Source organism: Pecten maximus, chromosome 2 (assembly GCF_902652985.1).
Source record: "Pecten maximus chromosome 2, xPecMax1.1, whole genome shotgun sequence".
Classification (NCBI taxonomy): Eukaryota; Metazoa; Mollusca; class Bivalvia; order Pectinida; family Pectinidae; genus Pecten; species Pecten maximus.
The window spans coordinates 30,101,285-30,245,463 of NC_047016.1; the positions used below are offsets into that span (position 1 = coordinate 30,101,285).

At 33.7% G+C, this 144,179-nt stretch overlaps 1 protein-coding gene across 2 annotated transcripts; it reads right to left on the reverse strand.

Annotated features, from left to right (window-relative positions):
* Positions 1-24,177: 24,177 nt before the first annotated feature.
* On the reverse strand, positions 24,178-84,442 carry LOC117321763 (homeobox protein mab-5-like). Of its 2 annotated transcripts, none has more exons than XM_033876281.1 (3): positions 83,601-84,442; positions 44,769-45,285; positions 24,178-26,890 (listed from the first exon to the last, which is right to left on the reverse strand). In XM_033876281.1, exons 2-3 carry the CDS (start codon positions 45,268-45,270, stop codon positions 26,610-26,612), a joined length of 783 nt encoding a protein of 260 aa, XP_033732172.1. In that variant the 5' UTR covers positions 45,271-45,285; positions 83,601-84,442; the 3' UTR covers positions 24,178-26,609. The 2 variants fall into 2 exon arrangements, with proteins under 2 accessions (XP_033732172.1, XP_033732171.1); XM_033876280.1 differs by lacking the exon at positions 83,601-84,442 and adding an exon at positions 48,528-48,726.
* Positions 84,443-144,179: the final 59,737 nt, after the last annotated feature.

A 144,179-nucleotide genomic window follows, 5' to 3' on the forward strand; every position in this document is an offset into this window, starting at 1 on the left:
TGTATGCCACGCCTAAATCACGATAGTGTCATCAGTATCAGAATAACACGTGATCAGTGTTCTTTATCAAATACACCAAACTTACAAATTAAAATATCATTAAATAATATCAATTCACCATAGCTAAATATAATCATTAAGAGACAGGTCAACACCAATATTGAAATTGAAGCAAAGTATTATTGTGATCCTATTGTGATCAACATTCTGATGACATCAGACTCGTATGAAAGCAAAAATAAGTCGACAAAGAAATGTACACAATTTGTTTCCTATTCAATCCTACATATACAAAATCCTTAGGCCAAAATACATGTTCTTGTATATTCATTGTCGACTCTATATTAAATGTACATTGTCTTCTAGGAATATGTTGATTAATTTCGATTTACCATAACATAATTAACTAATATTTTTATAAAGCGTATGTATCAACAGTTTCTTCAAACATTGAATCACACCGTTAGGTTTATACATATATTTATTCTTGCTTTTGAAATATGTTAAATGGCATATATGTTAGCATAAGAGCAAAGATACCGTTGTTTTAACATTATAAGCAGGCAATGCGTTCGAAATCACGGAACGAAAGTTCTATATGTATGAGTTTTACAAATATTATGGTATTACATTAAAAAGCATAACTTGTATTCCCTACCAATTGGTAGGGTTACTTTTCCTGGCATCTGACAGAGGGGGAAATCATTATTATGTAAACAGGGGGTAGGTAAACAATATATAATCTTATATTGATATGTAAATATAATGTTATTTGTCTAATAATATAATCATAAGTCATACCGAAAAGTTAAATCTGCTATACTGTAATTGAATATTATTTTACCGAATAAGGCATTCAACTGTGATATATGAAATTAAATTATTGTATGTTTTATGTCTTGGCCAGAGATAACCAGAAAGTCATTTACTCAAGTCTTATATTACAGGAAACCAGGAAACGTCACGAAACTCCCTGCCCTACAGACCTCTGACTATGTGGATACGAACGAATTACCTAGTCGAGAGAGATTAACATAAATTATATAAAGCTGATTTGCTGTTTAATTTAATTGTATATCCTTAAAACTCATAGAAAATAACTTTAACTTCATAATAATTAATTCACACGACGTTATTGTCATGGTATAATGAACTAATTGATTTTACAATCTGATGTAAATATGGATGTTGTTTATGATGTAATCAAGCTATATGTAAGTTTGTTCATTTTATCACACTGACAAATTATTATTCCTGATATTAGGAACGTGGAAAATGGTCCATGGTGTAATTCGTATTTGACTATTTGAGTTTATAATTAATACAAGTACAGGAATACCATGGCACCTTGTACACATGGAAACGATATCCCTGGTGTTATGATTCCTGTTTAAAGGCCTATTAGATAAATTCGTAAGTACATCATCCTCACAAATGTTTAACCCCGTAAATGTTACATGCTACAAATACAAATGTACAGACCTGGTGATTTTGTTATGCATAATCGATATCCGGTTGATTTTTGACCACTACTTTAAGGCGCATTTCAAAACATACCTCTTCAAGAGAGTATAAACAAGACCAGACATTGATAGATCAGATATTAGCCTACATCATGCAACATGTATCCACACAACTCTCTCGTTCACATTATAACACACCTTACACTCAGTATTACTTATAAATCATCGACCTTACGGCATATAAACACATCTAGCTTTCATCGCCATCCAAAAAGGCAAATATTAACCCGTAATGTGCATATTTCTATATCAAAGAAAAACACCCAGGTACTTTTGGGGACGGTACTGTCCCCAGTGATGTTGGTATCCATTAAAACAGGTGTTGTGTTCCTTTCCTAATTGACATTGTCGGGAGAAGGTGTGGTACTCACTGTCCGGCACCGAACTAGAATCCTCTTGAGGTGCTTGGCACGCAATCCCAACATATACGCCCTACCGCAGTGGCGACTATACACACTCATCGTGAACTCGCTAAGTGGGATCGCTTTTGACCGACCTTTAATGTTAATTCTAAATAAACGTACAATTTGTTATGATGCATTTTCTTTCTGTCTTTTTACATTGTTCATATTCAAAACAACAGGGTTCCAATAAATTTCCTTACACTTTCAGGAAGTGTTGTTTCATTTCCGGTATCGTTCTTCGCCGTTTGACAGTTGGCGGTTTCAAATATCCATTTATCTGTTGATGAGGGGCGTTTATATTTCTGTTCTATTATAAAACTGTGAAAATACAAATATGATGTCGTTCAGTTAGTCAAATTGATTTCCTCAATACAAATGAAACGTAAGATAACTGATGATTAGTTTGTTGTTAAATTGCTATAAATAGCGAATGATTATTCAAATATACTTTCTTTTTCTTCCTTTTTCTCCGAAACAAAGATCTTGGCAGCGATTGTAACCCAAAGATCTGTAACATACAGAAGCGGTGTGCAGATATCAACACAGAAATGTTTATAAGCATATAATAGCACTTTAATATGAATAAAAGCATACGAATATAGTCAATTACATAGAAATATTCAAATAATAGCACATAGAATTAGTACAGTATATGCATAGAGGTTATATAACAGTGCCGTCAGTAATACCAAAACTATTTCACGAGTGTGGCTAATATTTTGATATTGTTTTAAACATATTACAAATTTTGCGACAAGAGTGAAATTTATTTGGTATTACTGAAGATACTGTTAGATACTCTGCTTATTACATTTTACAGCAAAATACATCGACACTGCTCAATATCTCCCAGAATCCATTGCGGTTCCTTTCAACGTCTCAAAAATGTACGCCAAATCGTGATGTTATGTTTTTTTTCTATTTTGCATTATGACGTCATATAACATGACGGAGAGCTATATGCAAATCTTTATTTTCCCTAATGTCGGTGGTAAGCAGTATTCTGATTGGTCACATCAGAAACGGTGATATTTTTTGCACTAGTGAAAAATATCAGAAAATTATAGAATGAATAATTTTCGATATTTCACTGGTAAAAATGTCATGAATAGTTAAATTTAACTTGTTAATATTGATGTTGTTTATAACCATAATTTCTTAAGGGGCGTAGTTTTGTCATTTTTTTCAGGTGTTTTTATTAATAGGATAACAAGATTTCAATTGTTCGCGAAAAAAAACAAGCTTTATTGTACATCTATACCATGAGTATGTAACGTTGAAGACATTATAATATCTAGAAATGCTAGTGAATGTAAATATTTTTAAAGAACTTTCATAGATTATTGAAACCTTCATTGCTTTCTATTTAATGTTAAAATGGAATTATAAACAGAGTATATAATAATTTCCATAAGATAAACCTATAGAAGTAAAATTCTTCATTATGTTCTTTCGTGGTGGCACCCTATTTAGAATGTACTTCAGCACTTTCAATACTCCTGAAATATAAATGATTTTCAATGATAAATCATCTGATACATTATATTTATTTATCAATATGCACACCAAAGGCATACACGTGCTCCATTAGAGGACACTAGTACCTCTGACATTTAGACATGATCTATATCGGAGGAAATTCAAAATACAAAACACATTAGATATAATTAAATATAATTCCTTTAGGATACCGACCTGGCCTCAAGCGGTTGGATACAAAACCAAGTATATCCAAATAAGACAATGCATAAATAGTTTATGTTATATATACTTTATCGCTCTGATTGAATCAAATAGATGTAGTGAGGAAAAATGAAGCTGTGAATGGTCGTACGTATTGATGAAATATTGCCGATGCAAATACTTCTCTTTCATAGTTGATATTGATCCGATTCCCGGTGTTTGACCATCAAGTACCCATTCCGGGACATTAGCCTCCATATTTTTCATCGTTTTATTTACGATCAATCGAATATGCATCATAAAAGAATCATAGTTTGCCGCTGACTCCTATTATATTTCTGTATGATGATAAGGGAAGTGAACTAAAGCGACTCAAAACAAAAGAATATGTAATGAATACCTCAGGTTTAAACAGACGAGTTTCTGTAAAATCCATAAATATATTCTATCATGACGCTTGATTGCAAACAGTTGCTTGATAGTGGTCCCTCCAGTTTATATTGAAGCATGCAAATGATAATATTTAATACATATTCCTATCAATCTCTTATTCAACCTGTACAAAGTGTTATATAATTAAGTTAAAATTTTGATTTCCGTAATTGAGAACAATGCATAGACTTTTCTTGTTTTGTCCTTATGTAGACAGATACATCAATTTATTATGAATAAATGCGTAGTTATCTCTGATATATATTCCATTATGTTTCGCCCTTAAAAGTACGCGTGTATTTGAGTCGGTATCACCAGTCTATATCATTATCATTAAGACTGTAATAAATATGTGATTGCTCAGTATCAAATAGCTATAAATAGGTATTCAATAAATAATAAAGAAAACACAACCGAACAAGTCTTACAGTGAGCTAGGGGTCAGCTACGGACTTTAGTGGACATCAGTGTTTGACATATATGGTGCGTTAACCAAAACTTGATGACCAGTAACCGCCAATAAAGTCATCCATCCAACATAGGTAGAAACCTGTCTTTCAGCCTATCATCTACGCACTAGTCCTGTCACTCAAATCTAGACACTATGACGACCTGCCAAAGTCAGAGTTAGGGAACAAAGGCGAGCAAGACACGGACTAATTAATCACATGTAGATACCGTTCAGGTATTTCTTTAGTTTGAGTTCATGAGAAAGTGCCGGGATCAAGGTTCCACTGCACAATGACCGTGCATATATTGGTTGGTTGTGTTTTGTGAATAGTACGAGACACTTACCTGACAGGTGTGCTGATTACGGACAGGGCCGGACATTGGTCATCCCCTCCGGCCACGTGTGAACAAATTTGTACAATTTGTCAGTCGTTGATATATCTGTGATAGATGTTTCAGACCGGACAATCGATCAATCGAGATACAAGAGTTAACAATGAATTCGAATTAGTACTGTACAGGTGCACGAGTCAGAAGTACAATAAGTGGCAGCGAAAGGAAAACATGCCGGTAACGATTTCTCGCATAACACATGGCTTCGGGCTAATTTGTTTGGACAATAAGAACATATGTGGATTATCTATTGACTTTCCCTAAAACCCCAAATATCCATATAGACACTGCTTACTTTCTGGGACTTTTCGGTAATATTTAGAAGTTAAGATACAAATGATATCGCTAGCGTTTGCAAGTCATGTAGCGTTTTGCATTTTACGTGGTTACACGAACATGATGCTGCAATACCATAAGCTAGCAATATACCTTCATAGTTTCCATTTGATATTTTATTTTTTCACAAGTTGCGTATTCCTTTGTGTTTAAAGTAAATATGTAAATATTGTGTTCAAGCAATGTATATGTGTTTATCTACAATAACAATTGGCGTTACCTTTTGGTACCTCAGACTGTAACACATTTTAACAATAGTATTCTCTATTGGCCATACATTTATTACCATGCATTTTATTGAGATTCAAAATGAATTATCAAAGACATACGATTTTCAGGGCTACTTCATACTGCCACCAGTGTCGTAATAATAAAAAGCCCATGTAATCAGGGGCGGCAATTCAGTAATGGTTCCCTAACAGGATCTTTGGTCGTTCTCACGTAAACCTGCGATGTCCATCCGACGCTGATGACTGCGTCTGCAACTTTATGAACAATAAAATAGAGCCACACGGTTTTGGCCATTTGACGATGATTCACAAAAAGGCTTTGGCGCTTTCCAAATAATTGAAAGAGAAATACGATATTTCTTGGAACACAAAGGAGATATAAATGGTATCACACGGGAGTTGACATGTATTCATAATGTGGCAGCCATCACAGCCACAAATGGACATTACACTGGGATCTCACCTGCCACTAGTATGTACATATTTATGTACGGCAGATCTCCTGCATGTAGAGATTTACTAAACATTTGGTATGCCTGTTTGCACGTCATTTTTTATCAACTAGATAAAAAAACAACAATGGTACACACTTATAAGGATGTGTCTATATTGGTCTATCTGATTTGTAAACATACCTTCAAACAACGAGTTTTGCCATATTTTGTAATTGTTACGTGTATGACACGGGATGTCACACAACACGCCGGGGTTTATTTTCACGATTTATCAGCCTGGGATAAATGCAGACCATTGTAAACGAAACACAAACATATTTTGTATGTGATTGTGTGATTAGATGACAAATTGAAGTTAAAAAGTATATTTATTCAGATTAAGTAATTTTATTAGAGAACTTATCTTCATTTTTCATAACATATTACATTGATTCTTACGGAGAAAAAGACAATGGGGTGTCAAACATCCAGTTGAAAAAAAACACGTAAAATGCATTAGGATTGATAACAAATAAGCATGCTTATCTTTTCCGGCCACGAGACAAATGTACTTTGAATGTTATAACCATATAGATAAATGTGGGTGCTCAAATGTTGCCTCGTCATGAAACATACAAATGTATAAACACATTATCAAGCAATCCAGAAACATGTCATACCTAATACAAGAGAAAGGTTCATGGATGTACCAATTAAATGTGGAATTATGTTTATATAAGGATAGCTAGCAATCAATTATCCGACCAGGTCATATGTGTAAACAGACCAGACAATAAATATAACAAACTTCAACACATAATATCCATACTCAAGTGACTCGTGGGTGTCGACTTCATAACTACTGTAATACATATTATCCATTGTCTCTGTGAATGTTTTGGATTCAAGGCTACAGTATAAGTATGTCTCCTCTCACACCAGACTGTGTCGCCAGGACCTGTGACAAGCTACCCGGAATCGTACGGTACTATCAAGTTACACTGAATAAACAATCTGCCCTGTAGACAGTTCATGTGTAAATACCGCTGCATTACAGTAAAATGGCCGCCAATTCTACAATACCAGTAACGTAACACTCCATTCTGATGCAAATCTGTCAATATGGATCGTGTTTGAAGTATGATAAGGCCGACCACCAGCGCCCACCCGTCACCCGCGCTGCAATTGTCGCCATTCAAAACCCCTTCTGCATTGTTTATACTTGACATCCGCGTCACTCAAGCGTGGTTTAGAAACGTTATACTGGCGTTTGACGTCTGTAAATATTAATGAAAATAATACCAAAATTTATTTCCCGAATCCCATTCAACGCGTGTTTTATAAAAAAAAAATGGTTTATGGCATCAGAATGCGTCCGTAAATAGAATTCAGAGGTCGGGGTTTAATCGGTCCCAAGTGGACAATGTCGTCTGTATCAGCGAGGATAGCTTGTCGATGAAATGTAGATTTAAGTTATTAGGCAAATATGAAAGTACTTGGTAGTCTATGAACGTAACTGGCCATACCATGCATAAGACAATAACTCTGACTATAAAAGAGAGTCCCACGAGATCGGTACTGTCTTGTCGTTATTCCTCTGTAAATAGCGGTATCGCCAGCTTCAGTGTCTCATAGGGATGATAAAGGACGAACACAAAATCATACAATGACCTCTCTACTCGACTCGGGGTTTCCCTGGAATCCATATCGCCTGCGCATGCGTCTGGGAATATGATCGTAGTATCATGAGAAACAAAACACACATGAGACCAGGAGATAAAAGCTGCGACATTTTTTTCCCTAGAAAATGCCTCATGATGAAATACATTGCGATACATTTTTCAAAGAAGTCAAGCTAAAATGAAATAGTCATTTTTCACATCTCATGATTTTTCCCATTATGAGCATTGCATGGGGCAGACGATGTCAATTTTGGGTCTGATAGCATCGACTACCGATCGGTGCTTGCGCAACTGCAGCGTATGGTATTGATCTCATGAAAGTTGGGCAGACCCGTCCGAGTCCGCAAGTAACCGGCCTGATTTGCTTCCTGCCACGCACGAAACATATCAAAATTGACAAATTGTCGAATTTCATTAAACGTTTTGATCGGTTCTTTGATCAAGGTTACCCACAAGTCATACCGTTTCCCGGTACTTGACAAATTTTATTATAGAACCCGTATTTACTCCCATCCAAGGCCTATATAACAGACTGATATGTGTGTAGCAATAGACTAACCGGGCTTGACCACTGGTTCCCTGGTCTTACTGACTTAGACCATTGTCGGCTATGTGTTACCGTGATGATTCTGGACAGGGCATTCTTAAGGCGTCTGACGTACACAGTACTATACGGCGTGCTGATATTTCGTGATCTACCATCCTATCGAAACACCACTTTGCTATTTCCTGTGTCAAATCGGTTTAGTTCAAGGTAGGGTGGTTCTATCGACAAACTATAAACATCAGACTTACTTTAACATTCGCATCATTCTAAGCTGTTATACACTAAATAGTAACCAACATCTCCTTGTTTCCGATAATCAATCTAATATTTTAGTTTAACATTACCATAAGCAATAATCATTATTATTTTGAAGGTAGAAATACCACGTTCACCACAGACGAGGTGGTTATGTCAATTTGAATACTAACAGCTATAGTTTGATAGTTTGAGAGAGAGAGAGAGAGAGTGATGGGGAAATACGACCTGCAATATATAAATAGTACATTTACAGATACACTACCAATAAGAATACACTTTTGACTATCCTATCATCCTGCTTAAAATGTGATAAAGACCAAATTTTGTTAGAAAATTGTGACTAACAAAGAAATGGTAGAAATTGTCATTGTATTCCAAAGTATAGCATTGTTGGTCAGTGACCATTTGATTTCCAATGTAAAGTTTATCTTCAAGCGGTTACGATCAAACCCTTGCATGTCTTTTACACACTATTAATGCCTTGGATTAGTTATTACTGCTCCCATGTAGACTGTATTTTGTCCATCTCTTAGTTACGTATTGATGATGTTGTTTTAAGTGGGACGTTAACATAGAATCTAGATTTGTCTCAGATGAATTCTGACCCTTAAAACAGCCCTATATCATCCATTACTATGACTCCCTTATAGACTGTTTTTTCTGTTCTCAGCAAAAGTGTATACTGTGTCATTTTAGTATGCCGTTAACAGACCATCTTGAAAAATCTCCGATGCATTGGCTTGATCTATGCAACCCTTAAATCATTTTGGTTAACTCCCTAATAGAGTGTATTTCGCTGCATAATGTTTGTGTTTGAATGCGTCTTTTCTTATTTATTTTTATTATACAACAATCATTTCAAATTAAGTATCACCATCGGTGCAATACATACGAAAAGTATTGTACCGTCACTGCAGGGAACAAAAAAATAAATTCCAATTAATCGTTATTATATAGGATTTAACAACGTAAATCACGCATTATACATATACACAAAATGTATTGTGTATGTTTGACCTTCAATATGGTTAGACAATGTGCTTTTATAATTTAATTTCCTGACTCATTATTTTTGTAGATACCAAAGGGAGGTAACTTAATACGGCAAATAATGAACATAGCAAAACTAAGGTTAAAGTTTATGGAGGAATATATGAAGGAAACCCGTTAAACAACTATAACAAGCTGTTTAAATCAAAGGAGAATCGGCAATTCTGCCTGAATAATTGCTAAGTTATTTATCATTTTAGTGGGGTGGACGTTACTTGAACTTGTTTATGATGATATTAGTTTGTTCTGGATGTTTCTCTTGTCTCTTCAGCCATACCATTGATTTGATAATGGAACCAAAACAACCAATGGCCATGTTATACATCTTAACTTATTAGTGACTTTTTTCGATCATAAATATTTCTTAGTATTTTTTAACTCATACATTTCAGAATTGGAACTATTGAACTTTAAATTTGGAAGAACTTTTAAAACGTATTGGTAAATCTTGTACATCTGCCTCTGAGCAATGTCTTATCCCATACAAACTTCAAAGAACGTCTTCATCTTCCGGATACAGCTTTCTTTTCCAGGAATTCTCAAACAGAGAGATAATTTCATTTTAATGCAGACTATGCGCTCACTATCGTGTTAGGTAATATCATCGGAAAACTGTTCTGCTATCTCCTTCACGAAAACTTTTGATGAATTATGTATTAGAGAACTTTAATGCATACTTTGAAGCATTAAGAAAAATTGCAATATCCAAATATTGAGAATAGCTTAAAAACTTCGTTATAACTCTCAGGCCAATGATATGTGTAAGCATAAAGATAGCTGGTAATGTTTCCATTTGTTTTATTTATAGTTTTATCTCATTTAATTAAGATTGTGTAAAAATGAATTTAACTATTATTTTCCATCTATATGCGTTTGTTTCAAGTTTTGGAAGACCTGGCATGGCATTAAAATCAATAACATGTTTTCGTTTGCTGTGGGGAATACTGAAAATGTTGACACCGATTTAAAACCTATTGTAAATGTCTATAAGCAAGATACGTTTCATAAAATCTTATAGTTATATAATAACAGTGCGTAAGTATGGACACAATGATTTATTACGGATAACTATGTTAGATAGTTTCCCTATATTCATATAAAATACAAAACGTATGAAATAACCAGTATGCAGATACATCACAGAAGCCTTTAGATATACATGCAATATTTCCATAACCGATTTTCAATTACGGCAAATCTTATAACAAAAGAGATTTATATACATCACTATGTTTTCATCGTGAAAAGCAAAGACGTCAGGATGCCATTGTCCTGCAAAAAATCATAAGCAAACAAATCTGTTTTAAAAAACTGCATTATTATCTTCCTATCTAACCAGCCGTGTAAATGGATATTCGGGTAGAGCGAGATTGTTCTATATAGGGTATAACATTTCACGTCACACGGTAATATCACAGAAATCCAGCGTTAATGACAAAAACGACGACATTTTGTAAGAGATGAACTCTCATAAAATACAAATACCATGAAATATCATCCTACAGGATTGTCCATAAATTGTTCTAATAGTATTTCATTTGTCATGGAGGTAAATACAAAATCGATGGTACTTTCTCTCTGTATTTCATAGATATCTGACAATTTTCTTATCTGAACATTCCTTTGTTGTGTTTTATTTTTGCAATGCTATCTGAAACATACGTTTGATTATTCCTATTGGCATCCTTATCAAAGTATCTATTATAACATTTCAGAAAACTTGCTCAATTGTGTAATAAATATGTGAAGTCAACAGCCGATATGATCGTAGAGTTCCCATGTTCACGAGATGCCCTAAGCCGTACATAGAGAATTGGAAGGTCAGCAGACTGGTTAAAATCCCCTGTATAAACAAAAGACTATCGCCTAATTGTGTGTTTACGACAATGATCGAAACATTAATATCTGTTTAAAACAAAGCGTTTACACTAAAATTGAAAGAATTTATTTTGCACAGCATTGAATAAACCATCATCTGGCCAACACGCTATGCCCTAGGCATCAAGAGCAAATGGGAAACGAATCGCGTGACGTCATCTGGATCCTTTTTCTTGGGAGACATATGAAACCATATCATTCTCATTATTGACAGAACAAAGATCTTAACTGAGTATTGAATCACACTATACGTAAAACAAATATTAAGAAGCCATTGAATTCCATCATACGTAACTCAGATACATGTCATAAACGACATCGAAATAGTTTAATACACTGCCAATGGCATGTTTTAACGGGAGTCGCATCCACGTGCGCGTTTAGTGAACAATGCGATAGGCCTTTGTTATTTATACCGATACATGGTCAACGAATCTTTATACGTTGAAGTAGAATACAGTAATCCACATTATGATATATCGAAATTTAATACTATCAATATGATGCTTGAGTCTAACAGCAATGTATTGTTCGAAATCCCGTCATACTTATACGCCATTTTTGAAATGCTGGTTTTATATAAAAATCACTGGAGATGTTATCACTGTGACGACCGCATTTTACTACTGAGTATAGGGCTGAATTCGTTCCCGTGGGCAACCCGGGTACTCCATGCTATCGCTCGTGCTGCCTCGCCTTTTTATCGGTTTGCGGTTGCTAAACTAGGAACCGGCCTTGTGTCTTTACAAATGAATGATATGATACTTTATCTGACATACAAAGTTTTATATTTCTGTAATGCCCTTGACTTGACATACTTTCTGAAATATATGTGTATGCGTGTTTATATGTACTTAACTATCGCCTACATCCTTATTCAAAGACACGGAAAATGAAATACAAAACACAAATTAAATGTGTTCATAATGCATCCGTCACGGTACAGCACCACACAGACGTGATTTATATAATTGGGTAAAACAGAGTTACTTTATGGTAAAATAGAAATTATTGCTACTGTGTATTGTGTGTCCACAAAAACAAATGGTGTCAATGGGCTAGAAACCCATTTACTTAATTTACAAATTGTAATAACCTACGTTTATATATTATTTTGATAGATTTTATATGCATTTTTGAATTAGCTAACGCTCATAACTTAGGAATCGTGTATTTTATGACGATATTCACATGGTGGTGACATCAGACATTGTGAATGCTAGGAAATTGTATTTCTTCCGGAATTATTTGTTGCGTCAGCGCCATACAGACTATAACATCAAACTAAAAATTTACCGTACTGTGAAACTTGACATTATCGACAAACTGTGGGACCGAGTCAATGTATAGGGTACTGTGAAACTTGACTTTATCGACAAACTGTGGGACTGAGTCAATGTATAGGGTACAGTGAAACCTGACTTTATCGACAAACTGTGGGACTGAGTCAATGTATAGGGTACAGTGAAACCTGACTTTATCGACAAACTGTGGGACCGAGTCAATGTATAGGGTACTGTGAAACTTGACTTTATCGACAAACTGGTGGACTGAGTCAATGTATAGGGTACAGTGAAACCTTACTTTATCGACAAACTGTGGGACCGAGTCAATGTATAGGGTACAGTGAAACCTTCATTTATCGACAAACTGTGGGACTGAGTCAATGTATGTCGTACATTGGAACCTGACTTTATCGACAAACTGTGGGACCGTGTCAATGTATAGGGTACATTGGAACCTGACTTTGTCGACAAACCGTGGGACCGAGTCAATGTATAGGGTACAGTGAAACCTGACTTTATCGACAAACTGTGGGACCGAGTCAATGTATCGGGTACATTGAAACCTGACTTTATCGACACACCGTGGGACTGAGTCAATGTATCGGGTACAGTGAAACTTGACTTTATCGACAAACTGTGAGACTGAGTCAATGTATAAGGTACTGTGAAACTTGACTTTATCAACAAACTGTGGGACTGAGTCAATGTATAGGGTACAGTGAACTCTGACTTAATCGACAAACTGTGGGACCGAGTCAATGTATAGGGTACTGTGAAACTTGACTTTATCAACAAACTGTGGGACTGAGTCAATGTATAGGGTACAGTGAAACCTGACTTTATCGACAAACTGTGGGACTGAGTCAATGTATAGGGTACAGTGAAACCTGACTTTATCGACAAACTGTGGGACTGAGTCAATGTATAGGGTACAGTGAAACCTGACTTTATCGACAAACTGTGGGACCGAGTCAATGTATAGGGTACTGTGAAACTTGACTTTATCGACAAACTGTGGGACTGAGTCAATGTATAGGGTACAGTGAAACCTGACTTTATCGACAAACTGTGGGACTGAGTCAATGTATAGGGTACAGTGAAACCTGACTTTATCGACAAACTGTGGGACCAGTTTGCTGGCAAAGTTAGTGTCGGCAATGACTTGTGACTGATTGGAAATACAGCAACCCAAAACGTATGTAGTCAAAACTTATTTCATAAACAAAACGTTAATATGCTAGTAATCAGAACTGTAGTTACATTTTCATACGGGTTAGTTGTTATTTGTCCTCGAAAACGAAGACGAATGTTGATAATAAAATCATCAGTTATCTTATCATTACCATGCTGCGGAAATATCCGCGATAAATTAATTAATAAGTTGAGAATGAACATTCACTGCAGATGATTTTTTTTCTTCATCGTATTGTTTATGAATATTGATATGAGGTAACAATACCTTTGTCGTAAGTCTGTCTAATTATAAACGCCGGATGTGACATCTGTGACACAACTCTAGTGTAACTTATGTTTATTATCACGTTTCGTTACACATCAATACGAAGTAAAATTTGTTAAACACTATTTAAGATAATTTAAGTGTGTATTTGTTGTGTATTGACCCACATTGTCATCAGGTGTAGATAAGGTGTGTGGTCACGTGTATATATGTTATGTATCAGGACAGTATATTTGGTGAATGGAGTCATAAAAATCCCATATATATGTATATGTATGGACTACACACACGTGTTATATGAACTACAACTTATCAGAACCATATATAAATGATGTATCAAATATCATCAAATACTCTTCGACCGTACTGTAATATTTATAAGACATTTGTACTTATCTTACAGTGAAAGGTCATCACATACCGCGCACCAAGGTCATGTAACGAGCATACCGGTAAGATCAAAGGAAATCGATTTGTTTACTGTCATCACAGTTCCAATGACGAATTGATCAGTACATTTGCTCTATTGACAATAACCAATAAATCCCTAACAAGGAACAAAGAGAGCATCGATCACTTCCGTCTTGAACCTGATTGAAATATCTGCAAATGATGACAAGATGACCGATGTCCGAAAATTCCCGAAAAACCAGATGTCCAGTTTGACCACATTGTTAATATTCTTTGTTTCTACGTGCTGGTCAACCTTTTGGTTTTTTTATTCCTTTTTATGACCCTCACACATGCGTATATTTTGTACTATTTAGTTCAGAAGCCGAATTTATCGGTTATATCACCGTGGTATAGACCTGCCTACATACCTTGAGGCTATGTATGTGTTTTACCTATGCTTAATCCGGGAAAATATTTACGTATAACACATTCCAAAACACTACTCCCGTATAAAACATTGTGTGAATATTGCGCAATACCTACTTAACATAGGTAAGCCATTGTATACGTAGTAATTGTACATATATATAGTATTTACGCCCGTGAAAATAATTCACAAATCTTTGTATTCACGTTTAGTGAATACAATACAGCAACCAATTACCTAACAGATACCAGTGGTAGTTCTCATTATACTCTAAAGAAGAAAAATATTTCTTATATATAAAATACTGCGATATGTAAAATAAACTTATTTGTTAAACTTGTTATAATAATAATGGACGCCATTTCCTGTTTCTGTGTATTCGTACATTAAGTGAAACAAATTATTTAAAAAAAAAAAAAATGTGTGTGTGTGCTATCATAGGTTGTAGTGGTCTAATTTTGGCGGCGTGTGGTTTACCCATCCGAAATATCACGCACGCGCGTTGATGAACAGATGTTGCACTGATCATAGATCTCCAGACTGTGTTCCTCCGATGATTACGTTTACGTTTCAAAATGAAGACGTATGTATTTCCACAAGTCCGTGAGGATAATTGAGATTCAGTCCAAGTCTCGTATCTTCGTGTCCGAGTAATGTTTGACAGTATCGCCCGCCATCATGAGGAAGACACATACCAAATGGCCGGGTACAGGATAACACACAGTCACGGCCAATTCTCGCTCAAACGTCGGTGCCTCATACTAATTTGATAACTAAGTTGAATTTCCATGTTGTGTCCTCTTATCTCTCAAGGGCAAAACACATTTCTCAATATGTCCTGTTGAAAATGTTTTGAACTTCCATTCCTGAATTTGCTGCTTGACAATGCTTCGTTGTTATTGAAGTAACATGTTATAGAACATGTGATTACCATATGAATGAGTATAAGAGCATCTTATTTTATTTCATTGTGTTTGTTGTTTAATACGACTTTCGGCTATCAGAATATGTCATCATGTATAAGCATTTTTTTGAAAAGCATTTGGGTAAAGAAGAAAACATTTGTTGCCTTTGTCAAAATCAGAGTACAAAAGAATACATACGTGAACACGAAATCGTAATTCTGGCTCAAAAACGAGGGTAAATACGAACAAATATAAGTTATCGAATTTGAGACAATTGGGACTATAAAGAAGGTATCAGACCATGCGTTTGGGAGGGGTAACCGCCTTCTTCTTCATCGACACAAATTAAGTGTTCGGTACCGGTAAGGTGTAATGCTGTATTCCTTTGTGAGGTACAACACAAAAGCATTTCATTATTTGTTTATAGATTCATTATAAATTAGCTGTAGATAATGCATACTTTTTATTCCATTGAGAACTGCATTTAGGTCCACGATTTTAGTTACCATGTACAAAATACAATTTAGCTTCCCTTGATGAAACAAATCAAATGATTTATCCATTTTTCTATACTATTATATTGAAAATGCTTTACCTATCTTTGTTTAAAAAGCGTGTATTCATTAACCTCAAGATGACATGATAGAAGTGACATCAAAATGTAAACAGTCTCCCTTTTCCCTTTTAACCTTCGTCGAGCCAGTTTCAACAAATATATTTTTTAACCTTGTATCTTACCTCCAATTTTTAGTAAAGGTTTACCTAACAAAAAACATAGCAAAAGAAGCGCTGACGCTAAAATCAATATTATCTCGCAAATCATTAGTTACACTAAGCAATCATATTGAAATGCGTCTCTCCTATGCTAGGTTTTCACATTTTACCTATGATAATTTATTGCGTGTGTTCTATTTTGGCTAATGCACATGTTTAAAAGCCACGTGGCAATCATTTGCAACACTCATACAAGGAATTCACAAGAGGCATACAATTAAAAAAAAGAATATGATAAAGAAGAGTATATGAGGAATCATGATATTAAAACAAGCATATTGGGCTTTGCTAAAGCAACACATGTTCCCTACCGGTCCAGCTAAAAAAAATAACAGTGACGACCTTGACCTTGACCTTGACCCAAAATCCCTGAAACTCGACCTTGGTCCTTTATCTTTGATCAAATAACTCAAAGAATGGAGCCGCTAGAGCGCTGACAAACTTTGACGTTATGTACATACGTACAAGACGGACAGAGAGGAAATCTATAGTGCCCCAGGTTTCACCGGTAGGGGACATAAAATGCATCTTGCAGCTGATCCGTCATTTTATAACTCCCGTCTCCTATACAAATACTGATATACATGTTCTTACTTTTTTATTGAATTAAGCAATATTCCGTGGTCTTTTTTGGACAGGGAGAAGGTTTTAAAAATTCAAATATCACAATATTTTGATGTTCTAAGATGCTAGACATTTGAAAGCACAACAATTGATGTTTAAACTCCAAGTTTATAATTTTGATTTAAGGAGTAAATATGTCTTGTTAACTTGATGGTGTGGTGCAAATGAGCTGGTTTTTTCCAGATGAATTCATGAAATATTAAACGCTTCAATAGTCCATAGTTTATGCATATGAAATAATAATTATTATTGCCTAACAATGGTATTCTGGCCAGTTTCATGGAAATTTTGATTGTTAAAAAGTTTGACAGCTTACAGTGTAAATGGTCTCAAACCTTAACAGATATAATAAAACAAAAACAAACGTATATAAATGGTCTTGAAATCAGATAAACCTTATATGGCAAATACTTGATGACACTGCATCTCCCTATATCTAAATGTAGTGGCCTCGTGTTAAGTTAAGTTCAACTCATTGTTATAAATGTTTACCTTGGTAACAAATGCTTTTCTGTCTCTAGACAGTTAATTGTAAAAAAAAATAAGAAAGACAATAGGTAAATCAGTAAAAATGTTTTTACATGTTTTAACCGGGATAACCAATTCCATCTGGAAACATTCTCCATTGCATACCGTTTAGAAACAGTTTCGGTTTACGTATAGATACAGAACGATGAACCAAAGGAGAAGTTGATGTGACACTTTATTGTGACTTTAAGTGGTTGCATAATAAAACAATGATAATCTGACTGCATGAGTGATGCCTGGACGCGTCTTACGATCACGCGAGACCTGAACAGTTACACTCCATGTTGATACTTTGTACGTATACCACACTCTTTTTGACAATGTATTAAAGAAACATCAGCCCCATTAGCTTTCTCTGTATTGATGATAAACGTGAATATCAGAAGAGGATCTGTCTTTATGCTAATTTATTTAATTTCATCCTGTTTTAATAATGTCTTTGTGATTTTCATCAAACGGGGTCGATCCAGTTTTATAGAATTTAAAAACATAGAGATATGTTTCCGAATTTACAAGTGTGTAATGTCATACATGCGAATGTAACCCTCGACATGTGTGGAACAGGAATGTTACAAAGGTGCCTCCAGTCAGAGGGGAGTGACTCGGTACACCGACTGTCTGCACGTCCCTACGACATGGCTGTCCGTTTGATGTGATGTTGTGAGCAGTTTGTATACTACGTAACAGATGACACAGCATGGCGAACATGGAAATCCCGTGTCCAACATCCTGCTCCTGTAGCACGTTTGTCAGAAACATGGCACCCAGAACAACAACAAGACGGGGAGTGACGTTATTTTCAAATTTGAAGCATTGTTTTTTTTATATTTGTTTTCTTTTAAACCTGCAGCGAAAGCGAAAAAGTGAGTCTTACTGAAATTCGAAATTGCACAAATGATGTAAATTTGTTATATTAGAAATGTCAAACAATATTAAATCATGTGTCAGTACCTTTGGCGATGTAGTAGGGTAACTATGATGTTCAATATGCTCAAAAATTGATATAATGTATTCAAAACTATACAATCAAGCTATAAATCTATTTGTGGTTTATCTGAGTCTATGCATTACAATGAGTGTTGATTTAGATGAAATCAAAAGCTGTGACGTCAAGTTTGATTTGTCAAAATGACACAATGATGTCCCATTTACATATTGCTATTTTTTCTAAACCAACCAGGCTATGATAAATGACGACACAGAAACAGTACACACTCCTATTTCAATACTTTGTATGCATAAATTAATCATATAATACCGACAAGTTCAACTTAAAATCGATAAAACGAGCAAACCATGCGTTCCGGAAGGTAAACGTCTTCTGTTTGACGACATCCGCCACTAAAACCATCTGTTTAACGGCATGAGAACAATCGTGGTTGCTAACGGAACCACTAGGTATGTCAACATCGAACAAGTCCGACTTCATATCGCACAAGGATATTGCATAAATTTGGACTTATAAACACTTTAGGTGGGTGATGCAGGGATGTTCCTATGAAAAAAGAGAAATACACAATGGAGAAAATTAAAGTTTCACGCTTATCATACAAATGTATACAGCCTAGCTGTAACTTGTCCCTGATAGCAATGTTGTAAGTAATGATTGAGGTAAGCGGTAAGCTATACACGGTATAATACATATTCAATCGACTTGGTAAGTAAAGTTTCTGTTATTCAAAGTTAACAAATTGCTATTGTTTCACAAGTTAACATAAAGTAATGTAGAACGCTTTTTACAAACATTAAGCTCAGACACAATATATAAGCTTCGCAATTCCTACTCCAATAAAATTAATTCAGAATTCTGGTTAATTTCAGTTTGTTTTTCGTACATTTGTACAATTCAAAGCTCCATTCAGTATGCGGCTCGCTACCTGTGATGGCAAAAAAGCTTTGATTTGATCTTCCCCCCTTTTTTGTGTTTTAGTCTGAAAGGATGACTTTGACGTACAACAGCAACTGCCAAATGTTACTTTTTGTTTTAGCGTTTTTGACAGGGTCGCTTACATCGCAAAAATAAGGTCCGTGCAAAAATACCGGATATACGGTAAATGCGTTTTTTCAGAGATATTCTGACCAAACTGACAATGCTATCCCATTCATCAAAATGAATCAATTTAACCAATTACTAATTCGAATGGTAAACAGTAATTAATTATAGACTGGTATGAATTTTTCTATACCCAGATTCTTACACAATTACGTTTGGTCAAAAACACTGCATCACGACAATTAACCAATCAAATTGCAAGACGGCCTTCTTTCAATGACACCAAAAGAGGACATTTGTCAATATATTGTTGTCTCTCTGACAAAATTATAAGATGGTTTTGTCAAATGAACTGTCAAATACATTGCAAGTTACTTATCTTCACTACTCTTTTGATATAAAATATTATCTTGGATTCTGTCAATACAACGGAATGTAGCTTTTTCTTCAAATACTTTCTGTACATCATCTTTTTAAATGCATAAAATTTATAAGAAGAAATACTGTTATCCTCTAACAGGACCATTTGACAGAGTCCTGTTTCGAATCGGAAGAAAGAAAACATCGTGTTGGAATTGCGACTGGAGAGTATGTAAGGGGTTCTCACCTTCACTAACCAGTGTTATGAAATGCGCCTCTGATAGTCAATACCGCCGCTTCGAATAAGGAAGCATTTCATTATGATTCATAATCTGGATATTTGGCCTTCTTGCAAATACTAGTCAAATAGGTTGATCTTAAACAAAGCTATTCTTGTGATGAAGGAAGTTGTGTGAAATTTTATAACAGAGATATATGTAATGGAAATGCCCAAAAATAAAAAGCAGATTCTAAATTACGTGTTCTGTATATATTTCCGTTGAATACATTCGACATGCTCTAAATGTTAATTGCCGACCTAATGAATATATTTGCGTTCAGTTGTGACACCAATATATTTCATTCAGCACTTCAAATACTTCATTTTCGTTTTAATATACCTTAATTGCTATTTCTAAATTTGCTTACTATTTAACGCTTAAAATTCTTCTCAGTCTCATTCGATAGATGAAGACATCTGCAGAAAGACAAAAAGGCTTGTCATAAAAGACTCTCTCGCTTGATCTGATGACAAAGGGAATTTTCAAAAATATAGTGCCGCGAACATCAGTACGTGAGAGAATATGTAAGGACCTGTTGGCAAATCAATGACTAAAATCTCGATTGTTTTCTGAAAGAATATCTAACACATGGACATCTGATGAAAACCGACCAACAGACACATCACTAAAATGTCACATTAATGAATTAAAGGACGAAATCCATGCTATCATCCCTGCAAACGCAAATTATTAGGATATAGATAGTCAAAATGTAGGACTTATCTTTTATGTGTTCTGCTTTAATTTTATCATACGCATGCTCAGGTTGGTATCTGTTATGTGTATTGCACCTGTTTTGCATATATCATTCACGGAAAATATGTTTGTTTTGTCTTTTCGTTTATTAAACAAGGACATTTGGCAGAGGTTAACTGTTATTTCCTGTATCTTATATTAAGTGTGCATAAAATTGCAATTATGTACAATGAGGATACATAAATATGCATGCAATATAAACGGAACATATTACTATATTTCTTGAAGTACTTCAAATTAAAAAAAAACCATTATCTAAAGTTTCATAAAACACGTATAAAATATATGTTTGTATACCTAACACTACAGTTCAGTCATTGACATTCAGTGCATTGTACAAAACACACCAGTTTGAATTATAAATAGCACCATTAAATCTATATTCAGTAATACAGCCGTATCTTGAATAATGAATAAAATTGCATCACGTTGTTATTTCGTCCTAATAGGAATATTCAATGAAGATATAGAGGCCATAGGTGTGGCAATCCAGAAAAGAGTTTAAGACAATCAAATCGGCGTTAACAAAGTATTTTATCATCGGATTTCACAGAGGGTGTTTCACATTTTACAATACTGAAGATGCATTATATCTAGGGACGAGTCAGTGTGGTGACTGTTAATGACTCTGCCAAAAACATGAATAGATTGGATTAGTTGCAAATGAAATAATGCCTGGTTTTGTAAAATAGGATATATAGGCATCGGCTTATAACATGGGACGGGAAGCTGAGAAACGGGTCTGTGTTGTGTGGTTGTGTCCTTGGGCAAGACACCTTTCCCTTATTGTCCTGGATTTCATATGACGAGCCTCCTTTATGTTCAGAGAGGTAGTCGCCAACTACTACAAGGTGACCCTGCCTCAAAATGAACTTGCTGTTCACGAGGCGATAAACAAAGCAGACAAACAAAATCGACTAATGTACATCTCGATAAGAAATAATTTCACTATGGTCAGCCTTCGCTTATGTCGTGATGTCAGCGTGTAAATTGTAAGTTGTATACAGTGAAACCTGACTTTATCGACCATTGACTTAGAAGACATCCTCTCATCCGACCATATCCAGCAGAATGGCGACATGCTCCAATGTTATTGCCAACACAGACTTAACCGACACACTACCATAACCAACATATATACTCAGTATCATACAGTATATGTAAAGTCAGGTATCACTGTATATTACGTGAGGTAGATATTGAATAAAGGCTACCTGCGTGCTTTACACTCATATATAAACTATATCAGTTGATTAATAAAATTCCTTTATTCGCCGACGTGTTCAACCAGTCTCGCTATGTTGTTATTGTCCTCATGAATTTGTTGGAAAGCTACATATCAGCGTCCACGATAGGTGTGTGGCTATATTTTCTGCATGATTGCACATATAAATGGAGTATTTACTGTTTATCCCACTGGATTCACACACATTTTGCTCCTAGCATTATTAACTAGTCCTAGACTGTCGAAGAAGCCATATGATGCATGATATATTCATGAATCAACATCTACTGTACCTGTTACTAAATTCATATTTAAATGAAGGTGTGTCATTCATACAATTCTATGAATTTTTATAGTTATGAATTCGTGATGATGGTGTTTGTATAGCATTCCTTAACAACTGCAGCCAGGATAAGCATACAAAATCATAAGTTAAAGAATGTCCTTTGATTTAACAGTTTCGTTATTTTCAAAAGCTTGGAAATCAGTTTTAAATTAATTTACTCATAAGCCATTATATAGACACAATCTGTTATGAATCATTATCTTATAAAATCTGTCGTATTGCATCAGATACTGACACAGACAAAAAGTGGTTTAGCATATCACAATGCGCTGTTGTGCACACAACATGTACTTGAGAGTTAGTATTTTCTTATCGGTATGCAAATACAACGTACATCCAACCGCAATATCCGTGAAGGTCCATAAACAATCAAACCATGTCACATATACAGCACTACTCCGCGGTCAACAACCTGTCACGTGACGGTACAACACCACTCCGGCAACCATACCTGTCCATGAACAATGAGTAGATTTTTGATTTTGTTCGTGTAGAACTGTTAAAATGGGATAACACAATCAATACTAATCAAATATTACAAAAGCAGATGTATTGCATGTGATTACCATTATTAACACTCGTATACTTTGTGGTGTTTGTGTAAGTTACTATTTATCTGTTTTTCGTCGTGAAGAGTATCGCTTTCACATAACCACAAGGCAATCCTCATAACAGTAGTTGAGATGAGATATTTTCTGTGTGTTAAAAGCTGTTTTAAACCCATTGTTTAAATTTCGCCTTGTCTCAGTTTGCACAAGGTGAGGTTATGATAGTAACTATGCGTATACCTCCATGTTCCTTTACCACAATTTTAATGATACTTTCAATAGTTATATTTCTATTTAGCAGGTAAATATACCAAATTGTCTATTTCGAAGAATATAATGCTTTCTTACATTTTTATTTATTGGTAGAGCTTTCTAAATACTTAAATAATCCAAACGACTGTAAGACGGCATGTGTGTCATCTAAGTAAATGTTGACTAAACAAACATAAACATAATGTCAACATTGCGTCAGGATATTGTCCCGTGGCTGTATATACAGCTATATGAATGCTTAATAAACAATGAACTGCAACATTAAATGCCATCATATTGTAATGAGTTGTGTCATCTTTTTCACCAGTTTTAAACAAATTATCCGCATGATTTTCATTATACTTTTTTTTTCTCTGATGATTTGCCAAAGTCTTAACGAGAATCTCGTTGGACATCATAGTTTTTTTCAGTTTTTTGTTTTAACTTACACATGAAGGGGACACTCAAGATTTTACTTTATTTTCCGTTGAGTATCTTAGCAATACATCAATCATCAATTTAAATCTTCGTTAGACCGTTACAGTCGCTTGACGTGCGATTACAAATAGTCATTTTGAGTGCACATCATAATGCTAAATGCATACATACATTTTCTTAGATTAACACCCAGAGTCATTTGTCCGGACAGAGGTCTGGACAGTGCTCTCTGGATTACACAATGACCTTTTTTTTTGGATATAAACATAACAAGACATTTTGTTTATTTTAACATATTTTATTCCATGAAACTTTGTATAGGGAGCACCCTTCTACACCAGAACGGATAAAGAAAAGGCCCGTTTTGTTATAAAAGGATGTACCCCTTCGGGACATATTTCAATGGCTGGAAATTTTTTGACATCTATAGAAATTAGAGAGATCAATTAGCATACACGTGCAGATAGATAAAGAGGTCAAAGGTAACAGGAAAGATTAAAGATAAATTTAGTCGAGATAAAATTTATTATGTGTTATTCATATGTTGATATTGGCGTTTCGTCTAAATTCGTTCATTTTCCATTTTTGTGAAGAATTTCGAAAATGATGTTATTTCTTTTCAAATTCCATATACATCGTTATTTCAATAACTTTTATATCTTACACCAGAAATCATCTACTCTTCAGCACTTGATCTATGTAAAATATTACATTGATGAAGCTTATTTTATTCAACTGATTCTGACTTCATTTAGAGATTGAATATCGAAATAGTGATATCAGTTTGAGCAATATAATACCAATATGTAATTTCCTATTTTCATTGGTCTGGGTAGTATTTTGGCATATAAAAATTAAGCTAAAATAAATACACTTAAGTTTGACCATATCAACAGATTTCAATAAATAATGTAATACTCGTTAATGTTATCATACCGTTTCATTTCAACTAAGTATGACCACTTGATCTAGTCTATAGAGGTAAAATTAATCTAATTCAATTGATATGTGTTTAACATATAATCATTAAACATTGATCTGTATCAAATCAGAGAAACGTGTTACAACACCTATTGTTTAATATTTCAATACTAGAAAATGAAATTCAAATGTTCAGACTGATATTATCAAAACAATCCTAGTTCCTATTAATACTGTTTTCAAAAAACGGCAACCCATTTGGAAAATAGAAAATACAGCTGTCAACATTTTCTCTTTATAAACACATTATGTTCTTATCAAACTTTGATAAATAAAATGCGAATTGATACAAAATGCATCATATTTAAATGCAAAATAATTTAAAAATTGTTTCAGAGATGAATATGGTATGTAACGAAGAAAATATAAATTATACAATGAAACGAGTTTATTTGAACATAGTACGTAGTAGGAGTTCCAAAGGTAAAGCATGTTATTAGTATGTGTGATGGGATCAGCTATTTTAAACACGGAATCAACAAAATACTATCTTTTTTCTTTTAAAATGAGAATACATCCAATTCATTCACTACCATCCACATACATTTACACTGTCCTCTCGCACACTTTGATATATATCTATATAATGTACCATTACTTTGCAAACGCTCAGACAGTTACAGAGAGAAAGAAAAACCTATGTTTAGCACGAGTTTGTATTTGAAATAAGCAATCTCAAAGACAACGAAAAGACAGAACGTTAATACACAGATGGCGCTGCAGATTCAGATGATATCTGAATTGATCAAACGCTTGAAACTATTAGAATGTGAACATGTTACTGAAAAATATTAAAATGTATAATCATGATATGAATGTGAACGTGTAAATCTACACGCATGAATGAGCTGGGACATAATGTTTCTTTGATCGTCACGTGATATCGATAAAACCAGCAGCGCCACCATCTTTCGACATAGTATGAACAATATAACACGATGATCCTACGAACAACACTGTTTTCACAAATTAAATATCACGTATTTCGTATATTTACATATGAAGTATTCTGTACCGATATCTAATATATATATGGCAAGAACGTATATCAACATATTTCTAAAACTAAAATCCCTGGCATAAAATTCGATGAGTCATTTCTAGAATTACACTGACTGACAAAACAGACTCAATAGTTGGACTCGGTGATGCATCTACAGGCATGCTAGGCCGATGTCTTGCTAATCTGCAAGACTTGACGTTAGCATGGCTTGTCCTTGCTGCACATACAAGTTGGAAATGGCGCTCATCGCTAGCTCTTTAAACACGCACACAGTAATGGCGTCACTCATATCTATTTCCGGTTTCTATACCGGCTACAAAACTAGCGATCCTGCAAATAGCCACTTTTCAAAATGTTCCACAAACCTACTAAATCAGTTACAAGTTCGCACCAAATATGTTTACCGGTATGGTAATGTTCGTTTTCAGCGTCTCTCGTACTGTTCTTTGTATGCATGGCATACACGTTTTCTAGCTTATACGACTGTGTCCAAGATATAAATCAATCGAACTCCAACCGGTAATCTATCATTAGCACATCTCACCACCAAATTAGCACAAAATCCTGTGACGTCACACGAGTAGTTTCATTCACTCTCAAGTCACGTGGTGCTCCATCGGGTTCGGGTTGGAATACCCGACTCAATTCCATGAGTTCCATTTATGAGCACGATGAGAGACAACAAGATGAAGAAATATTTTAAATGAAATCTAGATGATCATAGTCACTGTCACGCTTGTACTGAATGATGACCTTGACCGGGTGCTGCATGATGATGATCTTTAGGTTCTTGGTCGTCTCTCAGTCTCGCTTTGGCGCGTTCATTCAACTTTTTCCTCTTCATTCGTCTATTTTGAAACCAAACTTTCACTTGTCTCTCTGTTAGTTGTAACTTACACGATATTTCCCATCGTTTTTGTCGTGTTATATAAGAACTGTTCAAAAATTCATTTTCCAGCACCATAGACTGGTAACGGGTATATGGCTTCCTCTTCTTTCTACCTTTAGCTTCTGAAACATCAAACATACCACTTATTAGAACTAATCATCATTTTAAATTCAATAAACAATTCCCAACGAATGTACGAGAATTGGCATGCATATAACGACATTTTATCTTTAATATTTCTTAAAACTGCCTAACTCTGAAATAATCTTAATGTAAACTGGACCAAGGCACTCCGATATCAATTTTAACTGGACAAAAATTATTGATATTTCAGTGAAATCGGTGAGGTTGCGAGAAGCTATGTGTACAGACACAAACCCCTTCTTTCACGGTTTGGTGATCAAAGTGTTCTCAGTCACTAAAATCCTGACACACACCACACAGGTGTTGGTAGTGTGTGAGTAGGCATGTGTGGGCTTTACAATAGTGTATCACAGAATGTTCGAAGCCCCAAAACAAATGAATACATATTATCGATTTGTAAAATAAACAACGCACATTGGTATATGTCCTCATTCAACATACACTAAAACAGTATTATACAAAGTATTATTCCCCTATACAATACAGCCATTTCATTGTGCGAGACTTACATGTATAATGCACTAGTTGAATAATATAAATTTCAAAACTTTACAAGATCGATGCCACAAACATCATTCATCAAACAAGATTCAGTTATCAACACATTATATTTGTTGCTGTTGTCGCTGTTATACATAGTTAATATGATCTGCTACACGCTACTACAATGACTATGTGTTTGCATGTTCCTTGGTAATGATGGACAGGCCCTGTGTCTAACGGTGCTGGGATGCACATCACCCAAAGTAATTATCGGGGATGCGGAGAACGGCTGGTGTATCGGTGATGTGTATATGGTATTGTTTTTATTGTAATTCCTCGCTTCAGAACACAAACCAATCAGGCGTGATACATCAACAGCATCATCATCGTAATTGCACCTTTCAGACCTCAAAACGATAGAGAGTCGAGCCCTGTGATCACTCGTACCTCGTAGAAGACACTTCCGGCTAATTTAGCGCAGACAATGGTTGGGAGGTAAGGGAACCGGAGAGGAGGAGGGACTATCTTAAGGTTGAATTATTTTGAGTAATTTGTTTTCTTAGATAATCAATCTGTACCGGTGTGTCTTACGTGACGTGGTGTCATTCGTTCTACCTTACTGCAGACGCTTCTGTGTTTCAAGGGAACTAATTAAATAAAAACCGGCAGTAAATCTAGAAATCGGAGATGAATTTGAGATATTAATTTCAAATAATTTCAAGCAGAAAACAGCTACATCCGAAATGAATTTTGATATATTAATTTCAAATTATATCTCACTGAGAATTGATGGGGTTTCTAGAGAGCAAGAGAGTTGAAATGATAAATCAACATTTTTATCATAAATTTTGCATTTGATTTTCGTATAAAACTAGATAAATCAAACTAATTCGCAAGATGTATATAATAAGGCTTGTCTGCCAACGAAGACGTCTTGGTAGAAGGCCTAGCGCTGTACGTCTAGTGAATTGTCGCTTTGTTATCGCAAAGAGGTATTGTCTTTTATCTACAGAATATATATATACATATTGAATTAATAAAATCAGTAACGCTTATGTTATTTCTAGTATACATAAAAAGTGCAATAAACATAGGACCGAGTCGCAAGAAAGCGATTCTGCATTTCATTAATACCCTGCTAACCTAAATAAAACAGATTTACGAGGTAAGTAATAGTTTTATAAGTATCGATATGGGACTCCCCTTGGTGGTCTATGGTCAGTTCCATCAACCTTTGTTTTCAAGTGTATAGTGCACAGATCTAGATTTATTCCGCTGACGTGTTTAATTCAGAGACGCCTTCTTAAATCATCCCGCCAGATTTTCTATTTACGACTAAAGCAAGTCTCAGATGTTATCAATAGAATTTGTTTCCACAATGTGTAACGTACGCCCCATTACTCTTAACATTTGCTAAACGTTCTTGTATCCCTACGCCCGCCATAACTCATGCTCACGAGATCTACCACAAAGCCGAGTTTCACAGACGCTTCACAATATTTACAAAACCAAAGCCCGTTCCAAACACGACGGGACTCCGATGCCTACCTCGACGGTTGTGCGATAAACAAACGTTCTCGACCATATCTCATAGCATTGAGGATGTCTTCCCTATGGGTGACTGTATCTGTACGAAGTCTAGAGGATGTTACAACGCATAAATAACTCCAGAGGTATAACGAACGACCCAAATGGCGGTAATGTCTCTCTAGGCCTTTCATCCGTAACCAGGTGGGTGGTTTCAACAGTCTGGGTGGGTTAGATGTGAAAAAATAGTCCCCCAAGAGTTCCCATCCGGTGAAACTAGTTATCAAAGCAGTCGTTGCAATGACATTGGAATGTAATGAAAAATACTTAAGGAACATGGCATAGCCAGATTTCAGATAATTAGTAAAGATCAATATAAAATGGGGTCATTTAATAATTTAAATCTTTGTCAATCAATAAGTCGAGATCTGATAATAGTACCTATTCAAAACGGGGGGGGGGGGGGGGGGGGGGCATATATAGGACAAACATGGTACAAGCCTTTGATATCTATACGTTTAATCAGACATTAATCATTTCAAAATTCCGTATTAAATCTTCATAAAAATCTTTCTGTTATTTCGACATCAATATGATTGTGTGTAATGGACTATGTCAGATATACCTTCTGACGTGCGATATCACGAATCGATGACACGATGGAACGTTATTGCAGCTATATTGTTTCTCCCGCTTGATTTGATTTCATCAAGAATCCGTATATATAAAGTCAGGTCCCTAGTATACACATGTTCTGTATATCTACATCAAACCTATGTGCCGGGACTGGAGGCCATTATATAATGGATTTCCTGTATCCATGGGCTTCCCGAATTACTCCCTGGGAACTTTATTTCGTCATATTTTTCAAATGTTTGATTAAAATGTTTCATATTACGATTGTTTTGATTATGGTTTTAATTGAAAATAAGTCGCCACGTTAAGCGAGAAGGGAAGGAAATGATCGTTACAGTTGGGTGTAAACACTATCTAACATATCGTAGTGCAACCGAGTTCTGTTTCATACTGACGATAGAGGTTTCACAATGGTTGTAATTTTGGTATACCAGGAAGGATCAGACAGTGGTGTTGGAAAGTGTCTAAGACAATTTTTTTCTATTTCCGAAGACGCCGAGATAAGGGAGAGTGCACTGATGTGTTAGTGTATTGATTACGGTAGATCGCGATCGTTTCTTTTGGTATTACTCAATATCACAGAGGAGTAACGCATCTTCATACCTCCAAACTATTTGATTAAATGAGTATATATTTTTCAATGTTTGTATAAAAGTCTACGGTAGAAATTGCATGAAGCCATTCCCTGTACACGTGTGTGTACGTGTGACTGTCATTCTGATGACAATCTGTGTGGTTTATAGGTTTGGTAATACCGTTATTCAGCATTTACCGATCTCTATCGCTATAACACCGTCTGTATCATTGAGCGCTTGACCCAAACAGGAAGTACAATAGAAACCTTACAATGGAAAACACACAAGACATGAGAGGATTCCCACTACCATACTCACGAACTTTGTACGAATTATGTTATTGTTTATTGGGAATTATATAGCTATTGCATGTACTTTAATCATTAGTGGAATTATTTAACAAACATTACATAGGGAGAAGCTAATTGTTTATTAAATTATACAATTACATACAAACAAACAGTTGACTTCAGCATCATCATCGTTTATTGTAAACACTACATGCATATTTACCGGGAGGAGTACGTAATAAATTATCTCATACAGTAGGTGTGTGCATGTTTGATAACTTAATCTTTATTGTCAATTTGACAAAATCTTAAGCGACAGTTTTCAGTATAGTAAGGGGCCTTATGTTAGATTTATACGTCCAATATATTTGCCAGTGTAATATATATAGCGCCGGATCTCGTCCTTCCTGTCTCATACGTCCACGGAGTTTACAGGCATCGTATGTTGGTAAAATTTACAGGTTTTTTTTAACTCCCAGTTTAGATTACCATCGCCGTCTTACAAACCGCTCGCCACGCCAAAACATGCTTGAGTTAAAGATACGTTTTGAATGAAACACATTGGATCCAATGTATTATGTGTTGCACCTCGGTAAGGAGTACAGATTTTATACCAGACCAGTACTTATAATCACATAAAGCGACAAGTTTATAGCAGAATCATATTACAATATAAAATATGTGTTTTTTACGGTGGAATACATCATAGTCATGATTGCAATTGTTTCTAATCGTCAGTTTTATGCCCAAGACTACATATATATTTGTCATTAATTCAGTGAATCACATTTAGCTCAATAATTGTCAGTGAAGATTGTTTTTTGTCGTAATGTTTTGATTTACAGACACTATGTCACAGTATAGACCCAATTACTATGATATTGAACCTATGCATAGTACACGGACGACCGGGAGCTCTTCTTAATGGTACTAAAACGCACCAGTGCATTTACCCTCGGAACATAAAACCTACGACAGTAGCTACTGCCACCACTGATCCTCTGATTGCCTTTACTTGACTGTATTTGTCATTTTTATATAAAGATTTTATAAAATATTGGGGAAAAAACTATAGTTTAGTAAAGAACAATGAAGAGAACTGAGATAAAGATTACAGTGTCTTTGGCGATTACTCCAAGATTCTAACATGTGTCATTTTTGCATTTTGACAGTTTTATACTAACGTTTGATTTAAAAAAAAAATTAAGCTGACCGATATCGCATTCAAAGGGTCGATGAATGTGGTGTTGAGAGCGAGTGCTACAAGTGATATTAAATTGTCTGTTCATGTTTATATATATAACAATATTGATTTATTATCTGTATCAAGTTAGGATCAAACGAAATACAAAATAAAAATTAACTTGCAAATAGTTCACATTTCCCGTTTAATTGCTTTAATTACATGCATATGAAGGCGGATAAGTGTCAAGTAAGTAAATTATTGTCATCAAATATATAACCCTGTAACGGGGGTCACAAATTCAGCCATAGACACATGCATCATACTATCTACGGCAGACATTTACATCGGTAACCTGTTAGATATGCATAAACTAAACACATATGATGGATTTGCGTTCGGATAAATGAATAAAATTATACTTTTATTGTTTAGCGTTATTTCGCAATTAATGTCCTGAGCGTTTCGCTTATGGGCACAGCAACTAAACGGGAATGGCGTTTTACCATGTAACTACGTAGCACTATTTTTCGATCGCTGTCGTGCATTTGAATAGCTGAGCTATGTTATTGATGGGTTTGACTACAAAAGATTTCATTAACGTGTTTCCTTCCCCGTTACGCTGTGTGTCTGTTTACGTAGATAAACTTTATGTATAGCTTCTGTCAAGTTAGGGAGAGTTTTCAATTCTCCATAGGTCCCGCGGATGCTTGTATCGCATACAAAAATCGATTGTCTATAAAGCTGCCGAGCGACCAAGATGTAACTGATGGGTCCCAAACTTGGCACGTGATAGTGGTGCCAACATCTCATCGTTACCAAATAAAAGGCTCAGAAATCCGACATTTCTATCAACTGTGAAGTCCTAAATGGATAAAACTGTACACTAAAAGAACAGTAAATTACCAAACACCTTATTTTCTGAGGGGCGTTTTTTGATAAACCATTATAACGAAATAATTAACAGTTAGTTTTCTGCATTGTATATATCACACACAGCGTATTGTTCGTAAATTGAAAATTATTTAGGAGTTACTCAACACGAATATCATTCAATATTCGACCTATTTTAACTTGGTAAGAGAACAGTTACACTATATTTTTCCCGATATTGCAATTACGGTTGTTTTCAGTTCTCGATTTGGACTTTATCGTAACTTTCAAATATCTGGGTCAAAAATTGAATAACAAAAGCATATCACAATATTTTTCATAGAAATTCAAATGCTGGTCTTGTCTTGTAGAAGAATGCTAAGTTAGTCAAAAATGAGTAATGGCATGTAAACGTCTAAAACCAGATTGAAAACTAAATTTCAGTGATAACAATACGTCATTTGTTTAAGATGGTGTTAGTAAGTAGCATGTTTGTTGGTTTAACTTTCGCCATATTTATCACGTGCAATTATTCCATTTATTTTATCATCATCACGCACCGTCTTATAGCTATCATTACGTTGATTGCGTTTGAACACATTATATGATATCGAGAAAACGAAAGGAAAAGTATTAAGATTGGCGTTTTAATGTTCAGAAACGTTCAATAAGCACTTTCAGCATTGTGAAAATCAGTGGAAATCGCATTTGAAGAGATCTGGAAGTGTGCGTATCAATTTGTAATCGCCAATTGAGCTAACAGGTAGTAATTGTGGGCTAGGATGTCTCAGAGGCCAAGCGTCGTGAAGCGGTGATGGACGGCTGTTCCGCGCCCTGTTTAATGGGTGGGGACGTCCTCAGACTCTTGGTAATACGGGAGTTAATCACAAATAAATGAACCATCGATATTGAATCGTATTGGTCTGCTTTTCTTTATTTCCGTTCTGTTATCGTAAATCGTGGGTAAAACGACTGCCAACTCGCGTTCAGGCTACCGTATTCTAGGATCAGCTATTCTATTAAATGCCGCTCGTTTTCAAACATTTGTTAAAGAGTAATGTTCCCGCAATGAACAACACTAGAACACCATAGGGACGACATGAGTCGGCCCTAACGAGGTAACTATGAGCTATGATGTCAGTGCAACGATATGATATTCTGTTAAACTCGACACATTTGGGAGCCTTTCGTTTTCACCTATTGTAAGTAGATCAGGCTATACATTGTAAGAGCCTGGTAATGTGGTAACGATGACCCTTCATGACTATTTCCTAACGCCATACTGACTCCGGGTAAGACACTGTCTCTATTTTACTCGTCATCCCCCGCGTTATCTGTTTGTCCTCGGCTGAACCTGCCCTACCTAAAAGGCGACTGAAACTCCCTACACATGCAGTCCGCTTTGCGATGGATCTCAGCCGTTACTGTCGACATATTATATGCAACAGACCGTGTGTTTTGTATTTCCTGTTGACCAAACACAACTTGAAATTAATTTGAATTTTCTTTTTCTTAATTTCTCGCTGGAGATATCGGTTAATGTCTTATCAACAGGTACACATTTACATTTACTGACCTTGTAATCAAGCTGGTTAATATTGGGTTGTTTCGAAAGGTATATAAAGAAGCATTCGTATAGCAATGCATTATCAGAGTATGGAATAGATATGATGACTTTGGAGAATATATGAAACCTCATCAAGCGGTTTACTGACGCTGAGTCCGGGTGATTTCTATTTAATGGAAGGAGAGATAGATTACGTCCGACACATGCTATTCTCGTTACTTCCGCCTCCGCTTCTCACCACTGACATCTTTAAAATATATAATGTCAGTATTATTAATTGGCTTATCTTAATTAATAAGTCTTCGTGTTAAGGCCATTGAGCTATGGCCACATAAACCATCTCCGAATCACATCATTACAGATATATCTACAGGTGAAATATCTATTTAAAATGTAAGTAATACATATATAATGCGCGCATGTGTCTAATATGTAATTAATAGTTGTATAATATCATTTAATAAAAACACTTAATTAATAGATTTATTATACGATTGTGTATAAATTGTAATTAAGAGTTTCATTGTGTGCTAATTAGTGCGTCGTTAACGGTCCACATGTCTTATTAACATGATGTACAGTGTGACCACACGAACTTTTAAAATGCTTAAATAACGCGTTGACATCAGTGATAGACGTGTTCCTGTCACTATATATAGGCAGGTCAGTGGATAATAGACATGACCTCAGAAAAGGTCTATAATAGTTAAATCGAACTGGCAAAATTAACTTTTCGTTACACAAATGACATTGAGCTAGCTATCCAGGTGTGGGAAAACCATTTCTCAATCCCCTCAAAATGTCAGTTATATTCTCTCTTTTTTTATTTACATATCCAAATTATCGGTTATATTTTGTTTTCTATAGGTTAGTACAATTGGAAATAACATCCAGTGTAAATCTTAAAAGAGCTGGTATGTTCACCTTCATTTAAGTTACGTATCTGTCAACATTTGTGGCATCCCATGATAGCCCTCACTTATGACACAACAGAAACCTGGACGGACTATTTGTCCACTCACATCGAATGTCTGTCGTACGTGATGTCACTGCAGTGGACACTTATATGGGCCTACTGGTCTGTCATGTCCATGTCCGCCATGACAGTCCAGTCTTTGGATGATCGACAGAGATTGTAGTATGACTGACAGTCAGTACACAGATAGTACGACGGTTTTGAAGGAAAACATTGTGAGAAAAAAGTTTTCTATGTCCGTGGGAAAAGTGGTCAAAGAATGTCCACCAAATTCGGAAGCGTTCATCCTAACCTCGGTCATGCGATCCAAGGTGAAGGACAGTATAATGATGTGCTGTTTTGTGACACGATCTCGCCAGAGAGACACGAAATAAAATAAATACACACTAATATCAGAAGTGTATAAAGTGTGCATAACGAGGCGCAATACAAAATTAAAAGGCAATATTATTTATATTCAACAAATTTATATCGATAATCAGCGAATTATATTATGTCCCTAGCATTATCTTGTGTTTTTTCCCCGTTTCTTCTGGCTAGATTCCCTGTGATCCTGTATCGTAACTGAAATCCTCCAGTAAAAAGGAAGTTGTCTTTTACCGTCTCTTACTGGGAAGATTTGAGAGAAACTAGAATTAATTGCTCCCCAAATTATAACAAATGGTATATTATTATTCTATTCTCTCCTTCTATAATATTTTTCTAGACACCTGTCTTCATTTAACATTACCTATTTGTGAGAATGACGATTGCCATGGTGAACAAGTGAAAATTGTCCAACCATTCAGGGATATTGATTTCCTTTGGTAGCATTGCAAGACACCAAATCTTCCTTAATCCAATTAATAATCTATAGAAATAATTTCTGTGCTTGTTTATTGAAAATCTAATACTCCTGTACCTGTCTGGCGTTGCTCTTATATCATACCTAATTAACTTCCGGTAAAGAAACGTCTCTCCTGATGAGCAAGTTTTGCTAATTGGTATTGATTTAAACCGGTAATCATGCGATTATTCCAGGAAGGAGAATCTAACCTGTAGCCATTGTGTAAGCGAGCTGCCATGTGGATGGTGGCGGTCATCTATTGTATATTGCTATATCAGTAGAGGTACAATGACAATGTAGAATCACGAGGATACTGAAACAGTGTCACTCTTCATTTTGTCTCATAACAGCCATCTGATTATTTCCTCACCCTCGTTGCTGTCAATAGAATTATATTTCCGCGAGGTTCCTGAAGGGACTACTTTATAAACAAACACCCTGCTCTATAATAAGACACAGGCAATAGTGTTTGTGCTATTCCCTTCATGAAGAAAGTGTCCATATATAATCGTTTTACGATGTACGAACTCGTATTTTAATCAATATCGTTTAGAGAGTATCCTCTTTGTTCTTTGAACCCCCTCAGTAACCTAACCTCGTAATGAGGACAGCCAAACCTCGGTCTGGACACAAGGATCACTCACATTTGTCTGGTACGCATCACATATCAAAGTTTTCTGTGAACCAAACTAATATTATTTTCTAACGATTCTGATTTTTCTAATGTTTACCAAAATGGCGGTTGGCGAAGTCAGCGAGACACCCAGTACGGCTATGCTGTCTAATGGTTATTATTCGCGTTGCATAATTGCGTGGCTCACTGACATATCAGCGCAACCTATCTTTTGAATAATAAACATATTTATCATTTTTATTAATAAACGCTTGAGAAAAAACGCCAACCACTGAATTTCAACAATACTAATAACCTGTCTCAAAGGGACACCAACTTCAAACGCTAAAACTACGTCGATGTTATGAATCAATACCGTTTGCATGTTTGTAATTAATGAGTTATGTACATGGTGGGGGCAAGCTGTCAGTCGGGGTGCGATGTTAAGGCGGTCTCTGGCCTGGACGATCATTCGGACAGATTAATGTGACAAAACTTCGAATGGACACAAGGAATGTTGACCAGAATAGGAACTGTGAGAATACGACGATGTGTCGCCAGTCGTGTCGATATGGCCATTCTCCGGCCACAGGCGACCGTGAACTGACCAGCATAACACTGTAATGCTAAAATCCCGTATAACAGAAAATATGGCTAGGTACTGTCTAAAGTTAATTTTAACAAACGAACTCTTATATAGACCATATAACGAAACCACTGTGATCTGTTGGAGATTTGTCATCAAGGTCACTTTAGTCTCGTAAACACTAGTGACAGATACAAGCAGGTGACAAATTGAAATTTGTTTTTACGTTTTTAACACGGTAACCAGGTACAGAACAACAAATATATACTAAATTGCATTCATTTAAAATTACATAAATTAATTGACCTTTTATGGTTACACAGCCTGGTGGAAACATGTTAGCTTATACAATTTAAATGGGGTGCTCGATTAATTTGTATAGATGTATTTATCTGTCGGAGATAAAACGCCCGGTATATGTATGTCTAGTCTATGTATTGTTCTGTGGTTCTGTATCATAAACCAAGTCATTTCAACATTGTGTTGTGCAATTAGTATTACGTACAATGTGTGCTTATTAAAAATTACATATCGACAATCGCGATATTGTCTGGAATAATAGAATTCTACCCCTCGCGTTCCCGGTGCGTTGTACACGTATACCTCCTGACACCGAAGGTATCACCCATATATTGATTGTTTATTTAAAGGTATAACCGTGTCAGGTAGAAGTTAGGAACCATGTCATGCCTGATCTAATGAAAAGTTAATTCCAAACACTTTTTTTAAAACATGAGCCTTCCATTAGACGCCAGTGTCTGGTCTTCACGCAAGGTTAAATTGAGCACGACAATTACACCGAGTGGCGTAGGATAAATGATTTATTAAAATTATTGACTCGACCATGGCTTACAATCACAAACAATATTATCAAACCAGTTATTCATAAAACTAGGAAAATGAAGAAATTATGAAAAGAAAAAACCAAAAATTGAAATGATGCTATATATATAGATAAAACTTTTTGCGTTACATCCTTAACTGTCAAAAGCAATGTGCAAAATGTATGTCTATTTTAAATGCTTTCATATCCCCAGTATATCTTACCGCTGCAATTCAAAACAAATGTATTAGGATTTCCTGTGAAATATTTATACCAGTAATGGATCGCTTGGGTGGTGTTTGTGAGACGGCCTTTACCCTCGGCTGCCCATCAGTGGTTGTGATATTATCTGAATGCCTTTCTATGGTGGAAATGTGGATCAGGGTATCAAAAAATACATTTACGACCGAGCTGATCAGTATGGATTCGATAGGTCATTCATAGCATTGATAGTGTTTGTTTATATATAATAAAGCAAACTGTTTAGAGAAAAAATATCAAAAATCGCTTAAAATGTCTTTACACAACTTAATATTCCTACCCAAAACATTTTCACCAAGACATGAGGAAACATGAAAAATAAACCTGTTGTCCAATCCCCATATACATACTCTTCAAACAAAATGCTGTTACTGCAAATGTTTCTGTAATAAATAGTATTTAAATTAATAGGACATTTCAGCGCTGAATCAGCATCCAAAAATCACTCAAAACATGTTTTATTCCTACCTAAAATTTCTCAACAGGGCATTTTCGTGCACCTACCCAAATATTCCCAATAATGCATCCCCGTCCTTCCGTTCTTGTATTTCATTATTCCCAAATATTGATTTAAACCTAAATGTTCATATTATCACTAGAGTCAAAAAATCGCTTTGATGAATCTGTTCAAACAGCTCTGGCTTATTTTATAGCTTATCAATTGAATAACGTAATGTAGCGTATCATTTGTCTGAGGCGAACACATGTACAGTCGTATAACGTGTTATATTACCTAAGACAAATACTACACACAGGTATTATCCGATACATGATGGCATGCATAGCCATCTACAACTATAACGGACATGAAGGAGACCCTATATACCTGTGTCTCATAACTACACAATCACATGTATGTAGGCAATAGTCTCTGATGAGAGATCTTCTAATCGCTTTCTCCTTCACTTTGTCGCTTCATTAACTCCTGAATGGTTTTATTTAATCCACTACACGTTCAATGCTATCTTATTAACAAGAGTTTACTCGCATGATTTCCTTCTGTACAACTTGCTGATAGATAGTTTATTGGTGAATCTAGGCAGACATGAGTCCAAAGTGACAGATGAAAAATTGCCTCTTAACAATGATCTAATTGTTGACACTAGTATTGACGGTACAAGGTTAGCATAACGGGTGATCATTTCACTTCTGGCAACTGTTTCTTTCCGAAGGAAAGTAATGCATCAATTCTTTTGACAGTTCCTACAAATTACCACTGTTGTGGTCATATTGACTTTGCCCAATAGCTGTGATCGATCCATCACAAAACTGGACAACGTCGAGCTACAAGAATATAACACATTGTCATTATATATAGTGTTTATTAAGAGATACGTAGAATGGCCACCTGATGTTAAATGAAGGCATTTACATTTGTAAATATTTATTTGTTCTTAAGTATGGGCAGAGTAAAAGTGATCCTGGATTTGTCTGTGTGGTCTTGCTTATCCAGCTCACAGGGAGGAAGGGTATGCTACTAGAATAACATGTATATTTATCCGTACAAACTACATCCTCATTAGCACAGAAATTGATTCCTTGTGAATGACTACACGAAATGGACAACTGCCTATCCAGTGTAGATGTTTATTCTTTTGTTTTGTGTGTGTGTTTTAAATTCATATCATCTATCATTAAAGCTATACTGTTATTTTCCCTTCTAAAGTTTCTTGTAATTCATAGATACATATTTTATACCTGGTAACCTAACACTGAACACAACTATTACATATATTTACCATTTATGTTTTCACAAATTGGAGTTAGCACATTGTTTTTATATTAACCTAATGTCTTCATCCTACTTATTACATAAATTAAGCAAGCGGAATTGCTTCAAAATTATTCAACTTTAAAAATATCTTCTTTATATCAAATTGTATCATTTTAAGTGTTTTGGTGTTTTTTCGTAAAATATGTTTCCATGTTTACATAATTTTCTGAATCGCCTGAAAATGTCTTTGAAATAAAGAATTTTGTGAGCATTTTGAATATTCTACATTTTATTTTTAACACTAACATATTGCAACCTGTTACAATGTGACATTATAGAATAAAAATACCCAAATAATTTTCATTATTTTTTAATTGTTATGTACATTTTAAATCAACAAAGAAGTTACAGAGAACAATGCCTCTTTTATTCCACTAATTATATTTTTAGGATTTTTTCTCTTATTGATGTAAACTAAATACTATCTATGTATATATGTATACAAACATTAGCATAAAAAGCTGTCATCACAAAAGTACTTTGCTTCAGGCGATTATTTGACAAAAAAAATATCCAGAGGTAAAAACAAGCTCAGAAAAAATTAAATTCGACTCATCTGCGTGAAAGATTTCAAGTAATGATGCATAATGCTAGAAAGAAATCATTCTGAATATTCTTAAAATAGACTATATGCCAAACATTGTGTTTGTTTGTAGAGCTTAATATATAGATTGGGGGAGGGGGGTATATTACCTACACAGTTCGAAGAACATAGTAAGTAGGAAATGACAATGTAGCGGTAAGGTAACGTGGAGTTTGCTTACAGGTGAGAAAAACACAATTATGTATTGTCATATTTACAGCTGGCTATTGTTTAAAGCTAACTAGGATGTGTAATTGACAGGGTGAAGAGTTTGAAACCCATAAACCAAGGTCTTAAGTTTGACATTGTGTCAGGTTTATAGTACCCCTCTCATTACTGGACCTAGAACAGTACACTCTGTCTAAAGATTATATTACATATCGTAGATAAAGAAACAGAGCAAAAGTATGTTGGTCAAATAGACAACTGTTATATCAACCTGACATCTCTTAAAATGTACTTAATACTAAATATAGTTAAATGTTGTCAATTTCATCTGTATAAATATACTGGCAAAGCATGAATAAACAATTGCTAACAATAAACTATCCCTTATTCGGGCCACGTGTACTTGTGAACGGGAATGTGATTTGTATTTAGATATGACATGTAAGAGGAGAATAAATCGTTTCATAACAATCAGATGCTTAATTTAAAAAGTTAAAAAAAGAAACAATCAACGTAGTGGCTTTAAAAATACTGGAGCGTTATTTGTAAAAAAAAATAGAATTAATTATCTGATTGTTATAAAACGATTTATTCTCTTCTTACATGCCATTTGTATGCAAAATCACATTCCCGTTCACAGGTATATGTGATTCAAATCGCTTTGAACTCCACATTTATATTTAATTCAAATCACATTACAATCTACAGGTATATGTGATTCAAATCACATTACAATCCACAGGTATATGTAATTCAAATCACATTACAATCCACAGGTATATGTAATTCAAATCACATTACAATCCATAGGTATATGAAATCCAAATCACATTACTGTGCATATGATTCAGGCTCTCCCCTTTAGGATTTCCACACATTTGTGTCCTAGTATTACTGACAGTCCTTGAACGACAGCTGTATGGTGCAATTTTATATTTATTACTTTATTTCATTAAAGATGGTATTCAGTTAAGTGTCCTGTGACCAATCCCTTGAAATAAAATGGGATTCTTATTATTTGAACGAATGTTGCGTTTTTATCTTTATTTTACAAATGATATGTGTTATCATTATTATATTTCATTATTATCTAAGTTAACACAGGTGGATATTATATATGGGACAATCCTGATATTGTTTTTTATATATATACAATACATTTTATTATGATAGATCATATCATTTATTGATATTATTCAAATAATGATATCCCTAATTGCATGCACGATTTGTTCATTAGTATGAAAAAATAATATTAATTTGTTACGTCAATAAACACGACCTATTTGTATGATGATTTTGTTTTCTTTCACTTTTTTTAACTTTATATATTTTTTCTGAAAATACAGAACAGGCTTTTGGAAAATGGGAAATAATAAATAAAAAAACTGATTGATCTACATTTTTTTATTTTATTTTATTTTAATTTAGACTTGATATTTTTACTGAAAATACCTAACGGGTCTTAGGAAAATGGGCAATGATAGACATAAAAGAGATACAGATAAATCGTGCTGAACTGTTGAATAATTAACTTGTTTTTTGTAAACATTGCATGTAACGTGGCTTTCTCTATAAATATGCAGAATAATTCTATATGAATTAGCTGTTCTGTGGGGGCTGTCAACTTATACAGATATAACTGGGCATGTTGCAGTATTCATATTAATCTTATGTTGGTCGTCATTTATCAACTTAAAATAGCTGTAGGCAATGTGTGGGAAAATAGTGTTTACTTTGACCATAGAAAATTATACAGGGCACAAACAAAAGTCGTATGTTTATATTCCATTAGTCTTGATCAGGAGCAAAAAAAATGTTACTACTTTATAAATGTTTAATTATGTAAATGGCTTAGTTAGGATTACCAAGATTAATGATAAGCTTTAATCAGTTTTCCGTATGTAATGACAAGGTTTGCTTTGGATACTACTCATTAGAACTTGACAATTGTAGTCTTCTGATATGTAACACAGAATCTAGTTGAGCAATTAAATAAACTGATTCAGCTTTATTTATGCTCATATCATTTTAAATATACGCTATATTTTATTTTGACGCCTTTCCTGGCTCTCTGAAAGGCATTTACGTATTTTATTTCATTAAAACTGGAAATTTCGCATTTCAATCTAGATATAAAGAATAATTTTGAGGCTAGAGGTCATAACTACATGTAAAAAGGTCCGCCATACGCGCGACAATTTTTTAAAGGATGCGAAAATGATGTATTATGAAACCAGATGGTAATATTAGAGTTGTACAGATCTTGTTCCCCAGGACTTTCCTGGCTGTACATAGCTTCTCAAAAGTCCAAGTTTGTCATTTTTGTTCACACCATTACATTACCCGGCATCGAGTTACAGACAATATCCTCAATACTGTATAATTATAGTGAAATAAAGCGTATATTTACAGCACAGTCAAAGCTACAGGCCAAGTCAGCTCCATCGTTTCTATATTGTGGTAAAGTATACGGTTTCGGGCCTATGTTTGAGGGCCGTTTGATATTGAAGGTACGGGGTTATGGGGGAGGAAAGGGGATGGAATCGCTCCTTTAAGTTAATGATAGAGAAGTACGCCATAAAATACTAGGTTTAGGGAGACCATCTGTGGACAACCAAGCTCTTCCCTCAACAGAAAAACGATTTAAATCATCGGAACGTCACTACTGTTATCCCGGGAAACAACCTTGGAACTCCAATATTTTCATCAAAGAAATCTTCACTTTACTGTCACCCATGGAAACATCCAAGAAATATCCACTACTACCATCCAGGAAAACTCAACTATTCCATTGCAAGAAAACCCCACTTATATTATTCAAGGAAATTAAAGTTTAATTTTCCTTATTTCGTACTCATTTTAATTTCATTTTAACATGTTTTTGGTTATAATGATATCTTAAAATTTTTTTTCATTATGGTAAAGTTTTAAGTGTTTTCGATTAGAATTCCATACATAGCATTATTATCAGAACCTTATCACAACATTCGGGAAAACTTATAATTACTCTGACTTGACCACTATGCTACGTAAAATTATGCTGACTTTTTTAAGGGTGATGGATTGATATAAAAAAAAAAAAAATAAAAGCTTTAAGCTTGTTTCCAGATCCTTTTGCTAATTATGAACTGATATTTTGTATTTTTGTATGCAATGTCTATGAATTAAATAAAATACTGTTTAAACTAAACTTTGTTTTTGTGATATTGTTTTTCAATGTTAAATCACAACCTCGTACATTTAGCATTATATCTTATTTGTAATGGTATCATTATATATTAAGGAAATAATAATGAAGCAATATTAAATAAGTATGCTAAATTACTACCAGGTTTTAAAATCAATTTATGTCAGTGCAATCATGATTTGTTTTTATCACATTCAACACACCGAGACAAGAAATCATATTTAAATAGCTGACCTATTAATTATGTATCGGAATGTAAATTGGAAGCCGTCAGTTTTCTAGCGTTTAACACACTTTAGACCTCTGATAACAGCAATCAATGAATCACCTATCGAAATCAGCGAGTTTGAGCCAGAGTTATTTCCCTTTGAATCTGAATTTGATGGAAAAAATTCAACCTGAATTTCTACAATAGTTTAAGTGATCTTTCATGTTATTGGAATGTCTCTTACGTCAATTGTGCAATCCTTAAACAGAAGTACTATAGCCAAATACGGTATATGTTAAATACGACTATTATGAATCAATAGAGATTATATGCTATCGTCTGTCATATGCATGGTATCTGTGTGTGATGGATTAGCTAAGAGGAATGTAATACATTCATTAAGCTTCATTAAATATAGACCATGGTTCTATAATAAACGTTTATTTCATTTGAAAGACCGTTTAAGATACCTGCGAGATACATTAAAAATGCAAAATATTTGTCACGTTTTCATCAATCCTCGTTTAGGGCATGCTCACTGCAGGTTTTATTGTGTTAAATTTCTGACCAAATGACTCCGTGTCTACCGTGTAATCATGTGTGTTTCCTTCACTACTGTGTTTTTAGACTGACCACTAGGGTTATCACTGTCCGTGGATCTTGTTCCTCTATTTATGGCCAATAATAATCACATATTAAAAGATAAGTACAAACCTTGATTTGGAGAATCCGAGTTAGCGCTCCTACAATCGATGTCCCTCCCCGGGAGAGGGGGAATACCGGGGGGCATATCGGGATAAAAACTTCCATTCGTGTAGCCCGGGGGATGGGCAGCCTGATACATATCCCCATAAAGGGGGTAATTCCTCATAGCTGGCATGTTAAGGGGATTCATGTGGTTAAGCTGCATCTGCCTACAGTTGATATAGTCAGCCCCAGCACTCGTGAACGAGTTGTAGGGAGATTTAGAGTTCATGGCGGAAAAGGAAGCTCCAAGTTGGAGATTGCTGTACGAAGACATACTAGAACACGAGTTATGGCCTGTTATACTCCCTGCGTCGCTTGTATAGTTTGACCAGCCGTTCTGTCCGGATCGCCCGATGGCCGAGTCTTGACCCCCGGGACTTGAGCTGAGGATACTGGACACTGTGGTTGTCAGTCCGTTGGGATAGAACGGCAGACTAGAGTGAGCTAATAGGTTATTGGCAGTCTCCATCGCTCAACATTACACCTGCAAAAACAGTAAACAACAATATAAGAACTCATTGTGTACATAAACATTTATATATCACCATTAAAGTAATCATCGCTATTTAAATGATTCCATATCGGTCCCGGGATTCTATTCGGTCCTGTATGGAAAGTCTCTCCGTCAAAAATCAACGAGATTTCAACATTATTTATGAATATATTTGAATTTGTGTCTTTGTTTAATGTTTATTAACTAATGTGGTTATTTCAGCGTGTAATATTCTTGTTAACAGTCCGTAATTAAGAATAACAGATGCAACCCAAAGAAATATTGTGACCAACGTTGGAATATTAAGATTCTGGGTTAGAAAAAAAGAATTTATATGATCATGGCGAGACGACTTCTGGAAATGTCTCCAGATAATCTTAACTGGTTCATATTTGTCCTATTATCGACTTGTATAACACAGTATGGATATAAAAGAACACCGGTAATAAACTAAAAGAAGTAATTGTCTTAAGGACTCTTCCTTCTTTAAAAATATCTCATAAAGTCTCGTAAGAAAAATATCAAGCAAATACTATGTATAGCATTCTCTAACTATAGAAAGGTAATTTTCATATCATATTATATACAACTATATACTTTCCTACATATCGTATATAATATATATAGAGAATATCAAATGACATTTTTGGTATTTATATTTTACATTTAAAACCTAGATATCGAATCAATCTGGAGAGATTGACGCGGTGGGTTGGTGAACATCTACTTTATTAGAGGACTTCTATAAATATTTAATATCCTCTGTGTTAACCGTTGTGGAAAAAATCGTTATGCACTTTCCACTTTTTTACACTACCAGGTATTTCTGTTGGTTTTTCTTTTTTTCATGGTGGTTTTAAAGGAGCACCTGTTTTACAGAATAATGAATCAGGAATATAAATCAACGTTTGAAATATTATTAAATAAATAACTTTCGTCAAACTCATCATTTCTTTCTTTAAAGTTGAAATGAATATAGATTGATTTTGATCGACATTTTATGCGACAAAACATATTTTATATACCCAACATCTCATTCATAATATATATTTACTGCAGTTTGATACGCGATACCAAATTATCTTTGTAGTCAAGAAACGGTGATAGGCGTTATAATTTTTGTTTAATATTTCGAGAAATATTCATCGAGCAGGTCAAAATGTATAGGCGAATGTTTACGCAAGAATGGTTGTATATGAAATATTGCATTAATTTTACATGAATCTTTTGTGGAACTACATTACGACAAACTACACAAAACTGTTATATGATACCTTCAATTTTTTATATATATTTACATAACAACAATATTATGGAAATTTAAAATTCATGCAACTCATCTGACACGTAAAGAACACGAGTAAACTGATAATGTATGTATATTTAAAAAACGAAATATAAAAATACTGCAAAGCATTTCAAAGATAAAGAATACATTTTTCTTTCAGCTCTGGTACAATGAACTAATTTTAAAAATTCATAGTATATACCGGAACTTGTTCAACTGAAATACATTGTCGTCATAGTTTGCTTTACTGGGTATAGAAAAGTATGCATATAAGGTTCTTCTGTAAGGTTCTGGGGTTTTCATATTCATAAAGCAAAATTCTATCATAATGGGTAAAGTGGGATTTTAAAATTCATGTGTGCAAAATTGTATATAGTTTTAATGTACAGCTTTAGAAAGAATAAATTAGACACGAAATTAAGCTGGAGTCTTCACATTCCAAAGGAAGTCATCAAGCATGTTTAATCCCGTGAAGTCAACCACCTATACCGTTTTATACGTCCGGTTTTAGATAAGATATTTAGTTTCCAAATAATGTCTGATACTATGGTATTTCTATTTTTCATATTATTTAGACAAAAAATACTATGCCCCATTTTGTACCAGTTTATGAACATATATGCTGAAGAGATACCTAACAATTTTATGCAATGTGTGAAAATTTAAAAGCTAGGTAATAAATAATGATATTGACAGAAAAGATTGGAAAGAAGTTAACACGGTTTAACACCTGCCTGTACACTATCTGTAGAGTCAATGATTTTTTCATTCATGATCTCCCAAACATTAGGTTTTCTCACAGGCACCTTAACGAGGTTACAGCCAGATTGAAGATATGGTAGACGAAAGCATTGTGAAACATCGAATATTTTTTTGAATCTTTTGGACATCTACTATTAATCCCGTATTGTGAAGGTGTAAGAAGCCGGTATGTACTCAGAATAATAAACCCATTAGGCGAGAGTGCCGGGTGCCACATATAATTAGGTAGCTAACGTTTCAGGGAGGATGAGAATCCCGAGATTTTATCTGCTCCGAACGCAATCTCAATTTGCAAATTTCAATACAAATGTAATTCGTCAAAACTGAAAATGTAGCCGTCTTGACATGCATCATAAGCATTAGGCGTGACATACAAATTTTTCATACACAGACACATTATATTTCATACGAAAATATATGAGGCAAAGGACAAATGATTTTTAAATGTGATTTAAAAAAAGTACCTACACACTTACATATTGTACACACAACACACGTGTATACACTGTCTGTGAGGCGAGATACAGTGGCTATGACGCGAGTCATTAGGACCCTCGTAAATCTAACATCGTGCTTTATGATACATACACACAGTTCGGCTTTAATAGTTCTTATAAAATCACCATAAATTCTAATAAATGTTCACTTAATATGATAAAATGTTTGGGTTAATGTATTTGGTTGACGTTTAAGCAAAAATTGATACGAAGTTAAAACGACTAATTAATACCTGGATAATTAATCATTAATGAACGTAGTAGCATCACTAATAAATAAAAACGTATTTACCGACTTGACACCGATATTTTACCAATATTATCTTGCGGTACGTAACTCAGTGTTCACTGTAACGATAATGTCGTTCACGTTTAGAGAGGAATTCATTCAATGTATGGTATACAAAAAATGTATTGAAATGTTTAAAACAATGCCCTCGTGCACCTGTGTTATCGGCCTATCGCCCCCTCCCCGGGGTTTAACCGTCTCCTCCCCCGGGTAAGCGCTCTATCTCTACCTTCCGGGTCACCGAGCCCTGTTGATTACGCTCCATATAAACGGAAATAAAACTAAACATCAAACGCATATAAAAGCACACATAAAATTATCAATTAAATTTAAATATATTTGGCCTTGAGATGGTACAAACATCCTAGTGGTTTCAGAGTGTTGTCGGTATACATACCTTGCTACATTCGTATTCTCATATTCCATTCGATCTTTGAGATTTACTGTAAAATAACTACTATGTACGTATGGTCCTTAATGCCACTGGCCAGGCTATCAAAACCATGCTCTCTCCAAAACAATATAAACAGTAGTAATGTGTCGTATACGGGCTGAGCGAGCCTGCCTCACTGTACGATACACAACAACCTATGACCTCGCATATCACACACAGAGAGCTAATAAAAATACGGGATATAGCCTGAAACCACGTGATACGCTATAGCCAATCGTCGCGGACCAATTCAGAAAACCCAGTCAGTCGGAAAGATACGACTACCTTGTGAATCAAGTCGAATTTAACGAAATCTTTGCAGTGAGATAAAAATGTATTAAATATTTACCACAAAAGATTTTCTCTTTCTTGAATTAATGGAAATCCTCTGTTTATTGTACAGTTGGGAGTTACATCTCTGCTTTATAGCTGCTAAATCTGAGGGAGAACTATTGCTATGAATATTCATAAAAAGATGGTTTGGCCAATCAGTAATCAGCATACATCAGCCATTTGATAGCAAAGTTTATGTGTGTTTAATAGAAACAGAGGTAATTATCACTGCGCTGGCAAATTGCTGTGTCTTTATAGTGTAGGGTTTGTCTGTTTGGCGAGAGGTTTTAAGATGTACGTATACAGAACGGGATATGTTATAATACTATGTTTGGGACTGACTAAATCGTACAGGTAAGCTTGTGTGAACTGTGGCTACGAATCTCGTGTAAACTTTCGTAGCGGAGGTCTAGATTTATTAGGGGGGCCCACGGCACAGGACATTCAGCTAACCATTGAAAGTGAAAGCAGCCATTTGATGTCATTGTTTGGAACATGTTTCCATCGTCCTACTCTTTAATTTCTGTAGCAGTGATCGCTTTATTTCCTCCGTAGGATTAAAATTCAAGCCTGTGCGGAAGACTTCTAAATTACAGAAGAAAGCGTTAGCAGCATTCCCTAATTATAAGTATCGCGTTGCGGATGAGGGACTGATTCCCATTCTGTATTGGGATGTATTCCAACCGACTCGGCACGAGACTTATAAAATGTGCTCGTAAGAACTCGCTTTACGTTGACGGGAGATTACTCAAAATATATCCATGTATCTAGGTATTTACTACAATATATAAACATGATTTATAAATCATTTTATCTCATTTATTTTTTATTATATTGATTTCATATAACAATGTCGTCTGCTTTTGATTTTTCCTTTTAATTAAAACTGTAAAATGTGACTGAATATTCTGTTAGCTATTATAATACACAGTGACACAGTTTTGCCTTTGTTAAGAACAGATACCTATATATTTAATTTATCTATAAGCAAATTTCAAGTCTGACCAACAATATTTACCAGGATGGAACACAGACAAAATAATACAGACATTCTATAATTAGCATTTAGTATTTTGATGGACATGTCCTTTCTCTGTAGTAGGCTGTATAAGATAATTCTGTGTCGTTACCTGTGTACAGGTAAGCTCTCGTCAGTCATCACACCACTAGACACTTCCATCCATCATATGACTCTTACCTTTGTGCTCCTGTACATCATCGTTACGCGTACTTTATGTAATAATTATTACATCGTAGTACTAAACATCATTTAATTAACCACATAGCGAGCGCTTGTTACCGGGATTAGGGTCCGGCTCCTACTCCTAACTTACAATAAATGTCACTGGAAAAACAAGCTATGAAATGGTGTCCTAAACACTACTTTGATTCTAGAGATAGATACATTTTTCTGCTATAAGGCTAAGGATACTTAATGTCAAGTTATCCTAGAACTACTTCACATTTTAGAACGATTTCCTTAACACACTTCAAAGAAAATTATTTTAAAATTATAATGTACTTGCCACAGTATGGTTTTCCGGCTTTAACCAATATCGACGGACTTCCGTCAGTAACTCGCTCAAAGTTTATGTTTATAAAAATTGTTTATATCAAATCTTCAACGTTTCAAACTTTCTTGTTTTTATTTACTGCCATATTTTTCATATCACAATTAAACTAATGGAGGGAATCAGCGCAATCAATTAATTCATCTTTAAAATCGCTTGAATCATTTATTTTATTTTTTTATCAGTATGAACGAATAATTCGATATGAATGACAGTATGATTCTGTATAATTTGTGGTGTGTAGGTGAATACCGGATATACCACGTAACAATATGATATTAGGACAACGTCACCATATTGATACAGGAACGAATATATGCACGAAAGTGCACGCGTGTGCTCAAGTATGACGTTATAATTACGTGCACGCGTGTGCTCAAGTATGACGTTATAATTACGTGCACGCGTGCACTCCATAGATGTTTCCGTCCCTGTAGATTTACGACCAGCATTATACCTGTTTCTCGTGATTTACTTAATTCTTTATACAATTTGCATTGTGCACAACAACCTTATCAAGATAGGATAGCTTGTTTAACAAGATTTAAAGTTATATCGGTCGGTATTTCACACTTCAGTTCAAAGACATGTATCAGCGAGTGCTTTCCACACAAAAAACAAACCCTCGTAAATAATCCGCAAAATTGATTAACTGTTATTTGTTACAATAATGAAGTGCGCCCGAGAGTTCTGATGGTGGAAACATAGTCCTGTAGCTAATGGGGAAGACTTGTAGTAATTGTCAATTTCAGGGATGAAAGAATCTTCAAATGTTCCAACTTTTGTCAATTGAAACTGATAGTTATATTTAAATTTGATTACGGATACACCTTTTTTTTTTAAATAATGACATTTATAATTGTAATCTGGCGACGTATACATTATATTGACAATGCAGTCAGGGTTTCCCCCTCTAAGTTAATTTAATGAATTGATTAAATAGCGCAATAACGATTCCAGCTAGCAATATTCTTTGATTTACACTGAAATATGTTCATTCCTTATTTGAGTTCCCCCATCAGACTGAGAGTTTTTATACCATTTACAGACGATTCTCATTTCCTCTAAATGTTTGAGGCGAGCTTTGTCTATTGACCGCGGTACTTGGTAGTATTTCTTCATTACTCAAAGAGGTACAATATATGAATGATCATTGTTGGGATTCGAGTACCCGTCGATACAGCTAATGAAATACCAGCTCCTCAAGAGGACGCCATTTTACAAATTCTCAATAATAGATACCGGTGTCTTATGACGTATGCCTGCCCCTGGATCGTATATGACGAACCGATTCTGAATACTACAATACACTTGAGACCACGGGGAAATCTTCTCTCGGCTCACACGATCTCATTGTGACTGTCAATTTCTTTAATTTCACGTTTCCGCAGCAATAAAACAAATTGTCACTAGCCTTACTAATGCCCGCCAGTTGATCTCGCTGTACGACTACCACGATGCAATCATTGAGCCTACTATAAGATCACCAGTGTCTTTCCATAATTAGTTCTGTGGAATCGTTGCGTTCATAGCTATGTAACTGCAAGTATTACTGAAAATATCACGCAGTTTGTAACCGCAAACGTTACACGTACCAATATATTTGTCCATTAGGAAACTTGATAACTATCAGTTGAGATGAAAATGTATATGTTGGAATTATCTGCCGTGTAAGCTATTTTATGTTTTTACTTGATCATATCAACATTACATATACAAATAAAATTCTATGTATATAGATACACATTTTACCTACAAGGACATTCTTTATAGTCTTCTGTTTCCAACCACATAGGTATTCTGAATATACCACTGAACATATCGAATAATAACAAAGTTTTCTGTGTTAAAATACAGTTAATCTAATGTATATAAGTATATGGATGATTCGTAATTAACTTTAGTAGTTGTATACGTGAACACCATGGCTTAGATTACCAAGTATCCTACGTCTGGTTGATTACACTGTGTTTGCCGATAACTTGTGTTTTACGACCCATTACAAAAACAAATCTTGGCTTTAATCTCAACCTGTACACAAGATTTTTTAAAAGTCGGTCATTTTTTTTTTTACTTTTTATTAATAATAAATCGAGCGGCGACCTAATTCCTTTCATTTTCTTAACGGATTGCCCGGAGTAAAAAATGACTGCAGGTGAACCCTTCATGTTTGTATTGGTCTGCCTTTTACGACGTACTACTAAACGCCGAGAGGGACGTGTACAGTATTGAGCAGTAAGATATCGTGATTGGGGGTCTAATAAAACTTTACCCGCTGCACGAGACAACAGTTATAACAATTATATTGTTGACAACTCGATAATCCTAGGATCTTATCATTTCTTTCATGTGTAACAAGCGAGATGTATTTATAGATAGGTATAGATATATCTATTATATATCTACCTTTCGATTACCATCTTTTTCATGTACACAGTATTGTAAAACATGTGTATTATTTATGATATGCATACAGGTAAACAATAATTGTTGACGTCCGAGAAAGATAAAGGAAAAAACAAACAAAACAAAAACAAACAAAAACTCATCATTATATTATGCTGTATGTTTGTTGCAATGCATGTTAAGATATCAGATTCGACAACGTTTGATTTGATATTAGAGATATTAATTATCGATAGAGACACATATTTGTATTAAGATTCCCAAATAACTGTTATAAGTCATGCTATACAATAGCGTATTAATTAGCTGGACATCGCATGTGTATTATTCCATTTGTAACCTTTTAACCAAACTTTACATTTTAAATAAATTTTGGTCAAAAAAATAAATATCATCAAAATATAATTGAAGTACGTGTTTTTTTTTTCTTGGAGTTTCAATAAATTAATATTCCTAGCCGGATACCGTACGATCGTGCCTGTTGGGAATACAGTGAAAGGAGAATGGTATTATTATCAATAAATTAGGTTTATCGAACAGAGCGGGATCGCGGTACAGTTCATTATAATTCCGTGGCTAATGGATATATTTGCGTTGGCGCCAATTAATGCTGGACGGTGGTCGCTGTGATCTTCGACCGTGACGTCACGTTAAGTGTATCTCGTTGTGTACGCGAGGCCAGAGTATCGATGTGGATAAAAGCTTTACTTATAGGCTAGCAAGCACAAACAAGCATAATGCTTCTGTTTAGTTTTCACTCGATGCTTATGACAGAAAAAATATCATGATAAACATTTGCATAAAAGATGTTCTACTAACCCATATACGGTATAACCTTTTGACCAAATCAGAATATTTTTTAGATTATAATATCATTTTTTAGCAAACATTTATCTCTGAGGTACTGTAAAGTGCATTAATCATTTAATAGTGATATAAGTGCAGAGTGCCTATAAAACATAATTACTTAACCAATAGTTATTTAAATACGTGTATTTTTTCAGTTTGTCTTCCCTATTTCACTGGCATCTTACAATTAAATATTAACTGTTAGATAACAATCGCGCAGAACGTTATTGGCATATCCATCACATTCTCAATTTAGATCAAGTTAAAATGATAAAACTCTGAAATTGAATATCATGTAATTTGTTAATGTTCCTAACAGTTATAATACACAAACATAAATTTAATAAATGTTTATTTTATTTTGAATAATGAATTGCATTCTAGAATCCATTACTTAAAAATCTCCTCTGATTAAAACGTATTTGTTTTTTTCATGTAAAATTACATTGGTTAAAATAACTTAATAAAACTTACCTTTTATGACTGAAAAATTAGGTATGAGTACTCCCAGGCGTATAAAATAAAACAGTTACAGACCCTGGAGGTTTGTGTATGGACCATATTGGTTTGAGGAGTTTTTATACTCTCGTGGAATTAACAGTCGGCCGAACCGCGTGGTCAAATCTTTTAGGAGTATTTCACACAAGCATAAGAATTCATCAAAGGTACTTTACAAATTTCTTGGTTAAACTTCTTCATCAGAATATGAAGATCTTTGTACATGAACAACGGGCGTTCTATTTTCTCTGTTTTATTTCCGGACTTAAAAAGAAAGCAGTTCCCCTTGGAACAAGTTAGCTCTTGAATTTTAAGTTTTATTTCTGTATTTATAAGAATCTGCCAGATCGTTGACTATTTTCACAGGTATTTCGGACATCCGCGGGTCTCGCACGGTCATCCTTGGATCTAAGACCCTCCAACTGGTCATCACAGACACATTGCGACCATTATGAACTGACCAACAGGGACGAAATGTGACCATTAAGACACTAAAACCGTTATTATCCTTCAATTAAAAAGACAACCGGCCAATTCCATACTAAATCAGAAAGGTATCAATTTCTTTGATCGCCCGCGTGTCCAGTGCCTGTTGACCACTCGCGGTGGCCGAACAAGTCATCATTATGCCTCCACGGCCGTTAACGTACCGGTCATTGGCAAGAAAATGTTTCTTTACCCAAATTACTAAGTACTAATCGTTTGACTTTGTTGGTTAACAGAGAGAGTGAAGGAGAGGCTTAGTTTGGACAATGGGGCTGATGGAGATATTTACTGGTCACTCAAGGCGAAACCGATTACCATTGACCACTCCACCATGTTTGAATTCTCCATAGCTGGGAAAATTCGACACGGTCTCTACAGCACGTTTACCTTTTCCAATGTCTGAAGAATATCCGGAATGAACTTTTAAGGATCAGACTGAATGTTTATTGAAATTTAAGATAGAATATTTAAGAAAGGATCAAGAAACATGTTACATGATTTATTAGATTCTTCATATACTTTGATACAGAAAATTATTCGAATCTGATTTAAAAAACAAACAAACCTTTAAATTTCGAATTAAAATTAATAAAATTCTGACCACTGAAAACAATTTCATTAGAATATCTTTAGATATCTGAAACTTGTATTAAATCTAGCAACATATTTTGGTATGTAATATGTATTGTTTTATTGGATTAGGCATAGGCTATCGCAACTTAGTAAAGCCTTCTCCACAATACAACATTATACAAAATAGATGACAGCTATGATATCTATAAGATATGTTTAGATAGAAAAACTAAACGAAGAAAGACAAAAAGAAAATATAGAAATGAGAGAATGCGGAAAATATTGTTTACTACAGGCTTGACTTTAATAAAGGCTTGTATAAAATGGAAAAAAAAAGTTTGGTTTTCCACATCAGGAAGATTTGAAGAACCAAACAGGATGTCGATTGAAATATCACAACATTGTAAAAAAAAATAATACTAAAACATAAATGAATAAATAATAAAAGCTATCAAACAAACCTAAGCGCAGTCTAGTATACAGACTACATTAAAGACGCAGGGTATATTGGGGAGAAGGCGTAGTTAAGTTGTTATAACATAGCTTAATCCTCTGTTATGAGTTTGACTATCAATATGTTTAAATCAAAACAATTGCATCATCACATAACAGAATAAAAAAAATATTAAATCTCGCAAGTACAAATGTTTGAAAATTAAAAAAAAATGTATACATAAACTTGTTTTATTAAAAGAAAGCTTCAATTGAGCTGATCGTATATACTGTCAGCACTAATCCCACGCCATAATTATTTATAACAATGGTTATCTGAATTCCATGGAAACATTTTTTTTTTCTTTCTTAAAATCGATATATCTTAAAATAGATTAGTACAACGGGAACACATCTAGTAATAAGTCGATCCCTTTATTTCTGTTAAAATGTCAGGGGCTTTCATAGTAATACTATTACCTGTATATATATATATATATATACACTTTATATGTGTGTTCCATGAACTATTACATACATATATATATACTTTAAAGGTAAGTTCTATAAACTATTACCTACATATATAAACTATTACCTACATATATACACTTTATACGCAAGTTCTATAAGCTATTACCTACATATATTTAAGGATTGAATCTTGATTTGGTCGATTTCATGGGGTCATGAATTGAGTTGCTCTTTTGACAAGTTTAATGAACTGCGAAGCAGTTCATGTTGAATTTGTCTCAAGAGCAACTCAATTCATGATCCCACGAAATCGACCAAATCTAGATTTAATCCTTATATTTCATTTTTTTTTTTTTCGAATTAAAAAGTCGGTCTAGATATTAATATCTTGTAGCTTGTGCAAGTCTAAATGCGGAAAAGACCGAGGAGTTCCGGATTGTGCATGTCTAGTCGGTCGAGTAAAATAGTCCGCTATTTTAGGATTGAAAAACAGTATTACTTTGTCAAAATAAAAGTATTTAGCATATCTGGTCTTTCATAAAATACAAGAATACATTATAAAGATAATTTTAATAATTATTTGATGCTTATAACAGCAATGTAGAAAAAGTGAAATCGTTCCGCGGAAGGATTTTAACCATGTATTCATACGCACTGATCAGTGTTAATCTGGTCAAATTCATGAGCAAATGAAACAGATTAAGTTTGGTTGTTTCATTGAGTCAAACTTGAGTAGAAATTGAAATATAAACTATTACCTACATATATATACTTTATATGTGTGTTCTATAAATTATTACCTACATATATATACTTTATACATGTATGTGTGTTTCATAAACCATTACCTACATATATAAACTATTACCTACATATATACACTTTATACGTAAGTTCTATAAACTGTTACCAACATATATATACTTTATATGTGTGTTTCATAAACTATTACCTACATATATACACTTTATAGGTAAGTTCTATAAACTATTACCTACATAAATACACTTTATATGCATGTTCTATAAACTATTACCTACATAAAAAATGTTTATATACTTTATAGGTAAGTTCTATAAACTATTACCTACATATATACACTTTATAGGTATTTGATATGTATTTTGCGAGGATTGAAATTACATTAAAAGTGGATAAAACAGTCACACAACACGTGGATATAAGTCACACTACACGTGGATATAAGTCACACCACACGTGGATATAAGTCACACTTTACGTGGATATAAGTCACACTACACGTGGATATAAGTCACACTACACGTGGATATAAGTCACACCACACGTGGATATAAGTCACACTACACGTGGATATAAGTCACACTGCACGTGGATATAAGTCGCACTAAACGTGGATATAAGTCACACTAAACGTGAATAAAGGAGTCACACTACACGTGGATATAAGTCACACTACACGTGGATATACGTCACACTACACGTGGATATAAGTCAAACTACACGTGGATATAAGTCACGCTGCACGTGGATATAAGTCGCACTACACGTGGAGATAAGTCACACTAAACGTATATAAAAGAGTCACACTACACGTAGATAAAAAAGTCACACTACACGTGGATATAAGTCACACTACACGTGGATATAAGTCACACTACACGTGGATATAAGTCACACTACACGTGGATAAAAGTCACACTACACGCGGATAAAAAGTCACACTACACGTGGATATAAGTCACACTACACGTGGATATAAGTCACACTACACGTGGATATAAGTCACACTACACGTGGATATAAGTCACACTACACGTGGATATAAGTCACACTACACGTGGATATAAGTCACACTACACGCGGATAAAAGAGTCACACTACACGTGGATATAAGTCACACTACACGTGGATATAAGTCACACTACACGTGGATATAAGTCACACAACACGTGGATATAAGTCACACAACACGTGGATATAAGTCACACTACACGTAGATATAAGTCACACTACACGTGGTTTTAATAACATGTTTTTCTCGTAGAAATCGACTTCAGTAAGGTCAAATGGTTTTACACGCGCAATTTCGTAAATATTTTCGACGTATTGAGCTGGGACTTAACTCTGATAGACCTCTTGGGGGTGGGGGTTGGGGGGGGGGGGGGGGGGTGTGTGTGCTGTAGCAGGTATATTGACTATTGAGAGTCTTAACCACCACTACTTATATACTTATATCTGTATACGTGACATTGATTTGTATTTGTGAATGCATTTTCAAACTTTATTTCCATGTGGATGAGTTAGAAATAAAACACGTGTATTGGTTAAAAATGTGTCCGTTTCTTTGTTATATAACCAGATCACAAATGTCTCAATATATTCCAATAAACATTGAACCAAGTCGAATACCGAACGTCTTACTGGGATATTTGATTGAATGGTAGGCAGACTTGCGTGATCAGTGTGTATATTTTACGATGGAAAACATAGTCTTAACTACAAATTTCTATCGTGACGTCACGTGACTGAAATGAGCACAAGTGTCTGCATAATGAAGCGAATCCGTACAAATTGTCTTCCCCGAGAATTTCGATCGACCTTGAAAAGAGGGTATCATTTGAAGCCTGTCATTTTGTCATTAGGGGAATATTCACCACAAACACAATCTGTATCTCTAACACGTTATAACGCATTCTAAAGTCCAACTAACATCCATTAGCATAAAGAAAAGTGCAATTTCTTTTTTTTCAGAGACGGTATTAATTCCATTGAACAATACAACAATCATTCACGCTTAAACTCACATTGATGAGTGTAATTCAAGAAAAAGTCTAAGTATGAAATAAAGGTACTGAAGTATTACTCTAATGAAGGTACATTTGTATCTTTGTGATATGATACTGGAATTATTGATATTGCTATAACTTCAAATAGTTTCCCGAGAGAGAAACAGAGACATACATTAACTACGACATTGAACAAATACAGTTAAGACTAATGTTCAGGTTCCTGTCCTTAATCGTCCTTCGAAAATAATAATAATAAAAAAAAAACTAGGTTGTTTCAAATCTGTTTTTAAAACATTTCAAGTTTAAAAGATTTGATACACCACAGAAAATATTTCACAAATAAATATTATATTGCACAACTTTCTGAGCAGGCAATTAATAAAAAATAGCCACAAAATAGTTTTGTTAACTTTTCCTCTGGAATACCGAAGAAGCACCGAGATCGGAAGTTTTCCATGTAACATGTTTGTTTTGTTTTTGCTTTTTTCAATATATATGATTATGCATGAGATGTTCCATGCTCTAAAACAATGGAATATATGAAAAGAAAATTCAAAGTCAAGAATTTAATCTGATGACTAATGGACCAGATGTCCGTAACAATCCTGTCCGTCGTGTTGATGAAATAATGAGGCATTGGTTTATTATTATTCACAAACTCGGTAAGTATTACTTTATAAATATTTATATAAAGTCTGCAGTAACACAATTTAGCACGGTAGTAATTTCACAACTGTGTGCTAAAATTTGAACGAAAACGAAACACGGCCATTTTCATCTTCATTTGATCACCTTGTAAGTTTGAATAATAAATTAATTGTAAAAGAAAAACCACTATATCACACGAAGACACTGTATGTAGGTTAAATTTTGAGTCGCATTCAAAAACCAATGGGTCATCAAATGTGATTGAAAGATTGAAGTATAGCGCACTGTTTAAGAGCAGCATTGAAGCAAGAAATCTGGTGTCGTTAGTGACATCAGGATGGTCAATGGTTTCCGTACGACGATAGACACACATTACATATACAGTATCTATACAGACTAGAAAATGTATTATCATTGTAAATAATATTCCAAATCATACGACAGAACACTACACACATTACACCAATGTATAAAAAAATATATATCACGCACATATTCCAAAGTCCACAACATTAAAATGTTCAAATCCGGGACACTTTGATAATAGCTTAATGATACTGATGCTGCATACATATCTCAAAAACAAATGTTACAACAAAACAAATCTCGGGCACCTCTATTGCCGAATGATGTAATGGTATCGGCACGGAGTTCCTCGTAAAGAAGAGTATAGCGAGCTCTACCGTCGATACCACAATGAAGCACGCTGTTACTCTATAGTAAGTCCGTGGTTACAACGTAAGCCTTCTATCAGGTGGATTCACACACCGTTTGACACGAGTTCTATATGACAGCGTTACCATCTCGCGGTGCCCGGTAAGTATGTAATACCGCTAAGTGCCCGTTTCAGAGTTTTGATCAGACTCACTTTTTTACGACGGAGGACGGACGTAGGGGGAAGAACTACATGCCAAGTTTAACAAGACAACTTGCTGAAATTGTGAATAAATGGCTAATAAATGGCCACTATTGAACATTTTCTTGTAAAACTAGACATAAAAACGCGGTTTATTGTTCTTATATGACCCAATCGCTTCATAAAACGTCATAAATGATACTGGTCACGTGACAGGCTGATACGGCTGCAGGCGAAGCGCGCCATCTCGTGCCGTGAGAGTTTCTCTGAGTTTAGAAGGAACATGGTTACTCCCCGTCTACAGAGGGCGCTATGATCGACCCTGCTCACATATCCAAGAGACATTCCATTGTGTTTTCCCCAAGAAACATTTCTCGTGGACTATTATAAAGCAATAAGAAAGCGCGATCTTACGAAATTGTCACTAGAAATGGACCAGGGATCTTTAACTTGTTACACTTATTCCCTTACGGTGTCCAAGTGTGGTATTGCCGTGTTTTTCTGTATGACTTCGTGATTTTCCTAAAAAGAATCGTAAAGATTGCAGTGAATCACTGCAGTAATTCTTTAGGTCCGGTTTACATAGAATTGTCATATCAACTTTCCTATTAATTCGATATTATTATGTAACACCAAATGTTGAAGTTGTTCTGTGCCTATTTCTATCACTAGCCATGGTAGTCGTATCTATTGGTAAACATTGCTTTATCCTTCTCCTGTTGCAACAGTAGAAAATGACTCCACAAACCAAACAGCGAATTAGAATTATATTGAATTATCTATTTTCAGTCAGATGATTTGATAAACACATCTGATTTTCCAATCCCAGTGCTGCCAACACCAGTTTAACCAGTTAAGTATGTACTTTTGCGAACTCGTCTAGAAAATAAAAAGAAGAAAAAAAATCCTGATAATCTTGGCGGCGCTTTCGTCAGAAAAAGTCTGCAGTTTATTTGTTTTTCCATTTGGATATGAAAATGTAATGTATTTAGTCCGTTTTAAATTATTTTTTTATTAACATGCCTTAAAGTTTTTCTTCGGGCCTTAGGAACCATTAGATAGGTAGTGTCACAAAAGTGATAAGGTATTGAAATGCTTGGGTCTGGTTTTACAGTAAGATGTGTATGTATGCTCCCTTTTATAGAGATTTATAAGATGAAGTCAGAATTTATAAAATCAAATATCTTCATGCCGCATTAGTTCATATCGGGAAAGTTTAAAACAACAGAGAGAGACAACTTTAGTCAGAGAATCATAATTTAGATATGTCTCCTACTCAGATTTATTAGAATTATCAGTAAGCAGTGGACTTTCCTCGGGGTATATTACATTTGATACTGAACACTTTCTCTGATAAATCTAAAGGCATCATTTTCTCTATGTCAGATGGCATTTGATGTAAATCTGATTTTAAAAAATGCGAAAAACATATGTTTATGACAATGCTATTTTTAATCTATATAAATTTTCAAGAATGAAATGGATTTTTATATTTTTAATTCTTGGTTACCTTTTCCCGGGATTTCTGCACAAACCAGACAGCAAAACAAGAATTATTCAGATTTGAACCAGTTTGTCTTTATGATGCAATAGTCTGAAAGTTTTATTTTAATTTACGATCACGTTGTCTTGTAGTTGACTGTCTGTGCTATTCAAACAGACGAAATGAAACAAAATGCTCGTAAAATCTCACGAAAAACTTTGAAAAGCCGACAAATCTAGCTTTTAGTGCCCTTAGTAGGATTTATAGACACACTAGTCTATATTATGACATCTACCCAGATTGACTTGAATGTGACAAACCTTTCTATTCCTCCTGTGATTTTATTGCCGCGTCTGTGATTGACCGTTCGTATTGTACGGCTAACGTTTCAACTCCTACAAAACAATGGTCACAGGAGCAATTTCAAATATCATAAAAATGTAATAGTTGCGAAGATCAAAGCAGCAGGCGGACCATAAAACTTTAAACAGGTAAAAATTTCACTACGCAAGACACTATTACCGGAAACAGTATGGCCGGTTAGAAGGGCCGCACGCGCCTCCAAGCGAACTGTCGTCTGCAATTGAAAACTCTGATATACAACCCGGTGTTACAATTGACTGAGTGGTCAGTAGTCTGGACAAGATGGTATCAGCAAAGACTACAACTGGGTACTAATCCTCGATAGTCCCCCCAGGGTGGACTGCCCTGTGTGTCGTACGGGACACTTAACTACGTCATAATTACCCGTGTTATACCACAAAACATCCACCGGTAATTATGACAAAAGAACAGCCAAATACCAACCGGACATGTCTTAATGTCAATTAAACACGATTTTACGCAGATGATTTGATTTGTGCATGACAATGCTGGTTACCTTTGCGGGTCCCAACGGTGAAATAGGAACCAAACACCCGCGTTTGAACCCCAAAATCACGACCTCGACCAGTCAGTGACATTCAAAGTGTATAGAGCAGATGGTGTAACAGTTCTGCCGTTTCCCAAATGGCAAAACCTTCTTAAATGTGCTATGTTTTATGTGCCCTACAATATAAAATATAAAAAGGGAAAATAGCTTTAATATAGACACGGGATTAGAAATATGTTGAAGTAGAACAAGTGCTGGTACGGAGATACGGGAAACGTCAATCAAGAAACTCACTCTCGAAACATTCGTGCTTTGAAGCTTACAATTTCTTTTCATGACTGATAATCATATAAATATAAAATCATGAAGGTTTTCATGAAAAAGACAATCAACCCAAAGTTCATGAATGACCTACTGAAGAGCCCTAGCAAATAGCAGTAGGAACACAATTATAGGGTGTTAAAACGTAACACATTTCAACTGTTAAATTTGTTGTTAAAAGTGGACAATTATAGCAGCCCTGGAGAGGATACAATACCAGCCTATATCAATCCAATTAGGACAAGTAGAAAGATTACTCGATATGTTTTCAACACTTCTCTATCCTGTCTTAACTATTTTCAGACTTTCAGTTTCGAGTTAAAGACTCCAGATAGCGGCATGTTTGCCTGCATATACTGATCTCGTGTGCGGTTCCTTGGCCAGGTGCTGGCCTTATAGACGAAAACTCTTGACACATTTGGTCGTAAACAGGAAACTTTTTACTGCACTCATTAGCTGCTTTAAAATCTCACATAGATTTAAAAGTTCATCCAGTGCACACCTTTTTAAGTTAACATGTGCATCATCATTGCGTCTTGGTCCTAGCACATGCCAATTAAGGAAACAAATCGAAAGGCCCAGTCATCATTACAGAAATGCAAAAATATTTGATGTCTTCTTTTCTTCTCCTTTTTATCAAACCGATCTTAGAAAACTTTATATCATATCATGAGAATATCCAATGCTATTATATGCATGTTTATTTATCTAGCCTGCTTACTACTGTTTGGTGTTAAAAACACACACATTTGGGCGTTCGCTTAATGGTCCCATATGCTTTAAGACTTTAGATATCGTCCGAGTTAAGTAACATGTAATATCATGATTAATATCGCATGTTTGACACACCAGAAGAAATGCATAGGGATGTCTTAACCATACTTTAATTTGATCAATCTGTTATTACAACAGAGAGGAAAAAACTGAACCAAAGTTTCGGGTTACAGATACAATCACGATTTGGCTACATAGCTAAGTAATTGGCACAGTTTCATAGTAATTAATGTATAATTAGCTAACTGTGAAGATATGGGGATTCCTGTTTTCGTTATTGAATTAACTGTTACTTGATATCCATTGTTATTGTCGCTATGATTGCTACCGTTATCGCGGAGTAATTCAATATTTACTGGCGGTGTACACATGTAGATCACTACGCCGATGCTACCATTGGCGAGAACAAACATCACCACAACAGTCCTAACCATAATGTGTTGGGAGGGTGTTTATAAATATATAATTATCTGTAAGTCGCTTGGATTATTTTTACCTGTAGGAACACGTCTACAGGGGAAAAGCATTAAAATAACTCGATAGAGAATAAAATGGGTCACAATAACTGAAATTACATCTGTCTCCTATTTGCATTATTGTATCTTTGATACCCGATTTTACTACTTTACAAATTAATACTGCGTAGTAAAGTTGCGAATGAATTTATTTTTAATTAGATTTTTTTGCACTTTATAAACCCAACGTAAACAAAACGACCACACACATACCATGTACATCTACTTCTAGGCATGTTTCTTGAAATGAAGTCTTATTGCAGAAACAAGTACACTGCTTCAAAATGTCATTAATTATAAACCAAGTTAACTTAACTTTTTTGTTTTGATAATAAAAAAAATATCTAGCCCAGAACCTATATTCGGAAATATTCCGAGTTATAGATTATATAAACAGGTTTAAATCAGAACCCCGAGTCATTTAATAATAAACTACATGTATGATGTGAACATTTGTAGATTGTAGCTATTATTATTCGGTGAGCTATTGCAGTTTAAGAATACACTCAATTGAATTATATTATTTTCGTTATTTCAGCGACATCTATTTAAAAGTAAATAAAGACACATTTTACATGTAAATTATGACAAGTTGCTGTTTACACGTGATACAGCTTTCTGTCCTTGTCTCCAGTTTTCCGTTACATTTCACACATTTCCTGTTTTCTTGCATGGTTCCATTTTCAATACCTCTATCTAGTCTTTCACCTTGACCGCCATTATAGTTTATGACAATTTTTTATGCATAACTTATCAGCACTGTTCCTGGTAGAATATTCAATTAATTATTTCAAAATATTAATTAGTGCAGAGTTATGGCGTGGTATTATCAGCCAGAAGATAGTAGGAGAAAATCAAAATGCACTTTTTAGACATCAAAATTGCATATCTATATATTGTTCAAAATATTAATTTCCATAACATTTCAAAATTATTTTGATATCATCAATTTGATGAATGGCTGTGCATGCATTACTGAACAGATTCCAGCTATGCATTTTTTTTAACTTGGAAAAATCCCGTGGCAGGAAACAATTGAAAATTTATTGCCTAAAATTACCAATGCAGAAGCTCTAAGACAAATGGATTCTGTTTGGACTCCGTATACAGTTTTTGTAATATATCGGGTTTGGCATCACATTCATATTGTGTGTTTTTTTCTTTACAATTGCTCTAACGTTTACAGCCTAGCAATCTGTACAGATACGTTACTTATTTGTAAAAATCGATTATTATAAATGCAGGTATAACGTGAACGCATGCAAAGGCAGTCTACTGATATATTTTACGCTTCTATAGGTGATTTCACATCATACACGTTTGGAATTCAATTTATATGGCTCGTGTATTGAGTGCATTTGTAACCTAATTAAAACATTAACACAAATAAGAACTATATTGTGTTGACTTGTTACCGAGTCCTAGTATTTCTAAATGGTATACATAGATGTATTATTTCGATTGCTTTTAATGTTGTACAATATATTTATGAGCTCCAGCATTGTAAATATATTTGTTTTTTTTAATTACTCTTCAATGGTAGATTTGGCAATGTAACTGCAAAGAATAATTAGTGATGTAAGAGTAATATTTCAGGCTCCAACATTTCTTCAATTATCATACAAAACTCCATTTGACAATAACAGGACATATAAGGTATTATATGGCTTTTTGAGACAGAGAAAAGTAATAAACTGGATTATCTCATTCACAATTAGTATTGACTTCAATAAAAAAACACATAAGACAGCAGTTCTATTATTATGAGAAATATAGATAAAAATGGTAAATAAAATCATTGACCCATTATTGTCACCAATTTGTTTTTAATTTTACTTATTTACAGTTTGAATGAATTCATATGGCTTATATTTATCCAAGATACAAAATCAAAATTTCCATTTATAAAAATCACTTCTAGTGTTCATTTCTAAACGATCAGTAATTAACGATATAAGTAGTTAATGCATGTCAATTATCAAGATATAAAATAATTAACAGCATAAACTAACTGCATCAGTTAAAAAGATGTAAAATAATTAACAGCATAACCCAACTGTATCAGTTAAAAAGATGTAAAATAATTAACAGCATAAACCAACTGTATCAGTTAAAAAGATGTATAATAATTAACAGCATAAACCAACTGTATCAGTTAACAAGATGTATAATAATTAACAGCATAAACCAACTGTATCAGTTAACAAGATGTATAATAATTAACAGCATAAACCAACTGTATCAGTTAAAAAGATGTATAATAATTAACAGCATAAACCAACTGTATCAGTTAACAAGATATAAAATAATTAACAAGATATAAAATAATTAACAGCATAATCAAACTGCATCAGTTAACAAAACATCAAGTAATCTACAAAATAATTCAACTATATCAATCGCTAACTTCCATTTAAGACACAAGGTAAAAGATTGAATAGAAATAAGATTTTTTTTATATAAATGTATGAAACCATCTGTTGAGCCATGTGTGGTGTTTACCCCGAGGTGACCCGCTGGTGTTACTTCATTCGTACTGCCCTGTAATAAAATGGTAATTTTCATTTCATTTGAAATAGAATTATCGGGGCTATTTATCTAACTATAAGGTGGTCCTTATACCGGACCTCGACACAAACAGACAAGCGGTCAGTAAAGGTCACTCTTACTCCGGACTGGTCACCTGCAAATTTTTATGAGCTGAACATCTCCATGGGTCGAGGAAGATCAAAGCGGTTACCCATGGGTATCTGTGCACTGTTCGCCTTCAAACTAAACACTCGAAGCTCAAATTGTATACACCTCTCTATACTGTACTCTCGATGGTATTCGTTTGTAGACATAAAATCAGTCTTTCGATCAAGTGTATTCTTGATAGATAGGGAAAAGGCAGGGTTTCTGTTAATATTGTAGCATTTTACAAATATTTGATTGATTTATTTTTAACCCTACCCATTTCTTTTAACTAGATACAAATTATAACAAAACGTATATTAAGGTATACTATATAATTTATTATTATATTATTGCGATGAGATTAACTATTTACCAATTTATCAATATAAACAAGAGTAAGGATGCAACATGTTTAATATTAATTTTGTTATAATGTACTAATCATATTGTATTGCTTTAGGGCAGGCTTGTCTTACTTTAATGTCTCGAGTTTGAAAGAAAGTGGCGTTTGGATATCTGCTAATATTGGCAAGCTACGGAGATATCTTCATAAGAAATGATTTATGGTAATATCAAAATAAATCCCATATATTAAATCCTTTACTCATAGGCTTGAGATAATTGAAATCAGCGGTAAAGCGATGAATGGCGATATTAAGTATACGATTATATTGTAAATATATATGGTTAGGATTAGCATTATCTTACTCATATAAAAAAGATATTTGAACAGTTTTAGCGGCGACAATAAAAGGCATTTCAGCAAAGAAATGTAATCTACTTCTTAGCATATCTTTGAAAAAAATATTTAAAATTAAACATTTTGCAAGCGAGGAATTAATGGTTAAATAATTCAGTAAATACTCTTTTCATGTCAATGAGAATAAAGTCTCGAAACGGTTAATCTCTTCATGGGGTTGCACAAATGCATCATTTAAAAATTACGGAACTTTCTCCCATTAACAAAATAATTGATGAGTTATTTTGTTTCCTGATCATAGCGTTGATTTACGTTAATTCACGTACTAGTAATAATGCTTTAATTCATAGTTTAGCATTCATAGCGAAAACAGTGCTATTATATCATACTGTATTGTAGGTGAAATTTATATTCTAGGTAATAAATTTTACCTTTATAACATTGAAATTATCATAAGATTTAGTGATCATAATGGTCCTATTCTCAATATAGAGAGAAGGAAAGAAGTCATGATGATCATTTGCTTTGTAACATGAACCAGCAAAAGATTACTTGAGTTTTATTTTGTGTTTGTTATTGGTGCTAAATTGTTTGGATTTAATAAAAATGAATTTAGTTTGAAACAGTTGTTTTTTAATCTACGTTATGTACATCATTCGGAAATCTTATTTATTGCATCTTGTGTTTATATTTAATTTCTTTATAGGAAAACATTAAAATTACTTCAAACATACGCCTGTCCGAAATGTGTTGAGTTTGTCTTATTCAAACATACATCTAACCGAAATGTGTTAATACAACAAAGGGGAACTACATCGAGAATACCGATAACAATTGTCTAAAATGGACAATTGATTCGTTCGTATCGGGAGATAAATTAAGATGGGATACATACATTGTAAATAGTTTTCTAGAAACCATATGAAATGAAATGAAGTTGATGAAAACACAAGCGAAACACCTTTTTTTTTGCACACGGAGAAGATCAGAAAGGCACACAGTCCCACATTGTGAACTGAAGCCCTATTCCATGTAATCATATGATCCTACAGACGGAGATGCGGTTTCGCTGATGCTATTTCGTGCATTTTTGGAACTTATAAATTGGCATTATTACGTCTAAAATTAATCTTTTTACAACCTTTATCGTTCACGAATAATAAATGGGTTTAAACCTTGTTATCGAACTGTCATCGCCTGATAACGCTTTTACGACTACGCAGAATACAAAAAGTCTGTTTTATCGTCAAGAGTTGGTTAGAATGGAAAGAGCAGTAATCCGATGCAATAGGCCCATTTTCATATACATATTCGTCCTCATCTGTTATTACGGTTCTTTTGCAGCCATTTGAATAAAGAATTAGGAATATGACTATAAAACGTTTGATTTCTGCAAATATTCCCACAGGACAAAGCGCATTGAAATTGGAGAACCGACCGTTATTCGGCAGAGGAGCTTATGGGAGATTTTGATACATTTTGTATTTAATCATTCAATCATTCTCTGGACAATTGTAGACAATGTTATGGAATAAGACCTTATACAACGTCATCGATCCTCCAATACAATGTAGTACCATGATAGCAAAGCGGATCTGATCGACACGATACATTTCTGGTAGTATTGTAACAGTATTGCAGCCCGACCGAGTCAGCCTCAGTGTAATGGCGTGTCACTGACAGTGAGAATGATTAACCCATGGACCTCTCTGGTCCGCATTAATCAGGGGAGGTAATCAGCTGGAAACTGCCCTTTATATGCCTTCCTGTTTTTGTAACTCTGACAAAGATTGCCCGCGTTATCCTGTCACACTAAACCAGTAGCCCCGCCTCAGTAGGCTTCATGCAACGTCATTGATTATACAAATTATAAGAATCTTTTTCACCGTATACATGATCGCGATGATTGTAGAGATGGCAATGCAATAAAAATCTACAAAGAAAACACAAGAGTCGTGCCTTTCTTACTTTGATTTCTGGAAAGGAACGGTTTTTGATTTTCTCTGATGGTGGAAGGGTAACGTAAGATTGTCCAACGAGGATGCCAGCGATATCAGGTTGCCGAAATCCATTTCTTAGAATACAACATCTTGGCTACGATTAGGGTCATAATTACCATGTTCTAGTTTCACATTTGCTTTTATCGCTTTGTTTTGAAGGAAAATGACTTTGCAAGTGCATACGAAATAAAAAACAAAACAAATTTTGGTTATTAAAAATTGTTATATATTATTAATTAACTGTTTTTATTTTTGATTAATCTAAATATATACATATGTATATAAACGTGATGGTTATATTTAATGTATACGACAATATTATGGATACACCAGACCACAAGATACATTACAATAGTAATAGAGTATCAAACTGTATTTTCTGGTTATAAATATATCCACGTTACATGACATTCATCAATATATCAGCTGAATTCAGAAACACAGGGTATGTTACCATGGCAAATTACGATTAAGGGGGAACAACCGCTCTAGCCTTTCTACTTTCATTTCATCTCTCCATTGTCTGTTGCGTAACGTAATATTCACATAGCTCTACTCTTTACGACACACCCTGATGGTTACACTCGTTCACACGCGTGCGCGTTAATGATGCTTCAGAAAATATATCTCAATAGATATACCCAAAACAATGGGATTTCATCATTGAACCTGCTTCTGTGTTGAATGTTTAAGGACCGCATATGAAATACGTTACTCAGCAAGCATCAGACATTGTCTTTTAAGGTGCATATACTCAATAAGGTCATAAATATCTCCTATCGTTTAGGCAATATCGCGAACAGCTCAACGTTAAACCCCGGCACTGTTTTGATTTATTTCAAACAATAAATAATTAAATCAGATTTATGGCTATATGTTTCAAATACAACAAATCGCTGTGCCATGTGAAAGTCGAATAAAACACCGCTCGATATTCAAAATACATAATTCAACGAAAACGTCAAAACATGGAATGATGTCGGCCATGTTTTGAGTGTTGTGTAAATGCCACTCGGCAGGGTAAATAAGAACAGCTTTACGTTAGAACGAAGATGTTTTGAAGTATTGTTAGTTGGTAACTGCACTGGACAACCCACTGAAACTGTCTTAAAATGTCTCTAGTGGCCGGAGTAATCGGGCATATTAAACCAAATTTAAATGTAAATACTAAACAATATAAAATACTATTTGATGTGAAGAATATAACTAGGTATATGTAGATAAGGATACACAAAAAAGGGAAAATCTGATGTGTAGAATTAATCATACCAGGCATCGTCGGGGCGAGGAGGACGAAGCTACAGATAAAGGCGATCGTTTGACTTGACGACGTAACACTAGGCTGTACTGGAAAGATTACACGTCACTTACAGTCTTTCAGCCAGCATTATCTCGGCCAAAATAATTTTTAAATCGGATGAGTATAGCTTTTAGGGCTAGGCTAGGTCACATTGTCGGGTTTCTGGTTACAGGTGCCATGACATTTACGAGGTAAGTCTCTTTGGGATGCTATCCTTGACACACGTGTTTTGCCGCCTTCAATTATGAAGAGAGTGGCAAACAAAAAAATGATCAAAAATATATCCTCAGTGAAATTGATAAGCAGAAAATAACGCTAATACAATGGCATACTTTGTGGTTCAAATGCAATACGAATATGGAAAATTTTGTCAAAAACGTGACGTTCATGATTCATAAGCAGCAATCGTGACAGGTACGGCCAACACTACTTTCCTCAACGTCTCTCAGTTTAGAAAACAACTTAAATATATTGTGTGAGAAGGCAGCTATCTGCATGCTAATTAATACGCTGAATGTTGCGAGTGATTGGTTAAACAATGTCGATATACATAAACTACATGTAGGTGAGTTGAGTGGAACTGTTTCCATTATATGGATGATGTAATGTTACCAAAGACAACCGAAAGTGTATAACGCTTAAGAACGTGTCATTAAAAAAACCCTCATATTGAGTGGACACGGAATTTCCTTTTCAAAGGATTAAGAATTTTCGAACATCTCTTAAAATATGTGTTTATGCAATAAAATGTTTCCAATGATACTTAACCTCTAGGTCTTTCTCTTCTAGTATTGATATTCCCAGAAACGGTAACACATATTAGAACTACCTACATCAACCAGAGATTAGCCATGCTATGGAGTTTAAGAAGTGTTGGAGATATCGTTTTGTCATTACACCTGCTTGCGGTTGTCAGTGTTATCAATAATTTGATTAACACCTGGGAATGTTCACGCTTGCTAAATAGCATTTAAATTATTGATTTCATCAATAAGTACCTAGATATTCAAATTATTTTGATTGTATCTGCTTACTCTTTGAATAGCTACTATACGAGGTCGCTTAGAACGTTTGTGACATACCACTGCACAGGCTAGGAAGTGTTTTGAGTAGATAAAATGACTCCGGTATTTTTTTTACCTGTCTTTCATTAGGTAAATCACCTTTTTAGAAAATAAAACTGTGATAATAGTTGGTTCCACCCCAACAATAACCGAAAATAACCCTGTATCAGTTAAACAGGATGTTGCATGTACTAATTTCGTCGCGATCTTTGTCTGATCATTGAAATGAAACTGTTGATTAAAATGAGAAGACACTAGATTACCAACAGTAATGCACATATCAGCATATTCTGTTCTATTTTCACGTATTAGTGTTTTGTTGTTTGCATAAAAGATGCATTTAATGTTGTTTTATATTGATTTGATTTCATCCTGACGAAAACTAAATTGTAAATTGACAAAACTAAAATTTTCAACAACAACAAAAACTTAAGAAAATAATAATTTCATGTTTTTGATTAAGCATTCTAGTAGATTTTCGTGTTAGACAGACAAAGTAAATTGCAAGCAATTGTTTTATGTCGCTATTGTTATATTTGCTAGAAAAGGGTTATTACTAACTTCAAACCCATGGTTAATGAACGAATGTATTTTTTAAAAAGTTCATAACGATATATAGTACATCTTAACATTATTAATCAGATAAAAAGATACAGTTGTATGGATGATGTATACCGTAGACATCTTTACGAATCGTTAACGAAGGGACAGAACTCATTTTAGAGTGGAGAATAAAACCAAACTGTAGTTGGAGACACTCGATGAGTTGTTGGCATGCACCATTCGTCAATTGAACAGGTAGGTGAAATAATGGCAGAGAATACCGAATATTCCGCATAAAACGCTATGCATGGTAAACAAAGGGCTATAACTCTAAATAATTGGGTACTTGACGCAATTGAAGTAATGCAATTTCCGCCGAATTAGGAAATTACCTGCATAAGACTGTTGGCAATGGTAGAGTATATGTGGTAAGACCTGGAGAGCAGATGGGGTGCTACTATTGCACCCTGAGGAGAGTTTTTTTTCTTTATTTTCATTTATTTGTTTGCTTTCTATCAAGAAAGGGTAGCCGAAATGTTGATTTATTGCAACTGTAAATTTACAACAAAATTGAAGTTTTAATATTTAAAGTGTATGCATCGTGTATGCACAAATTAATGAACCAGATACGTATCATTCGGACAGGATCAATGTAGTAAAATTGCTATGATGACGTCATACCTATGATGCTGTCCAGAGTTTGGCCATGGTACTTATAACTGATATGAATGCTATCTTGATTTGGAAACGATACATTACGATTAATGAATTATATCATTAAACAACATTTACTAATGCTATCATAGTGTATGCAACTCTTTCTATAAAACAAAATGACGTATGGACAACATGGAAGGTGTATGTATGTACTCCCCTCATTTGCAGAATGCAGCACAGCAATGTTTGCAGATAAAACAGTGATGATGATCATTTGGGTTAATTTTTAACAATCGAGTACTTAAGTCATTAGTGTGTTATGACTTCTAGGCGTGTGTCAGCCACGTTCACGTCACATACGGGAACTACAAAATGTGTAAACACAAGCCGACGGAAGTCTAGGCTAATTGACACATACATCAGCATACCTGTTCTACATCCGTTTCTGTCATTTAGTTTCTCGCACAAACGCTTTGCAATACTCGATATTTACGACACTGCGAACAGCTCTTATCTGGGTGGCCATCTTTTACTCAGCTCGAGTAAGGCATTAGTTCATTCAGCGAACGTGTGAAGTCGGGGATAGAATGGCGCGGCGGCCAATAATTACGTGTAACGTTAGTGCCGTGCTGTTCTGTCTTGCTTACACAGGGCCGTCCCATTTTCAACAGTGGACTTAATTTTGTAATTTGATATTAAGATAATTTATCACGACCAAAACACCATTGTGGATTCTAAAACAGTGATAAAGAAGAGTTATCGTTCGTGAATATTATTTAAAAGGTGTTTGTGAAAATTATGAAGGTCATCTGCTTGACATCAGATAACAAAATTTGAATAAGAATAGAAATCACAATATAATTTGTGTTTTCATTCTGGCATTGTAACCTTACTATTATACACGTACTATGATATAAGACATATCTTCACAATGTTTGTATATCATGCAGACTTGATATTTACTTTTGATTATCGTTTTATAGTGGTCTGCCTACTTAGGATACAGCAGATTCAGGACTCGTAGAGAGGACTTGATAAAATTTCAGTCAGTGATGTGAAGATATACCTCCAACATGTTAATTACATTGATCTTATTTCATATTGTTCTAGCAAATAAAATGAGCCTTAGATATTTAAGTGACCTCAAAAACCGATTCACTGGTACGATTTCTTTAGAAGTTGTCCTCAGAAAGAATATCTTTCATATATTATATATTAAAGCATTATTTCATAATTCCATTGTTGAATGCTTTTAATGAGAATAATCTGTAACAGAGAAATTGTGTAACGATATCTTTGAACTGCAATCCATCCTGATATGATTATATTATGTTCTTATTGTATTTTCTTTACAAATACATGTTGTCATTAAAAGTAATGCTATCATGACTGTGCTTTGTAGTATTGCTACATTGTCCTATTTTAGTAGCTGCAAACAATAAAAAATACAAGTTGTCTTTAAGAACTACTTTGGCTAATGCCCTACTAAGTGTTATAGGCTCTTGGTTTTACGAACTCACAAATTGACCTGGCTTCATTTAAATATGTCTGATTTATCACCTTTTAAATAAACAACCTATGTTTTGTTACATGACGTTTTGGTTGAAAAATGAAAACAAAAAAACCGCAAGGGAAATTGATACCGATTTGAAACGAAAACACATTTTAAGAAGTGATATATATCATTTGCCTCTAACGATAACCATATGGGTATAGAAAGGCAGTCACTACTTCAGGCCTATCACGCCTTGGGATTTTTTGTATCCTTTTCTTCCTGTCGACCCCATCATAAGGGTATCGTCTGACTCCCAATTGATGGATAGTTCTCCCTCTCCCTATTCCAGTCCAAGGAAAATGCTGGACATATTTTCCTGCCTTGTAACACTCCACAATTTGTGTTGCTACACCTTTTTGTATAGGTTAGTATAAATTACAGGTCGGTAAAATAAAGCGGACACCATATGTACTCGATACTATCTCTAATTTATCCTCCCCCTTCGTCGAAAAACGGTGGTCGTGTACGATGCGCTATTGTGTCTGTATATAGAAAATACACCAGTATTAAACGCCATAAATCTTAGGTTCATCCTTAGGTGATAGTTAAGAAAATACCAAATATGTTAAAACGATATAGAGTTTCGTTCAAGTTTTATTTAACTAATCAAGCGTAGAAAATAGCATATGCGTCAAACATTTAAAACATGTTTGGGTTAGTGTAGCGTGCAAATCCATTACACATGATTGGGTGACGCTGTTGTAAGTCGAAGGTTTCCATAAAGGAGCATGTTGACAGGCCAGATAAACTCGCGTAGATATCAAGCCGTAAACAAAGTTTGTTTTCTAATTCATTAAATAAAACATCTACATAATTGAACACTCTTCAATTCATTTGATCACATATTTTGCATTGATGCTTTAATTTGCATCACGACTCATCGAATGAATTAAAGAAACATAAAATCAGAATCAAAATCTTGTTAAATGGAGACCATAGATTAGATGAGTAAATAGGATTTGACTAACAAATATGTATTGACATTGGTAAAATAATTACTCTTGTGCAATCAGAAATCAAACACTCCTTTTAGTCAGTAGTCCAGAAGGACGTCATTGAGTGACCAAAACTACGACTAAGGCTTTGCGACCAGGTTTATATAACAGCAAATACATTTTGTCAATTGACCCACCCACGTGGTAAAATTTACCCTACAAGCCTACTGGGAGCATCTCCGTATGGCGGGTTTGAACGTTTGGAGCCCCCTGTCAACGTTTACATGAGCTACACGTTGACTTTATTAGATGAAAAACCCGTCACGCACCAGTGCCTCTGTAGCACTATTGATTGTAGTATGAGTCAGTAGAGGTACACTGGGCGATACTATAGGCTAAGAGAGCAAATCGTGTTTTTTTTCTCTCTCCCAGCATGAATCAATATAGCCAAGGAGATATAATTTAAATGACAAAATTGATATCTGATTATTCATGCAAAATACGACTTTGTGTATCAAAGGTTGAATTTAACGCGATCCCTCCTTTACATAGTATATAACTTAACGTTCCATATGAGGGGAAATAGGATCGAAATTTCTGATATGAGAGAGAAAATACATTGAATTCTCTTGGAAATCCATACGATTCCATAGCGATGTCCGATATGTCATGGAATCTCAATCACGTATCTAAACGTATCTACAGACCTGTATCCCATATATTAAGTTTTTATAACATTTCCCTGGAGACGTTCGATGGACTAAATTGCACTGCTGTTATCACTATTGGTTATTAGTTTACTGCTGCAAGACTAATATTACATTAGTAATATATAATCGAAAACTAATACACACACGTATGCAAATAAGAAATATTGGCAAATCTCAAATCGATAAACCTTAAAGAAATCACCGCGTATCTTGATCAAAAACATATCCTAACACACAGGAAATCCATTTATAATCATGCATCTCTCTATAATATATTTTTGATTCACTTTTCGATTAAATATTTGATCTATAAAGAAAAATGTTGTTTTTTGTTTTGTTTTTTTTTTATCTCAGAGTGTGTTATTATATATTAGAAATGTTGAGCCAACGTCAGGTGACGTTACCTTTCACTATGTAGTATGATTATATCAGACTGCCAGGACACGTTTGTAGTTTATGGCATTGTACTCTCATACCCCCATGTGGGGTCCTTTGTCACCGCACAGATACATTTATATACACAGTTATCTACTTTGACATAGTTCATGTAGATACCGAGTTCAGGTGTGTTTCGAAAGAGCTCGCTGGAACAATGTTTAAAAAATATGTTACAGCATTCTCCGTGTTAAGGTAGTAATAAAACGCAATTTATTCCATATTATCATCAAAACATTCAAAAACGTGTTTAAGAGACGATCAGCATTTAAGTAATTAAATAATACAAAGGTAAACTATTTAAAATGCCAGTATTGATGTGATAAGGCATCTGTATGCTGAATTAAGCAAATTAAACAAGATAAATTGTACTTTATTGGGTTCAAGAGTTTCCTTTTCGGATATATAAAATTAAAATCGATTTTTAGAACCAACTTTGCTACCAAATCTGCTTATATACACAAAATAAAGAAACAACGACATCCTTTAGAAGACTCATGCATATCAGAGATAAATCGCTTAAACGCTCCAACCAAGGTTGATAGAATGTATTAAGAATCAATAGCGCAGAATCGCATAACGACAGACTAAGTTTTACGACGAAAAAAGAATTTCGCAATCAAAATAATCCCCTTTTAACCCAGGTAAGGCTCCAGCCACCCTGCTCCATTGACACAAAGAGATGATTTATGCCATCAAGTGTATGATTCAGATAATACTTCCCAATCCCCTTATATACACAGATTGAACCGGCTCTTTGTGGGTAGTGTGGAAGGACTTCCCAAGTTGACGGTGATATAAGTTTATGAGAATACAATAGTTGCTTCTGTTTATTTCTTGGTTTTGTTGACATGCAGTTTATTTTTGGTGATGCATTTACTGGGTGATTTAGTTGCATAAAAGACATAAAAAGTGAAAAATATTACTACGTTTAATTAATTGATTTTAACTTGTGAATATTAATTAAATCGATAGGTATAGTTGCATTCAACTTATTTTCATATTTAATGAGAATTGTTGTGTAATAGAGTTTAAATGATTATAAAATGATATATGTGTTAGAGAAAGATGAATCTTGCCTACATGTTATTCGAGTTTAACAAAGAATAAGTGATGAGTCATTTGTATTAATTTCGACTTATCTAGGTGGTAATTCATTTCAATACACTTTGGCATATCAGTACTTTACAGATTTGAGTAATAAAAAGGTAACGGTTTGAATCATTATTTAATTTTGATTATGTAGAATTGGGGAATATATCTCACATATGAACCAAGGATAAATACTGTGATTGTATAGCGATTAGAATGATTTTATTATATCTAAAATTTGTATGATATCGAATGCATATACTGCTTTTGAAACATTTTGATAGATAACAGTATCATATGGCTTTCAAATTAAGCATAAGCTATCTTCGAAGTTTGTCTAGTCCCAAGCGAACTGACATATACAATACAATTATTTGGATATTATTTGCTATCAACAAAAAGGTTTTTTTGAAACCAAATTTGTGAATTGGAGATTTGCCACGAATATGTCAAATATCTCACATCACAGAATGAAATTTGTTCACTGATGACAAATGTGATTTTTTGTGAAGTATGCCATCAAAAAATAAAAACAAAATATATCTTGACGGATATGACTTAAATCAGTCTAGGCATTAAAAGGTAAATATTTACACACCATGGGTATATCTATTGTATAGTGATATCGTTTGTATGTTAGAAAACATAAATCATTACGTGAGAGACGAATTCAGGATTTATGGTCATAACGAAGATTGTGTCGTTACATATAAGCAGACTTGAAATGTCACTTAACAGTAAATTCTAATATATTTATGTAACTGATATTAATGGTTTATCATCGTGGATGAAACACAGAATCTCGGAATCAGAGTTTTTTGGTTTCAAGATTCCTGCACAAAGCAGATCTATGAGCAGATATCTTTTGATATGACTCTAACACACACAACAGCTGAAATAGGCTTACCTCTATGTTGTTCCTTTACAAGGAAGTATGAAGTATTTCATGTTTATTTTGTGTTTGAAGAGTGTCGTGGAAATTTACCTTAATTAAATAAACAGCATGCTTTTGACCTTTTCAGTTATCACATTACCAAGATCAATGCAGCCCAAGTGTTAAATGCTACAGCAACAAATCATTAAGAGAGATGAATGTCCCAACACTGTTGAGAGGTACTATACAGCTCAGTCGACCCTTCTGTAAACATACCGGTCCTTATGAACGGGTACTTGGATAATCAAATTTAATGTGTACTGTTGTTTGATTAAGCAATTGACTTTTGTGTTTGCTGTGTTTCTATTTAGTAAGCCAATCAAATTATGGATAAATACTTTTTATTGGAGGAGAAATTGCTTTCTGTCAAACACCTCTTTTCTGTTATTGTATTCATGAAAGTATTTAGATGGCAACAGTTTATAACGTACTATGATTATTTTATTGATGACGTCATTATATGTATTCACTTTCTGATGTACACTAACAGTGACTGAAGACAATAAGTCCACAGGAAGGAAACTAACAGGAGGACAAATTTACTTAACGTTGTCTTTTTTTTTGTTACATGTATATCATATGTTTGCTACAAGTACCATGCATACCATTTATATCTAGCATGAGGACTGACTAATTGATTTGCTCTGATGAATATACTATGAAAATTGCTGACTTTCACGTTTTGTGTTAATATTCAAATTCTTATTAAAAATGTAGAATAAATACGAATGAACAAAATATTAAGCATCATTATCAAATCTCAGTGATATAAAAATATTATATATAGTTCATGTTGCCTTACTTCATAAATATCACTCAAATATTCAATTGTAAATAATTTATTAAACGGAACAAAAGCGGCAACTATTATGCTTTAAATCTACTGAAAGAGGCTTATATCAATGATATCGGAAAACTGCAACTGTATCGGTATTAGTTAAATATTAAAGTCAGACATTGTGTTTTATCATGCTACCTGTAACTGCTTCATTTCGTTCAGAATAGTATTTGTTGTTAACAAATAAAATAAATTTTCTTCAAAATTAAAAATTACACTACTTACTTTTTAAAAGTTAAATGAGATGCATGACACACACATGTGATACACTATTTCTTGTAATGAAGAAGGTGAGAGAATAACTGATTACTAGTAAACTTTCTGAATTAAATATCATAAAATAATTTGTCACTCAAGCATTTTTCTATTTTTACATTGCAAATAAAATATGTCGCCCCAGAAATATGCAGTGTTTTTATGTTGTAAACTTTCTCATTACTTCTTGTATACAAATAGCTATGCAGCAACAAACCATTCATTTTTGTTCGCTATATGTGTATTTTACTTTGGCATTTACATTCAATTCATATAATCTAAATTATTGTGTCGTTTTGTAATTGTTTTTTTTTTTAGATCACTTAAGGAAGACAGTACCACCAATGTTTTAAGAATATTCTTATTGATAATTCACATTACCTCGTATATAAAATGTTATCACAAATAGATGTTCGGGATTCGTATGGTATTGAAAAACACCAACACAAAAACTACAACATGTGTTTTAGTCTTGTGTTAATGGTATACTTTGATATCTAATGTACTATCTTAGCTTTCATGCATACGCACATCATAACCCTTAGCCTACCTTTAACTTTAGAATGTATTTTAATCTATATATAGTACATTTGAATTCTCCATCAATGTTTACGTTTCAGTCCACTGCGCATGAGTGATATGCTGTGATTTACAAAGAAAACCAGATATCTTCCGACCTCTGAAAATCTTTTGATTTTAAGTAAAATATCTGACTTTTGCAGAACCTTTCTGTGCTATTACTAATTGTTTATATTCTGTAATTATCTTTACAGCGTGGTATTTGTTTTTATTGATCATAAATTCATCTTTTAACGAACCAAATTTATTATTGTGCTATCATCAATGATGTTTGGCACAATAAATATACTATAATATATGCGACAACATTGTAAAATTCTCAGTAAGAAATAAATTCTATTTTTCATAATGAATAGTTACAAATTCCATCACATACAAATCTGTTAGCATCAATTATGTTGATGGTGATTTGTTTGATATCATAGAACACATAATGCACAGACATAAATGATATATAATTAAAGCTTAATTTTACCATGGTCGTTGTGGTAGCGTAGCAAAGGAATAATGAAATGTGCAAATGTTAATTTATAAATTATGGGTTGAATTTTAACATCTGTGTTAATGGGACACCCAGTAGGAAATCACAGAACACTAATCGAAAGGGCGTAAAATCAATACATGGAAATGCAGCTGTAGCCTTGCAAATTCCCTTTATGTATTGTTTGTTGACGAATCAATACTCAAGTAGATAACTATCCCTTTTATATAATTCATGGAATGAAAAACTAAATATATGTTATCTATATAAGATACCGCAGTGTTAATTGGTATATTTCGTCCGGTTTATTAGTATCAATTTGATATATTTTGTAAGTTGTAACGTTTCAATTTCGATATTTCAAAATTAATTCTATTGTGAATGTAAGTATACAATGGTTCGTTGTCACTACGTGTCTGCTTTATTGTGTTGAACTACCAACTCAAACAACAGACTGTATAATGTTGAAACTACCAACTCAAACAACAGTCTTTATAATGTTGAAACTACAAACTCAAACAAAAGACTTTATTATGTTGAACTACCAACTCAAACAGCATACTGTATAATGTTGAAACTACCAACTCAAACAACAGTCTTTATAATGTTGAAACTACAAACTCAAACAAAAGACTTTATTATATTGAAACTACAAACTCAAACGACAGACTTTGCTCATTTTTAGTATTTTCTGTAAGTTTATAAATTATGTTTTAAAATGGGGTGTTGATATTTTATAGTTAACGACATTTAAACAGCTTATTTCTATTTATTATATCAATTTTATTTCCTTTAAATAAAGGAATATTAGATATACAATAGTTTTTCCAAGATAAATTCCTGAATGTGATACAAAAATATCACTTATATTGTGGATATTATAAAATATGTCAACAATATAATAACAATACATTTGTAAAAATTTTCTATGAATAATACTATACGATTAAATAAATTTTGAAAACAATAACTGATTGTTTTATGCTTTGTATGGACATAGTGTGGTTTGGGACTAGACCCGTGACCACACGTGGGGTAATGAATGTATGTAAATATTTGGGAGGTAGTGTTTTTCAGTTTTCAGTCTTAGGTTGAATTTATTTTCTTTGATTCGTTGATTTTCTTTCCAGCCCGCCGGTTCTTTTGCCACCTATGGTGCTCGTAAATTCCATTAGAAGAGACATTTACACTTGTGTTGCCCTAGGCTGAGATACTGAATAGTAATAGTGCTGTGGACTTTGTCACCTGTTGTAGGTCTAACAAAATACACACACACAAACATTGAAAACTAAAAACACATGGTTTAGGAACAACAAAACGTCCAATCGTATGCATTTTATCATCAAATTTATAGGTTAAACATGAATTTGATTCGATGAATCACTGTTATTGATTTTTTGTAATTATATCGTTATGAATGTATTTATATTTTAAATAAACTAAAAACGTCTAAATTTTCTAAAGTTATTACTTCTTTAATGTATCAATTTGATTAATAAAATGTATATCTTTAATACCTGAAAATTAAACTGAATGAATACACTTTTTTCATTCAAATGGTTTTTATCTAACAAATATTATAGCAGGTAATAACAGAATATTAATGAATGATGATTTTACAAAATCTATTTAATGAAAATCTAATGATGTATACCATATAAAATATACAAACAATGATAAAATACTGAAGGCTTATTTTTATTCAAGAAACACCATCTCTTTCCTGCAAGTCTGCCATTGTTGGATTTATTATTAAAAGGGAAATTCTCATTTTATTAAAATAACTGGTATATTTTTATATCAAAATGTTTAAATGGTATATAAAAATATTAATAGAAGATGAACCTTCAAAAATTCAGAAGATTTGTTTTTGTTTTTATGGTATAGGTAAAGATAAACAATAAATATATCTACCACCGTACACCCCTGCAATTCGCTTATGCTTGGTGTAATAGGGATCCATAGAATGTGATGTCTGGCATGGATAATATCGAACATTAAATGGTCATATCTAGTCTCATAAACGAAAAATCAGATGATACATGTCAAATTGTTTTAAATCTGTGCTGCCTGGTGACCTGGGGTCGTTTTAACATTTTATAACTACCCTCCATCTTGCGTCGTAAACGTAAGCCCGCCCTCTCTTCTTTAATGGGCCTACAGTAATTTTGAAGGGTACAAAATACATAAAATGTCTCTACCGTAAACTGCTGCTTTTTAATGCATTGTTCAATCTCATTTTCTCTCCCCAACACACGGGACGTGGCCACAATTTCGTAAGAAGTTCCAGGAACTTTATATTTTCGATTGTCTGCTCTGGAATACCGAAAGCGAGATACACGGGACATACATTCTAAGGTGTTATTAGCACGTTGCATTGTGTTTTGTAATTAATTACAAATACAGTGATAGGAAAACATACCTGGTATAGGTCAGTGCATGGAGTGGCCAATCTTTTAATCCTGTCTATCGGTCATCACTATGTCTGTGTGTTAACTGACATCCTCGGAACGTTTCCTCCGATATAGCAAGGATTGGAGAGGTGATTTACGAGGAACAGTCTGCCTGTGTGTGTCTGCTTACGGCTCTACCTCCCCTTTGTATTTTAATGCTATTTATTTGTGATCGAGAACTTTTGTAAATCGGTGCCATAATAGTATACCTTATTTCCATTTATCCCGATACTTGTTGTCTATTAATATAAATCAGACATAAAGGAATTATGTGATAGTAAATTATGTTTAGAAATATATCGGCGTGTTGTATCGCAGGGAAACAGTCTATGGACAGGAAGAGGATGAGTGAGTAAAAAACCTCACCCTCCGCCTCAAGAAATAGATCCCTAGATGCAGCCAATGTATTCATGCGAGGGTTGATCAGTTGTGCTGTTGAGTTGATATAGGGAGGAAACATACCCGTTTTACTCATCCCTCACTGCACCTGCATCCTGATGCCCCAGATGGGTTACATCCAGCCGTTTAATCCTATGCAGTACCGAAACATTTTGATACTTGGTCCAAAGTGTATAATTGTCTATTTAAGGTGTTTTTCCAGGTAAAAATCACTAGGTTGTTGTTTGAACAATGAGTATACTTGAACTAATACCTGTTACCACTTTTGTCATTTCTTTGCCGTAGTAGCGGCCCGGTGTTATGTCGTTAAACCACACAAAACCAGGAGGAGGGCTATTATTATCGGGTTTAATGAGAAATAAAAATGTTTCAACATGGTGGGAAAAAGAAGGTAGGTTATTTATAGGGATTTTTTTTTTAAACCGAAATTATTTATTTTTTCTATTCAACAAAGAAATGAATCTGCTTTATATTAATTGTAAAAAAGATAATGTGATGTGATCGTTATTTTAGAAACATAATATTTATAAATATTATGTGAACAGTAAAAATAAAAGTTTAATTGTTGTATTTTAATTTTTCTGAATTATATATTTTTGATATATTTATATATTTATATAAACACAAATACATATATCATTATTATTATTATCGAATATCCTTTTTGACAAAAATGTTCATACAATTATTTGGATATGAAATTGTACGATATAGTGAACAAGCTGGTGATGTACACTTTATTTCGGTGGGAAATTCGTAATACCTTACGAGCTATCAGCCATTTTGTAATTCTTTTACTTCTTTGTACAGGTTCCGATAAGGCTTTGTTTTAAATTTTCGAATCAGACATTTCGTTTTAAAATAACATTTACACATATATTTTTGAGTGGCAAAGGTGAACATGGAATGGTGACATTGCTTATGCATGCCCCACATCTTTAAAGATTAGTTTACAAATCTATCAGTATTTCAAAAGCAGTCAATTTGTATTTAAGAAAGTAATATTAACAAAGTTAAATAGATCTCTCCTATACGTTATCTTTTATTTTCTCTTTAAATGCAAAATTATACACACACGCACCCTCTCTCACAAACACATACATATATATATATATTATATATGCACATATATTCAATTGCACCAGCATATAACACGGTTCAAACGCATGAAAATTATATTACATAAATTTGAAATATATGTATGTCAACATCATCAAATCTAAGCACTGACTTCAGAAACAGCATGAACCTAGATAAAGAAATGCTTCATAACTAAAATATCAACCCCCAAGGTTTGCTTTTACAATGCCGCGCACATTTGAGAGCGTCTGACACTCATTGAATATCCAGAACAATATATTTATTTAACTGAGAACATTTTGTCTCCTCCAACTATGCATATGCAACTTACAAAGGTACATGTTCGTTTGCATGTGATGGTTAAAAAAATAAATCATTCCGTTTTCGCATTTGTTAATATCCTTTCTGTTCTTTAAGAGGACAGTAATTTATTTAATTATTAGTAAATGCTGATAAAATTGGATTTAATTTCCATTTTAATTGTTTCGAAATAAATTTGCTTCTATAGATATCTATGTTTTATTAATGAGAATGCAATTGATCCTGCTGTACGATGCTTCATTAATTATATTTTGTCTTTGATTTTAATTATTATTTAAATTAAGACATTTTATAATGCAATATTAATTTATTTGACACCTTTTGATGCCCTACTTTGCGAGATATAGTTTTATTAACGATATTTATTTAACATGTTCTGGGAATACATTCTTAGATGTCTGTTTTGTTGACGTTAGTGATCTCAAAACCATGTTACCGTCGCCCACCTCTGACCCCAAACTTATTATATAAGTGATGAGAGAAGTAGTAGGAAACTTATGCTTAGTGTATCATTGAAAGATGATATATTTAGTGTAGCATAGGCTATATGCCAAATGTAAGATAACATATTTGATGAAAACGCTACACGTTAATGCGATATTATTGGGACGTAAAAACTGGATATGTTACATAAACAATTTCAAATACTAAACTGCTATATTCAAAAACAAACACCCTGTTTCCACAAAGGCCAATATAAATGATGATGCATGGGGCTTATTCAAGATAGAAAATAACACAAATATCTAAATGTAGTGTTAGTTTCTCTGATGTAAATTAAACCACAGGCCCGGAATCTACACATATCATATATTCTGATTTAAACGTTAGTAATATTCAAGCGGCAGGCAGATTTACGAAGGGTTGTAAATGAAAAGGGTGTGGATTTATTTAAGCTACATCTCCTCAAATGAATGTTAATTTTATTTCTTTTCTGTTATGATTTAGAAATATTTTAAACTTTAAATGAAACAACTTTGATAATCCTGATGTATCTACATTAAAAGTTTGATAATTATATTTATATGATTACTTTCTGTTTGACGTTAGCTCTATTTTCTATGTACATACTAAGCTCGTCTAACGAGGATTTGTGGGTAGAGTACCATACTGCATGTATGTAAACCGATATTCTTGATGACTAGTAGTTGTTTCATGTGTTTACTCGGGTTCCACCTTCTCAAACTCGATGAACTCCCCATGCCAGACTCTCGCACTGACCAGAAGAAATGCCGGTTTTAAATGAACCGTAAACAGAGGCATATAAACACGTATTCGAAGTGTTTTTATCGCCAGAAAAATCTTTCTTAACTCATTAAGAAAAGTCAGCAGTTAGCATAACACTGTGCAAGATTGCATGTATTCCTTAATAGAATTACTATTAATGAGATTTCAATTGAAACAGATTTGTTGACGTATATCACCCGAGTGTTCAAGAGACGTAAACAAGAATGTGTACACAAAAAAGACATCCCGGTTAATCCCAGCTAGTCCGATTTGTAAAATACATGTTAAAACAAAATAGATACAGTCAACGAATTTATTCTTTTTAAAATTTGCGACGTATTACTGACTCATATAAATTTTTCGAATTCATATCAAAGTCACTGTGTGGTAATATGTAAATCAAAATTATCAACGAATCGTTATATTTAACGCGGAGTAGAATCAACCAATGGCGAAGAATTAGAGTTAAGCAAACATCGAATGATTAATATACCACTATGGCGGAAAAACAACGAGTAAGATTCATCATAAAATGTATAAACATCACAGAAGGTGGGGAAAACTGACAATTACCTGTCCTAACGTGTTAAAAGTGTGGAATGTAACGAACAAATTAATAATGGTTTATGCTAAATAGACATTGATATGCATTTAAAACATAATTATACATAATTGTATTCCACGAAATGGCCATCACCATATATTACATTTCAGGTATGCAGTTTTAGGATTATTAGAACTTCAAGCTGGATGGTATATAGGTACGGAGATTATGGCAAGCCGAAACAGTAAGGTTATTACAATGTATGCATACAGTGCACATTGATCAATACTATACTGCTCAGCTCCATGTCACCCCTATCGACTGCTACATATCATAAATTATCTAAAATGGGATTAAGAAATAGAAACGTGAAATGATCTTTTTTTTTAAATCCATGTCGCGTGGACATAGTATGTCAGCTGAATTTCCATACTTGTTGTGAGTAAATTCGACGCATGTTGTAAAATACATCCATATAAATGAAAAGCATGAGTAGGAACATGCTAAAAGAATATTTTTATCGTAACTGTTATATATATATTATGTTTGTATTTTTTGTATATGTATATGTCCATCACAATATATTACATTTCAGGTATAAATATATGTTTGCACATTCACAACGGGTAGATAAAACGAAACTGCAGGAATGACAAATAGGAACTTAATTAAATCTAACTGAAATTATCATAATGATGATTTTTTGTAATGTTTATTTCTTATTCTATTTAAACTTATATTTATATATGAACATATTACTTTGAATATACTTCGAATGCACGCTATGATCTTCGTGTTTACGTTCTTATTCTAGGAATGAAATATGAATTATCTGATTAGCTACCTCTTTAAACATATGTACAGATACATGCTTATCAAACATAGAATTAAAAACTAATAGAAAATATGTATGTTTAGTTGAAAATATTTTCATGTAAAAAATCAATATGGTTTAAATTTGTGTAATTATCTTATATATTTTATCTGTAATGTTTGTTCTAAGGTCTATCGCGTTCCTCTTAAGTTACTTATATTTATTGTTTGAATGTTCAAATTGTCATCGAAAAAACTAATAATATAAAAAAAACAATAAAAATGGATGATATGGACTTCTCTGTATGAGTGAAAGTCATATATGTATTAAAACTGAAAAATATATTGTGAGGTTTTAAAATGTGTCTGATCTTAAAACATACCTTTCTTATTGTAAATAAACAATATTGTAAATAAAAAAAAAATCATTACTATTAATACAACATGAGGAAAAATGTAAACTAAAGTTCATTTCTACATACAAATCAATAAATCCAGAGTGAAATATTAACAAAATGTGAACAAGGGATTGTCATCATCTAACGAAAGTATCTACTTAGTCAGTTAAACAAAGAATGTTTGATTTCTTTTAATTTTGTGGTGTTTGGAAATTTTGCAATCAATAAACACTAATTATAAAGGAAAGAAAGTTGTATTTTATACGTTACATTTTGTGTCATCTCTCCATCAAATAGCGTGCCAGGATAGGTTTATGATAAACTCTTTTAAGGTTAACATGCGATCCTCTTAGTCGGCCATGATTGTCACAGAGTCATTGTTTGGCATTAACGCGTTTGTTTACACGTTTTACTTTGTCCTAAGGTTTGAAGCATTGATGAGGAAATACACTACCGGACCATAAACACGTACCGACATCATTACATGTGCATGATCATGGCCAAAACATAAATTGATTAAAAAAAAAGAAAGAATAATTATGTTTACAAATACATATAAAAATGCAACCATAAGTTTTACCTATTTGTAATATCTCCAAAAAATGCATATTACTATATATTATAAACAAGTTCACTGGGATTGTTTTAAAACTGTTTGCAAATCATAAAGATATATCTATAAAACGGTAAATACGTAGTTGGACTATTGTATGATTAATTAATGATTGAATTAACAATTTCAATAAATGAAACTTTATCACTAGAATGCAATAGATTTTTCGATGGTAATAACAAAAAAACATTCCATATTTTCATGAATATCCAGTCAAAGGATTTTAGCAATGCACTATGATATAATAGGTATTTTCATTAGCCCCTATATCATATAAGGTCGTTTTTTCCGTTTTTTATTAATGTAAAACGTGTATCAGAAACAGATATCACAAATAGGACATATATGATGTTATTCTTTATGAAATTTGTTCACTCCCTTTCTCAACTTTGTTCACACCAGGAGCCTTTAGCACGCAAAACCAGTGCTCTTTCTACACTCGAATTCACAACGAAGCGCGAAATCCAAATTATCATTAATTTTCCTCTCACTGTTCGAAAAATTCAAATTAGAGGGTATTGAAAGCTTTAATGAAATCCAATTTGTACATCTCGAGAACTTTATATTCATTTTATGACACTGTTGATTCCGGCACGATGTCCATGCCCTTTTCGTATTTGTGCTAGCTTTCTGTTTCAGCTGGCTTCACACGCATGCTATCTGGAAAAGTAAGATTTGGAAATCTTAGATTCCCTTCTGCACAGATTTATTAATTCTGAAATACTAAAATAACTGTAAAACCGTACTAAATCGGAGTCGTTTGCAGTTCAAATAACCTATTCCTATGCCGCCAGAGTAGTAAAGATAATAAGCATGAAACGCCATAAAACCGCGGACAAAGACTTCATTACTACGGCCAAGTTCCAAACCTGTCGATCGCTGATCAAAGCTGCTCATACTTGCGGATTGAAAAGGTCATAAAATTGTTATTATGACTGGCACAAACAGTGGACACCGCTGACCGCTAAATCGGCAAGTGTCCGACAGGTTTTGAAGTGACCATCCGATGGACAATAATCACTAATTACGGACATATTGTGAGGGTGTAGAATGGACACATGAGAGGGATTAGTGTTCCCAAACTGAAATGACAGGGCAAGACTGGCAACGACGTTCTAGATGGAAATAGGGCCGATGCCTAGTAGTCTTTGTAAAATAACATTAATATATGGAATAAATGGCAAATGAATTTGTCTGAACAAAAAATAAAACCAGAATTAAGAATTGACATATGCTTATTAAGACGTAAAACTTATTGATAAATATATATACATGTGTGTGCGTTTTGATCTTAAAGGGGATTATTTTATAATATTGTAAAGATTTTTTTTCTTTTCGAAACGAGCCAAACACCTCTTCTTTCTGTGTGTGCACGTGGAAGAATCCACTGTATGTATATGCTCCTACGATATACTGATGTCTTATAATATTCTGAATCACATTTCATTTCCAACTTTTGAGAAAAAATACACCTATTATCATAATCCATAATTGACATTAAACCTTCGGTGTAGAATATTGATTCATTGCCAAACGCTATGTTTGTAACAGATGCAAGTTCTGGGTAGATAACTTGCTTTTCCTTGGCATCAACGCACTAGCCTTAAATTGATTGTTAACTGTAAATATATTAATTTCTTTACATCACTTTGTAATTAAGTAAATAAGTAATTAGTTTCCCGGTAAATGCATCCAATTCACAAATAGACTATGCTTTTTTCTGCTATGAACGCTTCACTTTTTATGGTGTAGACAAATTTGCTGTTATAATCAAACTATGATAGGCGAATATGTTACCACTTTGTATATTAGGGTATGATATGTTAAATGTTACATTTGCCTTTACTTTTTACACTTGTACATGCTCTGTTCATGTTTCCTGTCGTGTTACATTCTTATTTGCTTGAAGTCCATGTTTGTTCGTGTTTGCTCATGCCCTTGTTATTTGTAATCATTGCTGTTTAATATATCTTTATAGGTTAATGTATGTTGAATCAACATTAGAAATTTGTACACTGATTATCACATAGTGTTAAGTTGAGACCAGACAAATGTGTGAAAAATAGCAAATTATTTTCTATTTATTTACACTAGATCTGTTAACCTTTAAATAACCAGTAAACTATCAATATCTGATCACTTTAACAATGTCATTGATTTAAATCAGATCGCGAAAATACCCAGCAAACAAACGGATTTCCCTAAGGAAGTATAGGAAAGGCACTGTAGTTTGATATTGTCAGGTATTATTGCTTGCCACTAAACCTTCAAAAGTATATGTAAGTATCAGAGTTTGTTTTCCTCAGGTAATACATATCATTTATGTTATTTTGTGATACGCGCAGTTTGAACTTGACAGAAATACTACATGTAGCATATTAGTTTGATCTACATAGATTGATATATTTTTGTAATATCATATTGAACAGGGGATAAATTTGATACTTGAACAAGTTTCTTTACCACAGAACATCCAGGTTAAAGAGTATGTCATCTGAAGGTATAGTAAAGTAAACGATGAAAGTCCCATATACACACATATAAAAATTCAATTACAGTTCATTCAATGGTTTAATATAAATAGCCACATGTATATAAACATGCTTTCGCCAAATCGTTCAATATTTGATTACATTTAATCCAATAAAGCATATTTTAGAAACAAGTAATTTTGAATCTTGCATTTGAAACATAGTTTGATTATTCTCATATTTTGAAGCATTATTTATTTAAACTATGATTTTGATGATAAATGCTGATTTGAAGCTAGGTTGATGAAACGTATTAGATATGCAACTCACGTCAACTATGACGCCACACATCTACTTTCTATACTATGACGTCACCAAGGATATAACATTTGTGGAGTCTAGATGATATGAGATATCCAATCGAAAAACGTATCTCCTGGAGTGTTTGCAAACAAATTAATTTATTTGATAAAACTATCGTTAATTGGTTTCTTTTCATAGGATACGTATGGAACTCATCAGAACTACCATCGAAGCCCGACAGAGACTGGCGAAAGTAAAATACCGACATTATAAATGTCATGTGAAATGACAACTCGATGTAAGATGCTATATATCTGCCACCAAAGTGGTTATGATATAATGCCATCTTCTTATTTCAGAAACCACTTGACACATTGAAGCGATGTGTGCATTTCAAATGCATATATGCATTATGTAATGCATGTAACACAGATATAGACAATATTAGCTACATAAACTACGTTTTTATAGATACATAACGCACCACATACAACATAATCGTGTACCATTAAGTAACAATCTATGATATATTTATCAAGGACATCATTGCATCAATATAAAGACCTACCTTAGAACGGAGTCCATGGTCGTTGAAAAGATCGGCTGTGCAACGGATATAGACACAACCTTATGCACCATGTTCATAATAATATCTAGGGAACCAGGGTGCCTAATATTGGATTCATCTATAAGTAATGGATACAAAACATGTCTGTTCTGACGTAACACTGGCTAGGCGTCCAAATATCTGATTATCCACCCAACATAGTTTTGAATGTAGGTGTGGTAGGTTAGGTAGTGTAGACAGCAGAATTGAAGCCTGATCTTTTTGTTTTTAAAGGGATCATTTCCATTTCTTCACTCTTTGAAATTCGATATAAAATGTTTGGAAGCTGAAATGGCGACGTAACGAAAGCGAAAACGGATGAAAAAATCTTTCCCGCCAAACTTTTATCAGATCTGTGTGGATATTTATGTAGTGCAATGAGTACCCTTTGCAAGAAGTCAGTCCCTGTCTCACAGACATGGGTCCGTAGGATATAGGGGAGACACAGTTTCCTTTCTTATATCGCCTAGTGATGACTTGATAAGTACTGTCTTAAAATAATACAGGGTAATAAACATGTATATATCCTCTACCTCAGTCAGCGTAAAGAGTAGCCCTTCTACTTATAAACCAGAGCCAATTGTTTCAGACAAAAAGAGCAGAATGACGACCACTTCACATGTATGCGAGTGCATGTAATAGCCTGGATCAGATTCAAAATGAAGCTCGTGATAAGTGTACCTTGAAAAAGTGAAACTCCTATACACTAGGCTAAGTGATAACCTCATATACTGGTTTATATTTAAACAATGGGTGAACAAATTGAAGGTTATTTTAATAAGCCATTACTTATAACACTGCTTATGTAGTGCACTGAGACAGGACGCAAATCTCAAAGTACATTTTACTCGGTTATAATGTATGATATGTAACTATATATTGTTACATTGTACGATATACGACTGTATATTGTTACATTGTACGATATACATCTGTCTATTGGTACATTGTACATTATACAAGTGTATGTTGTTACAATGTACGATATACAACTGTATATTGCTACATTTACTTATACATGTCTTTTTAGATATGTTTCATCTCAGCTGATATGCAATGCAATACATCGAACATTTATCCTTAAAAAACATTTTTACTAATCCATTCCACAAAAATGAAATAAAAAAGGTAATAAACATGAATATCAAATTTTTATTGTATGTTATTCGAAAGATATGGTGCCAGATATACAAGTGTGAATATTCAAATATTTTTTGCAAGTTAAAGAAAACCCTATTTTCATATTGACAAATGAGTTGAGATGAAAATGTTCCCATTCGTGAATACACGAAATATGAGCATGAATAGAGCGACATGACCTTGAACAAGAATAGACCTACGTAACAAAAGTAAGTCAAAGCAATGTTTGAGTGGTCAGACTTATCGTAATGACTCATAAAGTTACTCTCAGCGAATTGCCTACTGCTGGCCTTCATTCATGCACTCATTCCTCGCGTTACACTAGTAATATTCATGTGTATAAATGTCTTTGTATATATCATAGTGCATACGTTATAAACATAGAAACATCGTCGAGTGTGAACCTAATCAGACCCCAAACGACTTGGCCTAGGGTTTGGTAGCCACGGAGCCATGCTGGAACACTCCTCAGTAGAGCTGTGTGTAGCTCACACTACTTTATTGCCACCATACAACGTACCTTTTCCATTACAAACCTACGGCGCTATAGTACAATCTATGTCTGCTTCGGGTTATTCCAGCATAGCAGCCCACCCCAAACTCTCGTAACTCACCCCTCACTGTCAAAAACCCACTCACTTGCGACCGAGAGGACCCATTTATGAAAATGATAACGCATTTCTATTAGGCGATATGATACTCAAAATTGCTTTTGGTTTTGGGCGATCCAGCCAGATCACACATTGAGAAAATCGCCTATGATGATATGACCATCAGGTATAAGTGTAATGTGATTGCTGTTATTAGCAACGTTCTTGAATATGTTCGATGGTCAAAGACTAACTACTTCAGAATATCCTGGAATCAAAGACAATCGCTGGCAACGTGTTTCTATGGATAATCCTGGGATTGGTGGGTCTCTGCATCTAAGGGTTAGTTGATGACGTCATTGATTCGTGTGTGGTACCGATTGTGTGCCCGGGGTGGCGTTTTACATAAAGAGTCCATACGATAGTGTGAACACACTACTCACATAACTATATATAACATAGATATGTGAAATAGCACACAACATTCTTGTGCTCGCCAAAACCTGGTAAACACTAATAGAATGGCGTATGTATACACACGATAATGGGTTGCTTGACAAATCACATAGTGTACTCGTTTCCTTCTATTATAATATGTTATCCTCCAATCACAAAGGACAGAAACATAAGAAATATAGCCAAAATAAAACCGCTATCTATAAGCCGGATGGCTTTAATGAGTTTGCGAGTACCACCTAACACCATTAATGTTTTAATTAAAACTCTAACACGTTTTGATCAACGAATTAAGAAAATGATACCTACTTAAGCAATCCTAACACTTAAAAACACGTGCGTGTTTTCAAAGCTTCAAACGTATCTTTGCTCCTTGTGACAAGCGGGTACTGTACAGGACATGAGTTTATTAAAATCATAGACCCTTGAGTCTCTTACTATGCCGACCTAGCTCGGAGTCACCAGACACCATAGCAAACTGCGACACATTTTATGTGTGTTAGTCGTGCTTTCATTCCCCCTAGAACCATGGGTTTATGAGGATTACGCTGCTGTGGTATGCACAACAATTTGGCGGTCATGTTTATAGTTATTACAAACCGTTGTCGTTAATGTATGATCAGGTCTATAATGTTACACCCCTATACATAAGACGGGATACAAGTAACTTTCGGAGTTCATTCCACATCATGAATGAACCACTGTCAGAATATCATAATGACACTTACACTTTGGAATTTTGGAATGGAATGCGAATGTGACATTTATACTGAAATAAGTATCTGAAGATTCAATATCATTTCATATCAATTCACCCTTCCGTACAGTAATCATATAAGCCAATGCGGTTAATATCTACTCTACATAAAATAGCCATGTACATGGACAAAATCCCTGCTATATCTGTCTATGGACCTAGCCTTCTATCAACAGGGCTTTAGTTCAAACACTAAAACACCCCTACTGACTAGTTTCTCGGAAATGCTGGTAAGTTCACCAGAAATAATTGTCGTGAAACTTAAGTAAGAATTGTGTGAAATTCATAAAGGTCTTCCCAAAAAGCAAGGCAAGATATTTTGAAAAAGGAGATCAGTGATGGCCATTTGAGATATGTGTAAGTTTTATATTGATATTATGAAATGATTCAAATATGGGTTTCTATGGATATAGTTTCTTTTATACCCCTCAACCTCGGGAAAAGTATATGTATATAGATATAAAATCTCTCTAGCAGTATAATAGCATAATCTCTATACTACATGCTTGATCTCATGTTATGCGGTTTTGAAATTACGTCACGTATTTTTAATTATTATCATGTCTTCGCATTTGTAAATTGATTTATTTTCAACTATAGGTAAAACAACTGACATTTGGACATCGAAATAATGATAACATACTATTCACATATGATTAATTATATTTGTGAACATGTAAATAAAACAAAATGTTAATTCTCAATTGATGAGAATATGCTAACGAAACAATTCATCTGCGAGTTAAACTCGTGGAGTAGCTTAAGTAATATCATGACAAATTAAAACCCCTAATAATCAAATTGTTTACTTTTACGTATGACACTCTCACAGCAACTAGCGTATGGATCAATTTTAAAGTGTTGTCGCACTGAAGCGTCATAACCTCGACAAGAAAAGTATTTATTTACTTTTGTTATATACTTCGGTTTAGATTATTTGTGCATAATACGTATAATATAATAATATTTCGCAGAAAAAAAAGAGTTAAAATCTAAGTGATGCAAACATTCAATGACATGAAACAGCAGTAAGATTATATAACGTAAATAATACTTACATATGACGACCGAGATCTGCACGATTTTATTCCAAAATCTGGAACATGAAAACAAAGCAAAATGATTAATAAAGCACACATATTTTTCTTTTCATTTTGACCTTTTCTTGACAAAGGCGGTTTGCTTGTATGGACAACAAAGTAGTTATTTAGGAAAGTGTTTATATATGTGGACTGACCTATGTTCAAACTATCGAAATTGTATAAAAGATTTCAGTCAAAGTAGTGTGATATAATTTCTAACAAGAAGCTTGCTTTAAGACTTTAAGATGAGTCCATTTTAACTAACTGTATATCTTTCATTATTAATACCTATTCGATTTGGTAACAGAGATTACAGGTCCTTTGGCAGCTAGCTAAAGAATTGATTTTTTAATAGTTTGAAATCTACCTCACATAGAGGGTTCATCTTATCTTTGCAGTTAATACTCACAAGCTAGAAACCAATAATCGTATATGTTTAACAGTAACACGTTAAGATGAAGGGAAGATGTTCAGTAAAAAATGATTTACGATAAGGCAGTTTTCAACAGACAATGTCATTCTGACAGTTTCCATTGCGAGTTCAAACGAATTACGTTCAATATTTGATATCTTTCTCTGAATGAACAGTAATACAATCTAAAGTGATTGTAGAAATATGGATGTCGTGCTGACATTCCTTGCATGTTCAAGGATTAGAATAGATAAATAATATCTTATTTTCAAGCGAATTAGTGCTTGCACCAAGATATTAATATTATTTATAATGTTGATTTTCTATATTTATGTTCTAAATCAAGTATTCAGTAAACTTTGAAGATTCTATATATGTATCCTTTATGAAGCTGGACATTGCTGTTCCGTAAAATAAAAAAGTTCATACTTTCTAGAGAAATATTTAACTTTTTTTGTAAACATAATTTCTGCCATTATAAACATGTCATTCATTGGGTTGTTTTGTAATGAAAAAATTGTTGAATAATATACAATTTTGCGCAAACTGTTATTGACAGATGTATTGCAATTTTAAGTGTATCTGTATTGCAATTTTAAGTCTATCTGATATGCAGATGCATTCGTTTTTTTGACATTTAATGTTAATGTATAAATCGGTAAATAAAAGATATCATTTACTTCTTTTACTCAATATTTTCTGGCTTTATAGCTTGTCAAGCAGTAAAAACTAAGCTAACTTATTTTCTTAACAAATATGTTGCAGAGACATTAGTGACATTAATTCCTCTAGCGATTTATATGGTACGGTCACACAAACATACATTGTTAGAGTGTTCAATACGAGAGTCCACCGTTCTCCTTAAATGCTTCTAATTATGAATGTTTGATATTAAGGGCAGAATGACCAGATGAATTATTTATCATTTCAATCAATATCCTCTTCCACATATATGGGCCGCACGTAAATACCAAGTTTAATGGCTTTAACCCTCAAAGGTCTTAGCAATCATAAAACTTGACCAGTACCTATAGCAACGATCATATCGCAATGCCTAGGGCTGTTCACTACTGACGAATTATTCTGCATTGTTAATACTAAATACTGTTGTTTCATGAATTTGAAATGAGAAGTTGAGTGTAAAAGGATTACGCGAAGGAGTGTGTTGTAGTTATGATAACGTTTGGCATCTGCAATGTGTTTCTGTTTTCCTTAGAACAAACTTTCAAAGGTAAAATAAAACAGCGCATACTTCTTTCATTTGCGCCGAAATGTTAGATAATATTTTTAAAGCATAGTAAATCTTTCCAAGTAAATGAATTGAATGACACACTAGTAATGTTCCAGTACAAAATCAAGTAAATCTTACTTTCTTTAACAGATGTTATGAATATTTTGATACCCATTCAAGGGAATAATATATCACGGAAGTTTAAGTTTTCGCCATACATCATTTTCCCTGAAAACAAACTGAAATGTATCCTTATCTATAGTTTGTATTACATCAAAGAGATCCATGTCTAATGCGCTGAATTGTGATATGTCTCAAAACTTTTAACGAAATTCCTACAGTGTTTTCGCCTGTGTATGTTATACCGCTGTAAAGTGCATATCAATCAGAAATCTTGGCTTGATTCCACTGTCTTTCTTCGCTTAACCAACTATTGGCAATTAATAGGTCCTATTTCAGACATTGGTTAGCGTTTCAACGTCATAAACTCATTCTTATGTTTATCTACTCAACACCTTTTCAAAATGATATCGTGATTTTGTATTACTTTATTTATTTGTTTACTTTACATTTTGCACCAGTACATACTTCCATCGTGACAGATTTCAGGAACACCCATTGTAGACCCCACAGGTCTACAAAAACAAGGTGGTACGCTAACCATACTTCATACTACAGAGGCCAGATGTGCAGGGTTAGAAACATATTGCTCTCGTGTATCCTTCGATAAACGGGTCCGGATTCGAGCGAAACCTAGTCGGGTACGTTTACGTTTCATGCTGCGTTAATAGGCCTGGGGAATTTGAAAGTCTATGCAAGGAATATCACTCCCAGGGATAAAAAAAGTCATAGACAGTTCAGGCAGAGAGAATTTCACAAGTTATTATACGCAAGTATGTCTAAAATTAAACAAAAAATCCATGGAAATCAAACTATGGTGTGAATTCGTACATGGAATCATTGCAATCGTGTTTAAATGGATAATTACATGTTTGTTGGTTGGAGTCTTACACATCTTTAATTTATTTCTTACACGATGCCATGAGTTCCAAAGCATATCTAACACATGTGTCTTCAGCGCTTGATATTGAAGAACCCTTACACTTACCATCATGTTTTGATAGCACACAATGGAGAGTATTGTCTGCTTTGATTACTGACATGCTATGCCTTAGATCATTGGTGATACACATACTCGTCAGGGGTTGTGGGGAAATATAATTACAGGTTACGCCTGTTCAGCATGAAATATTTACTCCTTTGAAATGTTTTGTTTCGTTACCTTCTTATTGATGGTTGCATGATGTTCTCCATTTTACTTCGATATTTTCTTGTTCGATTTTGCTGTCAACTATGTTTTCGTCCCAATGTAATGACGTAACATAAAGTGAAGTTTATAGTGTTCCGTGTATTTGGGTTTTTATTAAAAAATGCATGAGCAAGAAAACAATAGATAGTTGTACTTTCCGTATTTTCACATAACTTTCTGATATGGGGACATTGATGGCGCCATCGAATGGTGTGCAAACTAAACTCATTAGTGAGACTACCACGAAGTAAAAGTTTGAACAAACAATAAACAAGGCATTGGAAGCTTAATTAGATTGTCTTTGGTACATCCTTAGATATTACAGGTGGTACACACTGCAGGTGGAAATTAATGATATGGGTTTGCGGCAAACAGTTGGTCACATTTTAATTCATTTAAATAGTGTTTCTGAGTTTATATACCTAACTTTGTTTGTTTTTGTGTTTTTGTTGTTGTTGTATAAATATTGAATTATGGTGCTATTGTACTTCCCAAACCTGCTGCTTTAGGCCTTTCTTTTGACTTATTTGGAAATTTTACTATCGCCATCTTGATATCAACACTTGTATTCTTAGTATCACTGACTAATCCTAAAAAAGACGAAAACGCTGTATGGTGCAGTTTAATTCATGCTCTTGGTTAAATGTATATATCTCTATTCTAGAGATTATTGTAAGTGCAATCCTTTGATATCAAATCAACAAAAACAACTTTTATCCTCATCGAAATGCAACGTAACGAGACGAGTGGCATAATGTTGAAAATAGGTAACTAACGTAGGTTCCATTGTCAGCCTCAGCCAAGTGGACGATTTTGTTTTATTTCTTCACCAGTTTATTCTGATGAATTTTCCTACCATTGTTTATCAAAGCAACAGGTAACATCCCCATTGAAACCAAATATATATTCTTTCCAGAAAATCTGCATGCCTTCTGAAATAAAGTCTTTACTCTCATATTTGTATCTTAATACCACATTTGAAATAAAACATTACTCAAATCATATAATCATCTGATTAAATTGATCTATAACCTGTCTGTTTGCTTTATTTCATGTGGAGCGATAGGATCTAAATGACTACAAACCATATAATATATAATTTGCCGTAATACTTCTAAATCATAACAGATAAACAATGTGGACCTGATGTTTATCACGAAAAACAAATCATGTATGTCGCCTTGATATACAAAATCGATGAAAACTAATATCCATATACCTGAGTGCCATCATAACCGAGTGACTCACTCATTTTGCATCGGAAATTTCACATCGTACGAAAAATAATGTGGAGTACTCCCATCATTTTAAATGTTTACTAGAAGACTAGTTGTTGCAACGCATGACCCCATTATGCGTACCCATTACCTTGTAGAACGACTAATTCGGAGTATCCGCTTGATTTGAAGAGAAGTTCTAGTTTGTTTTGCTGTTGTGCTATGGTGTAATTGCTAATGTCTTAAAAATATTACAATCATTTGAATATACAGATTTTATAATGTAACTATTTTCATTTATTAGCATATCTGTTCTTATTCGTATAATTACAAATACATAGTCTAAGGTTTTAAGGACCAGATTATGAGCGGCTGCTTCCCCGTCATTAATTTCAGTGAAATTATGCGTAGGTTATATTTTGAAGAGCCTTTAAAACCGAAATGTGCAAATAAGGTTTCTTTTCTAATAAAAGATAATTTCAAATATTCATCAATTCTCACTGGGTGAAATATAGTCAAGTATAGGTCAGCATTTTATATATATTGACCTTGTGCTTCTTTTTAGGCAATATGGTGTTGAATTCCACCATTCTTGGAAACAAGTGAAATATCTAAAGAAAAAAGAAAGAGAAACAAGAAAACAAAAACAAACAAAAACCCACTTTGATTCCGAGTGTTATACCGACATGTAAGTATTTAAGATATTGACCATGAGATTCACCTTCGGTTAATTTTTGGTTCTACCAGGTCATTATAATACAATATTAACAAAGAAAGGTCTATAATTTAAGATATTGTTTGATTTTCCTCTCAGCTCTCTTTGACTAAAACATTGTCCCCCATGAGGTCAATAAATTGACTTGATATTTCTATTTTAAGAAGTTTCATATCTAAAAAGTAAGGAATCTTCAGAATCTAAAATATTGACACTGGGCTTCGCCCTCAGTTAATATTTGATTTGACAAGATTGGTATAACACCATAATGACACCATCAAAGGTCTATTACTGATACATGGTAGTACTTTCCTGTTGCAATTGCCACGATACAAGTATCATATTAAAGTCACGAAGGTGACTTCTTGTTATTCTTCCTTCTCTTACTGTATTTTTTTCTTATTATCACTATTCCGTCACATATGGTCGCGGCATATCTCCGTTACGACCGATACACTTCTCACCAAACTTTGCATGCATAACTAGTACGATGTAGAGTTATGTTATGCAATTCGTTTTTTTCGAGGTTGACCATCCAAGATGGCCGCATTGGCCTCTGATTGTGCAAAATCATATTTTTTTCACATGTCTAGTCATAGAGTTGAGTAGTTGCAGAGAAGCACTGAGACTTAGCTTTGCGGGGCAGGGTGACTTCTGCTATTGCTCGCAATTGCAATTCTCGTTAATGTTTCATTATTTTTTATTGGTTTGATGGCAACAGGTAAACCTCGAATATTTAGCACAGTTAACATGTACATGTAAACGGTACAAAGCTAAATTAAAATGTAATGGCCGTGTGAGGATTTATGTAAGCTTAATGTTTTACAATGAAAAGTGAAAGTGTTTTGAAACGGCAATCTGCGAAGCAGAGTATCAACGATTTAGTCCCAGTAAAGAATATATGAACAAATATTTACAAATAGACTAATGATAATTGCAAGTTAACTTTTTCAAGTTTTTAAAGTTGAAAGCATCTGTTTGGATGTATCGATAGACATCTTAACTTCATTCACATCCTTGAAGACATTTACTCTGGAAGTCGATCACATCCAAGTTTAAGACACAGTGGTACACCCTCTGTCAGCGTTGTGTATAAAACACTGGTTGAGCTTGCACAGTTGTTAGGTAGCCATCATTCACATAGCTACACAAAAAGTGATGTATCTACAATTTCCTTGTACTATTGCTTCTTCACGTACGAATCGAACTGCAAATCGTCTTCACCTTCATTCTAGTAGACTCAGTTATTTTTGTCTGTTTATATACACTCTACAATTACATTGTCCTAATACAAGTAAATTAATTTATTTAAAATTTGAGAGTACCATTTTGAAAACGATTTTATATGATAATTCCAAATCGATTTAACAAAGGCAAAATATGAATAGGAAAACTACAAGGAGGATCACACCCGGTGTTGCGAAACAAAAATCGCCTTCCTCTTCATCTAAGACAATCGCCATATGATTCTGGTCAAATCAAAGAATGAATGCACCGTTCTCAAAAATGGAAATGGTGAGATGACAACGGGGCCACCAGACATATATATCAGCGAGCAAATGTAACTGCATTTATAAATACAATGATATATTTTACTCTTAAATGCAATTTTATCAACTTTATGATGTCTGGTGCATGTTAAATGATGTTTATTGGTACTAATAAAAGAAATGTCTATCGTGTCTCCGAATTGGCGCAAAAAGAAAGTTCGGTCTTTCCTGTTTTAAATCATGTCGATGTACATTCGTTATTTACGTATCAACAATAGGTGTCGTATTGATTTAACGTTTTCCTCGTCTGGACACATAATAACTCTATATTTTGTGTGGTTTTTCTGTATGAGAGTAAAACACACATTCGCTAATTTTCCTAGTATAATGACGTTATCTACCATAATTTATAGTTGGTAGCAAGACAATATTTCGTAATTAAGATATCTATAACATCTACTGCCAATATGGATTACATCCTCTGCCAATAATTATCTCCCTTGTTAGCTAACAGTGCAGTTTCTTGCGACCTATGTACAAATATCTCATTCATTCACATACAACGTATTATATTGATCAAACTATTCAATCTGCACGGTGCAGTGCATGGTAATGAGTAGGATCAAATGAATTTACTTACCAATAATCTCTTAGAAAACATTTGTGGTAGTACGAGTTTTAAACTCCAGATAGGTCTCTCAAGGGATTGTCAGCAAAGCAACTCACAATTTACAGATCTCCATCTCCTAAGATACACGATTTCGTCAAGCATTGTCTTATTTCATTGCACAGGCATACATCGCTGAATGAGTCCTCGACATGTAGGCCTTCCTAGTTTTCTACATAGCACATACAATCCTATGATTAGAATTCATTTACCTGAATTTTACACCAAATACTAACTATGTCAAGCAATTATTGATGAAATATTCATTTGTATTTGTGTATATCATTTACAAATGAAGTGAAAGAGAATACTGGCACATATGTATATCTTTTTTCATTTCCAGTATTCTGTTTTTATGTTATAAACATATCGTTTGTCGGTTTTATATTAATCATAAGTGAATTTAACACAGCAATTTCATCAGTAGTTTATTTAGAATCAAAGAAAGGTAAATATAGATTATTATACAACAGTAAGTTAATAAAGTGACTGTGCTGTAGTGTAAGTTAACATATGATACAGATGTCGTGCGTTGGTATATGTACAAACACTGCTACACTCATTAACCATTTCACATTTTATGGCGTCGATGAATGCGTGCACATATTTCCGGAAATAGTTTCCCGCTAAACTGTGTCATTCTCTCTGTTATGCAATGCCCCTAACACATATACGCTTATTATACACACTGAATTCCCACGACCTGTCATTAAGGGCTGCTGTAAGAAAGCAGATGTACAGCATCTTTACAATAACATATTTTTATAGCTCAGTGATAATCCTGGCTGGTTGACCTCACTGTTGTATACCAGTAAACAGCTAATCACTGATATAGGTAATATATATTAAAAGACACTAACACGCACCTCTATATAATGTTCTCAGTATGATTACGTATCTTTTACACTCGTCCAGGCATCATACCAACTGTTAACATCAGAGACATATGTTACCAATCGCTGAGTGCAGGCTTTGCTTGGAACAATAATATGTATGATTTGTTATTTAGAGATGACTAGTTATAGCCGTTTTCGTAAGACAAATCTTTTAGTAAACTAAACACACATGTTGCTCAGCTGAATGCGGAAAAAAACTAGTTTATATATCGATATAGGTTGATCCATGCACGGCTGTTGTGGAAAAGGAATTGGAACTATTATATGCATGTTATTGGTGTCACGCATATAGAGTACGCTGTGCATCAAACATGGCTTTCGTGGATTGAGGAATGTTATGAATGTAAATTTCCTACTTGATCATTATAGTTTGTTTATACCATATTTTATGGAATAGCAATCTTATTATATGTGCCATAACATCAATTACACCAATTGCGTTATAAAAGCACGATTTACAACTACATAAGCTGTGCTAGGCTGAATGCTTCCATTGTTCTTTTGAATATGACGTCACAGTTTCAGAACACTGCATACTTCTATAACGATATGATGTCGCATAATACAAAATGATATTAGGTTCATTTGTCGATATCTAAGAGTAATCCAAGTCAATATGAAGAAGTCTTGTTCAGAGAATACCGACATGATAGCAATAGCATAATTCTAAATTAAAGTCAATGAAACGACGATATAGATTGACATGGGGACTCTTAAACATTCCGGAAGGTTCAGCGGCTTCATTAACGACATCAATCATACAAATTTTCAATGCAGGTCAAATTTGGGTTAACTGACAATCTCAAATAGAAAACTAGGGTGGTGAAAAGGAAAACAATCATCGAATAAGTCTGTCTTCAAGTCGCTCAAGAAATATCGGTTATATCATAAATATAATCCTTAGTGAGGTTTATATAACACATAAAACAACAGGCTCAAAATAGGCTTAAAATAACATTCCTTCATCAACATGACTGTAGGCATTTTCTCTTTTGTCTACTGTATAACAAATCTACTGCTTGTCTTTATTTTTAGTAACATGTACATAGACTATTTTCACAAAATACTTTGGAAAAATAACCTTCATCAAATATCTATGTATACCACACTGAGTAATGTATTAAGAGGGAGTGTCAAATCGGGTAACAGTAACATCTATAATAGAACAGTTCATTACAGCATGGCACTCCAGGCATTATTGTCCTCAATGAACTGTCGATGCATTGAACAGATGTCATATATGATATTTTTAAAAACGTTCCCCTAATCTGTATTTCATTCTGGTAAGGCTGGACTTACCATATGAAATATAACGACACAATACCTTACGTATTAGATTTCATCAATTATGCTAAAACCAGACTCCATGTTTGCTAAAGCAGCCTTGCTATAAGAGGTATCGGTTTCCTACCGTAACCATAAATTGTGTTATAATAGAACAGGCATAATTCACTATTGCATTTGATGTAATGCAATCAACCTATTTCTCACACTTTATAAATCAATATTCATGCATATTTATCAAATATCGTAATCCGTTAACACGAAATGTAGCACCATGTCGCGTTTAACTCGTCAGTGTTTGTACTAAATGCCACATTTTGCGTTCACTTCTCCGACGATTTTCTCTATATCGGATTTCTCATTTATTTTCTGAATAGAATTGGCTTTTATTCCTCATTATCGTTATCACGACTATCATGTGTTTACCCGTTCCTTGGTAAACGGAATCAGTTCGTTTGTCCCGATGCTTATCTTAACTACATCCAGTTGTAACAAGGAATGTGTAGCAGAATCTCCTTAATTAAAGAGTCCCCCATCTCCATAACTCTCTTTATATGCTAGATGTACAGGCTTCAACGACCACGTAGGTCTACAATTGCGCAATAGGGGGTCCAATGAAAGGGGATGATGATCATGATATGGGAAACGACCTTCCCAAATTTAATTCATTTAAAAATGTTTCACATCTCAATTTTCTTCATTATGACCGTTTCAAATGTTATAACAGATACATAATTTTATATATTATATAAATCCTCCACTTCTTAATTTTCGAATAATGTCGCACAGCGTCAATAGCACGCCCTTACTCAATGTCACTCAACATATTATGTTATACTACTTTGAACATTTCAAAGAGTGCCTGTTTGTTCCGTTTAGTAATTCTCTCTGTACGTGCATGGTGGTAGTTTTAAATGAGATAATTCCTGATTCCATAAAAGAGGAGTTACACGATACTAAACCAATTTCAAGTAAACAAAACGAAAAATAGCATGGGGACCGTGAGTACTAAATGAAAATAACAAGTCAATAAAATCAATTTGCAATTGCTTTTCTTAATATGTGTATTGATAGATCTGAAATGGTTTGTTATTGCATCGTGTACTACTAATCATGCTTGTTTAATACAATATAATATACCAATGCATTTAAATATGCAAGGAAAACTACATACATTGCAAAAACTAACGAAAGTCAAAGAAATCAAAGGATTGCTGCACCATTATTATTGACTTTTGCCTTAATTTTTTGACGTCAGCACATTCTTCTTCGAGAGATCGAAATGAATGTTGCTATATGCTGCAAATGTATGCGAGTTTTACTACAATCTTTAGCAGCATGGGTATGATAAGTTTCTTTAAAACATATGTAGTGCAGAAAATTATGTATATTTGATATATTTGAAGGTTGAACTTGATGTATCCGTGCGCATTCATTATTCCAAATCAAGTGTATATATTATTGGATCCTCATTTAAGAGAACAATCCTCGTGTGTGTCCCTCATACACGCCTTTGAGATTGATGGGTGGTAAGCTTTGCAGATGCACTTTAAGTCCTGAAAGTCTGTAGTGACCTTTTCATTTCATATTCTTACTAATAATATAACTATTCTTTTAAAATTGATTGTAAAAACATAGTTTTCAACAATCGTATTACTGGTTAAGTGCATCTACACTTTTTATTTATCATATTATTTTAACATATCTTAGGCAAATTTTAATTTTCTCTTCCCAATTGTGTTACAATTGTAGCCAGTCAAGTGTTACATATTAGTGCTTGATTAATAAGTACAGGGTTAAGAAACCGCGAGTATTGTCTATTATCATGTATCATTTTCATATACTCCTGTCTGTGATCAAAGCATGTTTATAATGGCGTGGGTATTCATTTCACAGACAGTTATGTTTATTTTGAGATGCTTACGTCTCAACATATTTCATGTTATTAAAACGCACATATTGGACAAACGATACCAATACAATCATATAGCCTTCTCTACTTTGTGTAATAAATGCGAAGAATTGAGGTTAAGGAGAAAAATACAAACAATAAAGTAATTTCTATGTTAAATCTATTACATATACACACATCGTTGTAAACCATTTTGGTAGGTATGCTATGGATAGGCCCCTTCAAAAACACAAAATGCTAATCGACCATCTTTTTTCAAAAGTAGGTGTTATTTCTCCATGATAAATATACCATAGTAACATGTGTCTACTTTGTGGAAGGGGGATTGGGAGAGTTATATACGCTACTAGTCAAGGGCCTATTTCCTTTGACAAAAAACTCTCCGTAAACTCTATACGGTTACCCGGTTTTTGATCCCCATCACCACATGTTCAGTCAGCGGCTGGAATTAGGAAGATTTTTCAACTATACTACGCAGTGAAACTTGGGAGGGACGACGTTTTGTCAATATATATGTAGGTTTCCGCCCAACTGCCAAGGCAGTAGTGTCCCTGTACACAGGATTTACATCGAAAAGCTATCAAAACGTACGGTTTTGGTAAATGGGTTAAGAAACTGGCAAAACGTGTCCTGATGTTTGATAGTACTCCGGAAACCCTGAATAAAACAACGAAATATATTCGACAGGTTTTAGCGTTTTATGATTACTGACCAAATCGGGTTCTACACAGATTTCAGGAATAATGCAGATTTTGTTTATAGATGAATGACACTTTGACTTGATAGTTGACTTAGTTATAGGATTGATATTAAAGATTACGTGTTGCAAGAAATAAAATCTTGATATCGACTGTTTATATTTTATTATTTTACTCAATTGATCAAAATCAAATCTAAAATAATTTGTTCATAAAGTCATCAAAAATGTATCTACCAGTTCCGATAAAAAACATACACAAAAAGCACTGGAAGTTACACGTTCCATGGTTGAAATACACGATTGGCAGGAATGTTCCTTACGATTTTCCTTTGCGACATCACTATCTGGAACCAATCACGCAAAATCACGCAATATCACAAACATAACAACGTGTCTTGACCATATCACGCGAGGTTAGGTGCCATCATGTGACTTGACACAGAACCCCAAGAAAATATCGGTCTTGCTTCTCTTAACGATTCCTCTCATTATAAGAACCGATTTTATCGATTGCTTTTTTATCTTTTGCAGAACATGTCATTTTTTTCTTATTTCATCAATAATCCATTTCACAATTTTTTAAAAATAAAACCTTTCTTTTCCTTATTTCTGGCAGAGGTAATTTTGATAACTTAATGATATGGCAATACGACGACTGTTTGGGCATCACCTAAACATATAACTGAGCATCCAAAAGTTCTTTCTTTACTTTGATAAGCTTACATTAGATGATGTTAGTCATTGATGTGTTGAAATATACAGCAGATGCTCTAGATGTCGAAGAGCATTACACTTAAGCATGACAAAATGTCCAACGACTCAGCACAGGGTGAACTCTGATAATGCTTATTTCGTAGAACTAGATTTAGAATTGTTTTGTTGTGGGATTTAGAAAAGCAGCTCGCCTACACCACGATATACCGCGGATCCCCTTTACGTTTTGCAATCTGAGGAGATAAGCTTAGAGCTAACTGGATATAAACCACGTCAGGTTGATGCTTTGAATCAGGTGGCGCTGATATGGGTGCAAGAATGCAACCCTTAATTAAGGGACCTTGGGCCTGGGATTCAGATTAGGGAGTCTATCTTCTTCACTTACCCATGAAATTTCCATCCGGACTGACTATAAACTTTGACAGGATTACCAGACGGAGGGCTTCTCCAAATTCTGGTGATGGTCAGAGTTGCAGATGTCAGCACTGACCAGCAATTAACCTGTCAACATTCCAAGCTCGATAGTGTCAAGCTTGCGACTTAAAAGTCATCACAACAGCCATATAAGTCAATTTGGCCTAATTCCTTAACAAGGTTATCCATGAGATTTCAGTTATGCCAAGGTTGAATAACAATGGAAAACACATCAGACAGCATTTTTGTCTTTTTCGAAATTACCAATTTAGGTTAGTTTTTGAGTCAAATTACCATCGGTTGCGAACTTAAACGCGATTTCTGTACCGCTAGCATGCTCCAACATGAAATATCTTGCAATCAAAACAGATCAAACAGAGAGGCTTGTGCAGTATCTTGATTAAACAAGCTAATTGTGTCCAAATGACACCAACCCACTGATTAACTCAGCACATTCTCCTCCGTTTATCGTGTAGTCCATGTCAGACCATTCGAGCATAACAAACTAATAATGTTTATTTGGAATATTTTCAATGCTGGTACTTGTTGCAAATGTAAACGTAAAAATACTCAATATTGCTTCAGTTATTATGTTATTTTTCAGCTGGGCATTCATTACTCTCGTTGTTTAAAATTTTCAGAGGTCTTCTCTATTCCTTACATGCTTGAAATTGCTATGTCAACAAAGTTATTAATATCCATTTGCTATTTCCATTCTACTTCCGTTTTCTATTACCATGTTTCTAGTGCCGTTAAATTCCCATATTATTCAAATACGTGTAATTGAACTTTGTTTTGCAAATACAGAGTTTACTGTTCCTGAACAATGATATTTCGTACAACCAGCTCTGTCACAAGTGGTTATAGTAAAAACTAATAAGCAATTAGGTCAAACAGAATATTTATATATCTACTATCTCCATGTGATGTTAATCGGATTCAAGCAAAAAATGACAAGACATAATGACGGTACGACAGTGTCATACATGCATGGTTTAGCGCAGGCAGCTTTTCATCACATGTCCAATGTTATCCTTGTTACATACAAAGTTAGATAGAGCGATTAAGTAACGTTTCTTCAAAGGAAATGCTATTTTAATATTTAAGAATAAATGCAGTTTTAGTTCAGATACCCATATTTAAACAGTAACTGTTGAGTTTTTTCTTAAGTTTTACGTGTTATTATATGTTTAAGGATATGTGGGTTATTTACACAGCTAAAAGGCAAATGTATTTTTACATATTATACAATATTTGTTCACAATATGATGCAACATCGTTACCATATGAACATACAACCATAGTTGACGAATGAAGCTGGATTGTATATTGTTCTGTCTGGTTTGATAAAGAATTTTTTATTTTTTATTTTTTTATGATGTATTTTACTAAACATGAATAATAACAGCTGAACAACATTCTATGTAGCGTGGATCAGAAAAAAGGCCAGTTCATTGCACATTTATAAATAAATATAAATACATAGATATGAATCTACAAGTTAAGTAACAGGTTTTCGTGATTTTAATCAAAAATCAAAATCCACACATTCCTCTCTCTACGTAAACTTTTGTATGCTTGAACCAGCTCCGGTGTCTCGGATATGTGGTGGAACAAATCGACTTATTTCAATACCAGTGTACCCTAAACTTAAAAATGATTTCTAATAGCATTTCCGAAAAAAGTTACTTGTGCATTCAACCTTGGAAACGGCGGGAAAGCCCCTAGGATAACTGCTTGGGTAATGTTGCCACCTAAATTTTCAATTTTATTTGTGATATTTCTTCATTTTTGTCATGTTTAGATCAAAGAAGAACCGAAAAGTGCAGCGTACTTCTATAAATATTTATAGTAATTTATCACTGCATATAAATTTAAACTTGTATGAAAGGGGCTGTCATCACTGGTCGTAAATCACACAAGCGTCCTCACATGCAAGGGGGTTAAAGTGACAATATCAAACACCTATGGTTTTCTAGTACATCAGCATTTCTATTGGCTCTTGTATATTGTCGCGAAAGGTGCATCAATGCTATATTTGCATATCATATATATGTATACTGTTGAAATGACGAAAACACACACGGATAACCGAGGGCCTATTGTAATTTATTCAAATACTTCCACCTTAGTATCTACAAATCTATGAGTGTCAGGTTTCTCGTAACTTAACCGCTCTTCTAGAATCTGAATATCAATAATTCACGGCCGTTCTTATCAATCTAGCTCACACTGCCGTCAATTGGTTGATGCTTCCCGACAGACGACATACAAAGCTCCACACAATTCCCTAATTCAGAGAGTTCCATGTCAATCTTCTAATGTAGGAGTGCGCAAGCGCGGATCGATAGGGATGTGCAGCAATAAAGTTGGACAATAATTGTTTTATGGCGTATTCGCTTTCATGTGTGCAATAAACTTCTACAATAAGACGTGGAAACGTGGGAAACTGTATCAATGAGTGATTATTGGTATGTCGTCTCTTTTTACAAAACATGCATATCTATGAAAGTGTTTTCATTGATGGCAATGTAATTTTATCATTGAAATGGACTAGAAAGCTTTCTAGTTTTTGGTTTCTTACAAAATAGAAATCACTGTCATTGTCAAGATAAAAACAAATGCATTATATATTTAATAATTTTGGGCCTTTTTATATACTTATTCATTTTTGTTATCTATGTTAAACTTCACATAAAGCGCTAATTTTGCAATATTGGTCGGTAAATTGTTGTTTTTTTTCAGTTTAAAGCTACACCTACCCTACCCGAATTCCACATGCACCCTTTTTATGTTGTCTGTGTTTGTTTCTAAACATGTAATTATTCCACTTGTTATGCATGCTGCAACCCATTTCGTTTGAAGCCTGGAGCATAATGGCGTCTTGTTCTGGTTTTGAGGTCTTTGGGAACCCATGTTGGCCTTGGAATAGAGCCCAGACATGCTTGTATTAATATGGTATCTGCTTTGAACCTTGTTTCCTCTTTTTCAACAATATGTTTGTGGACGCAAGCACCCTTCTTAATTATGAACACAATGTTTTGATGAGAGCAATGAACTCATAATCTTCTTCGCCCTGTTCACCAAATTACCTTACCAAGTTTCAGTTTCATTTTGCGTTAGCCTTAATATTCTTCTTTAAAGATTGGAAGCTGGACATTTTTCTATAAATCTAAAGGTTTGAAATAGGTTTTTACGAAGACATTCAATCATGCACGCTACGGTATTACAAACATACATCATTACAAAACAAAACTTATTATTCAACAAATATTGTGATCTGTGTTTAAAATTGACGTGCTATTGAAAACTCCTTTACACAATGTCGAATTAGCATATGTCAAATTACAAACTGATTTTGTTCATACAAATACTCAACGGTCGTTCATGATCTCATCTTACATGGTTACTTCATTTACTTGGTATATATATGTACAATAAGAATTTATCCCATAGAAAGCGTTATATATTGGTTGGACTCAGCAAAGATGTTTATGATTATATTATGCGTGGCGTATCATGGCCATATTCTTGTCTTATGTCGATATCCCCCTGATCTACGGATATGGGATGTGAACAAATCTAGTACAGCCAGGCCTGCCCGGAGAGCAAAGGTTTAAGATGGAGTCGAGATTAGATTATATTAAGCATACTATGACATGCAGCTCATATTTTATGACTGATGAATCTAGATGTTGGTGAATCCAGGACGCCAACGAGAGACAGGTCCCTCCCCCTATTGGATGTGGAGTCCGCGAACTCTATGGCTTGGCATCTTTAGTTTGTGAGAAACATGGGATTTAGTCAAATGACAACCTCTTCCGTTTTAGGAAAGAGCTGCATCCAATGATAAGTTATCAGCTTAATTTTAATTAATAACGATCATGTTTTCCAAGTTTGTTTATTTGCTATCCTTCTCACAGTATCATATCGCGATTTAAGCTTTCAATTTTATTATTTGCGTCAAATTATATTTGAAGTTTGTGTTTCTTTACGAGATTGTGTATTATTTCCTATTTTAGCACTACTTTGAAATGTGTTTAATCTGTTATTTACAGTCGTGCTAATGATTCACAATATATAACCAATATTCGCGTACGGTCTTAAAACGCATATTACAATAGACACGCTAGATGTTAGGACTATTCAATACATAGGTTAGGTACGGATAACCTATGCTAAATAGTAGTTTTGTGTGATTAATGAGTATAAATATAAATCTATAACACATCAAAGTCAAGAAAGCATTCTTCTTTATCAACACAGCAAAGCCAAATCAGCATTTGACGAAGGTGTTCAAAGCAATGGATGAAGGCATTCTAATACCGAAACAAAAGAAAACAAAATGACCCCCGAATAAAATATTAACCAGTTTAAGTGTTTTTCATGGATAACAATATTGCTTTTCTACGTTAATGATTTTAAACACCATACACACTTGCAAGGATGTAATTCAAAAATGCATAATCGCATATGTTGTTTCTTGTAAACAAAATATAATGGAATCATATAATATTCGATTTTTAGTTATAATAACGAAAATAAATGCTAGCTCTGCTCAAAATTCTAAAATTCCAGTATTAATTGAATTTAGTTTTGTCGTAGAGGTGTTAAGTCAATAACTGATAGTTTCTTTGTTATTTTACTCTTTATCATCATCCAAACTCCTTACTCTTTACAATTAGAATTTTCCAATTTTCCAAAGTAACCAAGTAATCAAATTTCAATATCTTAACATATTCCTAGCAAAAAAAAATTGAACGTTAGAAAAGCATCTGTCTTAGGATATTGAACTTCGGGAAAAAGATATAAGTATACTAATATACCTTTGATTTGAAATACATATGCGTTGTTATAGTATTTTTGGTATAAATGTTGTCATTTTATAACATCTCATAATATGATTTCGTCTAGTTAGAAATGATAAGCAAGTTAAGCGATTGTTAAATATGTGATAGCCTGTTCTATGAAATGATGTTGTTTGAGTAAAATTCAAATCTACCTACCGGAAAAAAAATCTAGATACATTATCTCGAATGTCAAGACAGGAAAGGATTGTTTCTGATTTAGGGGTCTACAGGTAGGTCTGACACCTGTGAACCTACAAATAAACTATATCATTGTGGTCACAGGTTTGTGAACTAACGTTTTTCAGCTAGCCTAGATAACACTCGTAAATTGACTGTCCTTTTCCGTCAGACAGAAGCACAGCCGTCTCAATACTGGTGTTAAAGTATATTTGTAATGGTGCCTTTCTAACGTAGAGCGTACTGTGTGGTCTTGCTCACCAGTTTTCCGGCGGGTTTAGGACGATCCGACCTCATATACTACATGAGAAAATATGTTTTTGAGTCTAATACAGTCTTTGTACAAATTAGTTAACAACTAGCATATATTTTCTGCGAACAGCGAGTGTAGGGTTTTGGTATTGAGACTCTGTGTAAGGGTTGGGGGAATGGAGGCATGAAAGACGCCGCTAGGGGGGAAACTCATAAAATTACCAAGAGAGAAAATAATACATTATATCATGTTTTATAGTGTACAGTTGTAAAGAAACACCAACAAATGCGAGGGAAACAATAAACCAGCAGAGTTGTGTAATTTCTTGTCTGACCTGGGATCATACATCGTTAAACTACTTTAAGATCATGAAATAAAATACAGTTTTGAGGAATTAAGAAGATTATGTAACACTTGACTTCTGGATATGTTCGACATTTAAGTTTTCCCTTTGATTTCATGGGTAATGTGGTAAGTATTCATTGCCGGATAAATATTACCATTAAAATGAAGTAGTAACCTTGAACTAATATCTATAATTAATAGCATACCTCGACTGAGTTAAAAATTCTAAAATGATGGAATGAGATGATATAGATCTGATATTATTAAAACAGAATTTGTACACCAATATAGCGGATAATTAAATTTATTTAAACGATATTAATATTGAGTTAATGGCATATATATGGTTTAATAAACATTATATTTCGATGATGTTAGAACAACTTATCACTACGACATTCCTTGTGAATTGTTAATTTGTGTACCAATTATCATATCAAAAGTTGATTCAAGATTAAATATTTCACTGGGTTTTGTGTTGTACGATATTTTGTATGTGTTAATTTAAGATTATTAAGTATTTACATTATTTACAAAAAAAAAGAAAAATCAAAATGATTATTGTCCTAGATATGTGTATAATCAACATAAACCCTGGATAAATTTATTGAATGTCACAAGTAGATAAATGTTTAAGTGCATACATATTATGTAGTCAAATATATACAATATTGCTTTAACAATTTAGTCTGTATTAAAAATACAATTCATGTAATAAGAGAAATATTATCAGACATCTAAAACTTACATACAGTTCATAAGCAATGTTTCTGTTGTTTAATCTGGTAGCTTACCATTAAGTAGTAAAATATTCTGGCCAAATTTACGCACTACAATGATATTGACCCCTAGGCCCTCTTTATAAGGATACAAAATTATTTCAACACTTTTAAACTGTTTTCTTCATATGTTTAACTTATCTAATGCAATGTCAAGCCTATTAATACAAAGATTATGTAAATGAAAAAGTTGCAATGTTAATTTAACATGACAGACGTGTTATATATTGTAAAGACCTAGTGGTCAAGACACAACGTTAAGCTGGTCTAAGCTTACAGTACTCAGAGCTCTGACTCTGGTGGTCATTCAAGTGTCCAACAATTGTCCAGACAAGTAGGCATGACAATAAAATCTCAATTGGACTCAAGTGTTGTTTAATACTTTCCGTAATCAGTCCAAATTTCAGTGGAATGGGAGGATGAAAGCGACACCATTATCAGCAAAGCGACGTAAGTGGGCAGTTTAACTTGTCGTAAGTGGACAAATTGGACGTCTACCCCAATATTTTGAACAATTACAAAATAATCATACTAGAAGTCAAATACCGCAAAGTGTATGTTTGTAAATGTTCATTTATACTGATAACACCATGGGAAAATTTTAATCGTAAACACAGTTTGAAATGAATTATTATTTTTTGATGGATATATCTATTCTTAATTCTTCACATGCAAAATAACATCGATGGTTAAGACAAAATTTATAGTTTTTAAGGTTTTTGTTTTTCAACCTCTTTTAAAAAACATTGTGCTACACTAATTATATAGTATTACCATGACAACACATTAAGATAATTAGAAATACTTACTTTCACCAGTCACTATGGTATCATTATGTTTTATCCAATGGGAAAGTAGTGGCCGTATATCGGCCTTGTGCGAATGCTCCTTTCACAACGACAGAGTTTTAGTGACAAAATACAGACGTTGGCTAAAGCATATCAATACCAGTTGTCTCCCCTAGCCTTTTGATCGCTGATTCGAAGACAGAACTGAATAACACTACCCATTAACAGTGATGATTGTTGAAGAGGTGGATATAAATCAGGGACAGCGAATTTTAATTAATACATTTTTAAAATGCTTGTGAATACTTTTAGTAGCCATTAATAGTGTCTGTTTCTTACTTAGATACACCATTTAATATATAATTTTGGCAATATATATATATATATATAAGGATATACACATAGATGTTTGTTTTCCCACCGAATGTCAGGTATTCGTTATTATTTTGTTCTTGTCGTTTGGTAGTATAGAGAAGAATGATGTGGTCTACATAAATAGTGTTATACTATTATGAAATACGAACCGTGTTGTTATGTGACGGAAACGGTTCAGACAGCTAAAATGAGATATCATTGTGTTCATAATTATAACTCCGCTATACATAAACGGCAATTTCTATGTATTTACTTTTCGCATGTTCATTTCGTTTACAAAACAATTAACTCATCAAACAACTATTGAGATTTTCTCTTTTTTATTATTGTTATTATTTGTTTAAAAATTGTTTTGACTTAACTTGAATATTTTCATATAGTCATGTATTTTCATGCAAACTGTATTTCGATATATATCAAGAAAAAGACAATCAGAACTATTATTGTTACATTCATTTTTTATATTAACAAAATAACCTTTTCATTGATTGTCATTTCCGAGAATTTCTGTTTTACAATCGAATGATAAGCTAAATCTAAGCTATATTGATATTAAATATGAAACATACATGTATACAAAGTCAAGACACATTATTTCAAATTCAAAATATTGATTTTGATAAAATTGTTCTCGTATCAGTCATTCTTATTAAGAGAATTTTGCGCACAAAGTATTCAACATACAAAACTGTATTATTATGTAAATACAAAGAAATATATGTTTTTGATATATCTATTACATGCTCCACATGTCTTCTTCTTTTCTATAATTAAAGACTACACAACCTATCTAATGATATGGTACATGTATTTGAATAGAAACAAATTCAGTTCAAAATCAGACTGATAAAAATAAAGACCCCAACAACTGGAAGTACAAAATAAATCACCCTGCAGTAAAATAAACCGGCTGTAACATTAGTTAACATTCTGCCCCACAATTCTTCGGAAATTTCTTCGGAAATGTTTTTACTTTTTTATCTAAATGACAAAATGACCAATTTTCCCTTCACACTTTTAAGATGTATTTGTGTGATTTTTTCGGGTTTGATGAATAAACCTGTAATGTAATCTACCCCTAGTCGCTGTGTAAATGGTTCGGGTTTTGGAAGGTATCGGGTAAAATAGATCTTGGGGCAATTATCTAGCAATTTGGAGGAGTATGATTTCAACATACAAAATTCTAGGTGACAATCAGCCGTACCCTTCCTTACGTCAAGTTGGATATAAATTGACATTTATGTCTTGCAGAATGACTGATGAGGTAAAACAGGTACAGACAATCGTCCCGAACACCTCGTCTAATATTAAGGTTACCAAGAGCAAACAAACAGCGAACAAATATCTGATAATATTCCCTGTTTCTCTGTCAAATATAACAAACAAAATACTTTGAATAATCCTTAAATAAATTATTTTATGAATATATCACCTCCGTAAATTCAACCATTAATGCACATATATTGCTCTACATTTTCAAGATCGCACAAGCAAAAACCATTTACAACTTTGGAGGTGGTCACAATTAGACAGTCATGATTGTTAATTGTCCGATTCAAACGTGTGTATTCTTGCAACATGTGTCCTGATAAGTAAGGGGAAAGTATATACAAATGTACGCTCCGTGTTTATACAGCCATTCTGAACTTCATCCTAAAACCTCGATCCCAGGGCATATATACAATGTATTGTTTTTAATAGAAATATTTAACTGCTACATATTACGAATTTATTTTAAAATGGTCAAACAATTTCAATTTATAATCATTTTTGATGCGTGATTTCATCATTTGTTGCCCGAACTTACGTTTAATTTACAAAATAACATTATCGTTGAAAGTAAAAATTATTATTTTTAAAAATAAATTCCAGGAAACAAAGACACAAACGACAGGTAAGATAGTTATACTTACACAATTAATTTATATTTATATTTATTATTTCCTCAATTTCAAACTGAAATAAACAAGAGAACATTTCCTTTGTTATCTAATATTGCTTTTCGTTCTATAATACGTACAATACATTGGTAACGTATAGCACGGACGACGTATGCTTTAATAAAAGAATAAATACAAATGTAAACTTACTACTTTTCAAAGTTATCTACATACTTGTCGGGGGTTTTGAGCACCAAAGCATTTCGCTAAACTTGTATAATTTAGGGCAGCTTTCGGTTAACTTGGCTATAAACTATGGCTTATCCCAGTGTGAGAGCGTCACATTGCCAAAACAGCAGAGTTTATATCAAACATCGTTTTAATGTGAAGAAGTATAAATTTGTTGTACTAATTTTTATCGTTTAGAAATGTGATATTCGGTTACAAACTTCATACTAAAATGTTAGATACGGGGAGTAAACATTACGAGGAGTGTGTTGTTTTGTTCGCCCTACGGTTAGATGTGTTATTTCCATGTATCTTGATATATATGACGTATATGACTGGCATTTGTGTATATATACAATGACTTGCGTTGGCATTACAGTGATAATACGATATATTATGTATCATCATTTATTTTCTACACTCTAGGTCATCAGATGTATTTAATACAGCATAAGAAAACGAATTTAACACATTTATGGAAATTATCACATGAAGTGTATACTGATGAAATAGTGTTTAAAACCGTAATAGAGAACCTGTTTGATATTCTTTCCAGCACCAATGTATATTTATTTCATTAATATCTGTTAAATTTAGTTTAAAATGTCATATTATGAAATTATCCATGGCAGCCTGGAGTCCAGGTATCAAATTAATTGTTTCACAAGGAAATCTTATAATCCCTGACTTATACATTGGTTCTAATTTCTTCGCCTTTCCCCCTTAATTATATGATAATTTAACGGTAATTCTCTCCCTGCCGATGAGTTGCTATCTGTGATGGAATCTGACTCTATCGTAATTCTGATTCAAATTTATGGAAATCGATACATTACTTAATGATGCTATCTGTAATGATACGATTTCAATAATTGATAAATTTACTTACCTTCCTTTGAATGTACGGTTATCCATAGGTAGTGTTTTTTGCATAAAGTCCGAACAATAGAACGTTTTATGTAAGTAGTGGTGTGCGATTGTGATACGCCTAGCCTTTGTCTTCCGTCCCCTAAGCTGCTTCCACCACCATGTAGTTAGCAGCACGGGTCTATTGTTTGAAATACATCAGTTGACGAAACCAGGATTAAATGAGAGGAACGTGTTTACTATTATGTCTTAATTTTCCGAGTATCGCATAAACAGACATGAAATATTAAATAGGAGGGTCGGGCGCATTTATTATGTTCAAAAATGTGAAATTAGGGATTTGATTGGTAACGGGCTCGTATACTGAGCCGCACTATTTTTCAACTGTCTACATCTATGTTTATCCGTGTATAGATCTATGAGTCAATTCCACACCCGTATTCATAACACAATGCATTGCTAGATGTATTTTGTCGTTTAGGATGCTCTCGACTTGTGTCAATGTTGTAGGCAGGATTATAAAATCCGACCACCCATTAGCCTTCGGAGTAGTTATATGTAGGAGGGTGTGATATATGAGGGGTTTGTAGACAGCGTTTCCGATGAATTTTACTCGATATATACAGTCTCCATGCTTTTGCACAAACTAGGGACTACATATCTTTTACCCCGGGGTCAAAGTTTATAGCCTGTAACTCTGTGGTACTTCCAAGTCAAGTAAGATTAGCAATATCGAGATGTGTAGGTCTCGTCCAGTAAATCGTAACTTGGTCGTAAACTTAAGACTTTAGGCCTTAAGCGTTCGCTGTTTGTAGAAATCTAAAGAACGTGTTATAACAGAGGACTAAGGTCAAATACCTGCGGTCTTTTGAGTCAAACTGATTTCCAGATAACAAATCGAGGCAATAATACCGTATTTAGATGTCACTGGGCAGTGAAGGGGAGAGTTTGCATTGCACTACAGCAGATGTGTTATATCACAAATATACTAAGCATTGTAGAATATATAATCAACTATATCTAGAACATCTGAATTAAAATGGTTTTAATTAAAGTTGAAATGTATGAGAGTTTTGTACCATCTCAGAAGATGCTCGATTTTTTAAAATCTAATTTGCATTTTACAACCAGTGACCTAGTTTTAAGACAAAAAATACCAATTGATATTAACTTTTATGTGTACGTACAAAATCAGAATTTCGCATTCGTCGCTAATCAAATAACTTATTGTTTAAAAAAGCTGAAAAAATGTTAATATTCTTGATATTCTAATTCCATGTGTTCCGATCAAATTTGATTAAATATTTCATTTCTCTCAGCAGGATTTTGTCATTGATAAGTGTTCCCACTTTAACGGTAATCAATGTGTTATTCTTCATGATATATATATATAGATAGATATAAGAAAAACGGTGCATTACAAATGTGACATTATTGACACATTGTTGGAATAACTAGAATACTCAATTTCATATCCAACGTAGATAAGAAAATGTCTCTGAACACATCATTTTTTTAATTTTATTATTTATTTATTACTATCATTTTACAAATACGGATATTCTCACCAATATTCTGATGACAATGACAATTCATATTAATATTTTGTGCAATATAAAATCAAGTTGCAACTATACATAATGCAGTATGTTGAGGCATGCTCTATTCCACAAAACCGTATTTAGCATAATCTTCGGTTAAGATTCTAACCCAGTTATTTACCTTAACAAAGAGGTATAGCAAGCTAAGATTTTATTTTCCTATGTTCTTTTTTTTCTCATGAGAAACATATTAAATATATTAAACCAACCTCAATCAGAAGCAGTGTTGTATCGAAAGTATCTATATAATATCTTATACGATTTGTTTGTTGTGAACAAATACAGGCTGTGTCAAATTAAAAGAGTTTACTTCAATAATTTATATCCTGTCAGCATTCTTGCCTTAAAACAACTAAATTTCATCTTATCTCGAATAGCTGGCAGGGCCATATTGATAAACCTGAGAGAGTCGAAGATGATCACTTGGAGACGAGATGTATTCCTTTCAAAACTCTTTAAGTATGTTAACAACTAAATACTTAACAAACTCTTGAAAATATCTTAGCATTATGTTATAAGAATGGTAATGTCAAAGTAATGAAATCATGCATTATTTGTTAGCAGATAAAAAATAAATCATTCAAAGTAGATATACTTATATTCATACATATTCCATCTTGGTATTTATTTCAGCATGTATTCAATAATGAGGTAATTGAAATGCAAAATATGGACAGAATAGGTCTCCCAGTATTCCAGAAACTAATTCCCTTATTGTTTTAGTTTTATTTGATTATCATAATGAATGTAGAAGTGATTTGATTTATTTTTTATATTGGACAATTGTTTAATTAAATCATACCGATGATATAATTAAAAGACAACTATTGTGTCGTATATAGTACTTTCAAGCATAATCATTAACACAGATGAACTAATTGGGATTTAAGTTATAGTGTTAAACGTTTTAATTTTTATGAGATTTCCATTCATTGATTAGATGAGTAGCTGACTACTCACTGGGGTGAGATACGAGGTGTGATGTAATACAATCATTGACAGACCACGTCGTTAGTACCGGAAAGGTGTGTTATATGCCACCAACTTAATGACACTTATGTGACTCAATTGTTTTGTTAAAAAAAATAAAAGTGCAGAGAATTATTGAAGTAGTAACGTTTTGTTCTTAACATATTGTGTGTAATTCTTTTGATATTAAAGAGAAATTTATCTGTTAAACTTCCATTTTTTACAGATATGCACTTTTATTGTCATTTTGTAACTTTATCTAATTTATTTATCGATTTGTGTTTTTATCAAATTATATTTATTTGAACCTTTTAGATTCCCAAGTTATATCTATTGGTTTTAATGAATGCTTCTTTCTGTTTAAAACACATGCATTGTTATACATATCAAGTAGTTTAGCTTGTGTGCCACCATGTCGACTTTGTTTCCTTCGGTATCAAACATGTAAAGTTCTCTGCCCACTGAAACGATATATTTAGTTTAGTTAATGGACTGATTTTCATTATTGTTTGTGGACATTTTGTAATTCTAAACTTTAATTTCTGCGATATCTCAAAAGATGTAAGTTGTCCTAAACCATTGGCGCTGTTCAAAACTATCTCGGTCTTGTGTATGTGTTTTATTTCTATCTTTTTTTTTTTTTTTAAAGTTTTATTTAAAGTCAAGTATTATACCTCGGGCACGTGTACTGTTTGTTTTATTGGTCTTCCAATTAAGTTAAGGAATCAATGATACAATTAGCAGAAAGTTTTATACGGTATGTTTTTCCCCCATTATCGAATGCAGACTTGCAATGCTTTTCTCTTTTCCTTTGAGTGAGGCGATATTCAATTTTATTATCTCCCCTTTTTTGAATCAGGCTCTGTGCTACATTGCCTCTTCGCTCAATAATTCATAATGTCCCTACGCCACACATTGTATAACATACAGAGACTCTTTGGTAATTCTCGTTCAGGATGCTCAACATATAAGTTATCAATTATAAGGATCTGTATACCCCTTCTTTGTCCAACATACTATACACAGAACAAGATAATGTAACAAAATTCTAAACACAGAAACAGACTGATGCAATTTCATTTTCCAGACCAGATATAGCACGGAAAACGCAGTGACGCTGGCCATTCAGTGAGACGAAGACAATAAATCGATACTCTCGAAGGCATATATAGCTTGTTTACAACTCTGGACAACTGAGGTGGACAACACACTTGAAACAGACGCGATAGTATCAGATTGTCCAAATCAATGAAGTCTTAAATATGTGGTGAACAAAAATGAAAAGGGGGTTCGAATATGCTCCTGAACAGCTTCTTGTTTGTAAATGATAAACACCATACCATTTTATGTAACTCATCAGTAGTTTAATTATATTATCACTTTTTTAGAAATAATTTCACAATTTCCACTTCCATTAAAGTAATGCGATATCATATTATCCCAAAACAGCGATAAATCGCTCATTTGTACAAAGGTAGGCTAAGTGGCCAAATCATAGATGCACAAGTATTCTCTGTATATCGCTGAGTTGGTCGTGTTGGTGTCGTGACCGTGGTCATCGGAGATGCCCAGCTACAGGAACGGGACACTAATGAGATAACGGGTCTCGTCCCCTGACGAATATCACCGGCTTGGTACTAATCAACATTGTCTGCTCAGGCAATATTCCGCGGGCAACCTCGTCATACATCATTTACATGAGTAAGGTCTCTTCCGTCATAATGCCTTATGACATTATAACAGCGTTTATGTTGATATCGCCCGTTATAGCGATATCACTAGACTTACCGATGTGTTACACATTTATGAGGAATACATCTCCTTCATCATTCAGTTCAATGACATAGCGGGCCTGATTAGTGTTTGGTCTACGGAGTTTCTTCTTTATCGGATGGGAGACATCATTTATTATATCTAAGTTGTTAATAACTTACACCCATACAATTCCGATCAAACTGTTACAGTGTAGGACATATTTGTACGTGTTATACTGCCTAATGTCTTAAATTATCAGTGAAATTAAGATAAACTTGAAACATGTACTCAATATGTGTTAATATATGTACATTCAAATCCTCTATTTCACTCATTTTGCCCAGAACAATACAGATAATTTGTGAGGACCTTAGATAAACACTGCGTTACGTGTTGACATGGCTTTGATATAATAATCGTACTTTATCTACACATTTAGACTAATATGTATAATCCAACAAACATAATGCAACCCGTAATTAATACAATGTCGTTTAATACTCCTTAGCTCATGAGTCAGCGTTCAAACACAAGGATGTGCTGTAATTTGTTTTCTTTGATGGTTTAAACCTGGATCCGAGCAAATCGCATGGATACCATGTAAATATATGTCTTAAAGGAAAGGAAATCTGTTTTAAAGTCGGTCGAATTCATATCCACTTAGCAACACACACTTGCCATCTCGGCAAACAGAGAAGAAGTGTTTGTTAAACACTCAGTGTCTATATTTAGACAAAGCAAGGTCGATTATATCATTATAAATTGGGCGGTCTGGCAGCTTATGTATTTGAGCATAACCAGGAATGCATGCAACTGCATGATTGGAATGCGTTTTTTATTCTGTACTGGAAAGATGACAGTACAACATGTAGAAGTTGTTACAAAAAGCCGATGCATTCAGTTAACAGCAAATTAAGCGCAAAGAAAACAATGACGTATGGACGTGTACACAGTTTTTACACACTTTCTGCATATGCCAGATATATTCGTGTGCATTAATTTAATAAGTAGATACACAGAAACTACAACCGAATCTAAACGATACAATCTCACTATGCTCATGTAGAGGCGGGGGACGAAAAAGAAGGAGGAGGACGAGGAGGAGGAAGGAGGAGGACGAGGAGAAAGGAGGAGATCGAGAAGGAAGGAGGCGGACGAGGAGGAAGGAGGTGGACGAGGAAGGAGGACGAGGAGAAGGAGTAAAGAGGAGGACGAGGAGGAGGGAGGAGGACGAGGAGGAAGGAGGAGGACGAGGAAGGAGGACGAGGAGAAGGAGTAAAGAGGAGGACGAGGAGGAGGGAGGAGGAGGGAGGAGGAGGAAAGTCAAGGAGAAGGACGAGGAGGAAGGACGAGGAAGAGTAAGGAGGAGAATGAGGATGAGGAAGGAGGAGGACGAGGAGGAGGAGGACGAGGAGGGAGGAGGACGAGGAGGAGGACGAGGAGGAGAAAAGAGGACGAGGGGGAGGAGGACGAGGAAGGAAGAAGATGGGGAGGAAGGAGGAGGATGAGGTAAAGGAGGAGGACGAGGAGGAAGGAGGAGAACGAGGAGGAGAAAGGAGGAGGACGAGGAGGAAAGAAGGAAATAATTTGATGAGAAGAACTATTTTAAATGATGATGTCGAGCTGAATTCTGAGGATCGTGGAAAAGAGGATTAGTTGAAAAGACAGATTAAACAGGCGTTCAAAAGGAAGATATTCTTTATTGAATGGTCTTCTCCGGAGAGCTAAATATCACAGAGTGGCAAATTTGAAAATCTTTTTTTTCTGGAAATGGCGGAAGTGTTTTTATCATCAAAGGAAATAATAACATTTATATGTTTCGCATATTCTAAACTTATTATAATGATTACACATTATCAAAATGGTTATATATGTATATCAAGTGATAATTTAAACTTTCACACCATTCAGAACAATGGATGAAATACTTCAATGTAATACTAGACGATTCACTGGCGACATCAAACTTAATTTACTAACATGGATACGTTTTAAAAGTGCTGTAGAGTTGTACAGCAATAACATTTCAAATGAATGTGTTAAAATATTTTTTCGTCATTTTATTTTAACAATAAACTGAGATGCACACATCAATTAGTCTTCTGTTGAATTCATTCAAATCACTGATGTATTTAACGAGTTAATTAATTTCATATGAAAGGAGCTTCTAACAACATTCATGTGGAATTCATACACGAGTTTAATGAATATATATACTATAAAACATAAACCTGTCTGTTTGATGTAATTATTATATATAACTTGTGAAGCATGTTTACATGTTTCTTGTAGTGTTTCCGTACAAAGACCTACGATTTGCAGATGAAGTCTTCGTTCACTGATTGATGACATCACAATAGTATCTACATGTGCAAAATTGCAATAGAACAAAGGCCACCTTCATATAATAAATGTTTTAAAACCATTTTATAATATCTACCTTTGCATACTGTTGGCCCCTGCTGAGTCTTTGAAGGAATGAAACGGCTGTATACCACATGCAGTTTCATTTCACATATCCAATATAGTACTATTTTTATAATTACTAGGTCTTGTTCGCTTGTTAGTGTTTTGAAGAACCTTCTCATTGCTGTCAACTCGTGTACAATGCCTACACATGGACATTTTCATTTCATTGTCAGTCTTATTATAATATCAGATGTTTAATTGAATTAACATTGATCAATATCAATACATATATACCGCAATAACGAAAATTAATTATGCCATTCCTGTTACCATATTACAAGTTAATTTAGTGGTATGATGTATATGATATAAGCATCTGCTTAGACACATTAAAACAGTTCATATAGACTTATTAAATATTAACAGTTCACCTATTACAACGACTTGTCAATGCTTCAACGGAAAATGCTAACATGCTGCATGTTTGTTGTCCCATCGTAATTATACACAAATATGACGTCCCTGTATATATTGAACATATTCTCATAGACTAATATATGTTTCGCTGTACTAAATATCTCCTAAAAGAGTACTAAGTTCAAGACAGTGTGATGAAATGCATGCTTCAACCTGGAGATTGCAGTAGTTTAAAAACGTACCGGATATTGTACTTGAGTGCATGCGTAACTACTCCAGAACTAAAAGCCGTGAATAAAGGGATTGTGGGAACCACAACAAGCCTAAGTTACGTCAGACGTGATATCTGGGTACATGGATATAATTACTATGTAACACATAAACAAATTTATTCTAATTTAAAGTCTTGGTGTATTAAATAGGAAAACTAAAAAAAAAAAAAAAAAAAAAAGGATGTAACATATATTTTACATTAATGTTTAATAACTAGCGGACACATATTCCAATCTCTATTTAACAAGATGAATGTGCATGTCACTTGCATAAGACTTTCTTAATATCAACAAGGAAGCTGTGATATATGTGATAGTCTACATGATATTTGTCCTTTATATAGTTTGCACTTTTGTATGGGTATCTTTTCATGTTGTTTACCATTTGGTAAATGATAAGATAAAGGAGATTTTGTTTTGTGGTTGCTGGCCATTATATATCGAGGTTCTGTAAGGAATAGCTATTGTTCTTCCTTATAAATTGATACCAAATCAAATTGTGGTAATTACGAATCTTCATTAACCTTCATTTTCAACATAGATGGCGGTAAAAAATTCGCAATTGCCGCGAAAAGAAAGTAATGAATATGTACGCTGAAATCAATGTAACGTTATATTGTGTTAGATAAAATAATTTTGAAATGTATTTCTTATCACCTATATGGTACAAATAAACGGCATTTATATATCATGAATACAATACATAAACCTGTGTGTTGTCAAAACAAAAGTAGTAATGGGACATCAAATACCGTGGGTTTTTTTTCTCGAAAATCATTCAATGCTTTAGCTTCAAATCTGTAATCCAACACAAGGCGATCATACAAATATTTCACAGGTTTGCGATTTACCACTGGCAAAAACAAACAACTCACTAAGTATGATTGCTGAAATGTATTAAATGTATATCCAACTAGCTTTCATACGAACTCATCTGCAAAAATGCTAAAAGGAAATTATTTACTATTCAATATACAGTACCATTTATTCAAACGTTAACAGGCAAATGAACAGCGGCAATGATTATGAACAAAATATGAAATTGGTTTTAATTATGTGTAAATGCACATCCTTTTCTGTACTTGAATATTTCGAGTTTTCATGTCTTCCCTCCGGGTGACGACACGTTTGGCCCCTAGACACGGAAGGACGATGCAGAACTTTGATTTAGGTTTATATAAATGATCATCTGTATATTGCATGTATTACTAAATTTTATTTAGTGTGTTATCGATTTTTGTTGCTTTTGTACGAGTACATTGTTTTGTTTTCGTGTACTGACAGAATTAAATATACACCACTATTTTCTTACACAAAATGTTGACGTGTTATCAAAATGTTGATCTAACAAGCATTAAACGCAGGTAACAAATGCAATAGATATCGAAATATATTCTATGGATGGATATCAGTCCAAATGGAATCTCGTGTCATATTTTATATTGAGTATCTATACTTATAATGTCACTATATATTTTTGATGATGTCTGCTTTTCTCCGAATGAGTAACCCTACTTTTGATAATACTAGTTGTGTCCCGGGTATATAGACGGATACAAGGGTGGCACAGTACCGCTATGATGTAGAATAATCAAGATACAAATCACTTCTCGCATAAATCAAACCAAGAAAATAGATATATATTTCACTCTGTAATCTTATACCTATAAAATGGAAATCAGCCACAGAGGAGTACCACACACTGGAGAGACATATGTTTCCAGACAAAGCCCTCGCATACACCTTGGGTACAATTAGCCACACTGGAGGCGACCTTTTACTTTTTATTATCGCGGGATATATGAACAATTTTTAATTTAAATGTGAAAATTGATAGAGAAAAAAGCTTTGCGACATGTCCATAATTACGTAATGTTCGATCAAATTCCCCAAAATAATGACATGTGGCCCATTCTACCTGTAAAGTACATGTCGTTGTGTCACATGCCACATTTGAATGGCCATTATTTTACTTTGCCTTGCATTTAATAAATATCCCAGGCATTGTGAAAACACTTTTGAATTACAGCACAATATGCATTTATTTGTTATTTTAAAGTCTGTAACACCACATTTCCCCGGATGACCGCACATATGTGAAAAAGCTGAAGTCAAATAAGATAAATTAAACATCAAATAGATACGAAAACTTTAGGTTCACACTATCTTAACCCTCTTTTTTCTTAAACAAATATTTACATATTTACAGATACTAAATTTTAGGTAAAACCGGCATACAAAAACGAGATTTGTTTTTCAGGAAATGTTGAACTTGGGTTGAACAGGGCTTATGTCATATACATTATTATAGCAATAATGAAACCTCATTTTTTTTATCCTGACATTTCCCGGGTTTTTTAACATATGGTTACAACAACATATGATTATTGTTCTACCTCTTTTTTTTGCTTTTGTTTGTTTGATTAATTTTACTGCTTACTTTTAATTCTTTAATTCAATTGGATACAAGGTTTATTTTTCATATCTACCTAATTAATGTTTATTTTTATAGTAGTCTTTGCCCTAAGAAAAAGTGAAACACCATTCGTTTGTATATTACATGTCATACTATATTGTTGGAAACGACTTATATTACAATTTTATTTTTCCAATTTTTGTCAATAGATGCCTTGCTATAGAACAAATGACGTTTTCTTTTCTTTTCTGATATATGTTTATCTATAGATGATGATATACGAGTGTTTCTGTCGTCCAAGCGATCCTAAAACTCTGATGATATGGTGGTCTGCACGTAATCATCGCGTGTTTTGCATGCTGCATGTGGTGGCTAGTATATCAAAGACCAAACAGCATCAAATGAATGCGCATGCTGCAAGCAACGAAAATGAATAAGAGCGCGTGCGCGTTCGGATTAAGAAATGGCCATGCAAGACTGATTTTTTTGCAAAGCGTAACGATAAATTACACAAGAGCTTCTATAATGTAGACCTTGTGCCTAACGAAACGCTTGTGATCCCCTTTCATCTTTCCCAAAATATTTTGCGTTACTCAGACATGTTTTGCCTTCCGTCACATATATGTTTAAATTGCAAGATGTTCAATGGAAGCCGTAAAGGGTGTGATATCCGGTACGTAGAGAAGCAGTCTATATTAAAATGAAGTATCCCTACAACGAATCAATAACGTCTTCATCGAATGATGTCGAAAAAATTGTTATCCAAGCTCATATTTTATTGTATACATATTTATATGATATAAACGTCCTACGATGTCTAAGGATTGTATTTGAAATGAGTTATGCGATTGTGTTGATAACAACAGTACATTCTATCTCCATCAAAATTAATGAATATGAGTTTATTTACAATAGATTCCTTTTTATCGCATAATATAATCTTGCAATAATCAAATTAGCCTGTCATAACAAAGAAACCGAAAATCGTAAGTCTAACTTATGTTATTTTACAACATTATCTTCCAGCAGATTAGCAAATCACTGTAATTGAATATGCTATAACCATTTCATTTCAAACATATAAGTAAAGAGGAATATTACAGGCATTTATAGACATAGCCGGTTGTCTAATATCCGTCAAATAATTTGATGTAATACAATATTTTGAATACAAATATATATCGGCTTAGTTTCAAAGCATTAAGAAACACACAAACCGAAATACTGTATATGCATATTTATGTAATTAAATAAACGAGCTCTGCAGACGTTAAGTATATTAAATTTACAAAAGTAATTTTGATCAAGTATACATTTTGATAATCATCTCTTTCCCTTCGTTCTAAATCAAAGTAGTTGAAGTGGTTATAACACAATATGTAGATTTTGCAAAGACAGTAAATTACAGAATTAATTGCATTGGCAACAAAAAAAAATCAGACTCAAAAACAGAGATACGAGAATACTATCTTTTCAAGAAGAAGACAGAATACATCATTCCTATGTTATTACAATTGCAAACATAGGGAAAAAAACGAATAGGAGGACCCGAAAATTAAGGCACATATTGTCACAATAGGGACCTAAAACTGTGATGCCTTGAAGATAATAGATTCAAGTCTGTTTAATGGAATTTTTTACTACTTTTTTCCTAATTGAAATTTACTAATTTCAGTCCTCAAACTAACTAAGGACTGTTTGAGAATATTTAGGTCAGTTTAAATTCAATTAAACTGTCCATGAAATGATGCGCCATTTCCGTTTTACAACGTATTTAGATAGGTATCGTGCAATAACACTATGTTCTAATTAGTTAAACTATTGTTTTACATCTTTCCCAGTCTTTGTCTACCGCTATACTAATAATCATAAATGAAGTTCTGTGTATTTAATTTCTTGTAATTACTGATAATTTCATTTTATTTACCATTTTCGTTTGCTTAATGAAAGATTTTTTTTCTATTCGTTCGTCTGTAATTCAAGACAGAAGAAAGCGAATAGACAAGGTTTTTTTCATCATGTTTCCTTCCTAGTTTTGGCGATCAAACCAATATAATTACGTCTCCTAGCAACTTTAATGAACTCGGAGTTAGGATGACTTTTTTATTGCAAGGATGATCGTAAAATGAAGACCCAATCCTTTGCTTCTCAAAGGCGAAATCTGAAGTGTGAGATAAGCCGAGTTACCTCCCTTAGTTTCGAGACCACCGTATTTGCGTCATAAAACCTTTTGCAAATAGAACTTCCTACGGTGGCAAACCGAACACACATGGAATTGGGAATTCCAATGAAATGCAAACGGATATTTGTATTGACCGAATTTGAGATATTACTATATAACTAGGACAATTGATATCGGAACTAATTCTAATATAATGATTAACGGAAATCAAAAGAAAAGTAAAAAAAAATCCATATATATGATTTATTTTTCGAAGTTCGAAGCAATGCTTTTGTGCGTCATCAGGTTCTGGGCCATGCTCTTTTCATTATGAATGGTATCTAGTGTTGATATACTTTGCAAATTAAATATGTGAGGGACTTATAAATTAATTGGCATATGATTTTACTTAAATGAATTATATGGCTTCAAAGATTACACAACAATTCTTGGAAATTAGTGTTAATGTTCTAGATAGAAGGCCATTTCAATGTTGAAAGCGTCTCCCTTAAGATATTGCATCATTTATTGCAATAGTAACAAAGAGATTTTTCATAAGAGTACAGATGCAAATGTACCTGTATTCTCATAAGTTTTTAACATTTTCATTTCAATCGAGCGGTTTACAGGAAAAGTACATTATATATGCACATTCATCCTTTGTGTCAATTTTTAACGTGTTGAAAAACAGCAGTTGTGACGCTGTATGTTTGAGATCCCATGTTATCCTTCCTTTCATCCTGTATTTTATAGTTTCTAAATAGCATGAGGTTAATGATCTTACGTAGCATTGACTTCCCTGTGGGGTTCTTCTTATAAGTAGTATAGTATTAAACAAATATTCACACCTGACTTCTTTTTATCTATCATTCTTGCAACAGGACTTTTAGGAATACATTGACTATTTAGGCATATTAGTTTTGCCGACGATTAAAATTTGTAACTAAAATTGATGGTTCATTTAATATATACTTCAATATTAAAGAGACTTTCAACTGATATTCTTCTATTTCTTCACCACTACTTACATTGTATATGATACTTTTCGCATTATTTGTTAGCACGTAAATGCAAACAATATCGTTATCTCCTTTACATATTGGTATCGATATGTTATTATATATACATCACTTCATAACTGTAATTCATATATGCAAAATGACACAAATATATAGATATGACATAAACATGCTTTCTTAGTTTACCCTAACTCACTAAACTTTGTGCAAACCTCATTTACGTTCATGATAACTTATTGTAAAACGCATGGCTCATGATCATCATCCAAAATACCTATGTCCATCAAAAACAATAGTATAACACACAAGTGTAAATGAAACCGTAATTCAAACTCAAAACTAATCAAACGAGGGCAAAATATAAAGAAAACATAGATTTAAAAGGCACTCTCTTGAAAGTGTTCCTAAAGAGAAACGGCCTTTGGTTTCTCGACGATAACTGCTTTATAGGACGACAAATGCTAATCAATGTATTTTGGTTTCTCGACGATAACTGCTTTATAGGACGACAAATGCTAATCAATGTATGATTTAATTGTCGTTTTACTCATATTGTAGTGTGTCAATTGTGCTTAACATTACTATACTATGATAGCATCATTGTTTTATCTATATCATAGTTTATATACATGTTGACTGATAAGAACAATGCACTGTTTATAGACACTACATAAACTGTTAAACAGACTCCTCTGGAATAATCTTTTTTTCTTTCCTGATAACAACACATTTTGTCAAAACCCTTATAAACTTTGAACTTTGTTACGCATGCACTTTGTACATGGTTCCCGTATTGTGTTGGTGTATCAATTATACAACTAATTAATGGTAGTCAGTATGCATGCCAAAATCCTTTATATCATAGCAAAATAGACATGGTACTATTCTGAAGCAATCTCTGAAATAAAAGTTACCATTAGACCGTTTTCTGTACTTATGGCAAATTAATGGCTAGTATGTATGAGTAACAAGGACAATTTATGTGTCGTCCTGATTACGTAGGAGGTTTTCTTCACAATAACAAGTAAGAGGTGACTAACTCAGACATACTAAACATTATTTTGCGGGACTATTTTTTTCGCGGATGTCCCTATCGGACCCATATGACAACAAATTACTAAATTAGATTCGATTAAATTTATTTTATGTTTCTTTCATTTAACTAAGGCCAGAAATGTAGCTCACTAATTAGCCAAAAGTAGTCACTTTGGAACCAGTAAAGTTTACATGAGGTGCTTGTTGATAAACAAGTATTCATGAGTTCATTTCTACGTTATATTGAAGAGAGTGAATTACGACATGTAAGTACAAAATGTATTTGATATCTCGTTTGCGTCATTTGTTGGGGAAAGGGACATCTAGGATATACTAGATCATATCCCCTGTCTTAAATCCTACTTATATACCGCATATTCCAATATTTGATCAATGATATAAAAAAAAAACAACCATTAACGAATGTTTTAAATCATTCTCCTGTGTTATATGTTAATAATTTATGATGGTGATACCTTGGTTCATCAATTATGTGTGCCAATGCGTCGTCGGTCCGAGTCAGGACAACCCCCCCCCCCCCCCCCCCCCCCCCCCCCCCCCCCCCCCCCCCCCCCTTTTTTTTGTTTTTTGTTTTGTTTTTTTGTTTGTTTTAATATTCGACTTCGTAAGGAGCTGTGTCATACAGATGACAGCTTTAGGACGTTGTAATTTTAGACATATTATTTCTTTTCTACATTATTGGGACACTGCTGGTGGTTGTCAATTCTCTATTCAATTGATATTTAATAATATTCATTTTGTTTATATATCAGTGTATTCAATCTTTTGATGCGGGAATAATATAAACAACTGGACTTGTTCAACGTATTGATACCCGCTTGTTGATGTTATCAACCCTTTGTCTTTTACCAGTCTCACTATCGTTATGTTAAACGAATGTATTAATAAAACATTTTGTCACAGGTGTTGACGAATACTGTCAATATTTCCCTCATCTTTGTATACATATGCATGATTTTGTAGAAAAGATTGATTTTTATACCGATTAAGTGATAGTGGATTTGTATGAAAAAGAGCTACGGATATGTAGAATGAGGACAGTTTAATTTACATTAAATCTGTCCGTGATTGTTTCAATATGCTTTCACTACGACACTCGAAATTTACTGCTTCTGAAATGTTACCGCAGATAGTCAGCGTCGCAGATGCTGGCCAGTGGTGGTGTGTCGTTGTTTACGATCTTAAAGCAATTATTACATTTCTAGCCATTAGGCGTACCTATAACGTTGAACGTCCGTACACAAACGCGGAACAGTCGTAATAGGTCCTATCTATCGAAAATGGTGTGTAAAAGGCCCCTAAATCATTTGTAAGGAAAATCGCACAGGAAGATTGAAGACATGGAATAGCCACACACAGTCTATATCTAGACTCAGACAGGCAAGATCGTTTAAGATTTATAGAGTGGTAAAATTTACCGATACAAACATTCGTTTCTGAAGCATATCTGCGTGAAAATGAAATTCAGTTAAAATTTGATGGCATAGACACATTTTATAGTATCGTTATATATCACGATATTTTTATGAAAAAATAGATAAAGACATTATTGATGACGTTTTCTTGAGATCTATATTCCAAATTAACTAAATCAATCCAGCCACGAAATAAAGAAACAACTAAATCTTAGCTACGGTGTACAGTTACAACAATACAATCTGTGTTTCTATATCAATGACTATCTATTAGCTATCTATATATAAATATATCATCTACATGCATAACAATGACGTCAGCTGTTGCAATTATTGAAATTATATACTCCTTTAATTTGTTCTTCCATTACACCGTTCATGCCCTTTGTTCCTGTCACGATTCGAGTCTGTTTAAACTATCACTCTTTTATCCCGATGTTATACTGTTATATAACTCAAGGGACATTTATTAAATACCGTTCTATTGTGACGTTTCTACTAATGTACCGTCTGAAGTGTATACTGCCTGTCCACTTTGTAAATGAGCTATCTCAACATATCATTATATCTATATGTTAAAGTTTACATCTATCTCGGTATCTCTCGATACATGAATAATGCTCTTTATTGTCTAGATGTTTTCATTTAATTTTTAATCTATTCACTGAAAACTGAAAACAGGTGGATTATAAGATTAATTTCGCTACTTGTTTGTTTGTATCAAAACCTAACGTAAGCTATAGATAATATATATCCTGTAGATTTTATCGCTAAGACACAGCTAGTACCGAAATAGCATTTTATGTTGCAACTGCACATTGCTGCAGCTGATAAGTTTGTTTACATGTTGCCACCTCTTTAAAAGAGTCTACATGTAAACAAGTATATTGCGAACATTTCTTTTGCGTCATCATGGCCGATATTAAAACAGAAAAAATATGATTTATATTTATTTGCGAAAAAATTACTATAATAAACTGTGCAGGAAACTTTTTTCAAATGTTATCAAGAATGTATAGTTCATTAATTTTTTGTGATGATATGCAAAATTTATATTGAAAGTAAATGAATCTAAAGTGGATATGATAATTATTTTTGATAAATTTTACTTGTAAGGCGAATGGTGCATATAATGATATGCTGTAAAATCATCGAATAACAAAACGAAATTGTTTAAATTATCATTTATAATTGAAAAACGTCATAAAGAGATCACAGATATGGGGATGAGTAGTTTAACCGATATTATATAATGGTATCTTTAAAGCAAAAATATATTACCAGCCTTCAGTTTTTTGCTCTTCTTCAGCGAACATGTAATCATGCTCGATATGACGCTTGAATTGATAGCAATAACAGTTTAATAGCTATATCAATGCTATGCTATATACTAGTATATGGACAAATGTTTTGTAGGTCTGTTCCCTGAATATCCTATATACTTTAAAACTGAGAGAAATGTGTAATGAAAATATTAAAATGCAAAGAATCTATATTATCATACAGGAATGGGAAAATTATAAAATAGATACATAATTCATAACTATTCTTCCGTTATTTCCATAGCTCATTTAGTCAAATATGCAATTATTTGATATACTTGTATAATGCATATCTGACTAAATGAGACTAAATGAGTATATCAAATAAATATTGTTGTGACATTATAGAAAATATTTTTGTAGTCTTATTCTCAATATATAGGTGACGATACGGATAAGTTTTGAATGTTCACAACAGCGAATATATCAGATTGAAAGCTTGTCTCTTGTTATGGTATTAAACCTTACTACGAGAAGCATTCTTGTGAATTTTATACGTCTTTTAAAACGCGAAAATTTTGTATTTATCTGGTTATTATGTTCTTTATGTATAAACTCATATTCGATAACAGAATGCTACCTACTAACACTTTAAGAAAGGAAAACATATATGTTTGCTAAAATAATAAGTAATTCGGTTTGATAAAAACCTATTCTAATTTCTAACAGGACAACTATCATAATACACTCATATACCAATACAGCATCTTCAAGCGGATTACTTGTTGTCGATTTTGGAGCTTGAAAATTCTACTAAAAGCAAATAATATGAAAACTAATGTAATTGTATAAGAACAGATTTGTAGATGAAAGTAATTTGCGACACAATGTTGCACTAATGAGTTATGATATCGCTAGTTTTGTTTATGAGTTGATCAAAAGTTATTAAGCGCATGTATTATTGGATGTGTAATTAGAAATGATACACAATGCATTATATTAATGTATTACTAAGATAGAAAACGGAATATAACTCTTACGCTCTCATTACCAGGCTAGTTTTAGTTTGTTAATTACTGTTAGCATAATAATTAATACAACGAAGAAGTAAATTTATGTATATTATTTGTAACGTAGAGTAACTTCTATACTCATATAAATGAAAATGATCAAAGTAATGTTTACTTTTCCGTATAATATAATTATTTAGGTATTGAGTCTTATATCAGTTTAATTCTAAATTTTGACGAAGAAAATAAACAATATATACCTCAAACAAAAACGACATTTAACACGAAACAATAAATAAACTTCATTCTTCATCATTAATTACTAAGTCAATATATCTGTATTCACATTTCTGTTATATGTGCGTACAAAACTGTAATACACTTTGATTATTTATATCAAGGCGTTATAGATATAACATTTGCGTTAACAACACATGATTAAACCAGTATATATATATCATAAAGAAAAACATTCGTGTATATATCTTATCCAAAACATTACTTATAATCAGTTTGTTCGGTTCTCATCGCCTACACCGACTGATTCCGAAAAAAACATTTGATTGTATTGTATAATTTAAACTCTTTTTCTCGAGACAAAAATGGTGACATTCTTACATTATAAGGAAAACAGAAGCGTTGAAGTTTTGTTAAAACATTATATATCATTTCAACATCCGTTCCCAGTCTCGTCGAACTTGATTGACGGGTTAAAGCTACATGCATCAGGACCAATTTACCGCATGTTATCCTATAGGAGCCAAGTCTCTTATTATTCATAAGTGTTTTTTTCGTCTACCAAAAATATGCGGAATCCCGCAAAGACGTTTTAGTGCATTTTCACCAACACCGTGTGTTCAGAGGTAATGTTAGGAAAACGGTCTCCCCTCCATTTTACAGCTTTTTCACCACGCATGCCAATCATTTCCTCAGTGAGTCTTGATAAAAGTTACTGAAAATAAATTGTTGGTTCTACCACTTTTATATTTCTATTTTTAAATGAAAGCATATAAAATAATCGTTAAGTGTACATAAGATTCTGAGCTTTAACCTCTGTAATGTCTTGAAAATTGATACTCGTTTCACTGTAGGTGTTTGTATAGTTTTAGCCCAGCCCCTGTAGTAATAGCCCCCCACAATAAAGCCCGTCCCATAGGGAGCAGCTAGGGCTAATGCATGTCCCCTGTAAGCTCCCCTCCAGTTAAATGCGGGGACTCCAGTTTAATGACAATTTTATATGGACTTGAGTACCCCGAATGCTGGCTTTCTTACACATAACCTAGTTAAGTTGAGTCGGTGTATAAACAGAGACTTCTCCATGTCTTACGATCCACATCAAATTTTGATTGCGATGTTGTAGTCAAATGAATGTTATTTGCTGATACAAAAACCAGTCAAAGAAATAAAAGTCGCCATAAAACCAGAAGTATGTCATTCTTAGCTACAGGCAAAGTGATACCTGCCAAATATTATATATCAAGAAAGAATATCACATATTAAGAGAATAATAATATAAGCTGAGTAGGATATACATGTTATAGCATCTTACCTTGCTAAGCGATGAAGATGAGACTTTCGATTCGGGTGTAGATGAGGATCCAGGCGTCGATGATGCACGGACCCTCTGTAGGCTTTCCTGGAGAAGTGATATAGAGCGCAAGGTGGATGATATAAGGTGAATGGAAGCCAATTGACAACCTTCAAAATGAAATTTCTCAGAGCTGAATCTGTATTACCCAAAGGAAGAAACGGGAAGTATCCTCAGTGACGGCCTTTCTTTGGGCTTGTCCTTTCTAACATAGATTTATGGCCCGGTAGAGAGTTAATTGCAATGGGAACTTTCTCTTAGTTACCGTATAAACAACAAATTCACATGCTATCGGTGATATGTATCGACCCTGTGTTTTTCTTTCTATTTATGATTTTATCACTGATTTATGAATAATATAACCCGATAATAACCCATATGGTTATACTGTATGAATAAACTAGGAATTACATTATTTTCATATTAATTACACTCCGCGTATGTACAATTTTAAGAAAGGGGAAATTTGGTCACTTATGCTATTTCGCTTCAGCAGTAGTGTATCACTGCGCAGATCGTACCTCCCTCTCGTTGTTGATCCAATTCTGTTTCGTCACTGAGCCGGGACTGATGAAGAGCGCCAACTGGTATCACAATGGTCCTAATCCCCTCCTGTATAAAAGCGGTAAATAAGGACACACATATTAAGGTTTTATGGTACATTTTAATCTGCACCCACTGGGTTAAATATTCCCAATAGATTTGGTGTATCATATCTTTCCTGATCGGCCATTATATGAAGATTTTACTATATATATATATATGTACAGCAAATACATCCAAAATGATATAAAGTATTTTAGAAGTGCTGATAGAAAGTAAATGGATTTTTCTCAATAAAAGTATCAGTATTATTTTGGTCTTAGTGCCTCTAAATCATACTTTTGTTTTCAGCATAAGGAAACTCCTTCAAGGTGTCAGAAGGGAGTGGTATACAACAACAGTGTAATGAAAGCGATGCATGATGGGCTAGGGTGCTTTGTAATATGGCATTTTATTTTCATTTTACAAACCATCCAAAATCTGTCATTTATTGCAAATAGTGACATTGATAGCCACATGAAGAATATGTAATATCGGTTTATCCTACCGCGTTTACTAGTCATACCCGGATCGGCAGACAGACTTTTACGGTGCAGCATGTTATAAAACTCACATAATTTTCATGTAAAATTACACTAATAAGATAGTCGAATACCTCTTCCCCCTGGGCTATGCTTCAAGTTCGGTAAAAGTGAACAATAGATAGCATTTCAAATATCTACTAACACCTAATAAAGGTTTAGATACTATGCGAAGGGTACTAGTCATTTGTTAACTACACATTTTGTACGGACAATTTAATCTCTGGCAAATTGTTAGAATAAATCATAAAACAACAGTAATGCCAAATAAAATTTCCATAAGGCGCATCTTTGTACCTTGCTGGGTGCTGAAACAACCGTGGGTTAGCATAAAACCTTTATGTGGGAAACTGGTATAGTTAATGTCTTCATTCTTAATAATCGCATACATCCATTCCGTTACTGTGGGTGAGGTACCAAGATTTCTTATTCCATACGCTACTAAATCCGCAGTACAATATAGTGCAGTTTTGCGATGATTGATTCGAATATAAAATTATTTCAGGATGTATCCTTTTCATTGAAATTAACAGTTGTTAATTTAATATTTTCTCGTGTTCAAAAGAGGCTCGAACGTTATAGAACAATTTTATTTCAATTTTATTACATATGTCATCGTGTGTGTGATTATAAAAAGTCTGCGTGATATCCACGAAACGGGACAACAAATGTAGCATTAATGAATGCTTCTCTTGGCCGTTTGAGAATTAACCAGAGTGATTCTTTGCGAAGGACAAGCGTGACAAGAAAAGGGACCACTATATGTAATCATCTACTATTAACCACGCTAAATTATTTCGAAGTTAAAGCTGTGAAAGAAAGAAACCGCTACTATTGAATTGTGCCTAAGGGGATATATCATTGTGTGTGTACATTCCAAAGGAGCAGTACCGGACCATGATGCAAAATTTGAAAGTTTCGTGAACAAGTGCCGTACTGCAAGATATTGTCTACATACGTGATTATATATAAGGTATCTTTGTATTTATTCCTTTTTTCCTGTGAACATTTATATGAATATTGTATTACAAGTATATATGTTATAATACATATTTATTGGTTTACGTTTGTGTTTTATTCTAAATTTATCTCTTAATATCAAATTCTGAAGTAAATATCGGGAATAGTGGTAATTAATGTATTTCACGTTTGAGATATTTAATTGTATATTCGGTTATTCGATTTCAGGTGAAATCATTTTAGAAAATATGTTAAACCTGTTTTATGTTTCGGCACATTTTACACAGATTTTCAAACCGTGATAAAGCAATGACATTTATTGGTTAATTCTCACTTTCGTCGATTTTATCTTTGACTTTTTTATTCATCATTTAAAAGGGGTTAAATTTTGACAAATACTTTATCTAAGATAACATCCTATTACATGAATGAATATTCTTTAATTAATCATTTGTTAAAGTTTATTCAAGTGAACCGTAAAATCAGTTATATGAAAACAAAAACAAAACAGTTCATGTATGTTTAAAACATATCTGTTCATTCTGCAGTAAAATTGATATTATTTGAAATACAGAGACAATTTATTTCATGATATTGCAAATATTGTGTGATTGAACGTTATCAAATGTTTAAATGAAGCAATAAAACAGGAAAGATATATATGCTGAATGTGTTTGACTTTATACTTTGTATTATTATATTGATATATGTATACTATGCATTAATAAAAGACCCGATATATGCAAGCATTTTTGTACAATGGTTCCTGGTTACACAACAAAGTTGCCGATCCCTCCAACAAAACCGCATGAGAATTGCTGTGTAATGTGCGAGAGTATAAATCTTGTCAGTAGACCAGGATAACAGGGAATTCCAAGTAAATCATTCTGAAAAGTGTGATGGTTTTTCTCTAATGTTAAATGTGAGACCACCGGAGGAAAGAGATCTGAATGAAGGGACAGATAGCCGAGATAGCCAACTTTGACGTACGACGTCGCACTTCGCCCAGTGTACAACGTCCGTGTGTACATTGGAAGTAAATTAAAGTAAGAACTTTAAAAGGTGATATATTACACAATTAGTGGTAAATAATAAACCAAATACTGTCATGTCAGATGTTACGAACATATGTTTATTTATAACAAGATATACGATAAATTTATAATATGCTTTTAACACAATCGCCTAAATGGACGAACGATAAGAATGGCTGTAAATGTAAGGAATATTATGTGGTAAAACATAATAGATAAGATGTTAGACAACAAATAATTACTACTGTCTCCTGATAACGAAAAGCGCCATATGGACCAGTATAATTTAAATATAACTTCAGGAAAAAATGTAAAATGTTTTTCGACAAATCAACACCGACTAGATGCCTTATACATTTGTCCGATATTTCAAAATAATTTATGAAAGAACAAGTCATTATTAATTGATTTATACATATATATTTAATAGTTCTTTTTCCCATAAAATATGAATATTATGCATTGATAAAATTGATAAGAAAAGAAACATTTAACGTATGAGTTGTTTTTGAAATAAAGTTATCTGTTGCAGTAATTAAATCTTAAACTGCTTAAAAGGTATAAAGCATCCGGACAGAAATAATGCTGTAAAGGGTACCTTTATTTCTTTAGTTACGTCATGGTTATAATATTTGATTGTGTGAAACGTCTTCATCATATAAATAATGTCAAAACATAACTATACGATATTAAGCTGTATCAGATAGCATCGCATTAATATTATTAAAAACACCACTACCTCTAAGCTAAGATCGTATCCTGTGAGGAGACTATTTCATATAGATCTGTTTGGATATTCACATATTCAAATTGATATAACTATTGCATAAAATAATTGTAATAAATGACATTAATTGCACAACTCAATAAAACTAGCATAACTGAAATAACCTATTTCAGACATCCGTTTTATTTGCTAATTATTTCACCCAATTGTACATTATATACCTGCATCTGAACATGTATGCGTACATATAATTTATCTAGTTTTCATCCATCTGCATATGCAACATATGAAATAAAAAAGAGGAAAACATGTTTATGTGTTTATCAAGTAGCCATTGAATGTAATGATTGCATGGCAGCCATTCATTCAGAGATATGAAAAACAATGTTTCGACATAAAATGTTTTCCCGAAGAAAAAAAAAACGAAAATGTTGTTTGTCTCCCTTAATTTAATCCACTTATGAATGTTATATTCATAGGGTTTATATGATCGATGACTGCATGCCCCCATTCCCCTTTTCAGTGTTACAAGATGGATGGATATATAATTGCTATCCGGTTGTTACAGTTGATTGATACTGTACAGTGGGGTATGGACACAATGCTTTGGCCTCGGTGGATAAAGTAATGTAGATTGTATTAGCATACATACAGAGCGAAAATTAAACAGCTTCATGTTGAAGAGATGTTATTTCCACCTAGCTGTCTAACAGTTTATTTATGTGTGCTTTCAACATCAGCCGTTAAACCTCTCATCGTGGTTTTAAAATACACGTACATCGGTGTTAAATCTAGAGATTATCAATTGTTCAATATCAAAACGATATATATACCAATGGCATATCATACAAACATAGACAAATAATTGAAATAGTCAAGTGAATAGACATCAAAAAGTGAAACCGGTATTCTAAGAAAGTTTTTTAATCATTAATATCAGTAAACAAATTATACATGGTATTAAAAAAACAATACGCACATTTATTTTATGATACTTGTTTTAACATTACTAAAACATTGCCACTTCTTCATTTAGAATTGTTTTGATA

Coding starts and splice junctions, on each gene's coding strand:
- LOC117321763 (XM_033876281.1), bottom strand. CDS start 45,270: ATGGAGACTGCCAATAACCTATTAGCTCACTCTAGTCTGCCGTTCTAT. Junction 26,891..44,768: donor CTCGGATTCTCCAAATCAAG/GTTTGTACTTAT, acceptor TTGATGTTTCAG/AAGCTAAAGGTAGAAAGAAG.